We start from the raw sequence: 123,341 nt of genomic DNA on the forward strand, positions 1-123,341 counted from the left end.
GTACAGCCAACATACCCATCTACTAGAATCTGTAATACTCCCTGGTTATTACCTCTAATCTGTAATGGGATGCCAAATCTACAGGAAGGCTGCAGATACACCTACCCAAATCTGCCAGCAAACTTATTAAAGAAAAAAACCTTTTCACTGTTCGAAAATGTATTGGCTCTCGTAAGTGATACAATCCAGGATTTCTCCCCCTGTCATTTGTCCTTCCTTGCTATTCTTCCATCTTCTGGGTTTGATGTTTCTTTTCCTTTGCCACTGCTCTCCTGATGTTCTGCCTTTCCTTTAAGTCTCTACTTTGTCTTTTTATCTCCTGCTGAACAGCCTTTCTCTTCTCCAGCCCCAGTCTTGTGGTTTTCCATCCTCAGTCCCAGATAAGCATTAAGTCCCCCTGACCAGTGGTCTGGTACAAGAGCACCTTCCCAAGAGGTGGCGGAGGCAACTGGCATTAAGCAATGGCTATGGGCAGTGAGCGAGGAGCAGGACTGCAAGAAGCCACAACGCAGAACTCCCCACGAGCAAGCCCTCATTAGCAAGCCAGAGATTTATGCTCCTGTTGTTTCCCCACCCACTTTCTGGCTGCTTTTTTTGCATGCCTAAATACAGATTTAGCACCCAAGTTTTAAAACTTTGCTCACAATCCTTTAGATCCTATTAGGGAAAATGTCCTTGAGTGAAATGGGCCATTGCTACAGGCCATCAAGCTGGTACTACGTACAAGCGTGCCTGTTGGAAAAGGATGCCAGGTTATTTTCACTCCATTGATCTGATGGAAGTCTTATGCTTGCAACCGGTATCTTTTTCTCTCTTTTCCTGCAGAGCCTTGCATAATCATCTAAGTAATGTCATAGGCTGGGAAAAAAAAAAACAAACAAAAAGCCACAAAAAATGCCTTTCCCTTTCTGTTTTATACAAAATAATGAATGCATCGCAGTCCTTTGCACTCCTTTGATGCAGCAAACTGACTTAGTGCATTTGTAAGTGCTTTTTCATGATTTGCACTGGATTGCTTTGCAGTACATGAGAACAAGTCCATAATATAAACAAAGATCTTTTCAAAAAGTTATAGCTCAGATGAAATGGGAAGAGCATCAGGAGAAAAAGAAATGGTTTAGTGAATTTCTGTGTAAGAAAAGATCTGGGAAAAGATCCCAGCTGCCTATTCCCACAATGCAAACACTGATATTGTTCAGCCTTGTGTTATTATGTACATATAATTAGATCATTTTGTCAGATATTAATGACTAACATAGTACATTTCTTGTCTCGATCTGACAGCCCTAGGCATTACAACATTGCAGATAATAAATCATAACAAAGATAATCCAGGAAATAATAGTGCAGGATAATTGTAAGTTATATTTTTAGTTTCTGGCCAATTGTTGTCACTGTCACTGACAAGGCATTATATCACAGAATGGTTGAGGTTGGAAGGGACCTCCGGAGGTCATTTGGTCCAACCCCATTCTCAAGAAGGACCACTGTGAGCCAGTCACTCGGGACCATGTGCAAAACACCACAAGTGACAAAATGAAAATATTTATCTCAGGACATGTTGAATAACTCTCAAGGGTCTTTTGACTGGATTGACCAAATCTTCCTTGAAGTTGTGAAGAAGCCTGGACACCTTGCTCAACTGTAGACACAGATGTCTGCATCTGCAAGCTGAATCCCACAAAAAAGGGCAGGAATCTGTCTAATCCTGTTCAAGCAAGTTAGGAGTCTTGTCAAGGAAAGCCATTCAAGGTTATCTAGTGAATACTGTACACCTTCCAAAGCTACTATATATTCCCTATTTAAAGCTGTATGGAATTAGTCAACCAGCTATCCCTGTTAACCTAGAAAAGGTGGTGATAAATGCCTAGATAATATGACTACCTTTTAGATGGCTAAAGTGTATCATTGCAAAGCATGTCACTTTTCCTGCTACTTCCTATTATACACAGGAGACCTTCCCATATGCGTGATTCCTTAAAGGGTTGACATTTTAAATTAAAAAAAAGTCCTTTGAAAAAGTTCCAATCCAGTTGCATTATTCTGCAATTTATTCTGGTTTTATTTGCACATGGGAATTTAATTACAGATGCTTACTTTTTCTTTAAAAAGCCATCTAAAACCAAGTGAAGCGAGTTTTCAAAGAAAGAGGTAAACCTATAGTTCTGAAAGAGGGGGAAATAAATTATCCATTGTTTCACACATACACAAAAGAACCTCTAAAGAAGAACAAAACATCTTTTATTACAATTTCCACTGTTGTATCTTTGGACTATGGCCTTTTTAATCTCATGCATGGGCATTAATTGGACTGCTTTAATCCCCGTTTTTTAATGAGCGCAGACACTAACAATGCCTCCTTGAAGCTCATTATCAGCCTTGATTCAAGTACTCCTGTTTTTCTGATTCAGTGACATATTATCATGGTTAATTTAACTTCCCAAAGATGCACACAGCTTTCTGAAGCACTACAGTGTTTTCAGAGTAGAATCTGTTCTCAGTGTTTCTGCTCTATATTCTAAAAACAAAAATGAATTCTTCATAAGTGAAAGAAGTGGGGCCTGATCACAAATACATTAAGGCTGATGAAGTATTTTTTACTGTATTCAGGAAACTTTGAATCATATTCTTACTGCACGAAATAACATGTAGTTTTCTATTTACATCAGTTTCTGCTGTGCAGCTTAGGATGAAGCAGGTTATGACTGGATTTCAATATATCCTTTAATAAGTGTGGTGAAATTCACCATTTCTTGAATAGAAAATGCAAGTTAATTTCTGCACATTCACATTTCTGCAAAAAGAAACAAGAAAATGTTGGCTTTTCCCGAGCAAATGTTGTTAACTTAGTCCAACTTTCATTTCAACTGTGTTTATTAGTCAGAATTCCACTATATTTCCATTTCCAAATAGTTGTTAACAGCTGAACTATCCATCTTAATTGCACACTTTGATTCCAAAACAACAGCTTAAAATTAGTAAAAATGTAGACTCACCCTAAAGAAACCTATTTGCACACCATGTATTCCAATACAGCCCAATGGTGTTCTCCAGCCAGCCAGTTCTGCTTCTTTCCTGGTTTTTATTGATTATCCTGGCATTCTTTGCAGTGTGACACATGATGTTACAGATGGTACTTTTGCTTATGATTCATATATTGACCATATAGCCAGCCAACACAACATCATAATAGCCAGCAAATGCATCCATCCTCTGATTTTATACTCATCTGTATACTGGCTTTTCAAGGAAGTATAATCCATACATTTAGCTATAATACCATTCTGTGTTTTCATTTTCTGCTGAGTTTAATTGTTCTTGATGCCCAGGGTTTATAATCTCTTCAGGATGAACAGCTCATTTGTAAGGACATATTCACTATTCAGATTTATCTTCCAGGAGTGGGACATGTTAAATAATTTGACTACCTATGCAGTTTAATGTCAATGACCAACAAGATAAGAATCATTCTTCAATCAAACAAGCATTTCACAAAACTTAAAAATCTGTCACTGGATACTTTATTTAACAGTTGATGTTCTGGAGACGTCATTTCACTATCATTCTTTAGCTGTCAGATGAGAAATTTACAGGATAGCTACGTCATTTTTGTACTCATTTTGAGGAAATCCATGTCATTTCTCCAGATCTGTAATGGCAAAGTATGACGTGAGAGGAGAGTGATTTTAAGCAGAAGTTGCAGTGAAGCAGAGAGTATGTAGATTTAGACCTAATTTAAAGTAAGATTAAAAAAGATGGTTTACCTGACATTTCAATCTCTCTGAAAGATCATAAAGATGACCTTAAAAGCTAAATCACATTACAATTGTAACACCTGGAAGCCCGTATTCCATGACTAAGTTTGGTTTATCTTACTCCTTCAGTTCAGACAGGGGAAGACTACACTTTCAGTTTCAAGACTGTTGAAATGTATGCAAAGATGTCGTGTACAGTAGGAAAGCAAGAACTCACAGACATGTGATTTTACCTGTGGAGAAAGAGTCATCTTTCACTGAACTTCATAATTATGTCAGAATTCAGAAACACACTTTGAAAAAAATAATAATCTGGAGTTCCTACAGTAACAGCTACTTCAGATTCCCTCATTAACCTGTACCTGACTAACATAACATAAAATCCAGAATAGGAAAGAGGTACAGTTAAATCATAGAGGAAAGGTGATTTTTCCAACAGAATAGAATCATGTCTTGTGGCTTAAACTAGATATACAACACTCTACCAAGCTTGCTTTCAGACTCTCATATGCACTATTGACTCTTGTCTTGCAACCGCTGAGTGTAGTGCTATACTTTCTTTCATTGTAGACACATGTTCATTTTAACTAGTAGCATTTTGCTTGGAAAAGAAATTAAACATGGTGGGACTTGATAAGGAAATTAATGTATCTGTATTGTTTGCATTCCACTGAGGAATGTGCAAAATTGGCAGCTAAAAGAAATGTCCTTTTTTGAACATTGACTGATCACATTTGGGGTAGACATTATTATTGTGGCTAAGAAATATGGACATTTCAACTGTATTTGAACATTTTTCCACCATACAATCACATTTAAAAGTACCTTGAAAAATCTTGTGCATCAATATATTATTCTCTATGATGTCTGATTTATATGCACACAATATGCATTTACAAGATACTGTGTGTTTATCTACGCATGTATGTATAGTCCTCTGTCTTTTTAGGAAATAAGGGAAAGACCAAATCTACCTATCCTGTCTCTGTCTTCCTCCCTCTCTGCTGTTATTCTTCTGTTTCAAATTATGTAAAGTCTTGCTTTTCCTGGTTTTGTTGAAAAATAGCTTGCTTAGATAACTTGGTAAAAAGGACACAGACTGCCTATCTATCCTGAATCCTTCAGAGGTCCAAAAGCATAAAGCTACACTAAAGAGAGACTAAGTATTCACTGCATCATCGTAACTACCACTTTGCAGTCTCCTGACTCACGTCTTCCTAATTCTCTAGCTATATATCTCAGACTAGATTCCAAGTTAAAAAGTGAGCAGAAGAGTAATACCGTGAGAAGGACTCTGGGGTGTTGGCAGATGAGAAGCCCAACATGACGTGACAGTGTGCATCTGCAGCTCAGAAAGCCAACCAAATCCTGGGCTGCATCAAGAGAAGTGTGGGCAGCAGGTCAAGCAAGCTGCTTCTCCCTCCCTATTTCACTCTCATGAGACCCCACCTGGAGTACTGTGTTCAGCACTGGGGCCCCCAACAGAAGAAGGACAGGGACCTGTTGGAGCAAGGCCAGAGGAGGGCCACAAAGATGACCAGAGGGTTGGAGCACCTCTCCTGTGAAGACAGGCTGAGAGAGCTGGGGTTGTTCAGCCTGGAGAAGAGAAGGTTCCAGGCAGACCTTATAGAGGCCTACAAGAAAGCTGGAGAGGGACTTTTTACGAGGGCATGTGGTGATAAGACAAGGGGAAATGGCCTTAAACTGAAAGAGGGTAAATTTAGATTAGTTATTAGGAAGAAATTCTTCACTATGAGGGTGGTGAGGTAGTAGAACAGGTTGCCCAGAGCAGCTGTGGCTGCCCCATCTCTAGAAGTGTTCAAGGCCAGGCTGGACGGGGCTTTGAGCAACCTGGTCTAGTGGAAGGTGTCCCTGCTCATGGCTGGGGGGTTGGAACTAGACCATCTTTAAGGTCCCTTCCAACTCAAACCATTCTGTGATTCTATGACTCTACGTTTGCGTCTTCCTTGCAGATCGATACAAGTACAAAAATGAACATAAGATTGACTTTTTCATTTACAATTCATATTACAGTTCACTTCCAATAGATGAACAGAGATACCAGGTCGCAAGGCACAAAGTATCATCCCTTTATTTTTGTGCAAAGTATGAGAAAAGAAATTCAAAGAGCAAGGACATGGGGATTCAAGCCTATGCTATCACTGCTGACATTTTTGTACAGTGTGGATTATTCATTTTTAAGCAAATGGAAAATGCCAGAGGACATTCTTGGGTGTGTATCACAGTTTTACAGTAAGTCATGTTTGGGCCAGAGAGCTGCTTAGGCATTTCCTGTTTAGTTTTATTGTTTCGGTTATGTGCAGCTCATGTCATGCCTTAAATTGAGAGAAAAGACTGCAAGGAAGCATGGGAATAAAAAAAGAAAAGAATTGGTATTGAAAATATATTCTTTCCATGGAACCCATAAATCTTCTTTTCTATTATATATAACCATTTTAGCACGTTATACGTGTGTTTGGGCACCACGAACATCAACTGGTCCAATGCCCCAGTGCTGCAGCAACTCCTGATATTTTTCCAAATGCTTTCACATCCCTTTTTTGGAGCCTGCATCCTTTCCCCTCCCCCCCGCCCCCCCTTTTATCTGCCTGTTCAAGGCTGGGTACAGCCTGCTCAGTCACAAGCGGGTGTGCTGGGCTCAGCTTGTCCTCGCTTCGTGCTCACACACAGGCAGTGGGGACCACCAGGGCTGGGGATCCCCTTCCCTCATGGCTCTTCTCCCTCGCTGCCACATTGCCTTTAACGCAGGGACCTCAAACTGGTTTTCAAATATTAATTCTTAACTTCCTGCTGGAAAGAAAAACATTTCCTATTGGGACACTGAAACTTTTCAGTGATTTACTAGCAAATCGGTGACAGAGGGAAAATTAAGATACAGGTTGTGGTTCCCAGTATTGTTTTATTTAAAAGACCGTCCCATCACTTTAAATCACTGCAGATTATTGATGGCGCTTTGAATACCAGGGAAAGATAAAGTGTATGGTGTAAATCTGTCTGTGCAGTAGAGGGAGATTAAATATATATGTCCCACAAAAAATTTTTCAGTTGTTGAAGGATTGAGTGAAAGAAGTATTTTTTGAGTGGATGAAACTATTTAAAATCTAGAGTGTTATGCCATTTTACATATCTAATACATGAATTTAGATTGCATGCAATATATGAAGCTGATCTTATTTTTATGAAAAAGCTTGATGTATTGTTATTTTCAATTCCATTCCATCTGCTTCTATTGCATTATAAATGGAGACAAACATATTTTTTAAAAAAATATTCTCAATATTTTAAGTTGTAAAGTTTATGTGAAAAATACAACCTTTTCTATGCAATTTTAATATTTATTTCTTTCCCATATGCAAAGAATAAAGGGGGGAAAATAAATCCTTTTTTTTTTTTTCCCTTCTCGAGGAGCCATATTGATTGTCAGAGCTGTTAAAGCCTTAATTCCCTGAATAATTAAGATGAATGTTCTCAGCAGTGTTCAGTACGCTGTTTGTCTGGCTCTTGATGGGTGAAAAGTGCCTACCAACAGTATCTGGAAAGAAGTTCTTACTGTTTTATAGATTTTCCTTTTAATTTATTACTAAATACTTTTAACTGAAGATCATGGACATAAATGGGCACTAACAGAATATATCCTACCTTTTGGCATGTAATTTTAATAGCTTATAATAATGTACAAATGGGTAATACTGTACAATAAATAATACATGCGTTTACATTGTTGCAAAGCATTTAAAATATGCTTCTTTCACACCATCTGCTTAATTCACACATTCATTTCCTGAAGGGTTTGTTGTTATTAGAGGCACTTATAAAAGAGAAAATTCAGTTCAATTGATAACACAGAAAATTCAAACAATCAGGCCTTGGCTTATTCCTCAGAAAATGCTATAAGCTAAATTAATTTTAGCGCTCTTAAAGATAAGTTCTGCTTTCAGATGGAGTCATTCAAGAAAATTCAATTGAAATTAATGGAGGGGGTGTAAAACTAGAAATATTCCAATTGAATTCATGGAGTTATTAAGCATTTATAATATTGTCAGAGGAAAAATCTGTCCTTTAGCCAGCTAAAAAACTTAGTATGCTTGCAAATGCTTAAACAGTTGTGTATTTCCACTGTAAATCTCTTCTTGCAGTACATAATTCCTATTCTTTTGATAACACAAAAGGTAATATTACACTTTGCCAAAGAGAGGCTCTAGATAATTTGGAAAATATGTATAAAGTATTTGAGGTGAAATTAACTTCAGACTTTATTTGCATGCCAATACGCAGCTTGTCTGGCACCTGCATTGTCTCAAATAAATGAATTAAACATATCTCTAGCTCTACAAATACCCGGCACAATATATTAACACAAATCATTAATAAACAGAACCCATTGTCAAACAACTAACTGCATCCTCTTTTGGGCTCCTTTTGAGATTAAGATATACAGTAGGTGATGGACTGCCTTTATTGTGAGTCATCTTGAAACAATTACCCTGAATGTTTTGCTTCTAATGAAAGAAGTATTTTTTTATTTTTCATATGAGATTAAATACAGGACCAATGTATGATTAGCTCCTTTCTAGGTGTGTAGTGTTGCACGCATAGCCCAGTGCATTTAAGTATTAAACCGATTACCCAAATTCTGAGACACCTTTAAAGTCAAAACATTACTCTTGTTTTTCAAATGTGCATTTTATTCACAGACAGCATTTCAAGATCAGTTTTCTAATTTAAAATTGCTGTTTCACATTGGAGTGTAAAGCACCAACTAGTTATTTGACAGGAAAAAAAAAAAGAAATAAAATATAGTCCAGAATTGACATGCTACAGAAAAAAAACCCACAGAAAGCCTTCCTAACTGGTAGACCATAAACAGAAGTGAAAACTTTGTCTTTACTAGCTATTAATTGAGTAAATAACATGGCACTTACCTCTAGAAAATCAGTGAACAGCAGAAAACTTTGGCGGAACAATTTACAACAGCTGATGTGTTTGTCCCGGGAATGTGCTCTTCCTAATGAGTGGGCTTTTAACTAATGAGAAACTGAGGGCATCTGAAGATAAGGGCAGAATTTTACCCAAACACTCATCGTGTCATTGCAAAGTAAGTAAATAAATTAATTTAAAAGTTACCTGTATTACTTATAAGCAACCTGGCTTTTGCTATAATGATTTTGTATTGCCTACTTTTATGGCCTGATAAAGGAATGACTGGGCTGGTGTTTGAGAAGAATTGAGTTGTGTTTTAAGAACTGCACGCTCTGGACTCGGGAGTGACAGGCATTAACAGCAGGACAACTTGGTCACTAAGCCACAGGGAGAAGCAGGGATGCTTTCAAAACCGAGCAAACAAAATAGTTCAGGAAGAGCTGTTTTAAAGAACTGGCTGGATGACTGGACCCAGAGTCATGGTGAGTGGGGTTAAATCCAGTTGGCGGCCAGTCACAAGTGGTGTTCCCCAGGGCTTAGTGTTGGGGCCAGTCCTGTTTGAACTTTTTATCAATGATCTGGACAAGGGGATCAAATGCACCCTCAGTAAAGTTGAAGATGACACCAAGCTGGGGAGGAATGTTTATCTGCTTTAGGGCAGGAAGGTTCTGCAGATGGATCTGGACAGGCTGGACTGATGGGCCAAGACCAAGTGCATGAGGTTCAACAAGGCTCAGTGCCAGGTCCTGCACATGGGTCACAACAACCCCACGCAGCGCTACAGGCTTGGGGCAGAGTGGCTGGAAAGCTGCCTGGAGGAAAAGGACCTGGGGGTGCTGGTTGACAACTGTTTGAATATTGAGCCAGCAGTGTGCCCAGGTGGCCAAGAAGGCCAACAGCATCCAGGCTTGTATCGGAAATAGTGTGGCCAGCAGGACCAGGGAAGAGATTGTCCCCTGTACTCAGCACCAATGAGGCCGCACCTCAAACACTGTGTTCAGTTCTGGACCCCTCACTACAAGACATTGAGGTGCTGGAGCATGTCCAGAGACGGGCAATGAAGCTGGTGAAGGGTCTGGAGCACAAGTCTTATGGGGAACAGCTGAGGGAACTGGGGTTGTTTAGCCTGGAGTGGAGGAGGCTCAGGGGAGACCTTATGATTCTCTACAACTACCTGAAAGAAGGTTGTATTGAGGTGGGTGTCAGTCTCTTCTCCCATGGAACAAGTAATAGGACAAGAGGAAATGGCCTCAAGTTCTGCCAAGGGAGGTTTAAACTTCATCAAAAGTGGTGTCTGGCATTGGAACAGGCTGCCCAGGTCAGTGGTTGAGTCACCATCTCTGGAGGTATTTAAATGACATACAGATGTGGTACTTAGGACACAGTTTAGTGATGGGCTTGGCAATGTTAGATTGACAGTTGGACTTGATGATCTTAAGGGTCTTTTCCAAAATAAGTGATTCTATGATTTGGTCATAAGCCTTCCTAAACTTAATACAAACTGCTCCATCTTTACTATTCCCTGAACATGACACCTGCAAGCCAACGCCAGGGACTGCCAGTTCCTGATCCCAGCAGCTGAGAGAGGTGTGACCAAAACAGGGCAGGAGGGACCAGCAATATCACAGCACCCTTCCATGCTCCTCAAAGAGGCTTTTAAAATGATTCAGCATGACAACAGCTTAAAAAGCTATATCTTACCTCAGCAACCAGTCAGAACCCAATCAGATGTAGAGGTACGGATAGGAATCCCTACATACAGAAGTATGATGGTCAAGGGCATTTGGTTATCATAACAGTGCAGACAAGGAGGTCGGAAATGTCCACATCCCCATGTGGGAGTTCTGAAGTGTAAAAGAAGGAAACCCTGGGTTTCCTCATCTTGTCAAGCATGACTGTTGCCATTTGAGCATTAGATTTGAAATAAATACAGGAAACAAGTACAGAGGATTATTGAAACAACTACAGACATTTTGTTGTTGTTGTTGCCACATTTGTCTCTGAATCTGCACAGGTATTTGAATTTAATAGGAAACAAGGAGCTCCCTGAGCCCTGGAAATAATAAAGGCAAGTTTCCTATGGTCATGTGTCTTATCCTTGACTGAGCTCCGACTAAGATTTCCCAAGGCTGAGGCATGCACAGAAGATCTCTCCTTTGCTGGTTCTCTGCCTTGCAGCATGACTCCCTTTTTTTCTTGCTTTTGACTCAGAAGATTGTTTCCATCAATGAGTAGAGATGAGATGGTCTCCCAAGACCTGAGCTCCTCTTGAATGTCTGTCTGATGCTTGCTGTCAGGAAAGGACATGTAATTACACAGACAGACAGACTTGTTCCCACATCTATATGCTCTGTGAGGCTTTAGCATGCCTTCTACTACGGGAAAGGCTGAAGTAACTTCTCATTACCAACTGCTGCCCAGTAGGTATGGTAGGTGGTGCACTGAATGGCTTTCCCAGCCATGCCATGGGTCAGGCAGTGCACCCCTGCCACGCTGCCGTGGTGCCCCTCGCCGCCCGCCCGCAGCCTGCCCGCCCCGTGCTGCCCCGTGCTCGAGGTTCCCATTCCGGAGCACAGCAAGTGGGCTCACCCGGCCAGCACGGCTTTTGCTAAGCACCTGCCAGGACTTCGCACCAGCTTATTCAAAACAAAGCACAATTTAGTCACCTGAAATAGAACACAGGACAAAGGGTAGAATTAAACAGACAGCTTTTCATACTTGGCCTTGTATCCATCTTCCTTTTTAAGCATTGCAAATGTCTCTTCAGCCCAATTATCTCAGCCTGGAGGCTCAGCAGTGGAAACCGACCTGATGCATACGTGAAATGTCTCTTTCTCAATGTGTTTCTAGCTGCATCTATCCCTTGGATGGTGGCTACAAACCCAGGTGCTGCCCACCTCCCCCGTACTACACCTGTACCCTACTTGTAAAGGTTAGCATCCCCTGGGAGCCTCGGCTCTGCACGGCTCAGCCTTGCCAGCTCTGCAGTGGTACCCCACCTTTACTTGTAATGCTCCAACCCACCAAAGGTTTTGGGTTTTCACCTTTCTTTCCACCTGCACTTTCATTGGCACTAAGATCTCAGGGTGCTTCATCGCTGTTATTTTTAATTGACATTGAAGTTACATTTGGTATTTGAGAAATGGAAATCATGAGGGAGGTGCAACAATTGCCATGAGGCAGCAGCTAGCGATTCCTGCCATCTGACAAAGGGATGCCTGTGCATGGATATATATAATTCTGACAGAGAGGAGGAGAATGACACCAGGAGCTGCAGCCTAGCTCCTGACAACCTCTCCCTTTGCCATACAAAGCTTCTGATAAATCCAAAAGCCCACAGCAGTCGTGATGTGCCTCCCTGAACTCAGGTGGTGGACATCTACATCGGGAGCCTTTCCAAGTTTTGCTCCTTCTCGGCAGCCAAATCTCATCCCCAGCCACACAGAAAATGTTCTGTGAGACAAAAGGAATGTCAGGCTGCAGTAGAAGAGAGGGAACTGTAGGGTCTGTTGGGGGAATAATTAAAAAACAGACTTACACTTTGGTTTTATTTGAATTAAAAATGAAACCAAGATCTGTAATGGAAGGAATTTGCAGAAGAAAGCTGTACTTTATGTAGAGTGGCATTTCTTTAGAGCTGTAGAGAAGGCTCAGCTGTTCCCAGCCTCTTATTACCCATCTAAAAATAATAATAATTTTATTTCGAAGTTTCATTGCTGGTAAATATAATCCAGCTTCCTATGCATCAAGAGAAATGCCCCAGGAAATCAGTCACAATAAGAGTGTAGGTTGCCACTTGATTAAAATGTAGTCTGTTCTCAAATGCAGAACTGGTTTGGGTTTGGTTTTTTTTTCAGATAACTGACAAAATAATTAGAATGCATGTTTCCTAATTTACTACCTAGTAGTAATTAACATTAGTGTCTAAAGACTAAGAAAAATATGAATTCCTGATACATATTGAAATGCAGGTTCTATGCCATGTCACAAATGCATTCTGAACAATAAACGTTTCTAAAAATCTCACATCTTATTAAACTGGATTAATATAGCAATTTGATGAAGAATATAGATTTAATAACAAAATTATTTTAAAATTTTTAGAAAAAAAATTAAAACCAATGCTGCCTGCAGAATAACTCCTTATGCTCCATAGCTAGGAAAAAAGGCTGAGAAGGAGTGTGGGAATAATCCCGTGTTAGACTGAGTTTTAATACTGATTTTTAAAATAAATGTTAAGTTGATTAGACCCATGGGCTATAAGCTTCATTTCAAGCCCATACATGTACCTGGAACTGAATTCCACTCCTAAGGGTCTATTGTATTTAAATTTAATGTGAAGTAAGAAGGTTCATGCCCTTGTGGTCAGATTTACAAGTCACATGATTGCCTAAAAATGCAAACAGGCACTTACTGACGTTAAATGAAGTTGAACTGATTGAGCCTCCTAGGACTAAGGGATCATATCTCTAAAATTATTCAAATATTTAATTCCTCTTCATTGGTGATTCCAGGGCAGTCAGTCATCTAGCTATCTTTGGGTGTGAGACTGGTAGCACTGAACCAAGTTTGATGCTTTAGAAAATATTATTAGATGGTTATCTGTGCTTTAAGCCTTTATGTAATTTTTTTAATCTGTCCCTTCAAGGGTTAGGGGGTTAAAGGATTAAGTCCCTCTCTTGCATTTCTGAACACATTTAATCATAAATACTAGTCATTTGATTTTTATGGCTAGATAAACTAAAACACCTAAAATACCTAGCTAACTGTGAGACAGAGTAAGCTGCCTCTCCCAGCTTTCTGCTTTGACAGGGACACGTTTGGGATGCTGGTACTGACTGTTAGCTATCTTTCCCTCAGTGCTTATTAGTGACACCTTTTTGGGGAACAGCACCCCGTTGTGGCAACCTTTCAGTGAAGTCTGGCTAACATTAAGGATGCTCAGGGCACCTCTGCCACAGAAGAGCTTGGCCCCCATGGCCAGCACTCAGCCTCCAGCCCAGTGTCACATCCACCTCACTCAAGCCGCAGGACCAAATCCAACCTGCCCCTCTTATTTTGCTGGGAGGCATCAGCCTGCCTGCTGCTGAATTGCCAACGCAACCCGCAGATGCCAAACCATATATATATATGTGTGTGTGTGTGTGTGTGTATATATATGTATATGTATATATATATAAAATAACTCTTTCCAGTAGGAGTGTGTCTGAATAACACATGTACAACTTGCGTGTGAGTGTCATTTTGGCCACACAGGAAAGGACAGTGGGTGTGCACAGCTTTAGGGTGAAATAAAGGCCAGTGAATACCAAGGCAATTACAAATCAGCCAACACCAATGTGACCTTTGGGCTAGCAATTTGGTCTTATCAGGATGAAGATCAAGGATTTAACGGTGGTGCAAGGTAACTTTGCAATAAGGTTAGAGGTTCTGGCCAAGGAACATCTAAAGTTCCCTCTTAGCCTAACACAAAATGTAAGAAATTAAAGATAAACCCCTTTCACTTTCCGTATGTTTTATGAAGAACCTACAAATCCATTTCAGACAGATCCTCTTACAGCAATGCCTCTGCACTTCTGCAAATAGCTAATTCTGTGGGTAAACACAAAAAGTGTGCACTTTAGTGCACGTACTCTGGATGTATCCAGTGGTTTGGTCGATCTCAGTTTTTAGGTATTCTTGCAAATTGCTCCTGAGAACACACTCAGCATAGCAGGCCTTCACACTTCATTGAGATCTTACTCTGGCAATGTTTATAATGCAAAATGCCATACAAAGATAGAAAATGTGTTTACAGCTCAAACCCTACCAATATTTATAAGCTTATCACATTCAAGACATAATTTTGAAGAGATAAATGCTTTATTAAAAACTCTCATAAAATCAGATCTCTGGCTCCCCACCCTTGGTACATCTATCAAACAGAGAGAAGTTGGGCTGACTTGCTGGACACGTTTCCCTGAAGATAAGAGTCACCAGGTCTGAGACGCTGCTGTCTGAAGAGACTTTACTCAAAGACTTTTTCTTTTTTTTTTTTTGTGATATTGCTATTATGTTGGCACTTCTTTAGAAAAAACAATGTGTATTTGCTTTTTTCCGAACATACATGAATTTTCATTGTCACATCAAAGGGAGTTGGTAACCTCATCACACAGGAAGAGAATAAGTAACAGACTTTGTTCCTGGTTGAACAGAGGAATGAAGTTATATTTAAAGTGCAAGGAGGAAGAAATGGAATTTATTGTTCAGCTTCATGCAGAGAGGTGGCTGACTCATAAGCCTGTACAACTGACGGTACTTTCAAGCAACAGCAGGAGATAAATGAATAAGGAGAAAAAAATGTCAGTTTATGTTGCCTAAAGAGGAACCTAAAGAACAGCCATGACTTCCCACATACTTCTGCAAGGCAACTTTCTTCTGTTTCTATTGTATAGCCAGAAAGCAGAGGCTGGGGCCTATGGCTAAATCACATCTCCACTATTTTCTTAGATTCTCTAAAATGGTATGAAAACAAGCAGGGTCATCGAAAACTCATGAGATCAGGTTATTCCTTCATATTGAAGAAGACTTTTCACTTCCACAGTAAGTACTTTTGCATGCTAATAAAAATAATGGGACAGCACTTCAGAAATTTTTTTTTCTCGAAAATAAGTCTTCGCTTATCTATATGTGTGTGTATATATATATGTATAACATAGAGGAATCATAATCAGATATTCACTGCTCACAAAATGTACTTCACGCTTGAGACTCTTTTTCAAAAGTCTGTGCTGTAAACTAGAACTTTAATAAGTGGGGAGGGTAACAGTAAGCTAGCAATAAAAAAAAAGTTTTTTCTGAAATTATTTAGCCCTTTTCTTTGTTGTACTCTCAGGCTCATGATACGTTGTCAAAAAGTTGTTTGTCAGCTAGAAGAAACATGACAAATATAGATATTTGCAGAAGTGTTCGCTTTGGTCATGTCCCTTGGCCTTTTAAAAACTCTTTGTGTGGGAGAAGTGAAAGAGGAAAGACCCTAAAAAGTGCTAAAGATGAAGCAGGGATGGGGGAACCATGAACTAACACCCCAGCTCCACCGGCATCGTACACCTTCATTATCCCGTGCTAAAACAGAGAGCAAGCAGGCAATGTTTATAGCACCCCGGGGCAGCTGCATCTGCAGGGGTGGTGGTGCTCAGCAGCCCTGGCACCAAAAAGCCAGCAGCAATCAGCTGTGGGGACAAAGCCATTTCATGCCTCTGACACAAACCCTTTTTAACAGCCATCCTTCTCAGTATGAACTTCCTTTCCAGCTTCTTTTCCTTCTTTGATTACTTTTTCTCCATCCTTTCTGCTTTCTGTCTGAATGAGAACCCATCTTAGCTAGGCAGTTTGCCTCAACCCTGCTACATTTAGCTTAGCACAGCAAGCTAAAAACCAGTCCCAAACAATCAGATCGAGTTTTAAAATAAATAAAAATAAAAATATGTTTTCCATGAATTGTAGAGAGGAAAATAAGAGCAAAAAGGCAAATGTTTTTCCTGGCCTGAAGAATACAGTTTGGATCATGTGCTCCAAAAGCTACCCAGATACAGAAGCTATATTTTCCTGCCTTTGCTATTCCTTCCTCCTTCTCCTTTCTACCAGAGGCTTTGTTTTGCTTTACAAGGAAGTACGATTCAATTTTAACTGAAACACAAAGCCACTCTCTGAAATCAACATTTTTTTTTCACGGAAGGGGCATTAATTATGACTTTAACGACTACCAAATGAGAGGGTTTTTTCATCTAAAAATATGATATAGTATAAAAAAGATGATGTTATAAACTGGAACTATTTAGAAATATGATGTACTGAGGTTTCTGATAAGATTTAACCCAAATGATACCCACTTCTTTGACAATCTTCACCTTAATTTTGAAGCTTTTTCTGTTTTCTTTCTCCTTTCTCTCTAGTCATCTTCCTTTTTTTTGGCATTCTAATAAAAATGAAATGTAACTTTGCTTCTTATATAACTAGTAAAAACTAAGAGTCCTGCAACATCACCTCAAATCCAGATTTTTTTGTGCAAATCAAGGAAGTAGTACATTTTCCAGAAGAGTTTGTGTCGCATCTTTAAACTGATTTTTGTTTTTCAAGCACAGGCTGCATATCCATATGGGGAACTCCCATGAGGAACCAGATGACTGAGGCATGGGTGGAACACCCTGCGTGACTTCGGCTGGGCCACATCCTTAGACTTGCAGCTTGCCTAAACAAATCGGGTACGGAGCCATCGCACCACCCTGAGTCATGCAAAGTCCCATGCTTGCGCAATTTGAAGTAAAGGATGTCCGCTGACACCCACTGGGATGGTAACGTGCCTCAGGTGGTGAATAACCTGTTCCCTCCAGAATTTGGGGTTACCATCCAGATGACACTTTGTCACCTGGGCCAGGCAGAGAGCGGGGAATTACCTTGAGGCAATGACTTGCTTCATGGATGAGAAGAGGATTCATGCTTTGTCACCCAGCTGCTTGTATTAAGGTTTCGACATTTCAGAAGAGTTCATTGGGTAATAAAAACACTTCAAACCATTTCAGTCATTAACACTGCTGTTCCTAACGACCTGAATGGAAGCAGTTTTGGATTATACTCTCAAATAAAATTCACAAGACTGCCTCAGAGATGTAGGAGCCTATGGGTTTTGACTTTCAGTAGGAATCAGGCACACAGTTAATTTGAATAAAAGGTTGATTTTTCCACCTTAGATACGGATTAGGATTTCCATAATAACACACAAAATCACGCCTCTGCTTTTAGTAAATTAAAACATTCTCATCACAGGTTGGATCGGTGAGATGCACATGGTCAAGTTTGCCCAATGTTTTTGCATCATTAGACACTATTTTCGGGATACTTGAACCCCAGATAAAAGCAGGGAGACCCTCCAGGCTGTTTTACTCCCCTACACTTTTTTGGGTGCCCCACAGAGGAATCAGCTACTAAATGAGCGTGAGGGGAAGCAGAGAGGGGAAGCAACCAGGGAAGCAGGTAGGAGATGTGGCTATATGGATGGGAGAAGGTTGGGGCAAGGGCCAGGGCATCCAGAGGGACTGGAAGGGGATGAGCAAAGGGGAGCCAAGGACAGGCACAGACAGCTGCCAAGGGGCTGCCTCTTTCACCATCTCCTACTGTTTCAGCGTCTGACTTCAGGATGATTTTACAAGTGAAGTGTTCTACAAAACCACAGATTTGTTTCTTACTTTTCAGGTTGTCACCCGTATTGTGGTGAAAATACTAATAAACAGCAGTTACCATCCCAAAAGGTCTTCTTCTGAAGTGACTATAAAAACAATACTGTGAATATTCTGCTTTTTTACTCTTTCCATGCATTTAGTTTAATAGCTAGAAGCGTTTCGTCTCCTTTTTCTAACTGCCAACTTTGCACGCCCAGCAGCAAGCTGAAGGAAAGCCGGTGGCTGGCAGCTTTCCACCTTGATGAATCATTCCCGGCAATGAAGGCTCTCAGGTGTGTTCTCAGCCACACATCGGCAACCCCACTCCTTTTAAATCGCAGTTATATCTGTACCGATCACCCACCTTCAGTACACTTCCTTAGGCATAACGCTTTGAAATTCGTTAAATATTTGTTGCTACAGAGCACAGAAAGAAACAGAAAACCAGTCAGAGTGAGCACTGTGACTGAAGGCCCAGCAGTGACAATGGGCACTAAAAGGCCATTTCTGTCACTCAGATTAGTAAATACGTCCCTGAATTCCTGCAGGATGTATCTTATTCTGGTGCAGAGGGTCAGCACAAGGAAAACATGCCATTTAAATCTCATTTAAAGACTGCTTTAAAGGCACTAGTAGGACTTCTGTGCTTCATCACCCTTTTCACAGGGATTCATTTGGCAATTGTCATTTTTACACCGTTTTCAAAGGGAAATTGTACTTTAGGTTGAGGAAGTGGCACCATCTTGTGGGTGAAAATGAAAGTGTTTTTTTTCTTTAGTAAATTTATTTTGTTTTAATTTTCCCTCATTTCCTTCCCCCCTTTTTGGTTATCATAATTTGCAGCCTTTTGAGTCTAAAAAATAATCATTGTTTCAGAAGACTTTAGAGCAGTGCTCTGTTATGCAACAAGTGCATAATATTTTGATAACTTACCATGCTACACAGATTTCTGAGACATTAGCTAATGTCTGTGAAACGATCTTTGCAAAACCCTTTCGAGGTCAGCCCCAGAAATTTTCTAATTTGTTTTATTTTTTTCAAAAAAGCAAGCTAAAATATGTTTATTAAGAAAATAAGGGCTACATTTGCAGTGGCAAATGGGGGAGGGTTTCAGTTTGCTTAAAAACTGAGACCTGTGCCTTCAATTTTGAGAATTACCAAGGTGCAGACTCATTTTTCTTAGTCTTTTTTTTTTTTTTTAATATTTCAATTTCTTCTAATTTTAAAGGACTAGTCAGACTTGTCAGCAACCTACTGTGGAAACAGAAAAGAGAAGACCAGGAATATTGTTGATGGTAGAGTATTACTGTCTTGTTTAATACGCAAACAGCTGTAGGGCTCAGAGCAAAACATGTAACGCTTGAGCTCATTTATTTAAAGGCATGCCCATAATTACAACCAGTCATCTCAGTGGGATTCACCTCTCTTTAGAGATCACCCATACAAATGTCTATTACCTGAACTGATCACCAAAGCTCCTTTTGAAGTCACGAGGGAGCGATAGTTGCTTTTAAGGTGCAGTTCTTCTCATCTTATACCAGATATCTGAAACAGGTCAGCTGACTGATATCCTTAAAGTGCTTATTTCTCTTCTTTGGCTGTAAAGGGAAAACGATGTGATTAGCATAGACATAGCTCCTTGGAGCAATCTGCATGCAGCCAAATGAATCCCACCCCTTGTGCCTCATATAAGTGACATTATCAAGATTTTTTGAGCCCCGTGGATCGTATTTAATTCAGCACTCCAAATGACTTCATACAGACTACCTTAAATATGGATTTCAAGAACAAGCTCTAAAGATCAAAACTGAATTAAGAGCCATTAGAATAGCTTAATATAGGGCTGCACACACCGTGTCAAGAGGTTGGCGTGATCCTTTATGGTGAAACTATGAGAGGAACTATATATTATAGCACCGGTTGCTTTACATTTGGTTATTTTCAGTTCTTTTTACCTTTGCTAAGTGTATGTACAAAGCGGCATTAACAAAAGTTAATGTGCAAAATAAAAATAACTGCTCTTTCTAATCACTGCAATACAAGTGAAACCTAAGATATTTCTGGTTAATTACAACTATTGTCCAAAATCAGTGCCAGAGTATGAGCTGGGCTGCAAAGCAAAACCTAGCATGAGAGTATCTTCCTTCCAAAATCCGATACTTGTGCAAAGAATATGGTCCTGTGTTGGCATTACCCGTTGTAAGCAAAGCTCAGAGACTGTTTCCCTGTTGCTGAACAGAAGGTTGAACTTCACAGCACCTGGGTACACCTCCTTCCTTTGACCCCATCGCAGAACTTCCAGAAGCATAGGGAAAGAACAGGAAGGATGGTCAGTTTTGCTGCCCAACAGTTCCCCTATACTTGCAAGATGCGGAGGTCACCTCTGGTGAGAGGAAGAGGTGGGACGGTCTTGTTCATCCTTCTGGTGTGACCAGAAGGTTCAGAGCCTTCTGCTGCCCAAAGCTCATGCAGGAAAACAGACAACCTCCAAGTGCTTCAGCCTTCACCCCCTCAGGACCAGGACTGCTTTCTGCCTTCCGCCTTTGTCACCACCAGCTCTACTTCTCTGTCAGGACGAAGGCACAAACCTGGATGAACACACTTGGCACCTACGTGTTTCTGGACACAGCTCAGAGTTTCCAGTTCTTGAAGGTTAAGCTGCTAGGGGATTATTTTCTGGGCTTTATGCCACACCTTACCCTCAGGGAGGTGAAGGTCTCCATTTTGGATCTGCTGACTCAGGAAATACCTACAGGGATTCCAAATGGGATACGTCCTCTCTGAGATCTCCTTGCCATGATCTGGTTTTCTCTTGAGAAGGGATATTCCAAAGCACTACATGGATACACATTGTAAAATAACAGCAGCATTTAATCATGAAGAAGCATGAGAATATAAAGAGATATATATACACACACACATATATATATAAACATTGTAAAGGCAGATCATAAGAAAATGCTTCCCTTTCCCTAAGAAATCTTACTTAGCAAGACCATAATCAGCTACCTCTGAATTTCTAGAGGTTAAGCAAGACAGATTAAAATTGCATATAGCAAGCCAGCCCAGTTATTCACTTGATGAGGAAAGACATCAGAACCCTGTGCAATAAAATGAGAATATATGTTAGAAAAATGACAAATTACAGAAACACAGTATAGACATAATTTAGGTGAGATACAATGTCTAGAAGTTAAATGTCCAATGTTTTACAGAAAGAAGACAATTCCTAGCCCAACACAAAGCCCTTGGCAAATTTAGGAGTTTGCTTAGGATCCCTGGCTCCACTTTTGTAGGAAGCATTTGCACAGACCAAAATTATTATGAAAATACTGCTTTAGGCAAGGCAAGAATCTGGTTGACCTTTTGGCCAGTTCTTGAACTGAATGTCTTTTGATGTTAGAAGCAGTATGGCTCATTTAAATGCCAGACACTCCACGCAACTTTTAATCTCCTGATGTGTTCCTTGGGTTGAAAATCTCACTGAGACTAGAAGCTGTTCCTGCAGCACCCCAGGCCCAGCAGTGAGTGTGATACAGATGGAACCTTTCCCCAAATCTTTCCTTCTGCCACTTGCAGCTCATCATCACAGAATAAAGGCAAGCACATCATTTCAGTGGAAAATTGTCTAAACTTTGCTTCATCAGTTTGAACAAAACTTCAAGAGAGATTGAGAGAACCCAGAGATTTATTTTTTATTATTGCAGGAAGCTTGGTCACCATCATTTGTTATACTGATAGCCGTGTTAATTGTTGTGTTTGCTGCACTTTCTTGATCTGGCTGTACTAGAATGGGCAACACTTTAATACAGTTTCTCTTTTTCAGCATTTGTGACAAGGCAAAATGAGGGAGCATTAAAAACACTGCAAATAAATTTACTGTTATAAAATGGAAGACTTCCAAGATTTATTCAGACTTATCATCATCAAGATTTAATAATCAAAAAAGATTTATTTAACATTCATATAATAACACAAGACAAAACCAAAGCAGGAGAATTTGGAATGTCTTCAGTCAATATTCATATATTTTAAAAGTCTTAATATCTATTATCAGGTCTCTATAACTTCACTGTCTGCCATTAAGCTCAAGAGGGGCAGAAGTCTTTTCAGTAATATATCAAAAAAGGCTTTGATAGAATCGTTTAGGATCTCAAGCCTTAAAACAGATGGTGGCTGCAAAGAGAATACACAAGGGTTGAGCACTGAGCTATGGCTGTTTGGGGTCCGGGACTGTTCCCACACCTTTCATTAATAAAAATCTCACCTACCTCACTGCAGATAAGACTGGATAACCAGTCAGGTTCACAGTGCATTTAAATTATCCTACACTTACTGAATTCAGCTTGCACCCACTACATTTGATTCATTGGAAATTTTTACCATAGGAGGAGGTTTACATTTACATGCCAGCTGCTTAGAAAACCCGCAAACACATAGGCATTTTGAGAGCAGGAGGTTTTTCACATGATTTTGGATGCCAATTATCTTGCATGACCAGCAGTGACTTCAAAACTCCATGTGAGGAAGCAGAGCTATTCAAAGCTTTCTTAGAAAAGCTCTACCTTGGAATTCCTGCCAATCCTCAGGTTCTGGGCTATAAAACCTCATACAGACAGTATAGCCACATTAAAAGTTCAGTTATAGCCTTAGCTGGTGCAAAAGTTCCAGCACAATATGCTTTTGACAGGCCAAAGACAAATGATGCTCTTCAAGATTGTTGAAGGCAAATGGTTCTTCTCTTTTCCTTTACACCAGTGGCCAGGACGCATCCCTGTTGGAACAGCACTGCAGGACAAGAAAGGTTGGTGATGGTATTTGTACTAATACATAGATATATATAATATATATACATACATATGTATACATGCACAAATGCTGCCATCTCTGTAATATGTGGCAATTTTAAGTGCTTGCTTTGCTGGGGGGAGAGGGGTTACCCCCAGTGCAAAAGTACTCCTAATCTTTAGAGAATATATAACGGCTGATTAACTTTATGGACTGCATTGGTTAATGGATGATTTTGCTGCCAAATATTTTAAATCTCAGATCGCTGGCTCAGAAGCCTGTGTTGAAACACAGCTCACTTGTGTCGATTGTTTACTGGGTTTTGTTTGTTTGCTTGTTATAACTTTTGGCATAACTTTTAGCTATTCAGTTTCATCAAGAGAAAAAAAAAGTACAGCAAAGCACAAACTTTGCACTTCAATTGTAACTGTGTTTTTCAGAGACAAGGAAAAGTTAGGCCAGCCAACCACTAACAGCAAACACTTGCTTTAAATTAATAAAGAATAAATAACATGTAGAAGTGGAGATGGTGAATAGAATCATTGCTACAAGAAAGTGTCAGTAACAGTACTCTCCAAGAGCCAGGGCATCGCTGTGCCTTTGGCACACCCCTCTTCTGATAAGCACAGTGCTGAGAACCTGCAGTCACCTTGAGATGCCCTTCTCCAGGAAGTTAATACTAGTTAATGCCATATCTTAAGTGATCTAGAAGCTTTGATAGCGGAAGGGTGAACACAAGAAATTACTTGCACAGCATCATGAGTATGACCAGCCATGAGAAAAAGGGATTATATTGGGAGTGGTGTTTTTTATGCTCACGTACCTGTGTAGGCTTTGAGAACTGCACTGAGAGTTGCTCACCACCAATGACTGTCAGTGTCCAAAGACTTCACCAGGAGCCCAGCCCAGAGACTAGGGGCAGCTTCACAGGGGCAAAATTGTGCGCTGGCACTTATGAGTACTGGGATCCAATCAGAACAGGAATCTCACACACTCTCAACCTGCTGGTGCTGTCTTCTCTGCTGTTCCAGAAAGCTGTCCAACATCTTCACATCTCCTTTTTTCACCATTTCCTTTTGCATCATTACACCATCACTTCTGATTCTCTCTAGTTTTCTCCTTGGTGCGTACGCTCAGCAGCCTGAGTGGGTTGGCTGGCCTTTACATTTCTCAAACAATCATTTTTAATAAGGGAAAAAATTATCTCCCCTATGCATATCTTATTTTTCCATTACAAGGGTGGTGTTTGCATTTTGTAATCATTTTTAGCACGTTTTTATCATTTAGCACATATAGGTTAGCCAGAAGTTATGAGGGTAAAACCTGTGGCCAAATTCTGCAGTTGCATGAGAGTAAACTCAGAATGAAGCCAAACTGATAGGTACAGAAGACAGAGCAAACGCTGATGAACCTGCAAAGTAAGTTCAGAGGAAATTATTTTTCTGAATTTTTTATATTTAAGATACATGCCAGAAAGTATTGTGATAATTATTTGCATCTTATTGACATACATGTTTGAAATGAAGCTTGCAGGAACAATATCCAGCTCTAATGGGATAGTGAAAGAAAACTCAACAATTTTTTATTTATGTGGCTGTTGCTTTATTCCCATAGGCAAACACCATTTAGATAGCTGCTGCTGGCTGATGGGTCCTGTACCATTAGATATCCCATCCTCCTGATGGGATGCTAGAGGCGTTCTAGCCTGGCAGTTCCCAGCCCTACTGCTTTTCATAGCTACAAAAATTCTCTACAAGCTGTTCTCCAAGATACTGCCCACGCACACAGTGAAAGAAAACTATCCTTCAGCATTTATAGAAGCGTATTGTTTGACAGGACTACATTTACATTTCTACAAAGGTTGTCAATCCAGTGCTTATGGCTCAGAATGGAAAATTTCTCCCAGAGAGACTTTATTTAACAACTGACTTCTAGATGCAGAGAGTGAGCAGCACACTGTAGGGAGAGGTTATAAACTTTGTTTTAAACCAACTAGCAATCAGTTCTAGCTTCAGCAGTTTTATTACTTTTTATTAAATGCAGTAGAGATTGTCTGTTATTGGAAAGTGCTAAACAGAATGAAAAAGCTTTTCGACAAGACCTGTTACACATATTTTATCATGTATCTTCTATTCAGAGCAATTTCACCACTGCAGACTAAACAGAGACTTATGTTAAGATTTGACAGATTTGTTTAGGAGTTTCTGTTCTCTAACAGACTCCAAATAATTTATTAGTTTTGCACAACTTAAGACAGAAGATTCTGAATTCCTTCCATAGCAGTGACTTTGTATTATTACTTTTTAGATGGTAAGATACCTAAAAGACAAATATGAACAGAAAAACCAAAGGTATTTTCTGAATTAGAGTCCTGTCCTTTGGTGTTAAAAGTAACACTTTATAGAATCACTTTAATAAATGTCTTGAGATCCAGCTTAAAAGCAGCTAAATTTTTTGCCCCTACTTAATCCTGCTGGAGACACATTACAGACTATCCTCACAATTAGGAATCTGTAAATTTATGTCTAATTGTATCCATTATTAACTACTTAACATTTTTCTTGAAGCAACGTTGCCCTTCCCTTTAAAAAAAGGTATTTTTCTCTGATGTGTTCCTCATGAAGTCCCTTATCACTTGATAAATAAGGATGCAGTCATTGTGGATTGTTCAGAAATTACATGTATCCATAGAAATTATAGCCATTCAACAGAAATTCTATCTGTTCAATGATTAAGTAAGTACACTACATTTAAACAGTTTTATCTTTTCTCAGGTCTTCTGTCATTTTGTTTTGCCATGATACCTCGTCTCCTCTTTCCTACTTTCCCAGACATGCTATTTTTCCTCTGAACCTGTTCCAATCTAAATTCATCTTCTAGAAAGTGGGCAGAGAGGATCATACACATTATTTCTGGTAAGGTGCATTACGGCCTTGTACAACCGCACAAATAGCTCCCTGGCGTGAGCAGGAGTCTCTCCCTCGACCCTCCCGGGACATGCATTCACCTTTCCCAGGCCACATGGCCAGGGCAGCTCCCAGCCAGTCTCAGGCCTCCCCCTCGGTCATTCCCAACCAGCACACTTCAGTACAGTGCCTTTTGCTACTGAATTTCATCTCATTCCTATGGCTCATCCTCAAAGCTACTGCACTCAGGCCTAATATTCTGATCCTCCTCGTATTCAAAGACAGTAAAAAATGGATAAAGACAGCTCATATTGTAAAATCAAGCAGGCTGCAGGTTATGGATTGCATCATATTTGGAATAAACCACACATGGTTATAAAGACTTTGGCAAACATTCTGTATATTCAAGAACAGTATTAAAAATTGAGTGGGTTATTTCATCAAAAACTTTTTTTCAGTGTAAATATGAATTGATTTTTGTCTTCTCCTTTGAAAGTTTAGAGTTCATGCATTTATTCCAGTCCATCGGCTTTATACGATTCCTTAGGCAACCAGCTAACACCAGATTATTTCAGTGTCTCCACATGACACAGGCCTTTCAGCCTTGACCTTGCACATAGAGATGGCCAGAGAAAGAAGAGGTATAGGTACAGTGCAGTAGTTCAACAACCTGTTTTGGAGACTGGGACTATGATTCAGTTATACTTGGTTAGAGATTTTGGCTTACAGAGCCCCATAAAACTTTCAAGACTGCCCGTATTCCCACAGAGTTACACTACAGTTATAAACATGAGCAACCTAGAAAAGAAAGTGAATTTATTTCTTATGATACACTCTGGCAATCTAGATGACATTCACAAGCAGGAGAGCACAATAACTAAAGGCTGTCTTTTCTGCCACTAAGAACATTTCTCATGTTTTCTGGTTCTGAATTGTTCACTGCAGCTAGTAGAAATCAAAACACCTATCCAAAATAATTGTCATAACGTATCATTATGGGAATAATCCTATATTGCCTATATATACTGAAATATCATACCTCAAGCCTACTGCAATGTGTAGGTAGCATAAAAATAGTATAAAAATAATACCAAGCCTCATTCCATCTCATTTGAACAAATTACTTTCTATCACAGTTAAAAATGGCTTAGCTTTTTATGAAGTTTAGTGAAAAATTAACACACATAGACCCCCACCCCCTCAAGCAAACACTCTGCAGGCTATGCTTATGGAAAATCATTCTCACGGTAATCAGCTGTACATGCTGACAAACTTGTTCTTTTCTGGTTGCCTAGCTGTCTACCAACCTCCTCTGGCTCCCTGCCATGACCTCTGTGAAAGGGCTGCTATAACAGTAGCAAGTATTTTCCCAGAAAGCCTTATTAACTGTTCTGTAGGTTTCTAGATTTTAAACAGCAACTCGTTGTACTGTAATTATTGTAAGAATGTTTTAAACGAAGATGTTTGGTTTCATCTCTTAAGCAGAGATGACAAAATTCAAGGCCAAGAAACCTAACTGGACAAAGCAGGTCAGCATTGCATGTTATGCCATTGTAGCAAACCCTGTAAAACCAAGTCAAGAGTTCAAATAAATCGGTTCTGGCCTTCTTAAAATCCACAGAAATATCCTATCAGCTGAAAAGTGGTAGATCTGAAGATTATATATATATATATATATATATATATATATAAAAACATGTGATGGTAGGCTTCCATGACATCTACAAAAAAAAGTTATACATCTTCTAAAATTTATCTGTGATAGAGAAGTATAGAAAGAAAATTGATTAAAGGAACTTAATTTCTCTACTTCAAGTTACAGCACACAGAATCAGTATTTATTCAAAGATGGTTTGTTTTATGAGGCAGGCTGCCGTGGATGTTCTCCAAGTTTAATGTCGCCTCCCTCCGGATCAGCTGCTGGGTTCTCGTATGTGTTTACAAGGTATCTGGGCACCAAATCGGTATGGGGCTTTAGGCACTGCTGTGCTACGCATACAACAATACTTTTGTTAGAAAAAGAAACAAGAAAAAAATTAGATTAGTTCTCATAGGACAACTTCTTCTCTTTCAAGTTTAGTTGATGAACATGAGCAAAGCAGATAGCCACAGAAAGCACTGATGTCATTTGTATGTGCTATCTTACATACCATGGGAACAGTCCTTAATTGCAAGTAATAATAGGGTAGCCAGGAAAGTGCCAATTAAAATAACTTGGCTGTTTGTGCTAAATTCTAGATATTCCTGAGGTCTTAAGAAAATTTGGTTATCTTTACTTACCAGAATGCAATCAAAACCAAAGATTTACTTTTAGACTTACTTACCTCTGAGATAAAACAACTGGTCAGAGTGCAGATTTTCTTGTTGATGCATAAGCAACAGTCAATGGAATGCACACAGAGTTTTGAAAAACAAAAAAAGAGATGGTTTTCAACACCTTTTCAAGCCAGTCTGCAGCATGTTCAATTTAATTTTGTTTATGGTTGTTAAAGCTCCTACAGCATACATTTGTTAAGCTTCTAGATTTGATAAGCATATTCTCTTTTTCCTGTGAAAACAATATAGTTCACCATACCAGTGGCTATAGTTGATGTGGAGCTGATACAAGTAAACTCCCTGAACACAAAAATCAGGCTGATCAAGACATGCATGTTCTCAGTCTTGCTTTATGAGGTGGAGCCATATGCCTTCAAGAACACTGATGCATAAAGACTGCTCTTTCCCCACCCACCCACCTACCCCTAGGTATTTGCATCAGCTAGCAAAACCACGCAGAAGCAAGACAAAGAAGTACTAAGGCACCAGAGACGGTCTGATGCAACTGAGAAGCCCCAGGTCTGGACCCATCTGCCAGATGAAGGATGACCTTTGATGGGATCTCACTCTGGCCTCCTGGAAGGCAGCAGCAGTAGAACAGGACTGGTGGGACACGGCCAGCCCTGACACACCACAGGGTTGCAGCAGTAAGGATCTGGTAGTGTGAGCGCCAGCACAACCCCAACAAGAACCAAGGTGTGGTTTATGCCTGTTCCCTAGGATTGTAAAATGCCAGATACAGAAGTAAAAGGAAAAAACCCAAACCAACAATGCCCAAAAAACCCCAAACCCAACCCAAACAAACAAAAAAACCCTGTACATGAATGTTACCAAGTTTTCCATCAGGATCCAAACTGCAATTGTTGCCGAGTTGCACTATGTATTTGCAAGCTGTTCATTGAGTTATTGGGAGTAAACTATTGACCTCAAGCCAGCTCTTAGCGGGCAAGTATGCACATCATACTTAGTGCTTACAGTAAAAAGGGTGGATTTTGAAAGCATCTGCCTGTGCTCCCCTCCGCTCAGTAAGGACAAGGCTTCCTGGTCAGAACCATGCTGATCAGGGTGCAAGGTCAGTCACGCTCCAAACAAGAACTGACGTTTCAAAGCCAGAGCAAGAATTCTGTTGTTAAGGAAATGTGCTCTAACAACGGATTTGTGGATTGCAGTAAGGAAAGAACATGTTTTTCTTTTTTCTTTTTTTAACTGGTGAAGGTCTTGAGCTTTACGGTGGCTGATTAACTGCTGAAGGGAGATTTCATTGCATTGAATTTAAAAACTGTCAGGAAACAAAGTAAGGAATAAATATTCCTTTTAATACCCATGGAAAAATCAAAAAAACCTTATTTACTCCACTCATAGTTATTGCTGGGTGTAAAACTCAGAAGTCGCACCTCTGCTGAGGTATAAACCAAGACAATAAAAAGAGTGTTTCATCAAATGCTGCGCTATACAATTTTGAAGACAAGCTTTGATGCATGGCTAGATGCTAGCTGGGCTGGGGAAAGAAAAATGTTTTCCTCTTATTTGCAGAGCAGCTACAGTACAGTTCCACAGTTACTGCAGGTAATGATGAACAAGTAAGTATTAAGAGGAGAGAGAGGATGCGCCAAGTTCCAGTATGTTGTTTGGTCCATCTACTCCACAGTCCTGAAAAGGAGAGTGATACAGGCCAATGCTTCAGGCCACAAAGGAATTGTAGAGGAGCTCTTGACAAGAGCAAGATCTCTCCATAACTGATTTTAAAGTTAAAATAAAATTGCTTGTATCTTACCCTCACATATTGAAAGTATGATTCATCCAAAGAAAAATCAGTGTTACCCTTTGCTGAGCAAAATGGAAGGGCACAAATTACTTTCCTTCAAGTAAACAGTCTGAGGTCAAAAATGAGGCCTAGAAAAGACATGGCAAAACAGCAAGACATGCTTAACAGCCACTACAAGGAGAGAAGAAGTTCTAGCTGGCACCCAAGGAGCATTTGTGCAAGAAATGAAAGAACTTATTGTCCCCACGGCATTGGTTCTCAGGCTCTAGCCTGCCCACCCTCGTGGCAAGGATGCTCTGCCGCATGGCCAGCCACAAAAGGAGAGGATTCTTCCTACTGACACTCCACTTCCACATCCATACAGAATCAGCAGAGGCTTTCCTGACTAATTAAAATAAAACATAATCGTCAATGTTTGCAACTTCTGTTGCTAATTCATGTCCTTCTGTAATTGAAAGAATATAAATTCAATATAGAAAAAAAACCAACCCACCACAGCCTTCAGATCCTCTTTTTTTCCAGACTGTTACCTGCCTGAAACAGATAATGCAAAATCTCTGTGAGAAAGGAAATGCAGTGACTGAACCTGAAATGAGCTGCAACTTAACAGATGATTCAGTTACCTCCAGACCGGGCTGGGATTCCTAAATGTTTAAAGGTTCAGTACACAGAGAGTAAAAGTGAGTGAACCTTTTACCAGTAAAATAACAAATACATTATTTGCATCAATTCAGTAACGATGCAAACCCAGTCCTCTTCAATGAGGTCTCTGTTCAGAAAAACAACGAGGTTTACTTAAAAAAAAAAAAGAACTTGTGCCTTCACAGCTCAAACCCCATGCCCAACCACAAAGACAGTTCCTCTTTCTGGTTACCACAAGTGGTTTTGCAGTAAGTGGACTGGTGTTTTCTACAGGCCCAACCAAAAACGGTGGGCAACGAGCCTTTCCCCCTTTTTGTTCATTCTTGGCCTTCCCCGTTGACATACCCCTCCCATGCGGCGACAGTAATCATGCACTTTCACTCCTTATCTCCCCCAGCCATGCTTATGTGGTCGCTGCAGCGAGGTTTGCACTTGTCCCAGGCTGCTCCACTTGTCACTAAGAATAACATGAGATGGAAGAGAGAGAGTACGGAATTTTTTTCTATGGAGAGCTGTGTTCCCCTTAAAGCCTGCCTGTTCTTTGGTGGAATCAACTGTCTCTTCACCTTACGGAAAATAAGAAAACCAAACTGTGACCTAAATTCAGCATTGGGACAAAAATCAAGATTTAAGAAATGTTGTGACAGTAGAAAAAAAAAAAAAATCCTTGCAGAACTAACTTCTTGCATTTAGATATTTCAGACTTTGATAAAACCTTTAAAATATAATTTGTAGCACTAGAAAAAATCACTTTTAAGTTTAAAGTTTTCTTCATCTTTTTACTCCATTTTTAATTACTGAATGCTATTTCTGAAATTGTAAGATTATTTAAATTCTGAAACTCAAAAGTATGAAAGTACAAAAAACTACGTCACAGGTCCACATTTAAAGACAAAATTCAGGCATACATTTTTCCTGTCAAAGATAAGTCTGACAAGGATAATAAAACCTGTTTATTAAATAAGTATTTATAATATAAACCTTTAAAATCATTACACTTGCTTATATTGATACACATTATGTCACTTCCAATGTATTTCATTACTTTGGCGCTATGAGCTGATATCCTGAAATGGAAAAATACCAACGAGGAGGAGCTTCCCCTAAAGCTTACAGACACCAGCAGTGGGCTAAGACAGCTTGAACGCCAAGGACTACAGTCAGAAATCCAGAGGAAAGCCTCAGATAAACAATGACAGCAATTTCACGAAAAGGTCAGAAAGAACACTTCAATTTCTTCAAAGTGTAGACAGGTAATTCTAGCTGGTAGCTTTCCTTAAGAGAACTTTGCTTGAAATTGAATGTTTTATGCAGGAATGCAGGTCTTTGCTGATATTACTGCAAACATAAATGTCAAAGGCAAAAACCCTATTTTTCAGTGTGTTCCTCAGACTTATCACAATGCTGATATCTCCATTTCCCCTCAGGACTCGCTGCTTTGGCGTCATACAAAAACAAAACCAGCTTTTGCATAATTAATGAAACACAGGCTCTGAAAAAAGTTGCTTTTTATTCCCTTTCCTGCCTACCCCTATTAAAGAAAGCAAAAAAATTCCTAATAGACCCTGAAGGTTAAAGGGCCCTTATGAATAGCTACCAGCCAGCTCATGTGAGAACAGTAAGAAGCAAAACTTACCACCTGTAGCACCCAGAACTCTCTTTGAATGGCAACATCTACACAGCGAATTACAAACCATGAAAGTTAACAGCAACGAGAAAAAAAAATATCAAGGAATGTAAGTGTTCAGCAAGGTGAGGAGAGTACCAGCATGTACTGTATTCTTAGCTATTTACATTGTGACCACCAACAGGGGTATGTAAATTTCCTTGAAATGCCTTTGGCTATAAAATAATTGCTTTATGAAATAAATTAAAAAACAAAATACCAAGGGTGTTGTAAAATCCTTCCATGTGTTTTATCTTTTTACATGCATTTTCAATGAGCAACATACTACCAATACTCTTTAGCTAAAGTATTTCCCCTTCCACTAAAATATATACATACTTACACAAGAAAGGAATGAAAATCAAAGAATCTAGGATTGCTGAAAAGTACTCTGGAAGCATTGGTTCATACCTTTACAGCAAAGGCCCAAGACACTTCTGTGAGATCTGCAGATTGAGGAGTCCTATATATGCATGTATTTTAAATTCAGTTTATGCTGTAAACTCGGGATTCTCAACCATATTGTCCCTTCCTAACACTTTTGGACAACTACAGGCTCTTAAGTACAGTGAAAACGGCCTATAAGCAGAGCAGAAGGGCTTGCCATCTGTTCCTGCCTGATCTTTTGGAAGACACGAAGCCAGTACAGCTTCGTACAAAGACTTGTGTTCACAGGTTTTCCTCCTGTGCTTCTTCAGTTCTTTCCTACAATACAAAGTAAATCACCATGGGGGGACTGCTTTAGCATCTTCCAGATGGACAATGAATTTATCAGAAGATGCGATGCTAACACATTCTTCACCTCAAAACGCCGAGAAAACTAGCAAGGTGCTCACTTGACATCTGATTTTCACCTTTGCACGCAGGAAGCATGAACATTTATTTTGTGCAACGGAAAGCCAGGCTGGGCATAAGGCTGCTGCGCTCTGCATCTTCAGGCTTCGGAAGGTCTTCAACTCCACCCCCGCTAGCGGCTGTCACGCGGGGCGAAGCAGGGGGAAGCGAGATCTGGCCGACAACGGCTGTTGACGGTACCCACTTCTCCTCAGGGGCTGGCCGCGGGGAGCCCGAAGCGCCCCCCGCTATCTGCAGGTGTCACCCCGCCCGGGGCAGCCCGCGGCGTGCAGCGCCATGGCGGACAGCCCCGCGCCCGCCCCCCGCACCGCGCCGGGCGTGACGCAGCCGGGCGGCGACCCCCCGCAGCGTCCCGCCTGCCCTTACAAAAGGCGAACACGCGTTTGCGTTACAAATCACGCCAGGTTTCACTGGAAGCCAAAGGGCTTCCGACACGCCGCGGCTGCCCCGGCCCCGCGGGAGGCCCGGCCCGGCCGCCCTGCGCGCTCGCTCGATGACGGGCTTCGGCTCAGGCCGCGGGGCGTTTAACGGGTGTCGCGACCTCCCGCGCGGCCGGTGACCCCCCGCACTGCCCCGGCCCCCCCTCGCCGCGGCCCTACCACCCCTCTGCCCCGCGGCACCACTGGCCGCATCCTCCTCACGCCCGGCCCCAGCGGCTCCCACGGCCTCCGGGGCAGCGCCGCGCCAGTCCCCGCCGTGCGGCCGCGTGCCGCCGGGCCCCATCCGGGGAAGGCGGGGGCGGCGGCGACCGCGCTTTCCTCTTCTTCCTCCTCCTCCTGCCCTGCTCCTCGCTTCCGCCCAGCAACGGCCAGGTCGGCCTGGCAGGTATTGCGGGGGAGGCGCCGGCGCTCACCAACGGACCGCCCAGGCGCGGCGGGGCCGGAGCGGAAGGCGGCGCCCCCCCCCCCCCCCCGCACGGCGCATGGTCGCGGCGGCCGCGCGCTCGCCGGCCTCCCCTCTGGTTGCCGCGCGCTGTGGTCTCGCCCGCCCCCGCTGCCATGTTGGATCGTGCGGCCGCCGAAGCCGGGCCGGAGTTGGAAGTTTAGCGCCTCTCGGAGGGGCGGGCGCGATCGGCCGCCGGCGCGGAGCGGCACCGGCGCGGCTGCTCCCGTCCCCGGGCCGCCGGCAGCTGGCCGAGGTCCCGCCGTCCCTCACCGCTTCCCTCCTTCCCCGGCCCCGAGAGGGAGGCTCCGCGATGCGGCTGCTGTGAGGCCGCGGCGGCAGCGGAGGAGGAGGGGGCCGCGGGCGCCAACGGTCGCAGGGCAGCGAGGGCAGCGCCGGGCCGGCCCCGGCCATGAGCGGCAACCCGCAGCAGCAGCCCCCGCAGCCGCGGCGGGTCACCAATGTGGGCTCCCTGCTGCTCACCCCGCAGGAGAACGAGAGCCTCTTCAGCTTCCTCGGCAAGAAATGCGTGGTGAGTCCCGGCCCGCGGCGGCGGGGAGGGCAGGGGGCGGCTCGCGGCGCTCCCGGGCCGGAGACCCCCGGGCCCGTCCCCACCCCGGGCGCGGAGGGCCGGGGCAGGCGGGGGGCGTGTGAGGACAGGCCGGCCGGGGCGCCGGGAAGTTGAGGGCTGCGGAAGTTTCAGCCGGCCCGGCCCGCTCCGCTGCCCCGTCCCGACGCCCGGGAGGGGGGCGGCGTCCGCAGGCCTCGCTCCCTGCCCGCCTCGGCCGCAGCGCTCGGGGCGGTGGGAGCGGAGCGGAGGTGCCGGGGCAATGAATGGCGGCGGCCGCGGCCCGCAGCGGTGGTGGCGGGGTCCCTGGGCCGGCGCGGCCCGACCCGGCGGGGCTGCCAGCCCCGAGCGCTGGGCCCGGCCTCGCCCCTCCGCCGCGCCGGCTGCGGCTGGAGCCGCGCTGGCCGTGCCGGCTCCGAGACCGCCTCGGGCTCCGGTGCGGGCTCCGTCCTTCCGCGCTCCCCTGTCCGTCGGCACCGAGCTCCCGGGGGGCGGCTGGTGGGGCTCAGCCCTGCCGTGCAACTGGGGGGCTCTGCAGGGGGAACTGCCCAGCAAGGGAGCAGCCGCGGAGCTCGGTGGCAAAAGTTCTGGTTGCTCGACGAGGCTGGGATAAGGCTCAGGTGCACCTGCGGCACAACAAAGCGATATTGACGGAAGTTGTAGGAAGGCTTCTATCAGTGTTAGGCCTGCCTTGGATTTAGTCTGTACTTTTTCTTGCCTAAACAACAGCTTAATGTACTCAAATGCAACCTAAATATTGCATCTTTTCCTGTTTATATGTGCCTGTGTGTATAAATGTATATAAAAGGGAAACGTAGTGGTTAAACCAAAAAGCCTCATAGTACATATGTTACCAAGTATAACAGCAAGTTCTTAATTTTCAGAATACCTTCTGTTATGTTAATATAAAACTGTACTAAAACTGTGCTTGTCTGTATTAAGAACTACTTGAAGGCTTCAAAAGTTAACCACTTCCTTTAGAAAAGAAACAGCTTTTAGAAAAATAGGATTTTTTTGATGAAAATAAGAGACGAAAAGTGCATATTTTCTTTTTTTAAAATTACTGTTTGGAAGCCATTGAAAATCATGTTACCAGGCTGTCTTCTGATGTTTTGCATCCAGTGCCTAGCATACTAGTGTTAGGCACTGTCCATCTTGCTGTAACACTGTGAAGAGTATTTAATGAACTTTAATTTGTGGTTTAAAGCAGGATATCCATGCAGTCATAATAGTTCCACATACCTCTTTGGACTTTGAAATGGTATTGTTGATCAAACTGACTGTTGCAAGGAAAGCGTAAGGCGCAGTAACTTAACAGGAAGTAGGTGATACTTACATTGAGGTAGGTTAAGAAAGATGCTGTCGGAGTAACCAAGTTGAATGATTCAGAAGGTGTGACCATAAAGGATGTTTTCTGAAAAGTAATAGATGTGTGTAAAATGGCTTCAATTAATTGAACTATTTTCAGGCACACATTTCACATGTTTAGCTCCTTTGGAAAAAAAAAAACCCAAACCCAAAACACTTCTCTAAATTTAAAAAATAGTGTATGAATTTGTGTAAGTTGATTTCCAGTTTGTTTTTCTACAATGTGGGTTTTCTTGTCAAGTGAACACACTTTTTGGTTTTGTTACGCTCAGCTGTAACACTCACCTACTCAAGTTCTCAACTTTTCTGCATAAATAGCATGTTTAAAGCAGACTTTGGAGGTAAATGTCTATGTAGTGTCTGGGTGTCATGCGATTTGTGGCAGTCTGACAGCTTCATAGATGTAACTTGCTTTGTATTTTTCTTGAAACTACGCAGCCTTGTGGTTTACACTGAATCTTGGATGACTTTCCAATTGTAGCCTATTCTCTTCCCCTTTTCCCTCAGCCCTATATGCTCTCTAGCTTAAGCACAGTCTCATCTTACTGTAGTTGAGGGTCTCTCCTCAATTGTGAGGACTTGAGCATTGAAGCTCTGGAGATATTTTTTGGCTTACTGTGCCATGAGCCAAAAATGGTGACAATTCAGAAAGTAATGATTGAACATCTCTGTCCCTTGGTGGGGCAATGTCTATCAGAAGTGGAGTGGGTATCTGGAGATGGAAACCACTTCGGCTGTCTAACTTGAATCCACGATGCCTGTCAGAGCCCAGCAGTACTCTTGATACTGCTGACCTTCTAGCCTGACTCAGTGTTGGCATGCTATGCTGATAAATGCCTTTTTGCTGTAATGTACGTGATATTTGATCTCTTAACATCCGTGTCTGAATTATTCATTAGTGAAACTTCAGACTGTAAATGCTACTTTTTAAGAAAGGAAAATCTTGTGAGTTTCATAGGATGCTAGAAGTTTGCTTTCCCATCAGCTGAATTGTCTGTGCTACTTGGCTGCTGCAGGTGGTGTTTCTGTCAGTGTGGGGCATGGATCTGCTACTGGATGTGATTTGCATCTGCCATGTCGACATAATTTAAGGTTATATTTTACTTGACCTTGTGTTTAGATCACTAGTGAAATGAATACCAGAGGAGCAGTTAAGACATTAAACTATGATCCTAGATACTCTTTTGTAGTAATAAATCATAGTGCTCTTATGGAGGGCATAATGCTGGTATCAGTCCTGAGGGGCTTGGTTAAGCAAGCACGTGGTGCTCTGGACCTGATTTATTTCGACAGTCTTTCCTTTGACTCTGTTTTTGACTGATAACAAGGCAGCTACTTTGAAATAACATTGAGGTTTCAACTGCTCAATTTTCATTCTGCTGAAAAGCAAATGAATTAATAAAGTAGCTTAATTTTGATTGATACTCATAACCTATGAACTCTGATACTGACATAATTTCAGTGGCATCTTAAGTAACGATGACTGGTAAACACAAAAATGACCTGGGCGTGGGGGAAGTGGTGAAGAGCCATTGCTGTGCACGTGTTGCTGAGACTGATACCATTTTCTGGACTATGCTGATACTTTGGGAATCTCACTGACTAGTAGGCAAATGTACATACAGAAGTTTACTGCCTTTGGGGGTTTTATTTCTTCCTTTTATTTTTTCCCCTAACTTGCTGAGCTGTAAAATACTTATCTGAATCTACAAGCAGTTAAAATACCTTTGGCTGTGACAGATCAGGCTTTCAAAACCAAGCTAATGGCTAACAGTTAAGGCTGCAACTATAGTTAATTTGGTTGAAATATAAATCCAAATGTAGAACCACTTGCAGTAGGCATCCAGCATAAGGTAGCATAAGGTGTAAAATTTACTGTCTGTAGAAATTTTTCAATAACTAGTTTTTATCATAATGTAGAAATAAAAGCTTATGTAAACTTATGATGAAATGAGCTATGAGATTATTTTTGTGCGTATTAATGAAATATATTTCTGGTTATGCCAAACTTGGATGGTTTTGCTTAAGTCTGCTTCATTATAAACCAGTCACTTTAATTATGTCCAAAGTTATAAAAATGAGTTTTGTAAGTGAAAGCAAATGCCAGGTGTCTCATTAATAATTTTTAACAAAGAAGATACTTTAATAATTTGCATTGTTAATATTGGTCAGTAATGGTACTGATGGAAAAACTAGCTTATTCTGTAGAAATAATTTTGTGTGAGGGGCCTTAGGAAAGAAAACATGAGAAGTATGTGCTTGATAACATTAGAAGCAGGCAGTGGAGTATGGATATTTTACACTGCTTAGAAGTAGGACTCAACACTTGGATAAGGTGTAACAAGTATGGCTAGGAACAGGTTGTTATTGTTAAGATCTTGCCGTGGTTGATATGGTAAACAGGAACTAGTAAAGAATGCAGAAAGAGAAGTGACATAGTAATAAAACAAGAAAACTGTTTTGGCTGCTTTTAAAGTGCATGTGACCAGTGTAAGATTGTATGTCAGAGCCAAAAGACAAACTACAGCAATAGTTGAGATGAAACAAAATAAAAATCTGAATGGCAGTTATCGCTCCTAACTTATAAAAAATTAAGGTTTTATCAAGAAAGGACTTCATGCCGTTTTTGTAAACACAAGTAATAAGACTTGAAGATGGACTACAGGTCTGAGTAATGGGCAACTTCATGTGGCTGAGAAGTGTTGGGACTCTTCAGTTTGAATTTATGCTGCAGGCTCTATATCCCAAAAAGGTTGAGATTGTAGTTTGGAAAGGAGTTCCCACTTGAACAGATACAAAGAATTGAATCATCAGTTCAGTGGTCATCTCATCTTTGCATGTGTTTTTAAATGAGATGCAGGAGGAGAAGAGAAAGTGTATAAAGGATAGGGTCTTGTGGAATATTGAGTTATGCCTGTATTTCTTTTGAGGTCTGTCCTGTTCTATGTGAAAAGACATGCAACATCTTCAAATGTCTCACTAGTTTCCACAGGAGTCACTTCCCTAAACAACTTGTCAGTAATAATCTTCTCTTCTTGAGACAGTTACATTGGTTTTTGACAGTTCCTCTGAACCAAGCCTGTGCCTAAAATGCTGTTTTTCACAGAAACGGATCCGATCAGATTCTTCAGAGCCAGTGGCTTAGCCATCATACTCGGTTAGGGGTCCTCAAACTTTTTAACCAGGGGGCCGGCGCGTGGATGAAGCGGCAGGCAGCCATCTGTGGCTGCTTGGTTTCCCCCCCAACCACCGGCGGGGGGGTCTGTAAATACCGGGGGCCGGATTGAGGACCCTGGGGGGCCGTATCTGGCCCGCGGGCTGTAGTTTGAGGACCCCTGCTCAAAGTGCCTCCGTGTATTTACAGTAGGGTTACTTATCATGAAGTGTTTCTCATGCTTGTTTTCCTCACAGCTTGCTACTAAGCTAAGGTGGTGAGCTGTGCTGTAAACATTCTGTACCCGTGGCTGAGAAATGTTTTGAGATCACATGTGAATGCTCTGTGAGGCATTGCATCTTGTAGCTGTATGTATTTGAGACAAGGCTCAATTCACCAAGTTGTGGGGTTTGGTTCAAGAGTGAGAGACAGAATTTTAGATGTTAAAATACCATTACTGTCAGTAGACATCACTGGTTGTTACCTAAATCTCCTATTCAACTTACTTTAAAAGCTCCCAATTATCAGCTGAGTTTCTGTCTTTGCTTCAGTGACTGTAGTGGTTACATCTCTCCTGACCATGCTTGTAGCTCGTACGTTATACAGGTCAATTTGTGTCTTGACATGCAAGGTGAGTTCTACTACAAATTTCAGTTACTGTGTATCTCCCTCATGAAGTGTTATGTTATTGCTAAACAGAAGGTGTTCTAGTAATACAGGCCTGGAAAAAGTACCTCTAATCTATTAACGCTTCAGTGCTCTTATATTCTCTTCTGAGCTACTTCATAGATTTTTCTTCTTTGCTTTGGAGGTGGTCAAGTGCTGAAAGTCTCTTAGCATCTCCATGGTTAATCGGCTGGTCAAGTATACCACACATGCTCCTGATAACATGCTGTGGAATCTTACAGCATACAGATGCAACAGAATGAAAAAAATTTGTACTCCCAAGCTGTTGTGTTGTAACTTACCAGCTCTTCACAGCTAAGAACCAAGAGGAGAAATTTAGAAGAGTGCAAAGTTTTAATGTGGGATTCAGATGAACAGTCATGTTTTGACTACGAGATTTCCACCAGGATGTCCAGATACCACTTGTTAGGAGAATATTTAAGGAAGGGGTAGTTTCTTGTTAGAAGATAAAGAGTGAGTTTACTGTTTCATGCAAATATGCAAATGGAAAGACTCTACTTTATTCTTCTTTTAATGAATTGATGTGATTTCTGTGCAATATCTGATTATAAATACTGATTTGAATATGTTATCACTAGAATGTTTCCTCTGTGCATATTTCTTCTGGTGCTCTCAAGGGTTTAGTATAAGCCAGATTTGTAGCAAGTAGAATGTATAAGATCATGCTTATTCCATGAACTTTCAGGGTAAAAAAGTGATAATGGAGAATGTTCTAACTTCAGATCTTGCATCTCTTTCTTTTTTTTTTTTTTTTTTTTTTTTTTTTCCGGAGTAGTGCTAGTAGTTCTGCCTGAAAAAAAATCCCTGTCTTTTCTGTAGAGCTTCTTACGATCCTTATTACTCTAATGTTAGTGTCTCTGTAGTGCTGAAATTAGGAACCTGTTTACTGCTATCAGTGGTAAGTAGTGGCTGCAGGTGCCAGCAATGGCAGCAGTTGCCACTGGCAGCTCCTAGCTCAGTGCTGGAATAGGTAGAGTGAAGCATTCAAGTGGTTTGTACATGATGAGTGAGTGTCATGTAGGAACTTTGCAGTATTTTATTGACCAACATGACAGAAAGCTTAGGCTTGATTCTTTCATTGACCTTTTATAGGCAGAGCTGTCTGCAGTGGAGATGGGGTTTGGTGAGTTTTTAAGTGCTTAGTTTGTCAGAGAAAGTTTGCAGTTCACGTACAGCAGTGTGGTAAGATTTATGGTGTCCTCTCTTCCAGTGAGTGTGTTTCATAGGCTCGTCTCTTGAGGAATCTTTGTAGTACAGAAATAAAACTTAGCATAGTGCAGGAGACTTATGGTTTTATGACCTAATGCCTAGATAATAAAATATAGGAAGTAACAAAAATGTGTCATGGGCACTAGACAGAGTTGCTTATTGGTAAGTTAGGGTACATTTTCCTCAGAGAAGGTTGGCATTATGTGTTACTTGGGTGCAGAGGGATTTTTTTTTTATTATTATTAGCCAGTTTGTTTTCCTTGTAACAATAAATCATGCAAAGTGGATTTAGTGTTTTAAACAGCCCATTCTACCAGGACATGACTTGGATGCTGTGCAAGATAGTTTTGTTTCTCAGGGTATTTGCTTGGGTACGCTGGCACACTTAACTTCTGTGGCTTCTAGACATGTTGTTTATGCCTGGATAATCATTAAAGTAGGCACAGTAGGTGTGCAGTTACCTTCAGGGACAGTTGCAGTTAAATTTGAAGAGCCTAAAGTTTGCTGTGATCTTCATGACAGGAGCAGTGTACTAGAAGGGCCAAATGGAAGAAGATGAGATGTAATCCAAACAAATCATAGGGATGCTTTCTTAGAAAGCTGCTCGCTTGCTTAATTCTTAAAGATCAGTAGTGTATTTTCTGCTACCCATGAGTTAAAGCTAGCCAGTTTTCCTGACACCTCTTCGTGTTTATGCAGTGAATGACACATTAGGCATTTCAAATTAGAATGCCTGTGTTAAGAATATATGATTCTGGAAGAAGTTCATTAAATGAATTACTCAGTTCCTGTAGACTTAATGTTCTGTGGAGAAGATCATGTTGCAGAGCTCCACGACATATTGGCAGATTGCAGTTCACCTTAGGTGCTTGCTTTCATACTTGCATCTCACTTGGTGAGATTGTTTTCCCTGTACTGTTTGTTTGGCTATCCTTAAAATCATCGCTAAGGCAGCTTTTTTTTCTTTTTAAGTTTTCTGAGAAACAGTGTTAATGCATTTTCCAGTTCTCCAGTGTGTCTAGCTTAAAGCTGAAAGATCACATTAATGCTTGCTAATCAAGGTGTTTCCATTTCTGTAAGATGGTTTCACACACCATTTTCCCCTTCAGAACTTTGTGTAAAGCTGAATTCCCCTGCATTCATCTCATTTCCCTTCGAAGCGAATGTGTCATTTTGCCTTTATCTTCCCTTGTTAATTAGCCACTACACAGCATCACAGTGGTGTAGTTATATGGGAACATATTCTGTGCTCACTGAGTATATTTTGTTTGCAGGCGTACTGTGCCTGCAATTTGAGAAACACCAACCTAATGAAAGAAAACGTGGCTCTCTCCTCTTTGAAAAGCTAAGAAAATACTAGTTATTTGAACTCCTAATTATGGAAAGATAATTCTTGCCTCTAAGATTGCAAAGGCTTTAAAAAAAATGTATTTACTTCAAAGTGTTATCGATGATGGTTCTCCCAAAAGTTAGCAAGCATTTGTTGAGATTGTTTACAAGGAAGGTTGTGTTAAAATATGGATTCCTAAATAACATTCTCTGAGTATTAAATAACAAGGCCTAGTACTTGTCTTGCTGTCTAGGCTGAAGAACAAGAAGAATATTTGAATACAGGAATTTGGCACTAAATTGTAAATACTTTCTCCCCTCTCAAGATGACAGCAAAGAGATTTGTTTGTCTGTGACTTGCGGATAAGGAAAGAAATTAGTATTAATTTGTTGTATTAGTATCTTTCTGTGTTAGGGATAAAGAAAAGAGATCTTTTACAACCTTCTTAGTACATTTTTGTTACAGAAGCAGTAATTTATTGACTTAAAAAGAATTTTAGTTTCTGTGTTGAAAATAAAGCTTTAATATTTTTATACAGCAGATTATGGTGAAGTTGGTAATGATATTTTAGGAATTGATTTAACCACTCTTTCTTTTATAAGCCACATCCTGCTGATTTGCTTTAAAGTCCTGCACAGTGACCTCTGTCCTCAGAATTTTGTGTCTCAGCTTTCTTCAGGGACTCGTTGCACTCTTACTATTGCACACACACTTTTTTTTTAAACAAGTTTTCTGTCCCAGCAAAAGGGTTTCTTCCCCTTATTTCCTCTTCCAGCCTTGTACCTCTGGTGCTTCCAGGATCTTAATTTCTCCCTTCAGCCCCTGCATTCATGATCTGCACGAACATCTCCATGTAGAAGTGTCTCTCTTCCTCACTGTTCTTCCCTCCACTTCCTTCTTCTCAGTTCCAGAAGTGCTTTGTTCTTGCTGATGAGCTTTGTGTCTCAGCAGACATGATAGTCCTACCCATACTCAGTACTGGGGTAGACATGGCTGATATTCTTCTAACTCAGCAAAGCACTGCATGAGGAAAGAGATAAGGAGAGGAGACAGTCTCTGTGCCAGCCAGATGTTTGCTACTGCTTACACAGAGTGCACTTCAGCCTGAGATAAGGCCATTAGAGATTTCTCTTCCCATTTCATCTTCACTGACTCAAAATTACCATTAATGTTGCTATAGAAAAAGAGAACTTCAGGTAGATGAGAGGGGGAAGCAAAACCCAGAGTATGATATTCCTCAGGCTTCTTGCACTGCTCCACCCTCCACTGCTGCTCCTCCAGGGAGGACCAGACTCTCCAGTTTGTAAGCTGCTATATTAAGAAGCTGTGTACTGGAAGATACGGCTTCAGCAACTCTACAGGCTCAAATTTGAAACCACAGAATTGCTTAGTCCAGCTTTGAGTGAACTGTAAGTTATTTCCTGCTCCTTTAACCATGTGATGGCTCTCTCTCGGTACAGCTAAGATGTGGTCATTCTTTGTAAGTAGACGTTTTCTTCCTTTACTCTCCCTTAGTCAGCCAAAGCAAATAGAAACATCACTTGGCTTACGATACTAAATATACACAAAGTCATCCAAATAAGCTCGTCTCTGTAAAACTGCTTGATTTTTGTGGTTAACTCAAATGAGGAAGAAAATTATGAACATCCTGTAGTGGTATGTGTTCTGTGCAATACCACAGGCAAAAGCTTCCCCTTGCATTTGCAAAGAAGGAAGCAGTAGTTTCTAATACATAAAATGCAGGGCTTTATTTGCCTTTAGTCTGTAGTTAAGAGTATCTCAGGTATGAAATTCTTTTTATAACTAGGTACAAAGAATTATTAGCATTTGTATTTTCAGTAACCTGGCAATGAACAATTTAAAAAAAAAAAAACAACCAGGTTTGGGACTTAATTTTGTGCAATTTTATATCAACCGTTACTTTCTAGCCATACAGTAGGTGTTGTCATTTTGACCTTTCATAAATAGTGTTGGTCTCTCTAAGTGTTATACTGCACTGTTAGCACTGTTCCCAGTTTGTGTAGCTGGAACTTTAAATTTCAAACTACGCAAGGTTTTAAAGTGTCATTGCAACAGAAAATGCTGGTTGCACTAGATCTCTAGAACTCAGTAAAGATTCAACCACTTATCTAATTAAAAAAAATAAATCAGTTTTGTCTTTGAAAATTTGTCCATATCATATTCGGATGCAAATATTTATATACTTGAGAGACTGTTACTATATCTGTATTTCTGCACAGGGCATGCCCTTCCTTGCCTTGGTCTACAAGATGCCACACACCTAGTGCATTATGCTTTTATTTGATAGGACAAATGGAGGTAAATTTGATGCTAAATGTTTCTCTAAGAGATGTAGATCTTTCTTACTCTGCAGTTTTCACTTTACCGTTGTCTGTCACTTAGGAGGTCTGTCTTTCAGTGCTTCAGTTCTTCAATGAAACTTTTCCTTAACAGTCTCTTTGAACATCTCTGGCCTTTGTTGCCTGTAAACAACAAATCCTGTCTGTTCCTCTGCCCTCTGTTCATATTCATAGAAGTTTGGGTTTGGGTTGGAGGTCTGTCTAGGTCCAACCCCCCTGCCATGAGCAGGGACACCTTCCGCTAGACCAGGTTGCTCAAAGCCCCATCCGGCCTGGCCTTGAACACTGCCAGGGATGGGGCAGCCACAGCTTCTCTGGGCAACGTGTTCCAGTGCCTCACCACCCTTGTAGTGAAGATTTTCTTCGTAATATCTGATCTAAATCTACTCTCCTTCAGTTTAAAGCCATTCCCCTTGTCCTGTCACCACATGCCCTTGCCAAAAGTCCCTCTCCAGCTTTCTTGTAGGCCCCCTTTAGGTACTGGAAGGCTGCTGTAAGGTCTACCTGCTGCCTTCCCTTCAGGCTGAACAATCTCAACTCTCTCAGCCTGTCTTCATAGGAGAGGTGCTCCAGCCCTCTGGTCATCTTCACGGCCCTCCTGTGGGCTCACTCCAACAGGTCCCTGTCCTTCTTCTGTTGGGGGCCCCACAGCTGAACGCAGTACTCCAGGTGGGGTCTCACAAGAGCTGAGTAGAGGGAGAGAATCGCCTTCTTTGACCTGCTGGCCATGCTCCTTTTGATGCAGCCCAGGATAAGGTTGGTTTTCTGGGCTGCAAAAGCACATGCTGGCTTACGTTTAGCTTTTTGTTCACCAGCACCCCACATCCTTCTTGTCAGGGCTGTTCTCAATCCATTTTCTGCCCAGCCTCTATTGATACTGGGGGCTGCCCTGATCCAGGTGCAGGACCTTTCACTTGGCCTTGAACTTCAGAAGGTTTGCATGGGCCTGTCTCTCAAGCCTTTCAAGGCCCTTCTGGATGGCATCCCTTCCCTCCAGCGTGACAATCACACCACTCAACTTGGTGTCCTCAGCAAACTTGCTGAGGGTATGTATACTCAATCCCAGTGTCCATGTCACTGACAAAGATGTTGAACAGCACTGGTCCTGGTATGGACCCCTGAGGAACACCCCTTGTCACCGGTCTCCACTGGGACGGACACTGAGCTGTTGACCACAACTCTCTGAGTGCAACCATCCAGCCAGTTCCTTACCCACCAAGTGGTCCATCTGTCTAATCAATGTCTCTTTACTTTGGAAACAAGGACTCTGTGCGGGATGGTGTCAGATGCTTTGCACTAGTCCAGGTAGATGACATCAGTCACTTCCCTGATCAGTCAGTGCTGTAACCCTGTCATAGAAGGCCACCAAATTTGTCAGGAATGACTTGCTCTTAGTTGAAGCCATGTTGGCTGCCACCAGTCACCACCTTATTTCCCATGTGCCGTAGCGTAGTTCCCAGGAGGATCTGCTCCATGATCTTGCCAGGCACCGAGGTGAGACTGACTGGACTGTAGTTCCCTGGGTCTTCCTTATTTCCCTTTTTAGAAATGGTGATTACGTTTCCCCTTTTCTTGTCAGTGGAAACTTCACTGAACTGCCACAACTTGTCAGATGTGCTGGACGGTAGCTTAGCCATCTGCCTGTTCCCTTAGAACTTATGGGTGCATCTTATCAGGTCCCATGGACTTGTGCACCTTCAGGTTCCTTGGATAGTCTTGAACCTGATCTTCTCCTCCAGTGGGTGGCTCTTCATTCTCTAGGTGCTGCCTTTGCCTTCTGTGAATTGGGCAGTATGGCTGGAGCACTTGCCAGTGAAGACTGATGCAGAAAAGTCATTTGAGTCCCTCAGCTTTCTCCATATCCCAGGTAACCAGGTCTCCCATTTCCTTCCGGAGAGGGCCCACATTTTCCCTAGTCTTCCTTTTATTACCCACAGACCTGTAGAAGCTTTACTTGTTGCTGTTGATGTCCCTAACCATATTTAATTCTTTCAGGGCTTTAGCTTTCATAACTTGATCACCGGCTGCTCAGACAATTCCTCTATATTCCTCCCAGGCCACCGGTCCTTGATTCCACCTGCTGTAGGCTTCCTTTTTGCGTTTGAGTTTGTCCAGGAGCTCCTTGTCCACCCATGCAGGCCTCCTGGCGTTTTTGCCTGCCTTCCTCTTTGTTGGGATGCATCACTCCTGAGCTTGGAGGAGGTGATCCTTGAATATCAACCAGCTTTCTTGGGTGCCTCTTCTCCTCAGGGCTTTATCTCATGGTACTCCACCAAGCAGGTCCCTGAAGAGGCCAAAGTCTGCACTCCTGAAGCCCATGGTAGTGATCTTGCTGTGCACCCTCCTTGCTGCCCTAAGGATCTTGGAACTCCATCATTTTGTGGTCACTGCAGCCAAGGCTACTCTTAAGCTTCACATTCCCCACCAGCCCCTCCATATTGGTGAGGACAAGGTCCAGCATGGCACCTCTCCTTGTTAGCTTCTCTGTCACTTGGAAGTTATCTTCAGCACATTCCAGGAACCTCCTGGATTGCCCATGGCCTGCTGTGTTGTCCCTCCAACCGATATCAAGGTGTCTGCAGTCCCCAATGAGGTGGTCTTGTGAATGTGAGGCTGCTCCTATCTGTCTATAAAGGGAATAATCTGCTCAGTCTTCCAGGTCAGACAGCCTGTAGCAGACCCCCACTGTAATGTCACCTGTCCCTGCCCTGCCTTTAATCCTGACCCATAAGCTCTTGGTCAGCTCCTCATCTGTCCCCAGGAAGAGTTCCATGCACTCCAGCTGGCTGCTGACATACAGGGCAACGCTCCTTTTTCACTGCCTGTTCTTCCTAAAGGGCTTGTGTCCTTCCATTCCAGCACCCCAGTCATTGGAGCTATCCCACAATGTCTCTGTGATTCCAGTCAAATCGTAGCCTGCCAGGCGTGTGCGCATCTCTAACTCCTGTTTATTTCCCCATACTGTGTGCATTTGCACATATTGTTTAGATGTGTGTTGCTTATTGAACAAGTGTTCCTGCTGCTGCTTCAGGCTTCACACTGTGTAACCAAGGGGTCCATCCCTCACACCGACCATACCTGTTTGGACCATACCTTTCTGAACCTGTTAGTTCTGGTTATCAGGGACAATATGTGAAATGCCCACCCAGGGTACATTGTAGCTCAGTGGCAGAAGGATGCATCTTGTCCTTCCTTTCACCCCTGGTCTGTCAGCCAGCTGTGCTAACGTATTGATGCTAACAGACTGAAGTAGGACAGTAGAATGAACTCAGGCATTTTTCTGTGACTGCCCATGGTGTTTAGTTTGTTGCATACATACTGGTACAGATACAGGTAGTGCTAGCTTAGTGCTCACTCAAGTCAATGAGCATCGTTTTGGGAACAGAATGGTGTAAACACAGTTCCTAACAGATGGTATGGGTAGGGCCATCCTTACCCTGTTTGTGTTGTGTTGGAACGAGAGTTCCTTGGTGCAGATGTGCATTCTGCTGTAACGCTTCCCATCAGATCCAGAAGGTACCCCTGGTCCTAGTTACTAATATTTGCACAACTAATGAAAGCCACCAGGAGACAAAGGCAACTGTAATGCTGGGGATGGGGAGATGGGAGTGAGTTACCTGTTCAAGCATTGTCAGTAGCATGTGCATCACAGAGTTAACAGTCAGCTCTGCTGCTGTTCTCATAACTGTCCTCTTTAACTTCTAGACAGAGCCAAAACTGGTTTTCCTGCCAGCAACAAAATTCAATCTTGTTTCTCTGCTCCTACAAATTGTTTTTGGAAACCTGAGAAAATGCAGGTGACTAGAAGTTTCCAGCAGAAGAAAGTGTACCTGTGCACATAACCTACTGCAGTGGACAAATTATCAAGTGCATCTGATACTGATATTGTGAACACAGGATCAGGAACCTTATGAGTTTATTCTCTGATTTCAGGAGAAAAAAAAAATGCTATTTTGCCTTATGGTAAGGAGATCTGGCTAACTAGTAGCTGTGCTTCTGTAGACTGCATTAGGTACAGCAGGAGTGACCTTAAGGGCAGCTGCATTTTACTTACTGTACTTCTTGATTATAGAGCACTGACCTACCAAGCAAATGAAGTCCTGTCTAGAGCTTTCTTTTCTGACTAATATGTAAATAGTAAAGGTTCTGTGCATCTTCAGAGACTTCAGGGATGTGCTGAGGTATCTTGGAATTTTCCTTGCAGCTGCATTTTGGAGCATTTTAGCAGTTTTCTGTCAGTTCAGACACAACAATTTGTTTCCCACTTGAGCTCCAGAGACAGTTCTAGGACATGAAGTAGCATAATTAATAGTAGTTTAATCATCACATATTCTATCTGTTCTGGTGTCTCACCTTAATCATTGTTTCTGTCTGGGAGTAAAGGTATGAGCTCAGGAGCTTTTTCAGTTCGGTCTTCTACATCTACTAGATCTACTTAATAGTGTTTAGATGCCTGGGTTCTGTAGACACTTAACTGGAGTTATTTTTTTTTTTTTCCTCTAGTGGCCTGTGACGATCTCTTACCCCTCAAACCATATGTTTTATTTTTCCAATGAGTGCTTTTATAAGTCAGCACTGGCAGGATCTGGGCCCCTGGTGAGGACTTGATGCTGTACAAGCAGTTCTCCCACAACAGAGAGCTTTTGCTTCAGAGCAGAAAGGAGGTGTAACAATCTATCATGGATTTAGAAGCTGAGTGCTTTTAGTCTTAATTTCAGGGTGGTGACTTGCATGTCAATTCTGGCTGCGATAATTGCTCCAGCAATGGAATGACTCACTGTCAATATCCGTATCACTGGAAATAACTCCTCCAAGGTCACTGTGTACAGACAATATTGCTGTGATGCTAGTCTGAATTAGCAAAGGGTATTACATAATTGGCTTATTCCAAATAAACAAACCAGATGTAAATAAGGATGTCTCCCATGCATAGTTGAGGCTGTTCTTTCACTTCACCTGCTTTGGGCGCTTCAAGTGCAGCGTGGTGCCTTGCTTTCTCAGTAACCTGGTCCTCAAGTGAGGTGACTGACATGTCACTGCCTCTGGGATTTCTCAGAGGGCTGTAGTGTTTGTCGCAGAACTGAATCTTTTACATGGGGATTGGCAGATTTAGAGATCTTTGTTCCATACCAGCTGATACAAAACTCTCAAGTTTTTTTTTGTATTTTATTGCATACCACATAATGGATGGCAGGAGCCTTCTTCTGAAAGTGCACTTTTGAGGAACAGATGTTCTACAGGACACTTTCGTCGGTGAAGTTGGCTAGCCTTTCAATTTATTTGGGAAGTCTGCTTCACTTCTGTAAATAGTCCATGTGTCCAGGAATGGATTCTGGACCACCGAAAAATCAAGATTCCACCCCCCACCCCCCCACCCCCCGCATTCCTGAAGGTCTGGCTGTGTTACTGCCACACCCTTATTGGCATCTTCCTGTAGGAAGATCATCAGTGTTTGTACCAGTGTTGAAGTTCCTGGCAAGCGATTTAATTCCCAGATCTTTTGAGGGCCCAGTTATACAGACTTTATTCTCATGTTCATAAAATCTACCATACTGAACCTCTAATACATTGCTATTATGTAGGTCCCACTCCTGTGATTATTTCTTCTAGGAGACTGGAAGAGATACCCTATTTCTGTACTCATATAAAGTCTTTTGAGTAGGATGTAGGTTTTTTTGGACTCTATCTTAACTGGGTAACGGGCTTGTTTTCTCTAAACTCTATCCTCCTGGGACTGATACTGTCCTTCATAAACTCAACATCAAGAGCTTTCTGTTACTACGCTCACAGATTGAGGCTGTTCAGGTGCTTAGAGCAATTTGTGTAGTTAGTTGATCACAAAGGAAGGAAATATCCATGCAAAATCTGGAAACACAGTGTCTGCTTTGACAAGGGTACCTTCTTTCAGTCGTTGGGCTTTAAGTTACATCAGTGCACTCCTGCAGGAATATCTCATTTTGAAAGGTGTTACACACCTGAAAAAATTAATCCGTATGTCATTAATAACCTTTTTTTCTGTTTAATGGTTACAACTGGTATTAATGAACATTTTTATTCTGTTAATATGGTGTAACAATATACCTGTTATCTTTATACTGTCATAAAAGCACTCTGATTTATTATTGCATAAGTGGATGTTTTCAGAAAAGTGAGAAACACTTGACCTGATGGTGAGGCTGTTGCCAGTATTCCCAAGCAGCAAGAACCGGTGACGTTCAGCTTGTTAGCCTCACCTCTCCAGAACAGACTCAGAGATTTGCAGAAAAGTAGTTCAGAAACTAAAGCATGTCGTGCTTCAAATCTGATGCTTGATTAGGCTAATGATACTGGATGATTGGACTGCCAGTGCAATACAGATTGATTGTTTCTGGTATTTCATTTTCACTGGGATCAAAAGCAAACCTATCGTAAGATCTCTTTCATTAAAGTTACTATTTTGGCTCAACTTGCTGTATTTCATTAATTCAGACAATACTCAACAAAAAGAGTAAAAGTCAGTTTCATACTTAATGTTTCTTCTAAATGTTGTTTGAAACAAATTTTTCTGCCCAAAAGGTTTTTAAAATATTTTAAACTACTGTGTTCATACTAAAATTATATTTGTGTGACTTTGTGGATTGTAAACTATTGTCTTGATCTGATATTGATTTTCTTTATTTTTGGCTTTTTCTCACGTGAGATCCAGTGCTGTTTCAGTACTATTGTAAGTAGAGTGACATCTTGTTTTATATGACCTGTATGTAAATTCAGGCTGGTACTTTTAACTTTTCATGTAGCATATGTGTTATTGGTGCTGAGCAGTGTTCACAAGTTATGAACGGAACACAGCAGTACTGTAGAGCTAATTTTTTTTTTTTTTTTTTTTTTTTTTGTCGGGAAGCTTTTGTTCTGACCCATCCAAATGTATGACTGACTATTCAAGAATAAAAGATTGAGAACAGTATCACTGCCTCTGTTCCTCAGTTCTGCTGATGGTTGCCCCTTGGAACTGCTATATTTGTATGACCAGCTCTACACTGAAGGAAGAAATAAGTATTGTGTGATTTAACTGGAAACTGGTGACTGGACATGGACACTGAAGTATTGAGTGCAGTGGAAAAATATATCCTGCTGCCTGCTTTCTACAACATTTTAGTTGTACAAATAAACACTTTAACTGTAAATGAGTAGGTTATTTGCAGTGTTTGATGTTCTGGTTGTGCCCAGCAGAGCAGGCAGTCTTGTGATAAGTAGCATTCTGGCACCTTGAGAAGTTAGAGGAAGGATTTTGACTTTAGGGCAGGAGCTTTCCAATTCAGCCCTTTGCATTTATTTGCCAGTAGTGGGTAGTAAGTTCAGAAAGGAAATTGTCAACCGAGTTTTATATCAGAGTTTTAAAATTGTTCTTCATCTGAACTTTGTTTTTTGAAGTCCTAGCTTGTATCCATTTCTTTTTTCCCCTTGAAAACTTGAGTATTTCAAACTCATCAATTCCTTTTCTTAAGCTTTTTTTTGTTTTTGTTAGTAAACTACACTCAAATATTACCTTGTACTGTTAATTTAGATAATCCGTGGGGAGAGTGTAACAGAAACACAAACTGTACAGGGGAGATTTTCTTACGTAGTAGAAGTCAAGGGTTTGTAATACCTGGCCTGAGAACTTAAACACCAATCTTGAGCTGCAGAGCTCCTGCTATAGGATATCACTGAGGGCAAGCTCTTAATGCAGTTTCTGAGATGCATAAGTAGTAGTGCCAGATGCTAAACCAGGGGTCCTCAAACTACGGCCCGCGGGCTGGATACGGCCCCCCAGGGTCCCCAGTCCAGCCCCCGGTATTTACAGACCCCCCCGCCGGGGGTTGGGGGGGGAACCAAGCAGCCGCAGATGGCTGCCTGCCGCTTCATCTGTGCGCCGGCCCCCTGGTTAAAAAGTTTGAGGACCCTTGGCCTAAACTAAAACATCCATGGCATTTTTTATTATGTAGCCTCAATCCTTAATAAAATAACTTAGATGGAGTGATGATTGCCCTTATTGAAGGGCTGTATCAGGACTAGGATAGAATGCCTAGTTTTCAAAACTACTTTTGTCAGGTGATTATCTGATTCCTCTGGTATTGCCAACATCAGAATTTGCTTAGGTTTGTGTTTTTTTTGGTGCATGATCTCATGATTTTCTCAATCCTTAGGTACTAAGACTTTAGGGGGTTTTGTTGCTCAGGGGTCGGGGTTATTATGGAAGAGACCACTGAGAAATGACAGGTAGGTGGGAAATTACTTATGTGTCATAAAAATAATTTTCCTTTTGCCCTTGTTCTGGTTCATATACCTTGTGCTGTGTATTCTTCCATCTTAAGAATCAAGTGTTAAATACGCTGTGGAAAAAGTGATGTTGACTTACAAAAGCATTAGTAAGTTTGTTACGGAAAATTTACAGCTGTGGTTTGCCTAACAGAAATAGGAGACTTACGTTGCAAATCTCAGGCGTAAGCTCAAACCACTGTCCTGCAGCACTGCTTCCATAATGCTGAAGTTTGTTTACACACAGGTGAATTTCAGTGGCTTTTGGCCTCCATTGTGCATTGGTAAATGCAGTGCTCTGGACCTACAAACAAGGAGCCCATGCAGGTAGTGGCAATTGTAACTGTTGTGAATGTCACTTTCCTCAAGGGGCATCCCTCATAGCAGAAAATATCTCCATTTCCTTATCTAAAACAGTCAACAGTGACCAGGCCTATTGGGTATTAATTAATGTTTTTGCACTGGGAAGAAAACTAACACTAGTGATGTAGTAATTAAGCTGTCTTAACCTTTGCTATTAGCAGAGAAGATAATGTAGACATACACACAGACACCCCACCCCCAAAATAACAGATTTCTGTCTGTGGCAGTACAATCCTTTTTTTCACTTTTTTTTCTTCATCAGTAATTCTCAAGGCACTCTACAGAGGTAGATATCTGTATCTCCATGCTATAGATGAGGAAACTGAGGCATGGGGAAGAAATACATGCAAACATGCAACAGACTGTTGCTAGAACTAAATGACAAATAGCAGTCTTGCAAGTATTCAGCTGATGCTTTCATTGTTAGGTACACTGAAAGAGCTTTTTGCATTGTATCCCTGGCATGAGCTTTGAATGTGGCCAGGGATCATATAACCACTACATCTTCATGCTATTTTTCCTCATAGTATGGCTGCTTTTTAAGACTTATAACTGGGAGTAACTTTGTTCATAGTAGACTTAGTTGTTAGTATAAAAAAATAATTCTTATATACAGTTATGAGTTTCCTTATATGGCTTGAATTATCATAACTGTTCTGTTGAAACATGAACTGCTGCAGGAGGAATTAAAATGTTTTGAGTTGTGGCACAGTGAAAGTGTGAGGGGGGTCACATCTCTAAGTACCTTTATGTAAGTGGATTGAGTCTGCTTTACAGGACAGGACACAAGTTGTGTGCATGATTGTGAGACCAGTTGCTGGCTACTGTTCAAAGAGGTTTTACTTTTAATAGCCTTTTCTCAAATTTGTTAATGTTTTGAAGAGGGTTCTTTGTTTTATGTTGGCATGAAGTTACTGTTTTCTTATAAAAGAATTTTTTCTTTTAAAACAATTGAAGCTGTTTTATTTCAGTGTTTTCTAAGTATCTGAATTCAAAATTCCTTATTTTCTGTCCTCAAGTGTGATCTTATGAAGATCATAAAGTTCACCTAAGGCTAACCTCTGCAAAGCAAATATTTTTATCTATGTATGTATTGATTTTTTATTTAATATGGACCTGAGAGTGCCAGTAGATGCTAAATGGCATTTTCAAGGGCTCATTAATGAGTGTTCCAGAGCTGGGATAATTCGGGAATTCCTGAGGCTTATGCTTAATGTCCTTTCTTTAATCAATCTAACTGTTGTTTTGAAGATTTTTATTGGTGAATGTGGCGATACATATATCATGAAGCAGGTCTAGAAAGAACTATGATGGATCTAACTCTTGGAAGAAAAAAAAAAAAAAGGGAAACAAAACCCCCAAAACATGGATAAGGGTCTGAATTCTAAAATATTTTCTCAAACCACTGTCATATGTTCAGAGTGGGTCAGAGGGTCAGCTTATAAGAGCTGCATTAAATATGGAACTAGTATGTGGCATCTGGAAAAACATTATTGCATAGAAAATGGAGTGGTTGGTGAAGGCTGAAGGAAGAGGACTTCAGTGCATGATGGCAGTGGGTTGCCAGAAGAAGACAAGACAATGCTGAATCGAAGGAGCTGGTTTCCCTTACAGCTGAATAGGCAGTGGAACTGGACAACAGATTCAACCTCAAATTTTATCCCATGGGTTGCTGTAAAACTAATGATTCTTGCCTTGAATCTGTATGGCTTGAAACACCAATCTGTAATTCCTATGTCTAACCATGAAACATAGTTTTAAGAATCAGTTAATCTACATATCTGTACAGTACTTTATTTGTGTAAGGATCATCCTAGTCTTGGGGAGTCTTGATTCAATTTTGAGCCATTTTAAATTAAAGTTAGGCTTTAACATTTCATCTAAAAATTCCCTGAGCTTTGAAAAGGAAGTCTTTATCCTCAGTGTCTTGGGAGGCTGGTGGGAGTGAAATGGCAAGACAGACTGTCCTTCTGTAGTGGGAATTTTTGCTCCATGGCAGCAGGACAATGACAAATCTGTGGATGGCCTGTGCAAGTAACTGTGTAACTTTAACAACAGAACAAATAACTGCGTTTTGTCATGTGTCTGCTGCTTTCTGGACAGCCAAGATTTCAGCAGCGTTAAGCGGTGAGATGCAGCCGAGCGAGCTACTCATGATGCTGCGTAGGTAAACAGGAAGTGGCAGTGCTCAGCTTGCTCATCGATGGAAACCGCAGGTTGTGTATGTCATTTGGTAAATGATCTGCTTAACTGAGATAGCTTGGAATATTACAATCTGGAGCATCCTTGTGGCTATGGTTATGTCATATCTCTGGAAGACTGAAGTCTTGCATGTGTTGGCTGGACTGAGGTTGTAAGAGTTAAAAATACCTTATTTCTGTGTCTGATAAAAAAACATGTCTCTTTTAATTAATCGTGTGCTGTTGGATTTGGCTTTATATGCTATGCTGTTTACCCACATCCTGTTGGTCTTCTGTGATCTATAGTTGAGCAATGAGTGTTTGAAAAGAAGTTGGCCAGCTCTAGCTGAACTGGAGGGCTCTGGGAGGTACTGGAAATGTAAATGAACTTGTATCTGAAGACACCTAGAAAAATATGAGAGACGACTGCAGATTTAAGTCTGGACAAGCACTTTTATAGTTAGATTTCTTAAACGGCTATCCCTTTTTTTTGTTACAATGTCACTTGGTGATCACTGGTATATTCTCCACATAAGTAAATGGTCTTCAGTGAAGGTATTGCCACTGATTTGTGTACAGATCAGAACAAGGCTGGGAATCTGTTCTTGGGTATGAACTTTTTTAATTGGTTCTGGTCTCTTGATCCCTTAAATGTTTTGGGCTATATGTTATGTGGAACTGTCTTTTAACATAGATTAAGATCTTTGTTTCAGAAATTACTGGCTTTTTAGCTGCTTCAGAAAAACTTCCTCTCTTCCTTCTTGCCTTCAAATAATAAAAAGACAGTATCTCTTATGCAGTGGCTTTATTTTTCACATAGCCTGTCTTTGAGTATAGGTAGAAAACCCCAGTAACTTCTTAGCATCTATGCATAGTGCTTTTTAAAATCAGTAGGTCATCATGAGAAATAAAAAAACTAAAAGCAAGCTTTAAGCTTAAAATTGAACACTGTTAGCGATTGTAGCAAATAATTTCACAAGCAGTAGAACTAGTAAGGCGTCAGTGTCTTCAGTTGAGTAATTTTTCAGTTGGTACCAAGTAAAGCTTTTCTCATGTGATTGGGTATTTACAGAAGGCTCTTATCAGTTCTGTCAAATCTTGCTTTAGTTTTCCTGTCTGTGGAGCAATCGGTCTGTCTTCTCAAAATAATGTCCTGTAAATGGCATTAAAATTAGAAGATTGTTTCCAGCTGCTTAACTTTTTGAAATCTGTCAGAAAACTTTTGAAGTTCTGTATTTCTTATTTCTGTGTTTAAAATTTCTAGTTTAAAATCCTGTCTGTAGCATCCGAATGTAATTTTTTTGCAATACACAATTGTCTTTAAAGATAAGATTATTAGTAATTTGTTAAATATATCTTTAACAGCTGTAATAGCTTTAAATATTGAAGTAATCACAGTTTACCCAAACTGCAAATAAAGAAGTGTCCAGATCCCCAGTGGATAAACACTGTCACATGTTGGACTCATTTGTGAAGATTCTGGAGGCAAGCTGGTACAAAGACATAAATTATAAGCCAGTCTGAGAGTTGCAAAATCTAACTTAGTAAAATCTAATTTCATAGTCAAAATATTGTGGAGTTCTTGAAAAGTATTTCTGTCTCCAGAAAAGTGTATGTGTACTGTCAAGACAGTATCATCACACACTTTTTTCTTGTAGAAGATGAAGTAACCATAAATAGCGTGACCCACTGTTCTTAAAGGGAAAAAGGTTAAAAAGGTAGTTGGATGCATCTATTGTACTTCTGTCGTCTGGAGCCATAATCCTTGTGGTCCTTCAGATGAAGGTGTCGGCAGGAAGTGAAAGCAGTCTGCCTTTAATGGCACTAGTCTTTTCTCCCTCCTTGTACTGTTTCTTCCTACCTCTGTCCCTTCCCATTCAAACCTGCAAACGTAAGTACGTACAAACTGACACTTGTGAATACTTAGAGACCATGAAAATCTGATGAAAGTGTGGATTTGTGTTCATATTTTTTTCCGTTATGCCTGAATTGCATCTAAACCATCACACCCAGCATTGCTTAGGGCTGAATTATACTGTCCAGGGCTAATAAATATTGTAGGATTCTGAACCTGATTAAACTCAAGTTTTCTAACTTTCTGTGAAAGTGCTAGGAAATATTTTTTGTCTACTGTAGCAAATGCCTGAGCCACTTATAATGTGGAAATTGTTAGGGAAGCATACTTGCATGTTGTTTGTGTGGCCTAATTAGAGATAATCTGAATAGTGGCAGGCTTACTCAGTTCATTTAAAAGCACCGTTGGAGGAGGCTGCAGTGCATGCCTTCTGTAGGATTGCGTGGTGAGAACATTTACCCTGGAAGTGGGTTATCAGCCCTTCCTAGTAGGAAGGGAACACACTGTTCCCACATGGCAGGAGACATTGTCAATGCCAAGAAAATAGCTACATTTTCTCTAGAAACAGGACCGCTGTGCAGAAGGGAAATGAAACCACCAGAAAGAGCAGGCACTGACCAGTTTAGGCTACCAAAGGCCTTCCTTTGAGAAGGGGAGGAGGTTCCAGTGCCTGGTTCCTGCAGCAGGTTTTGTTTATGTTTCTGTATTAAGGGTGATGAGATAAAATGCATAACTGTGTCGAGCACTACAGAAATGTTTTTGGAAGTGCCATATATTTATGATACTGAAGATAAAGTAATTGCAGAACAATAGGAAGGTCTTATCACTAACTCAAATTTGTTTGCTTTGAATAACAATTTATTGAAATATTGACACTTAAATGTGTAATTTCTTAAACAAGCTTTTTTGAGATACACAGATTTCAAGCAATATTTCTGCGTGATTGGTCAGTGTGACATTTTGGTGGTTTGGGGTTTTTTTGTGCAGAATACTTGTAATCTAGAGAAAGAAATGTCATCCGCTGAGTTATAATTGCCTAATTTTCTATGGATTAGTCTTGATTTCTTACAGAGTGAGCTATCCTGCATTCTCACTTGTGCTTCTTGTCTTTCTCATTCATGAGTCTTAGTGAGTTTCCGTACCTTCTTCCATGACTCAGAGAATGCTAGTCTGTTACTTGGTACTGAAGCATCTTGTGGTCAAGATTAAGAGTTACACCTCACCAAGCATTTTCCACAGTGAAGTGGTACTTGATGTTAGCATGTGTCAGTTCCTGAACCCTGCTGTCTGAGAGAGACTATTACTTACCACTGGTTTAATGTCAATGAATAGTAACAGCCCTTTATTCTTGAATAGTCACCCTGGAAGCAAACTGTGCGCTGTCTTCCTGGTCTTGTATCAAAGAAGAAATGAGTGACCTAGGAGGACCCAGCATCACCTGATCAGGCTTCAGTATCCTGATTTAGCCATTATAAGGATTTCCACCATAGTAGGTCTTAAAAAATGCCTGCCAAGGTACCTTCTCAACAGCTGTAGTATTGATCAGGACAACTTTTCCAGATATCTACTGTAAGGCAAAGAAAACAGAAACACTGATATCTGTTCTTACAGGGTTTGGATTGCACACAACTATTCACCATACCTTTTTTCCACAGAAATCTTAAAGTAGCTAATTGTGTTCAGTATGACTTTCAGGCTGAAAGTCTTCGGACTGACTTTGTGAAGAAGCTACAGGCATTGTATCAGCATGTTTTGATTTATTTTTTTTTCCCCCAAGAGGTTACTCTGCTTGGAAACAACTGCTACTACTTGTATCCTTACATTACAGGGCAGGGTCCCCCCCCCCCAGTTTTATTTGTAAGGTACTTCCGTGGGCTGGGAAGGGTAACTAAGAAAAGCAGACCTGTTGTGTGATTAAATTATGTACGTATGCAGGGTTTTGCACCTTTATTGGAAAAACTGTGACTCTTGGGAAAGACTGACAACCACTGCTAGTGTGTCTTCAGTAGTGCTGTCAGCATGTGACACATACCAATACTGAACCATTAGAAGAACTCATTAAACTTAGTTGCTTTTTTACAAGCATTAAAATAGAAATGATTAAGCACTGCAACAGGTTCCCCAGAGGTGATTTGCAGCCTTTAAACTTAACTGGACAGGACTTTGAGCAACTTGAACTCTAGGCTTTTAATTACCTTTGCTGTGAGCAGGAGGTTAGACTGGAAGACTTACAGAGGTCGCGCCCAGCCAAAGTCATTTTACGAGTCTTTGATCTTTGCACCACTAGCAGCTGTCAGCTGTACGTGAACACCGCAAAAAACCGTCCCAATGGGTCTTAAAATGCTTTCTGTTCAGGCGTATACTGAAATGGCTGAACATCATCTTACAGCCTTAATCTTGCTGCTGCTCTTTGTTGTGACTTTTGGCCCACTATTTTTTAATGTCTCTGTTGGCTTGGTTTACTATTTTTGAAAAAATGAGTTACGGGAAATCATTAACTTGACAGGCTACTGCAGCGAGTGTTCACACCAGAAGCTGATCAAAGTATACAGCTATGCACTGCCCAGTTAGAAGCTATCAGTGGCTGCTGTGCTCACGTTCTGCAAATGTGCGATCACTCATTGTGGCTGTCTTCTGTACACAGAAGGGGTTTTCGTGAGCCTTTTGCTCATACCACGTATCTTGCAGTATGTATGTCCAAGGATGAGACCAGCACTGCCAGTGAGGCAGCCAGTGTACAGGTGACACCAGACTTACTGCTACATAGCTTACCAGTTTGAGGGGTGTGACAAGTCCCTGGAATGAATGGCATGTCCTCCAGCCAGAGGCTGACTGTGGAAAAAATGAAGGGGACGGAGGAGGGTTGATTCTTGTCTCCATGGCCCATCAGTTTTTGGTAGGCTACCTTATTCCTTTCCCTGATGTACTTTTTCCAAATACATAGCTATGTAAAAAGGACAAGATCTTCACCAAAATTATTAAGCAAAGCAGTAGTGCCAGCTTCAAAATCCTCCTCCTGAAAATCCAGTAATAACTTTAGGTATTAAGTAAAAAATCAACTTACTATACCTCAAAAAAATAAACCACCACCCCACCTTGTATTTTTTCCTTTATTGTCCTTTTAATTAAAAAAATGATAGTGGTGTAACAGTGGAATTTGTAATTATATTTTCTAACTTGTGAAAGCCGCATCACAATCTGTCAACACTAGGAATTTGCACAATGCTAATGAATAAGTTAAAATGTAGTTGAATAAGCTTGGTGTGCCTCAAAACAACACCTACTTTATAGATCAGTGAAATTGCTCTCTAACTTGTAGATTAAGCTCTACTCGTAGATTATCCAAGTGTACATTAAGTCTGTTATGGTTATGCAGAATGAGGACACACTTCTTGTGCAGTATTCTTCTCTCTACTCATGGGGGTGGTACTGGTTCAAGGGTTTTTTTTTTTTATGTGCAGTCATCGAGTTATGACAGTTACTGGTTTACCCAGATAATCCAGTTGGTACTTCTGCTGCTAGATATGATAGGAAGCAATGCATAGGGAGCCCTTTCTTGACACAGATCACTGTCTTCTATACCTTGAATTTAAGTTGAATAATTTCTTTCAAGACCCCATTTCTGTGGGTAGTCTTGTTGGGGGAGGTTAGTGGAGCTGGACTTGTTCTGGAGAGTTGAGAAGGCTTGAACAAAATCTGGCCAGTTGTGCCCAAAATTAAATCTTTGCCTGTTGCAGCATAAGGGGAGAAATGGTATCTCTTTATACTCAGAACTTAATGTCAGCTAATTGTTTTCTTGCTCTCGTGTGGCTAATTCAAGGGTCCTTTTACTTATTTGACAAGTCCTGTTATGATTAAATTATTCATACTACTCTGTAGGTTACAGGGAGAGAAATTTTACTCTACACTCGAGTAGAGCGTTTGAGGAGGCAACTGCAAAGCTTTCTTTTTATCATTCAGTCGCGCTTTTAACTCTTTTCTGTAGATTACCAGGAAGATTAGTAGTTAGTCTGACAAGTTCTGAAGGGGTGTTTGCAAAGAGAACAGAATTGTATCTTGACTTGTGAAAGATGTATCGCAGTTCTTGGGCAAAGGTTATAAAGCTTTCCCAAGGAATAGCTGCCCGTTTCCCTATATTACTTTCACTCTGTTTTAACAAAATAGAAAGGGGTTTTTGGTAATAAATGAATAAAAATTAAAGAAATAGTAATAAAAAATCCCATGAAACATAGGTTGTTATTTTGGTTATTTTAAACCACTTGTGAAAAGTGTGGCATGGGTAATATTGATACTTAATAGGTAATCTTATAATGCAAAAAGACATGCTTGTGTCCTAGATGCAAAATAGTCAACTGTTTTGGCAAGTAGTCAGTGTTGATGAAGGCAAAGTAATGCTTGTAGAGCAGGGGGGGAAAACCTAGTACGGAGCCCGTGACTCAGACTAGGTGTGACCCCTCCAGAAGGGTCTTGGAACGGTAACACGATCTATGAAAGCATCTGCTTAATGTTCCATAGTGAAAAAGGGAGTAAAAGCCTTTAACTTGGAGGGAAAGAAATAGAGAACAAAACAGAGAAGAATATTTTTGTGACCCCGTGTTTCAAAGGCTAACAAACTGGATTCATACAGCCTAAGCCTCATCCCCAATCAAAGAAAGGTGTAGTAGGGCTAGGTAAGATGCGTGTGAGGGTGACAAGACTAAAGTGTCGAACAAAATGTTTTTTCTTGGTACAAGAATGACTGAAAACTAATACCACTTTCTGAACAGTAGAGAACTTACAGGGCAAAGAAGTGTGACAAATGCTTCTCCGTGCTGCACGTGCTTTTATAGGTAACTATGAAACTGTTAACATAGTCCCCTAGTGTAGGAACAAGGAGGGACAGTCAGCTGAAACTAGCAGGTGGCAAACTTTTAGTAGCTAACTATTCACACAGTCCATAGGTGAACTGTGAAATACAGTCCTGCCCAGTGTTGTGATGGCCAGAAGTTCACAGAGGTCTGAAGAATGATTAGATAAATTCACAAAGGAAAAATCTGATGTGCTGTAAAACAGGTATGCTGGCTCAGTGGAGCTTTGAGCTCCGACCTGCCAGTTGCTGGGGTATACTCCCTTAGCGTAACGGTGTACTCTTGTATTCTTACCCAGGCGTCTGCTGCTGTTGGAGAGTAGGTCTGGAGCCAGATAGCCTCTGGTCTGTCCCATTACAGAGCCTTTAAACTTGATGTCCTTGTGACTTGGCTGCTAAATAAATATTCTTCAGAGGCTTAAATTTTCATTCCCTCGTAGGACTGTAAGGTAGGACACATATAAACTAGAAAATATGCTGAGGAACATTCCCAGTGACTGAAGCAATCTGGTGTGGAATAATCTCTATCTCTTCCTAAAATCTCTCAATTTGAAAACGGGATGATTTCAAGTTGCCAACTGGGAATGAGCCTAGCTCATGTGAATTTTCAAACCATGCCCAAGAATTTTAAGAGTTTGCTACTTGGCATACGCTGAAGTCATGCCAGAGACCATTTGAACAATTAAGCAATCCAGACAGTTGTGTTCCAGTATCCAGGAGTGTTTCCAGGCACTGTGTAATTTACAGTTCTAGCCCGAGTATTGCATTTCTATCCGGTTTGAAGTACTGAACAGAAAGAAATGTAGTTGCATGGTAGGACTTCTCTGTGTGACTGCCATAGTTACTGGTCTGCCTTTTACAGGCAAAGTCTCTTTGCTGATTTGCGAGCAAGAACAAAAAGTTCATTTGGGTTCTTAAGCTAAATATTGCGCAGAAATTAAAATCTAAGGCATAGAAGTGATTTGGTGTCATTTGAACTTTACTGTGTTACAACCTGGCAGATCATCAAAGTTGCTGCCTGGAACAAGGAACAAAATTAAGAGGTGCTTTGATAAAAGATCAAATCTAGAATTTGTGGGTTTTACCTTAAAAGTAATAGCTACCTTTTTTCTTTTTAGACGATGTCTTCAGCAGTTGTTCAGATATATGCAGCAGATCGCAATGCCATGTGGTCAAAGAAATGCTGTGGTGTAGCTTGCCTTGTAAAGGACAATCCACAGAGGTCGTATTTTATCAGAATATTTGACATTAAGGTAAGTATCTCTTTTTGGTTTACAGACTCCTTAAGCTTGGTTGTATTCATTCTCTGTTTTGAATTGAATGAGTGTAGGTTGTCATAGCTACAAACTCACAGAAATTCTCAAGTAAATGGTTGCCCGTTTAAGTGGTGCAGTTACAGTGCTTATAGGCAAGTGCAACTTTCTCAGGTATTCTAAATTAAATTATTTCATAGATGTCAGCTTTATGGATGAAATAATTTATCAGCTACAGTTTTCTTACAGCACACAGAAGCTGTCCTCTGCAGATCTGATTAGTCAAACTAATGAAAGTTAGTATAGTGTCACTGATACAGATAGCTATCAAAATTCTATCAAGGTACTGCTTTGGATGGTGTTAACAAAATAGGCGCTGTCTTCTGTAGGAGTGGAAACAATCTTTTTGATTAGTGTGTTGGTGCATGTGAAAACTGCAGGAAAAACAAGTTTTGTTCTCCAAAATATATACATTCATACTGAAGATCTTTGTCTTATATTTAACTCAAGATAGTGGAAGCTAAAAGATTAAACGTCTAAACTGTGGTTTTATATCAGAAATGATATTGAGAAGCATAGGTCCTACTGGGTTTGCTGAGACTCTGGAAAGCTTCCCATTATCTCTGCAGCCAGTAACAGCTCATTATCTGTCAGCATTCAGTGCTTCAGGTCTCTCAGATTTGTTCAGAATTGCCAGCTGGTGCTTGTATTGGACTTTGTGATTTGGTCACTTGACTATTACACTTAGTGAGAAACCTGTTCCTTGGGTGCTGAACTATAATATCTTTGAAATATGTAAAGAAAAAATGGTGAGATTTTTGTTCTCCTTACGTTAACTGTTTTCAGGTCAAGCCTGAGATAATAACAGAAGACTGGAGGTCTCCTTGATTCCTATTACTGTTAATCACTGTATTCCCATCACTGGTCGCCATTACCTCTCCCAGGATCACTGTTGTGATACATTGTATCCATTGTAGATACATTGTAGAATTTGAAGGATGTTTTTTGAAAACATTCAGGAAATTGAACAGAGCATAGGCGACCTGGCAGAATAGTCTTCCACAGCTCTTTCCAAGTTTCCAGTATATTTTGATTTTGATTGAGCTCATTTGTTGAGTGAATAGCAAGGTAGATGCTTAACACCATGCAGCTTCCAACTCTAGATAGGTTCTATTGTGAAAGAAATTAAATTCTGCAATTTGTCTGAGTTCTTAAAAATTGTTTTTTTTCTTTTTTCTTTTCAGGATGGAAAATTATTGTGGGAGCAGGAGCTGTACAATAACTTTGTATATAATAGTCCTAGAGGATATTTTCATACCTTTGCTGGAGATGTGAGTCTCAACATCTTTGAAATACCTGTTTTAAAATGCCTTTTATTTGAACAGTACCTTCTTCAAATATAACCGAGGGGTTTATTTCATTCTGTAAATTATTTATTAAAGTACAATATTACCTGTGTTCCTTGAAGCTTTTAAAGCTTATTTATAAAAGGATTTTTTTTTGTATCTCAACTAGAAAACTTAATCCATAGGACATTTAAAATGCAGTTCTTTTATTTTCAACTCCCTTTAATGAAATTACATTTCAACTTGCAGATTATGTTTATGAAGTACCATATATACTTAAAGCACAAATTTTCCTCTCCCCCCTTTGATTTCAAGCTACAAGATTTTGCTCAAATTTGTTAGCCATGATGTCTAGAAACTTCATTAGTAGACAGACATTCCTAAGATAGAATGTTTCACTGAGACTTGGTTCCAAATTTGCAGTGATGATTTTTCCTGATGATACCTTCAGAAGGTGTAAGAAGACATTTAAGAAAGCCTTTGAAACATTTTCTTAGTCATGGGTGGGGGAATATTAATGTTTTTCAGACATGTCAAGTTGGTCTTAATTTTGCTAATGAAGAAGAAGCTAAACTATTCCGCAAAACAGTAACAGATTTACTTGGACGACGGCAGAGAAAATCTGGTAAATATCAAATTAATCTTAAATTCAGGCTTACTTATATTGTTTTGGGGGGAGGCAGGAAGCTACTTTTATGTTTGAAAGCTACTGGAGGCACTAGTGCTATGTTTATATTTAGAAGTAATTGTGTTATTAAAGCGTGCTGCTTTTCTCTATTGTGCAAAAATAATATTTTTCTGAGAACTTGATGCTCCTTGCTGTAAGCTTCGTTGTAAGATGAGACTCCAAGGTTCTGGTGTTTGAAAATGTAGATCAGGAGGAAGCAGAAATGGTAAGCTGTCAGTGGGAAAACTAGAAATCTTTCGGTAAGCTGTTTTCACATTTGACTAAACTTTCTTTTCACTCTGGGCTGTTTATAACTGATTTGTTTAAATTTAGCCCAAGTGAGTTGTAACAAAGATTTTACCATCTGGTATGTTCAGTAGTTCATGTGAATTAATTTTTGGCGTTGATCCAGCATTTAGTAGAGAAATTATTTTATTCAAAACCAACAGAAGACATAATGTCTATACTATCCTTCGTAGCACAGGACAGTCTGAAGCACAGCATACTTTTGCCGGCTGCAAGATGCCTTGGGAATCATGGTCAGCATTTTAAAGGGAGCTGCAAACCTACACATCTTGTCTTGGTCCTTTTCCAGGGAGCCCATAAACAACTTGCCTGTCTGACAGCCATATGTCCATGAAGGATAAGGTGATATAAAACATAGGCTGGGAACACATGGATGTGCTCAGGCTTGCTGTAAGCTAAGAGTGTGGACTTGTGTTCAGGCTATAGGATGTGGTTTTGCAGTCCAGTCTGGAACTGAATTGCACTAGCAGTGTAGTGTAGACTAATGTAAAGGGAGGAAGCCCTCATTTCAGAGTGCCATCTTTGCAAGTGTTCTTGGGAGCCTACGTGATCTACATGCATTCACTTGGATTTCATTGAGGTATGGTGGTTCAGTTGCAGAGTGCTTGTTCCAGAAACTTAAATAGCTTCTCTAACATTCCCCCTGCTCAGAATTAGAGTAAGTTCATAGGGTTTCATGAGAAGTAGGGTAGTTAAGAAGTGGCATTAACAATGTTTCTCACACTTGTGTAAAAGTAATCTAGCATCAGCTTTCCATAAGACTGCTGGAAGTTTCACTGAAGTTCCTGAAATTCCACTCTTACTATGTGTCTAACACACAGTGCTACGGTGCACAGATATGACCTGGGAGGAAGTGCGTTTGCATTATTTGCCGTAGCAAATTTTGTTTAGTAGTTCAGTCAAACCTCCTGTTCACAGGACAGAGGTTTGCCTCTGCCCTTCCACACAATTTTTTTTTTTTTTACAGGACCACATAAGTTTTTCTTGTTTATTCTTTGAGCTAATATCTCAGTTTGTGTGCAAACTCATGTTGTAGGATGAGCTTACTCCATACATTGTCTTTTAACAAACAGTTCTCCCTCCCCAAACACTTACAACTTGAGGACAACTTTACAATAAAAATTTTTCCAAGTTTTTTTTCTTGTTAAGAGCTGCAAAACTAGAGTTGAAAACTATCATGAGATTCCTTAGTCAAGCCACCAGATGGAGTTCTCTGTATTTGTCATTGACACGACTGTAATTAATTGTGCTTCTAAAATAACAGGCTTTGCATTTGCCCATGTCAAAGCTGATTTGCTGTCAGTATTTATTTATTTATTTATAAATGCTTATATCAAACATACAGTAATTTATACACAGGTTTATATATAACAAATGATATATATACACTACAAAAAAAAGTTTCATATAAATTGTGTGTGTATTTTAATGCACCTTAACTTTCCAAACACAGAGGTAATAGTTGGGTAATTTTGATGCTTTTCTATTTTAATGGGATTTTTACTCCCATTTCATAGCAATGACACCTGACATGCTTTCAACTGAGTACTCCATGTGATCACTTAGCAGCCTGTTCTACTACTCAGAGCTTGCTAAGAGACTTTTCCAGGAGTCTTATGGAAAGCTTATGTTGTTGGAAGGTAGCAAGAACAGCAGTTCTGGCTCATGAAACTATGTCTTGGTGCTGAGACTAGTACACAAAATATTGTCTAACAGCTGCAAGAGGAGCCAAGAGTATTCTGTTCTTCCTCACTTGGTATGAAATGCACTCCAGTATACAGACAACTCCTGAGCAAGTGCATCTGGAGTTCCAGAGAGATGAAAGTTGGCTCCAAACAGAGAATGTAGAAGAGCTTGCAAATGTTCAAACATCTAATAGAGAATTGAATGAGGGAGAAAGGCAGAGAAAGAATTATTGATATGTTTTCTTAATCTTATTAATATCAGGCTGGTATTCATCTAGCTACATTCTGCTGCTTTGTGTGTGTATAAGTCAGTTAGATTCTTAACCTTAGGCTAGGAAGAAATTATTATAATTAGTTGATATCTCTGGTAGATTTACTTAAATAATTTCTCCATTTACTGCTTAAACTGATCCCAAATAGTTTGCCTGGTAAGCAGGGTCAACACAGTGTTTCTTTTCTCAGTGCTCATCAGTGTAGTGCATTCTCACTTTGGGTATTCTTGCACATAGGTACCGTTAGTTGAGCCGTAAAAGCACAGCAGAGACTCGTAGAACAGACACTTGTTCTTAACTGCCTTTCTGAAGTAGAAGGCAGCTTGTCCAATTTTTATGGACTCTTTGTAGCTCATGGGTGAGAGCTCTGTTAGCACTCTCTGACGCTGCCTTTTTTTTTTTTTCATACAGTTCAAGCTGGATACTTAATATGGAGAGCTTGCACTTTTTTTTTTTTTTTTTTTGATTTGTGTCTTTGGTCACAGCTTTTAGATTTGCTGCCTGGGAGACAAGTGCATCTCTGCAGTGCTCAGATTGCATTGGATTCAAGCCTCAGCAGAGAGCATTCTTGTTTCCAGGAATACTTACACAATCAAGCTGTGGCTTTGGGACTTAGGCAGCTGGTGAAGTTGATCTGTCTTAGATCATTAGGCATCTCCATCTTCAAAAAAGGAGAAATCCACCGCCCTCCAGTCAGGTCATCTGCACTTCAGAACAGGACTTCATATTTTCTAGTCAGCAGTGGAAACCACAGAAAAACAGATCTGGTTATCTTTGGACCACAAATTAATCTTATATACCCAGCAAAAATTACAGGAAGTGTTTGCTTTGCTTTCCACTATCTTTTCTCTTGAACTCTTTCTTCTGAATAAAACTGTAATGGATTCCCATGATTTGGCACAAGGCTACTTAACACTTCCTATGAGTACCTCCTGCTTTTGCCGGCTTCCCATCCTGTGCCAAATGACTTGCAATCGGTTCTGCATTCTCCTTTGCTGTCTCCAAGTTGTTGAATAAAACTCTAATAATGTTCCAGAAGTTGAGTTTGGATTTGTTTTTTGGTTTTGTTTGGTTGTTTTTTTGGCAGCACAACATCAGTGGTTTCTTAAACTGAATATTCTTAGGAAGAGAAAGCAGTATTTGGCCAAAAAGTCTTTTTTTTTTTTTTTTCTTCCCCCCCCCCCCCCCGACCTGATACCTTTTGCTGAGGCACCCTTGCAGAGGTTCTCTACCTCTGTGCCTAAACCTACCCTGCCGTGAGCAAAGAGGCAACTGTCTGTCTTTAGAAGAAGCACTTGATTCTCTAGGGGTTTTGGTCACCTTCCTCTGAAGGTTTGATGACCTTGACAGGTTCTTTATTCCTGCCTGAAGATCAGCTGACTGATACGGGGCCGACTTGCCTTGCACACTTAGGAATGTTGACCTTTTAAAATATTGCTAGGACAAAGTCAACACTAGTCGTGGAGGCACCTTCTTCCTTCCCCTTATGTTTTTGTATCTGGAAAAATATAGTAAGATAGTGTTTTTTTCTGGGACTTGCTGAAAAGTGAAATCTCTTTTTACAAGTTTTTATTACAAAGCTCTTAGGAGTCACTGTTAGGGTTTCAGATACTCCAGACTTGAAAGGGAGGGATGGACAGCCTTATAGAGCTGTGCCGTGATGTTTGGTGTGATGACAAACTGCTTGCCCATATGGGTACTGCTAAATCCAAAATTCCTAAGAGTGTGTGTGTAGGTAGGCAAATAGTGTAACTGTACTGGGGGTTTTGAAGGATGGTTGCAGGATAGGTAAATGTTATTTGTGGTGGTTAAGAATTAATAGTGAGGGAGGTCTCCTTTAAAGGAGAATTTACTATTCTAGGCTGAGAATACTGAGGTGTGAAATGTTTACAGCTATTTAAATCATCAAGCCACATTCTTCATCATCTGTGAAACAGTTTGGTGTTCTGAATAGTATCAGATTAGTACTAAGGAGATTCCAGTTCTGTTCGATATTGTTCAGTTACCTGTTGGATAAGGTAGGTCAAGTGTCTGTCCCCTCTGTGTCCTATTTTCTTTGCATAAACCAAAAAATAATTCTAATACGTTTTAGGTTCTGTGAGAGAACAATACTGTATAAGAAGTGCTAATTATATTTCAAGTAAAAATGAAGGAGCAGTCTCATTCAGTGGAAATCGGCATAATGCTTCAAAAATACTGCTTTGGTACATTGTACCAAAACAGCTGCTTTTTGAATATTTGATCTTACATTGGGGTCAAAATGGCTGAAACCAACTCAGTAGCTATTTCCTTATGCTCCTACTAGGTTTGCTCACTTGATACCAGTGCTAAGACTGGGGGTTTATCGTTCTGTAATACTTTTCTCAAATGCACGACAAATAGGCTTTAAGGATATTAATAGATTCTTGAGTTCAAGGTTATTGAAAGCTTTACTAGAAACTAAAATTTAGAATTAATTTTTCCTGTGATACCTATGAATAAATAGAGCTTTTTCTTTTTCAACAGAAAAAAGACGAGACCCGCCAAATGGTAAGTTTTTTGCATGAATCACTGCATTTTATTTTTACCTACTGCTGTCATTTACTGTTTATGTATAACTGTGTTTTGGACTTGTTCAAGATAGTCACGTGGTGGCAAAAGCAGTAAACTTACTCTGGAGCTTAGTGTATTTGTTTTATGTCTGTTCTTTGGTATTTGCTTAGTTGTAGCTTGAAAGATTTGTGGCTTAGCTGGCATTTGTAAAGAATGTTTTTGGAGGAGAATGTTTTGTTGCAAATAGGACAGAAACCCTTCAGCTTAAACTGAGAAGAAAACTTTGTACCTTGCGTTTATTTGTTGCTTGGTCTTCAGATTATGTGTGTATGGATGGGATCACTATACAGAACCGTGCTGAAAATAAAAGTTAGCCCATTTGTATAAAGGCAGGCATAATGATGACAGATTTCATAAAACACTCAAAATGTTAATTTCAGTGTATCTGGCTGTGTAACATAGCCTTTTGTTCATATGTCATGTTTGTCAATATCAAACTTTTTTTTGCATGAAGGATTATTTGAATCTGCCTCTCAGGAATACTGGCATGAAGAGACAGGTTTCGAAGGAGAGTTTATTAAATTGATGGAAGGAGTCACAAATATGTATCAGTTCAATAAAAATTGGTTTTTTACCTTCTATTCTAAGATCAAATGGAAAATGCACATCAGTGAATATCAAGTTTGGAATCCTTGTCGTTCTGAATTCACAGTGATAGTAAAAAGTGATTTTTCCTGGATACTTGTGTGGGTGATCCAGATCAAAGTTCATATCGATGTATCTGTTAGTTTGCTGCTTGAGCAAGGGAATAGTCAACTGATTGTCTGAGGTCCCCTTATGGCCTGAGGGTGGTAGTTTTAAATACTAACCAAGACATCCAAGCCTCTTGGTAAGCCACCAAAATAGGTAACCCTTAAGTAATCCTGAATTATGAGAGCTACTGGTATCTTTTATATCCAAATGAAGTCTCCCATACGTGGAATACTTCTCAAAAACTTACTCTTGTCTTTTTCATAAACATTAAGTTTTGAGGAAGTTCAGGCACTCATCAGTTTAAACCAGACATCTTTAGTATTGATTCGTTCAACTGGGACTGGGTTGTTTAGTTTTAAAACAGTCATAGTAATGCCATCCCTGATCACCTTACCGGCTTTTCTGAGCTTTCAGAAGGTTCTGACTGTTCTGCCTCCTGCGTGATATTTGCTTCTGCTCACTTAAACAGCACATCCTTGATAGCAATGTCTGCAGAGCTGGTGGGAATTAAAACGGTAGTGGTGACTGGGTAGTGCCACCTACCACAAAAAATTTAGCCTTTGTCTTTACTGTTAGTGTTAACAACAGTTACACAAATAATTTGTCTAGTTTGCCATCTGTGATTGGAATAAGATTTAAGAAAAGTAAGCCTGTAAAAACTTTTGTGCTTAAAATAGTCTCCGTAATTCATCCTGTAAGACCTCAGGCAACACTTTTTTGAGGAATACTCACCTACTAAACTTGCAGTCACTGGTCCTATGCCTTTATCCTGAATAGTCTGTGGAAGACATAGGTTTATTCCCAATATTTCAGGTTCATAATCATTAGTCAAAGCTCTGAGCATCTCTGCTCTTCAGTAAACTGTTTCCCTGAGACATCCACATACTCTTTCACAAGGTGTCCGTTTTCCTTTTTTGGTTCTGTCAAATTCTCTAATGCCTGGCTGCTCTGCTGGCAAAGAGTTAAGTGTGGTCGTGGCCTCTGTAGTCACAGGTGAGACATGGTTGATACAGGTTATAGCCTCAGGTGGTTATACTTTATACAGTCTCTGCGTTTCAGTATTTGGAATTCAGACTAGAGCACATAAATACTATCAGCATGTAACTGGGAAAAAAATACAAACTGTTGTAGGATCAGCTAGTTCTTGTTTTACTCTCTATATGCAGTGAAATTGTATTTGGGGTAAAAAGAAAAAGGCACACCTGCTTTTTTGTACCGGGTATCAATGTATAATTACCTTTATAACTGAAAAACAAGAACAATCACATTTCTGGACTCGCATGATCCATGCTTGAAATACTGCAGGGAATTTTATTTTAGTGGGGCTTGTTTGTCTGGATTTTCTGCATACATTGACACTGCATGGAAAAAGCACTCTGTCTTTTCATGTGACGTTTTCAATGGTACGGATTTAAGATTATTTTTTTTTTTTTGTAGAATTGCAGGATTAAAATCAAATTGGCATTAACAGTTATGTAAAATGTATTAGTCTGTAATTTCCTGGGATTTATGTTCTACTCATTTGTAATAGCTAGGTCTCTTTATGCAATAAAAAAGAGTTATCGTGGTTGAACTGACTGCTTAGCAAAGTTCTGGGTGAAACAAGGATTTGTCAGAGAATTAGGCTGTGAGGGAATCTTTAAGAACCATGTGGCAGAATTTTGTTTCAGCTGTTAACTGTAACATTGCATTAATTGTGGGGCTGTCTGTTGCCTGGGACAGATGCCTAGAGAGGTTCTAAATGAAATACAGATAATTTTGTAGAATTAACATTTCAAAATGTTCTGTACTACGTTTTCTGGAGCCCCTTCTGAAGATGTCACAGATATTGATAACAGTGGATGCTTAAGGCCACTGTACTGTCAGGTACTTCCTAAGGATGAGCTCTATATGCCTCTCTCATCTTCATTTATTGAGCTGTCTACACCTGATGGGGAAGGTGCTTGTTTTATGATGGGAAAAATTTTACTGGATATAAATATGGCAGTTCTAGAAGAATACAATTCTATCCATGGTTCTTTCATCCCTCGTGGACTTCAAAGGTCTAAACCTGATGGTAAGAAAAATTTTCATCTTTAAGAGTTTACTGTGATCTCTTACATGAATATTATTATTACCAAAGAATCAGGTTATCGTTTCTTAACTTGAGCTAGCTGAATAAAATGTCAATTTGCAAATGGCTGCTGCTTTACATGGTTAAACCCATGTATGGTTAGTTCAAGATTTTACATGCAAAAAGGTGCCGTTTCAAAGACTTAAAAATTGTGAGAAGGCTATCACAAACTTCCTAGCATTGCAAAGGTGTGTGTTTCTTTGTGAATGTCAGGACAGCTCTTGAAACTACAAATATCAATATAATAGGTGAAAATAGAGACAACAGAGGAAATATATAGGTGATTAAAGTGAACATGAACTCCTACAGTTTATGTTTTATGTCTAATGAAATTAAGATTGATTTTCAATTCATACTGAAGATTTTACTTAACTCCACTGGTTAAGTTTTGGGTTGATAATATGTGGTGATTAATGATCAGCAATGAATTTATTGCCAAATCTAAGTGGAACTTTACCAATGCAAATTGTTTCACATAGTCATGTGTGGTCGACTTGTGCTTTGATATTCTCAAAGCACAGTTGTGTAGACAATAACACTTCTAGATCAAAGCATTTCTGCTTAGCAGAAAACACTTCAGAACTTCTTCCTGCAGTTTCAGTGCAGTTTCAGATCTTGTCTTTCAAGACTTCTACAGAAACGTAGGAGTTGTCATATATTTTAGATGAGTTTTGTCTAGTCCTCTGTCATGTTTCTGTTCTTGTTTCTTGTTCTGGCTAGTACTAGGTGCTTCGCGTGACACATTAAACTGTAAATGTCAGCTATGTTACCCATTGTGTTGTCTGCTGCTTCTTTCCGAGTTGGACTTTGGCAGAAACCTAAGGCTTGTTGGTCCTTTCAGAATGCTTAGAGAACTTTAAATTAGCCATAAAAAATGCAGTTATGGGAAAAAAGTGTCAAAATAAGGTTCAGATTTTTCAGTCTAATTAGAATTTTTTATCATCCACCCAGTTAAGATTGGATGTGTCTTATTTTAATTGATTTGCTAACCATTGGGTAGTAACTCACAGGCAAGTAGAGGATGTTTTCAAATTATTTCTGGCCAAACTGGTCTTAAATCGACTGTTTTATTTCATTCTTCCAAAACTGAAATTACTTACCGTTTTTGCAGGTTTCTTTGAAAATATGCATGTGTGTGTACATACATACAGAGATATAGATATATATGAAAAATGCATAAACTGCCTCTTAGTTTTTACATACTACTATCACTTGGTTATGTCAAGAGTTGTCTTCTGTCAAAGCTGAAAAACCTGAGTGGAAAACATGCCAAGTATGTTTATTTGCTAGTATTACACAAGTAACATAATAATTAAATGCTAAAATTGGCAGGAGTATTTTAAATAACTGTAGTAATAATTCAGAGTTGTATAATGAAGAATGAGGTTTGAGAATATAATACATAATTTGAGTGTTTAATATGTATTTCTGGTGCCATTTTTACAGTCACTACTCTTCAAGCTCTGTTTCTTATCTGAAACTACAATTATTTTGCAAACCTGTCAAAGAGTTAAGACGTAAGAAATCTTGAATGGTTCCGTAGGTACTGTGCTCTTTTTGAAGACAAGTGTATCCAGAGCGGCCTTTTGAAAATCTTGTGGTGTTCAGGTTCTGTGTGTGATGGCAGAAAGCATTCCCACGTGGGGGGCTTGTTAAGCAAAGGTTCCCTCTCCTTTGAGTTTACTGTGCTGCCAAGGTCACGGTGCGCTGGGTGTTACTGTTTGTCGCAGTCACTTCTTTGACCTTGTCTGGGATTGTACCTAAGCTGTATCTTTATGTGTCTTATTCCATGTGGTCTTTACACAGGAAAATCTTTAGTTTAAAATCACTTTCTTTGCCAAATTTGCAAAAAAAAAAAAAAAAAAATTAAAAAAATTCTAGTTTAGAAAAGTTTTCAGACATTTCTTTGCTCTAGCAAGGTGGGTTTTTTTCTTCAGCAAATACTTCAGTCTGACATATACAGAACCCAGCCAGATGCATGTGGCGTGTAGAGCTATGGTTACAGTACAAGTATTATACCGCTGGGGAAAAAAAAAATGGTTTGTAGGTTAAATATGACTTTGTTGAAACATAGTAGTAAAAATCCTGTACTTTACCTTCACAGGCCCAAATCTACCAATGGCAACTGTTGATATCAAAAACCCAGAAATTACAACTAACAGGTTTTATACTCCACAAGTTAACAATATTTCATATACCAAAGAAAAGAAGAAAGGAAAAACTAAAAAGAGAAGATTGACAAAGGCAGATATTGGAACACCATCTAATTTCCAGTAAGGACTTTTTTTGAGTTTGGGTTTTGGTGGGTGGGTGTGGTATTTTGCTGTCAATTACACTTGCAGATGTTCAAGACTTGAATGTGTGAATGTTGCTTGTAACCTGAACTGCAGTGAATGCAAGCTGGAATGCTGTGGGGTTTAAAATCACGGTGGTTTATGCACCGGTGAGGAGTTTACTGCAACTGTAAACAAAAAATAACTTCCTATCCTAAAACAGCTTAGAAAACCATTTAGCTGCACAGAGATAACCTTATTGAAGTAGTCAGCCCAGTGCAGACTCATATTCAGCTGCAGTGGTCAACTCATTGTTATTCTTACAGCTGTGCCTGCTTAGCTGTGCTTTGTCATGCAAAATACACGTGCGGGTCCAGACTTGGCATAAAAGCAGAAATGACATAACCATATTTTAATCTCTGGCTGCCTGTTCACAAACTTATTCCAGTATGTGGGTTAGTACCTGTATTTTGTCATGGAAGTACAGCATGCATGTATACACTTCTTTGGAATGGGTTGGGTTTTTTCTAAAATTGTTTCTTGAGTATCTTTAATCCTTTGGAATAGTTATAATGTATCATCGTAAGCTTCAGTTTCATGAAACTTTGTTTTGGTCACTTTACTGAATGAATTTGTTTTCCTGAACTATACTTTAATATTTTAATCTTCTGTGTTTTAAAATAAGCCTACGTTTTGTTAAAGCAACAGGAATTTATACAGCTTGAGTTAGTTACAGGAAAGATCAGTTTCCGTGAAGCAGTAGAAAACCAGTGTGAGGTTTACATACCAAGTGAATGTCTTGTTCTTTTGAACCATTATTTTACATCACATCCACTGACATGCTTTGCTGGAATAAAACTCCCTAAAAGTATTGGCATTACCAGTTAAAATAATGTTACTGCAGTGTTTTGAGAGAGTGCTCTGTAGAATGGGATAGTGGACAGAAAGGAGAGAAGGTGAAAATGGTTCCCTAACCAGACTGTGTTTAGACAATTCAGACATCAGCCATGTTCTTCCTGATCTGAGTATCAGTGAAGTGCTGCATCTGTTAGTGTCACTGAAACCAAAAAATCAGAAAAGAAGGAAGAGTAAAACAGAGAAAATTGTAGCTGGTCACTGTTGTAGCTCTACTGATACGGAGTAAAGTATATGTGGGTAAAATCGCAAATAATGTTTTGCATTAGTGTGTCTTGCTTCTGATCAGAATTTGTGGAAGGGGTTGTGCAATAGCATAGATGGAAAACAACTTCAAGACTTTGTTTATGATGTCTATCAGATTCTGACCTGGAAAAGATAAGAATAAGATGATAAAATATTTAATGAAATTAAAAAAAAAAAAAAGATGTTCTCGTATCATTAAATGTAACACAAAATTGTTAAGTGGTGAACCTTTACAAAAGAAGATTGGAAGCGTTTTGTTCGGCATAAGGTCTAGTTAAGTTTCCTGTAGAGTGCAGTTATGTGTCATCTTACTGTGTAAGATATGTTAATTACTGGTTTTGTATGAGCATATGGGAACTGGTGTTTGGTATTTTTAGGCATATATGCTAGTAGTATAACTTGTGTATAACTTGAGCTGTGATACTGGTGAAGACCAACACTGTCACTGGTTTTATACCTGATCAGTTGCAATCAGTAGGTAAAATTTTTAAATGCCTCTGTTAGGCAGATGTGGACTTCTAGTGTTCTGAGCAAAAATTTTGAATTCTGCTTCACAGTAATATAACTTACTGCTGTATACTTTCTTTTAAGTAACCTAAGAGTTAATTTTTTAAATGCCTCTGTTAGATGTGGACTTCTATTTTCTGAGAAAAAAAAAGTTCTACTTCACAGTAATATAATGTACTGCTGTATACATTCTTTTAAGTAACATAAGAGTTGCTTACTTGGTAAGTATGCATTTGCATTGGAAAGACCTCTGAAAATAGATGTGTTGCAGTCAATGTGTAGACATAGCTTATTTTACTCTGAGGGATGAAAAATAAATGAGAAATAAGGCTAACACTACTCCGTATAAACTTTAATATCAATGAATTGCACTAAGCTCTGAATGCTTAGTATACTCACGACCTCTTAAAAGAGCATCCTGAGTTGCACATATAAGCAGCAATAGGTGGGTGAGATTGTATTGGCTGTCAGACTGTCAATTTACATATGCCTGTTAATACACTAAATCAGATATGAGACTTTTAGGAAATGCATGTCTAATTTATATGAAGCAAGCTGTAGCTTAACATCCAGAATTCTGTAATCGATAAATCATCCCATATTTTGGTAGTGAAAGGTATTTAAATACTTAGGCAAAACAGGGGGCTTTCCTTTTTTGCCTTTTTGGTGGCATCACATTTTTACCACATCTTTTTTTTTTTTTACCACATTTTTAAATTTTAAACCACATCTTTTACTTTTCTTCTTGCTCCTCAAACTAAGTTGTTAATACCAAGACCAAAACTGATCATTGAGCTGCTGTATTCTCATTAAGAAAAGGTGTGCTGTTGATACTAACAGAATCGGGCAAGAATACAAGGCCTGTTGTGCTAGGCACTGTATAAGGGCAGCAAAACAGTCCTTGTAATTTCACAGGCTTTGCCTGAACAGTGTCGGGTACTAACAGCTCACCTGGTATTTTTAAAACTCTGAGTTGGACTTCCTGAAGACCGTGTTAAATCTCTAGAACTGGCCATTGGAAAAAAAGAAGCTGAAAACATGAAATGCTGGTGACATTATAGTTCTGCTTCTATAGCCAACAGTAGTTGCATGAAGTAGCTTGGAGGGGCATGAACTCTTCCACTTTTTTAGCTGATTACAGCATCGCATCAAATAATACTTTAGTAGCTACTAGAAGCCTAGGAAGATAGCAACTGAAAACAGACCTGACTTCTCTTTGAAGGAGCTGAATAGGAGAAGGGTGATGAGAGAACAAATAGTGATGGCAGGGATGAGGAGGAGGTTTTCCAGCTGCGTGACACTGAAGACCTTGGCAGTAGCTTGAAGTACAGTTACTATATAAAGGCTAAACTCCTCCCTTGATCGCTGTGCTGTTCTTCCATCACCATCCACGTGTGCCACAGGGTGGCATGGAGCCGTCATGTTGTGCCACGGTCCATAAACTAAGGGGGGAAATGACTTCTCCACGTGGCCTTTTTGACACAAGACAAAAAGTAGGAGTAAAGGAAGCTTAACTAGTCTGAAGTGGGGCACTGAGGAGTCAGAATTCCTTAGCGTCTTAATGAGACTGGAGGTAGGAGCTGGCAGTAATCTCCAGTTATCTTGATGTCCCGTTATTTTAGTTAAGAGGTCCTTTCTATACTGATTAAATGGACTTTTCTGCTTTTTTAGACACATTGGACATGTTGGTTGGGATCCAAACACAGGTTTCGATGTAAGTAATTTAATAAGTTATTCAAGACACTGAATGTTTAAAAGCTTTAGAGGTTTTTAAATGTAAGTTGTGAAGATTGGCATTAAATAAAAAGTTAACTGTATACCAAAAGTTATAAATTGTGATTTTATAATACGGTGCAAACAGAGATGTTGGAGTGGAATGGAATAGGAGGCATCTGGGACTGAGAGGGAAAGATGCAAAACTTAAGTTTTTGTGCAAGGTACTTACCTCTCCTAGAACAGTCCTTTTTGACTGAAAAGTCAACCTAGACACATGTACTTGGCTTTGCTATTCCTTTTAACTTATATGGTCTGTGGTTTTTTTCCAATACAAGTGGTATGTTTGATTTTATTTTTTTTAAATCTAGTAAAAAATGCTACTTAAAACGAATGTATCTGACTTGCAGGTGAACAACTTAGACCCAGAACTGAAAAACCTGTTTGATATGTGTGGAATTTCAGAGGCTCAACTAAAAGACAAAGAAACTTCAAAGGTCATATATGATTTCATTGAAAAAACAGGAGGTGTGGAAGCTGTTAAAAATGAACTGCGCAGACAAGGTGGGATTCCTTTTTATTTCCGCACAAAAATTAGCAGGGCCATTTTTACCTTAAGGATTAGAGTAGAAGGTGTTGATGATGAGCAGTTTTCTCTCATCTCTGGTCTTCATGTCACTGCAGTTGCACTGGATTTCATAATGTTTCTGTACACCATACGCTATGTAAAAACGTTCATGCATGACTCATGAGAATACTTATTCCCTAAAGAATAAGGATCTTGTCTGTGTCAGTTAACTAACTTCCAGTAACAGTCTGACTGCAAAGCTATGCAGTATGTTTGATATAGATTTTTTCAGAGACTGTATGTCGCATATTTACTTATGATCTCAGTCTTATAAATAAATAAAAATCCTAGAAGCCGTATTGCTGTTGTCAGTTGTAGTAGTAGGACGTGACTGATGTATTTATGGTCCCCGTGCACCCCGGCAGCCCTGTGTAATGAGCCTTGCAACAGCTAGGGTCCTGCAAATTTTATATGAATTTTTAAGGGGTTGGTTTGTTTTTTTTTCTAATTTAAAGTAAAAAGTGCTGGTTTTGAGCAGGCTGCTGCTGCAAGGAAGTTCTTAAATAAACCATTTTCTGTCTAACCTTTAAATGTGATCTCAGATGATGTGTTATCTAGCTGAACATAGCAAGTCGGTCTGAAAATTACACTGCCAATGTCCAGCTTTCAAAAATCTGTGTAAAACACTTCTCAAGAGGGGTAGCGTATAAATGGCATTGACATTATTGCAGGTTGAAGCTAGTGAATAAACTGTTCAATAAACTGAAGAGATACAGATTCAGGGAACAATGACTTGTCACATTTATTCCTTAGGTCCCCCACGGTGGAATGGTATGTATTTGAGCTGCCATCTAAGCATATGCTTCAAAGTATTCGTGTTGCTGTGTGATTTCTTTCCTAGATGAGAAATGCCATCTTTAGTTCACATCTTTGACAGCAATACTACAAGTTATAGTCAAACTTCTTAGTTAAATTCCAATCAAAAATTCAGTTGTGATTTTTTTTTTCTCAGTAAGAAATCTGTCAGTTTCTTTATAATCTTAACTCTGTTTAAATGTTTCCAGAGTTGTTGATTCCAGACTGCTGACCATAAAACTAGATTGAGAAGATTTAAAACACTTTAAAAACGCCTATTTTTCTATTAGAAATGTGATAACTTCATGTTATGGCCACTTGCATGTATGCAATTGAAAGAAAAGCTGCCTCATTTAACATGCATGATAATAATCTACCTCTGTGCTTTTTGATAGAGGTAGATAAAATACTCCAGTACTTCAGTGGGTTTATCCACAATTCTGTTATCTGATGTGTAGGCTTGACTGCTGTTTGAAGTGTTCTTTCTCAACCAAAACATGTTTTTCTGTGTTTATTGCAAGAATTTCTGTGCTGACATATTCACCCTGCTAGGACGCTGACTAGAGAGTTGCAGACATATTATTCTGCTCAGATAGAAGTTACTTTCCTGCTTTTTCTGCCCTTTTCCTTATTTTGGTGCTGTTGGTTGGGGTTTTTTTATTGCCAGTACCATTAATAGAAGATTTTACAAACGTTTTTTGTTAATGGCAATGTTCATATTAATGTTCATACTAATGTGCATTTATAAAAAACCTAAATTATTTTCTTGCTTTGCTTGTACCGTCTGTTTGGAGGGGGAAGGGAGAAAGGATGAGGTAGCGGTGGTCCCTCCATGCTCTTCCTTGCTCACTTCAGTTTAGTGCAGACAAGCCTTATAAAAACTCCCAAACTCTATTTCCACAGATTGGATATGACATACCTCTCTAGATATTACGAAAATAAACCACTTCCCCTGCAGAGCTGTGTTCAAAATCTACAGACACTACAGACTCTGGAGCATGACCATGTTGGGTATCTTTTCAGTAATACAGAAAAACTAACTGTAGTGCTCTCAGAGTAAGTTATATTTGAAAATATTAGCCTCCGATGGCCGAGAAGGAAACTACAGTTCTGTCGGCCAAAAAGTGGTAGGATTTTTTTAAAAATCAAGAATGTTGGCAGTATGTCTCTTGGAAAATATATAAAGTTTGAGAGGAGATTCTCCCCATACTGTTATTTTGGAGGTATGGAAAAAAACAGAGCAGTTCGTGGAACTTAAGAACATAACATGTAATTTTAGGAGGGGTATGTTTCTCTAAGATAAGCAGGGAAGGAGGCACCAAGGCACTCGTGTCTCCTACTTCCTCCAAATCCCTTTTTTTTTTTTTTTTTTTTTTAGGGATGTCCCTCCCTATACCAGTGCAGGTAGCCTGCTTTCTCAGCATGTAAGAGGAAGGAGATAATAGAAGAGCTAAAGAAATACCTTCTTGAGTGTAATACCCTTTTTGTTATCAAAGCACATGAAATAAAATGTGAATTTTCTTAGTTGTATGACAGCACCTGGATTATTAAGTACCTGTGTGCAACAACCACTCGCCCTAAAGTACCATAAGCCATTAGATGCTTCATGGAAGAGGAAATTAAATGGTGCTATTTAAAATGCCATTAGCAGAGCAAGTACATTTCAAGGCTACTTAATATAGAAGTGATCCTGTGCACTGAGGTAGCCCTGCCGTTGTTTCCTTTCTACAGTTGCTGCCATAAAGATGTTGTTGGGACTGATTTTCAGTGAAAGGGACTGAGTCAATTTACACTGTGTCGTAATGCATTAGTAGTTTTTTCTTCATTGCTAGATGTTACTTCAAAAAATAGTCTCTGTAATTCCTTAATAAAATAATGGATAGATTATAAAGTGGAAATGTTATATTTCACTCTAAGTGTATTTAATAAAACTTCTTTCTCTTGCTTTGTGTCCTAGAATTTTAGAGGATTCTTTTAATATTTTTTTCTTCTGCATTTTGTCGTGAGAAATTGAAACACTGGCTTAAGATACACTTGGATTATGAAGAAAATTACTGCCATAGGACCAAACCAAGATCAATGACCAAGCTTGTTTTGCAACTTCAATTAGTCTTTTTTATGCATTGCAGTTGCTTCCCACAGTGTTGATTATTTTACAAAATACACAACAGACATAGGGGCTATATTCAGCTTGGTTTGCAATTCATATAAGCATAATCCAGAATTGGTGAAATTTGCACTGGCACAGAGATCCTTGCAAAAGGGAAAGCAAAACATTTTTCTTTCTCTGCTAATGTCTGCAAGAGTTACGGGTATTGAGTAGCCTATAATTGTAGATTGTTTTGTTTCATTTCAGCTCCACCGCCACCACCACCGTGCAGAGGAGGACCCCCTCCACCTCCACCACCCCCTCCCCATAGCTCAGGCCCTCCTCCTCCCCCTGCTAGGGGCCGAGGGGCACCACCTCCACCTCCTTCTAGAGCTCCCACAGCAGCACCTCCACCCCCACCCCCATCTAGACCTGGTGCATCAGTGCCCCCACCTCCTCCAAACAGGATGTATCCTCCTCCACCACCAGTGCATTCATCATCTGCACCTTCCGGCCCTCCTCCTCCGCCACCACCACCGGCAAGTGGGTCGTCTGTTCCTCCACCCCCTCCTCCTCCTCCACCCCCTCCTGGTCCTCCTCCACCACCAGGCCTTCCTTCAGAGGTTGATCACCAGCTTCCAGTTCCTGTAGGAAACAAAGCAGCACTCTTGGATCAAATCAGAGAAGGAGCTCAGTTAAAGAAGGTCGAACAGAACAGTCGACCGGTATCCTGCTCAGGAAGAGATGCACTGTTAGACCAGATACGACAGGGTATACAGCTGAAATCCGTGAGTAAAAAGCTCTTTCTCATCTAGGGCCTCTAGGGACTTGCAAATGGCTGCATCATGGCAGCGTGAACAGTAAATTGTGGCTCTATTTTGGGCTGGTTCATAACTTCTGGAGATTTTGAAGTGATGTGTTAAACAGTAGTACTGAGAAAAAGCTTAGAACATATACTTGCTGTAGATGAGTATTGGTGCATAAAGTCATCCTTGTTTCAAACGAATTTCTCACTTACCAGTAGAACTTAAAGAATAAATCCTACTGTGGCAATACCACAGTATCATGGCTCTAAAAAACTTTTGCAAGAACTATGAAAAATTGCTGGTCTCTTGAATACTTCAGTAAAATCATCTAAACAGCTGCAGGGGATGAGTTCAGCAGTAATGGTAGTGGAAGGCAAACACTTGTCACAGTTTGCTGAAACCAGGACAATACTAAATTTCTTCTGGCCCCCCATCTTAAAATGGGCCTGTGCTCTGCAAATGTTGAGGCTTGTAAGAAGGTTGCTGTGGCTGTGTCTGAAAAAGTGCAGCCTGTGAGTGGTGCCTCTGCTGTTCCTGCTGCAGTTCAGACTATTATATTTTTCTTGATGTCACTGAATATCTTAAATTTTGCCTGAATTTTGCCTGTAGGTACCTTTTTTCTTTTTCTTTCTTTTTTTTTTTTTTTTCTTCTTGCTCTCCTGCACTTGAGGCAGTGTAAAAAGCGTAAGGGCATGTTAATATTTATTTGCCATTACAGGTATGCAGTATCAAAGTCTACTACTTTCAGAAGGGATTATCAGCCCAAAGCAGAGCTGGTTAACAAATGCAAACAAGAAAAAGTATTTTGTGGTATATAACAAGGATAAAATAAATAATGATTATTCAGCCACACAAGTCATGCCTGTACAACCGTATTAAGAAGCTTTCAATCTAGCTGAGCACCCACTTCATGTCATAGCTGAAATATTTAATCATGAGTATGAAGTAACTACAGTTGTGTTATATGGCAAAAGAGAAAAGCTGGACTTTTTTCATAAATAAAAACTTAGCTTGAGTTAAAGAAACAAACTACAGATTCACAGTTCCTTCTGGCTGAAAATAAACTTGTTAATCTTATAAGGAAGCTTGTGTTGAAATGCACAGGTTCCATTTTGCTAATTGCATCTTTCACATGTATCCTTATTCCAAGGTATCTGATGGTCAAGAGAGTGCACCACCTACACCTGCGCCCACCTCAGGAATTGTGGGTGCATTAATGGAAGTTATGCAGAAAAGGAGCAAAGCCATTCATTCTTCAGGTGAGTCTGAAATTTTTCTGACCTCATGATGTCAGGTTTTCATAAAACGTATGTTTTTTCCAAACAGGAAAAAAGCATGGGTTACAGCTTATAGTCCAATATAGAATGTTCTAGATAGACTTCTAGTGATGGGTTGAATGGTTACAATAGTTACTTCGTGCTACTTTGAATTACTGGTGTAGTTTGCAGTAATACAGAATTAAAAATTATGAATCAAGGTTAATAGCCTTAGAAAGTTTTGTGGCTTTTTGGTGCTTTGTTTTTTTGGTTTTGTTTTTAAAGTGACTTCTCAGACTATCTAGTGGATAAAAATGAAATAAGTTGTCAAAATATTGTGGAAGGAAGGTTTTTAATGCTTTCTGTTTCTAGAAGCCAAAGATTCAGCCTCTTAAAACTGGCTTCCAGTGTGCTTTGGATGCCACCTGCTGGATGATAATCAGATAACTAGTGTTACTTGACTAGTCCCATACTAGTACTGAATCAACTTTTTGCACTTCAGTGCTTGGAAGAAATAAGACTGCAAGAAGATTTGCATTTCTCAAATACCAGCATTGTAATAACTGCAGTTCAGTAACTGCAGTGCAGCTCTTTGGTTACACCCCTTCTGTTAAGGCTTTGTTTCAGAGCTTGCCTTGACACCAACGCTGCACTTGCAGTCTGCAGACCATTTGACTAAGTGCAATATAGTTTGTTGATTTGCTGCCTGGTGTAGTAATCTCCGGTTTTGGTACTTTACATAAACTAAATAGCAGAAGGGTGCTAAATACAACATTTTCCTAGGGAAGAAAATGTGCTTTCCTAACAAATAAGTAGTTTAATTTTAACAGGCTACAGTTTTTAAATTATGATACATGCAAAAAGTGGAATGAGTAAACTTAACGACAAACATTGATGTTGAAGTTGACATGCATTACGCAGCTTAGAATATTCCAGTAACCACAATAATCTTCAGCTCACAGATTTTTTTTTTTATCTGCTTGTACAGTAAACAGAAATCCCAGTATGCAGTAAAGCTGGGGAAGCAGTTCTTAAGTTTCAGAAACTAGTCTGTCCTTGAAGTTTTAAACCCAATCTGGAACAAGCTGGCCCCTCTCACATTCTTTAAGAAGGAGTAATAAGTAGTAAATGTTAAATGGGAACTTCTGTTTCTTTTTTCCTCATAGCAGAAGACAAGATACATTTTTTCCTACCAGAGGAAAGGAGTGAGAAAGGAAACAAATTAGATTTAGCTTTCAGCCGGTATCTGTCCACATCTGCCATGTCTAGCTATCTTAAAATAGAGCATTACCAAATGTGTTGTAGTGACCTCCTTGCACTGATTGTTCTGTTTTCAGAAAGTTGTGGGAGTGATCAATAACACTTTCTTCATGTTAATTTGGTGCATGCAAGTGACTTGCTTTTTTTGTCTTACAGATGAAGATGAGGATGAAGATGATGAAGAAGACTTTGAGGATGATGACGAATGGGATGATTGATCATATATTATTATATATATATTTTTTAAGGTGAATGATATACTAAACACTACTTTCTGTCTATGGATTCTGTAAAATTATCATGTAAATGTTCTACCAATTTGCTGTATATTTTTGTTGCCTTTTGCTTTTTTATTAATCTGTGCAATACCTCATTTAATCTGTAAAGGTTTGTCATAATCCTCTGCAAAGCTACTCCCTGTTAATGTGTGCAAGTTTACACCTGGATGATCATGTACATGTGAATACTTTCCATTCCATCAATAAGGGAGTTTAAATGTAATATGTGAGACTGACAAAAACCTTAATGTAATTTAGTTATAATGCAAGAAGGAAAACACTATTTTCATACCCTACTTTTTCTGTATCTAAATTTTCTTATTAAAACCTAGTATAGCACTATGTTCTTTAAGTGATGCAGCTCTTAGTTTATTTAGCCCCTTCATTTCAAATGCAATGCTACATGAATGTTGAGGCTGGTTTATACTCTTGCATGGTTTCAAATACATCACAACATTGCAGTTCAAGTCTTAGCAGTATGCTTTACGTAAAACAAAATCACTGCAGAAATGCACAGCTAGTTGTGAAGATTACCTTGCTCTAACTGTAGCAATACTGACTGCTATTGAACAGCAGTAGTAATTACACCTTTCAATTAGGGAGCTCTCTATGTGAAGTTCAACAGGGTGGCTTTACACTGTAACAGTGATAAAGACATCTTTGATGCAGACGAGTTCAGTCTTTTCTTTTTTTCTTTTTTCTTTTTTTTTTTTTTTCCCCAGCTCTTACTTTCAGAAGGAAGAAGTGTGAATTACTTGGGGGCTGTACTGGAGGCTGGCAATTGCTACAGTTTGATTTATTTTGAAAATCAATTTCATGCGGTTTTCAGGCTGAAGGGCTGCGTTTAATGCTTGCTTCAATAATGTTTAATTACTTTTTAACATTTGTAGGACATTGGTGTACTAATAAAGTAAACATAAGTGGTATTACTTTGCAGTCTTTGCGTTATGGTACACAACAAATGCTGAAACACCAATCCTACATCCATAAAGTTGGAAAGACGTTAACTCAGAATACACACTTTGAATAAGTACTGAACTTTATGGCAATATTCTGTCTTCATATGTTGGCTTTAAGGTCAAGGGTTGTGATGAAGATCAGGAGCCCAGTTCACAAGAATAGTATTTGAGTAAGTGGACAGAAAACGGGATTCTCATTTCACAGCTTGCACGTTTATGTAAGTTGTACTTTGTAGTGCAGTAAATATAGGCATATCTGCCTATTACAAAATACTAATCTATGCTACGTGGGTATTTAATATCTGCAGCATTAATTACTGTACTTACTGTAATTTTCAGGTAGTAAATCTTTTTAAAAACCACATTATCTGACATGGAATGTTTAGTTAAGTCAGTCATATTTGGAGCGTAGTTAATGCCTAGTGTCCTGGGTCTTTTGACTGTAGTCAAGGTATCAAACTAAATTTAAGTTATCAGAATTGTATTGACTGAAACCCAGTGTTGACCTGATCTTGACAGGCTGGACCTGCATGATACGGCTTGGATTTCTAACCCAGTTATAAACTAGTCTTTAGCGAATTAATTTAGTCATATGAGAAGAAAGGAAAGTTGCTGAGAAGTAGTGGGAGACGTAAGGTAGTTAAATTATTCAGAGGATGCTAACTTCCTTCCAAGAGTAATTTAAGCACATAACTTGAGGGGAAAAAAACTTCCAAGTGGTCTCACTCTCTTGCGGTAACTTTTGCGTTGCCCCCTGCTGCTATAAACGCTTCCTGCTAGCTTTGCTGCTGTAATGGCTTGAGCATCGGATCAAGTGCAAGTGCAGCCGGGGGTAGCTACGGGCAGTGGAGTTAGGAACTCGTGTATAAGGAAAATATTTGTATGGCTTTCATATAACTTCTGGCACTGCTCCCATATTGCATATAGGGCATTTTAAAATTAAGCAGATGAGGCCTAGAGGTTTTCCTACCATGCTACTTACTAGATATGTTTAGCTGTTATGTTCCCAGAATTGGAATTTCTGTAATATAGTTAATAATTAAGTATCGCAGTTCATTAATCAAACTTCTGTTCCAGGTTGTAGGATCTCTGAAGTTACATTATTGAATAAAACTTTGATTTGTAGATACTGGCCAAAGAAAGCTTTTGGTTTTTCTATTTCTTTTTCTTCACACAAAAAGTACACTCGTGGTGTCCAGGTTAATATTTACTTTCAAGTAGTGTTTGTACATGATAAATTTCAGGCATAAAGACTGCAATGGCAGTTAAGTTACTCATAACTGCATGCTTCAGCATTCTGCCACTTGCACTGTGAGCAGAAGACAGCATTTCATGATACTGGTGCATTGTTGCTAAACATTGTAATGAAGGCCTCTCTTATATATTCCGGTTAAATGACTGTCCAGATAGCCTTAGCAATTAACGAACTAGCATGAGGCTTTTGTATCTCGACACTCTATGTGCATAGACAATATCAGCTAGCCACTTGTACGTATGAAATCCGTAAGAACTTCTCAATCATTCAGTTTTCCATTTATTGAACTGAAATTTTTAGTATGTGAATTTTTGAAATGTACAGTGAATAGGATGTTGCACTGGTGGCAATTCATCATGGAGCATAATAAAATTAATTTGACCCAACTACCGTAAAACTGTGTGGTTTTTAAGTGCTAATTGTGGCACAGCTTTTAAAATGGATCTGCATATTGATTACGCACTTTAAAAGTAACTTTGGTCACCTAGCCAAGTTCACAAAGCAGTAAATAGCCGCTGTCAGATCGCAGTAGTTTTCGTGTCTCTGGAAAGTTGGATTGTGCTAGTGAATAAACACAATGAGTAAGAATGTGACACCCTGTCCTCTTGGCAGGTTTCATGGCTGCTCAGCAGCTTCTCTGGAACAGCTACTGCTGCAGGCAAGTGCAATAATCCAGCAACGTTTCAAGGTCAAACAAACATGGCTTCATTAATAAACACTCAGGGAGCAGTACTAACTAGTTAACGCCTGTCAATGAATGCTCTTAACTTACGAGGTTTTCACAAACCTAAATCTTTGTCTCGCGAGTTGTATTATTTGAGCTCAGGACACTTTCAGACGTTTGCTTTCCTTCTGCAAAGCATCTGAAGAGTCCAGCATTGCAGATTTTTATCTGGCGTACACTTTCTTTTGAAGTTTAGTACTTCTCTGATTTTTAGACCTTAAGTACAAAGCAAAGTTGGAATCATTACTTACAGGATGTGCTGAGGTATATTTCCTCTCCACTTAGTAAACCGAAGTGTAAAACATGCCTTTGAAAGGAGGCTAGTCTTTCAAATTGGGTTGTTTGTCGGGGTTTTTTTGACAGTGGCTACTTTCCCAAGTAAGATGTATGTAAAGAGAAAAGAGGAGGAGAGATCCTTTTGTTTTTAAGACACTTACAACTCCCCTGCAACAGCCTTTATCTAATCATTAGAGGAATTCCTGGTCTAATTAAAGTTCCTGAAGCTTAAGTACAGTGATAAGCAGCTTTATTTATAGAAAAGTGAAAATGGTTTAGGGAAACTTAGAAGATATTAAGCCTCTGTCTCCAAAAGGTGCGGTGTTACCCTCTAGCACTGCAGTAAGGACTCCTGTTGCTATGTATTTGTTTATTGCCTAGAGTTTTCTTGTGAGTAAGAAGACGGGAAGGGTGGGATAATATTAACTAGAACGGGAGCAGTGAAGGTCTAATGCCCGTGTTTAAACTTGCTTGTCAGTGACAGCAGCCTGGCCCTTTTCTCTAAGGTAGTCTTTGAACGTTTGAGAATATTTATGCAGTTGTGGAGGAGACTTCTTTTTTATTCACCAAACTGCTGTGGCACATCTGCTATTTTGTGCCTGAAAAAAATAAATCATTAGTTGTTTGAACTCAGATCTAAAAGGAATGCAGATACATGTTGACAAGTAGAATCATTGCATCAATGTCCAAATATAAATGAGTTGTTTTCTGACATTTTATTTCATGCTGAATTTTACAGTTTTTGCAGGAGTAACCTGCTAGAATGAGCTAGAATAGTAATTTATTAGCTATCCAAATTTTTCTCTAATGTAGTTTTGTGTAATACCTGCAGGACTTACTGATCTATAAACAGCTTAATACACACTTGAAACTGTGAAGCTTGATATTTTACATTTAACGTGGTTTTCATCTATTAGTACTGGCAAACATACTTAAAGGCCTTTTTGCTAGTGCTTTAAAGAGTTTTTGAGTCTCTTTGGTAGGAAGTTTTTGAGCCACACACTTCATGCACGTGATTTTTCCCCTGCCTGAAGCTTTGTTGTCTTCTCTGAGTTTTGTTACTTGAACTGTATGAATTTTAAACTTGTTACTTGAGGATTAGATAAGGGGGTGTAAGAGAAGCTTTAAAAAACAGAACAAGTTCAGAAACCCTCATCACCAGCATTATATTTTTGTATGTGCCAGCCGAGGGACACAATACGATCTAGAGTTTAAAGCTTAAGAAATATGATACACAAAATATTTGCTTAAATGACGTTGGCAAGCATGCAGAATCAGGAGTTGGCCCTTCTGGATGTTGATGCCAAAAAACTAGGCAACTGCCAGAGCACTTGAGCTGGGTTTAGAGCCCTTTGTTGGTAGATGGGGCTTTCTCAGATAATCAGGATACAAGGAACACAGACTGACAAACTGTGAGAAGCTTGCATCCTTGGGTTGGTTTTTTTTTTGTTTTTTGGGGTTTTTTTTTACTAGATGCTGCTATTCTGGTTAGAATAGTCTTTTGGACCAAAACAGTGCTTATTTCATCATCAAGAGAAGTGATCCCCAGCATGTAGTCCTTTGCCAGTGTTATGCCTGTTCAACTGTCAGCAAGGAATCTCTTTGTTTTTTTAATTCAAAATGAAATATAAAAAGCAGTCTAGACCCAGTTAACATAAAAACATGCTTTCTGTGGTTAGTCTCCTGCAGGTAATGTGTGCAAGCATGAAGGCAAGTGGCTAAAGCAGAAATCTCCTAACTAGTAGTAGTATTTTTCAAGGGCCTACATCAAGAATGAAAAGTTTTCACCTGTAGTAGCTTTTAGTACGTAATCCTGCCCTTAGAGAGTATGTTACTGAAATGCACTTGCTGTCCCCAAGACAGGTAAGAAGAGTAGTAGTCCTGGAGACTCTAGTGGCCCCTCTGCTCTCGGTTGTGTTACGCAGTGCTCGCGCCTGCATTTGATACTCTTGGCCACGCTAATAGTGGGTTATCCGGTACAAAACCAAATAAGTTGTTTGTATGAAAGCAGGTGCCAAGAGCACATGACAGGGAACGTCCATGGTATCGCTGTTGGGTTTGTTTTTTAAATGGGGATAATACTGATGAGTTCTCAGCATCCCATCCGGCTCCTGCTAGGTTCTGTGCTGCCCTTTCCATATGTGAGTCGATGTAATCCCTGGATGAAAGCACAGCAGGGTGGTACCTGGGCCTTTTTGTTTCTTCACCATGTCTTTTACCAAACAGAAATAATACGTCTTTAGAAGTATTTCTAGATGAATTTTCCAAAACTTCTGTCTGAATGGCACTGTGGTCTGGAAAGGGAAATGCTGATTTTCTTGGCAGGAGGTCTCCCGGCACACTCTGTAGTCTTAGAATGCCAAGTATTTGGATATGGCACATTACATTGCTAATCTGCTCCTCAGCCAGGCAGCCCATCGCATCTTCTTGTGGAGAAAATAGTTTTTAGAAACCTACTGTGTATTATGAGTTACCTAATTCTAATGCAAGTTATCGGATAAAGCAGAATTCTTACCAGGCTAGGAAAAAAGGAAAGCTACCAACAGAATTTAAAACCTCAGCGAGCAAGATGCCTGGAAAGAAGGCACAGCCCTACTGGGGCTTTTTAGTGGCCAAAATGGAGATAAAGAGTGTTCAGAGACCTTAAAAAGAAAAAAATTCATCTGATTACAAGTCTGCAGAAGGACCAATAGAGTCCAGTAAAGCAAGATAAAGAAAAGAAAAACTGTGAAATCCTGTAGTGTTTAATGGATCCCTTTTGTGCTATAACATCCTCCATGTTTGCTTTACAGGAGCTGGGAAACTCCTGCTAAACTGATGTCCTACTCGGATAACTGAAGTGCCTCTTTCTCGCAGATACATTATCACATCTCAGCCCTTAATACTCTCAGCCATTCTGGTCTTCACTACCAATGTCTTATTCCTGGACAGCTCTCCAAGCCTCATAATAAAAATACAGTTAACACAATTGCTTAACAGATACCTTCAGCAGCCTACAGCATGCAGCTGTTGTGTAACACATGAACCATTTCAAAGTGAACAGAAGTTGTCCTGGTGTGGATTCCTCTGGGGAGAAAATGGGCTTACCTACGTACTTAACTGAGGACTACTCAGAGATATTAAATGACCAACAGAGAAAGCTTTGAGCTGGTTGCTCTAATGAGCGGTGAGAGATGGGTGGCTGGTCAAGGGATAGCTGTAATCCAAGATGCGGTCTTCAAGGAGTCGACCCAACATAGATCACATAGAAAACAAAAAAAGCTGGAATCTTTCTTTGCTGCTGGGCGCGTTTCCTGGTTCATCATGTATGCTGGCTCTCTAGGTTATGTACCTCAGAAAATCACGCAGACCTTGGCCAGCAGCTGGTCAGGATGATCATCATCGTTCTGCTATTTCATGTGAGGAATCTGCCTCCTCAATCAAGCTGCCCATCCAGCCTAGAGATGATACCTGCATTTGGAATGAGTTTAATGCAGCATTCCTCGCACCTCACACCACGGATGCTAGCTAAGTTACCTTCAGCTAGATTGTAATGCAGAGGATTTAGTGAGACCCCTGCATTCTGCCAACCAGAAATGGATTGTTGCACTGTTACCTGTAGACATAAGGCATCTCTGTTGCCTGGAGGGCTGTAGCTGCCATCCCCTGGTTGAAATCAAATGCTGTGGTAGCTGAAGTTGCTGGTTGCATTCATTGTGGTTTTGCTGCCAGAACAGCCTTTCTGTTGGTCCTGAAATCCTCCGGAAGAGTGATACAGTGTGAGATCATTACAGATCTTTGTGGTTCCTGACTTCCCAATAAAACGAGACTATATGCTTCCTTATGTCCTTCCCTATTTTTAGCACAAAGCTTCTTACCTTCGACTCATTCTTCAGATGTTCTCTCTCTGCCTAGGTAGAACCAGTGCCTTCTGGAAGACAGTAGAAAGTCCAAGTATCTGAACATTTGCTATCTTACCCATTCTTTGCCATAAAACTCGTTCAGGTTGTTAGCAGGAGGGCAGAGCCCTGGATGAAGCTGCTGCTGTGGGTGACAAGCACCTCGTCTAACTGGAAGCAGATTATCTCCTTGTGTTCTTTTGGAGGAGACTCCGAAGAGTGGTGGCCATCAACAAGACTGTCTGCAGGGAGTAGTTCAGCAGCACATTCAGAAAGCTACGGTGGACTTCACTGGGGTCTTGTCCCCATGCAGCAGGCCCTGTGGCTCAGCGTTCAAGAGATTTAGCTGTGTTCAGTCTCAGAAACAGGAGATGCGTTAGTGGGAAATCAGGATGGGATGCGTCGCAAAGCAGGCTCCTGCATCTGTCCAACTCAGTATCTCCACTGGCTGTAATGAGAGTGTAGGCATCCATTGAGTAGGTGGGCATGTGTACTTCAGACACTTGGATGTAGGTGCCTTACTGAAACCAAATCTCACCAGTGTGCCCTGCGCCTTGGTTGCCCATCTGTGCAATGGTGGTAACTGTATCAAAAGCGATGCGTGTAAATACATAGAGGCCATGGCACTGCGGTCCAGGCATGTGACACTTAAAAGTATTTTAAAATGCCATTTTACTTGTTAAAATTTAGTTATCTCAGTTCTTAGAACAAAAACATTAGGGAAGACTTCTTTATTCCTGTTAGGTGGTTTTCAGAATTGGCAGCCCTTTTTAAGCTCTCAAAAAGCAAAACAGAACCCACCTGAGTGGTGTCTGTACAGCAGAGTTCATCCGAGCAGTTTGCTATCTGTATGTGCAAATATCGGGTCATACTCTAGTGTGGCCTTAAAAAAAAAATTAACTCCTGTGTGAGCAGGACGCTGGGAGCTCACCCACAGCATGCGGTTCACATGGATTTAGTTTTAATAAACTATGTGAAAGACATGAGTTTTGGGACATGGAGTTACAGAGCAGTTGCTAGTCCCCTGGTTGACCAGCCAGGTTTGCAGCACACCCCCTCACAGCAGCTCCCACCGGGAGCACTTCACTGTGACTGATGCTGTCAAGAGGCTTAACTGATCCCGAACAGGGAGTCCTGACAGGCGAGCCGCCGGGCCCGGCTGCGCCATTACTGCAGGCAGCGTCTGTACCAGCGGCAGCAGCGATGTATGGCCCTGCTGTACGGCCCTGTCCTGTGGCCCTGCCCTATGGCCCTGCCCTATGGCCCTGTCCTATGGCCCTGTCCTGTGGCCCTGCCCTATGGCCCTGCCGTATGGCCCTGTCCTGTGGCCCTGCCCTATGGCCCTGTCCTGTGGCCCTGCCCTATGGCCCTGCCATATGGCCCTGTCCTGTGGCCCTGTCCTGTGGCCCTGCCCTATGGCCCTGCCGTATGGCCCTGTCCTGTGGCCCTGCCCTATGGCCCTGCCGTATGGCCCTGTCCTGTGGCCCTGTCCTGTGGCCCTGCCCTATGGCCCTGCCGTATGGCCCTGCCGTATGGCCCTGTCCTATGGCCCTGTCCTGTGGCCCTGCCCTATGGCCCTGCCGTATGGCCCTGCCGTATGGCCCTGCCGTATGGCCCTGTCCTATGGCCCTGTCCTGTGGCCCTGCCCTATGGCCCTGCCCTGTGGCCCTGTCCTGTGGCCCTGCCCTATGGCCCTGCCGTATGGCCCTGTCCTGTGGCCCTGTCCTGTGGCCCTGCCCTATGGCCCTGCCGTATGGCCCTGCCGTATGGCCCTGTCCTATGGCCCTGTCCTGTGGCCCTGCCGTATGGCCCTGCCGTATGGCCCTGCCGTATGGCCCTGTCCTATGGCCCTGTCCTGTGGCCCTGTCCTGTGGCCCTGCCCTATGGCCCTGCCGTATGGCCCTGTCCTGTGGCCCTGCCCTATGGCCCTGCCCTATGGCCCTGTCCTATGGCCCTGTCCTGTGGCCCTGCCCTACGGCCCTGCCCTGTGGCCCTGTCCTGTGGCCCTGCCCTATGGCCCTGCCCTATGGCCCTGTCCTGTGGCCCTGCCCTATGGCCCTGCCCTATGGCCCTGTCCTATGGCCCTGTCCTGTGGCCCTGCCCTACGGCCCTGCCCTGTGGCCCTGCCGTATGGCCCTGTCCTATGGCCCTGCCCTGTGGCTGCTCCGCTCTGCCTGTTCAGTGTGTTGGAGTTCTTTGCCAATTGGCCACAAGTGGTCACACATTTCTCCCTGAAGATGCAAAAAGCATCAGCTTTATGGGTGTAAATCATTATGAAATGACCAGAATTGGTGCCTCCCCCAAATCCCTGCAGGTCTGCAAGGCCGGAGGGCACAGTGGTGCTGCTGTCTGCTGTCACGCTTTCAGAAAGCTCAGGGGCCTCGGAAGATTTTAAGTACAGGAGGCATTCTGTTTATGGCTTGGATTTACTGCAGCTCTGTGTGTGCTGGCTCCCGCCGGTTTCGTCTTACTGCTTCGTCTGTCTCTATCATCTGGGTTTGAAAGGGGCCATCCTGTTTTCATCAGGGCGCACGTTAAAGCTCTGACTTTATTTGAGGAAAGACAGCCAGTAGCTTTGAAGTGTGTGATAATATTTTTGCTGCGGGATGACGGTCACACTCTATATCCCCCAGCCTCTCAGGTCGTCACGGGACATTAGGAGAAACTGTGACTGGACACAGGTGAAATCAGATTGATTTACTTTCCTCTATTAAATTCCTTTTTTACTATGTGCACTTGATAAATACTACAGCCACAGGGTAAAAATGTGTCAGCTATTTCAGCTGAACAGTGTGATCCATGCTTACTTAAAACTGTTGGACTGGCTATATATTTTAAAAGCCCAACTCAGATTTTATTAATCTTTCTGCATAATTTTCAGTGAACAGCTGCACTGTCAACTTAGAGACAGAGAGGTCTTCCAAGAAACACAAGGGCAAACGCAGCTTTTTAAATCCGACCTCCTGTTTTATTACTATAAAGACAGTTGGGTTCTAATTTAGCAGCATCTGGTTTGCAATATTAATGAAGGAAAAAAGAAACAAAAACTTTGTGTTGCTAATTTGACTGAAACTGGCAAAATGTTTCTGCCCGGTGCAGCCTCTTAAGGTCTTGCTAAATGGAAGCTCATAGACGTACTAACCCCAAAGTTTTTCACTCAGTTTAAATACTGGTTATTCCCTGCACGCATGTGCCAGCATTTTGTTCGGGACCTCTAAGCATTTCGCTAACACTAACCAGGTCAGAGTGCAAGAATTTCTGTGAAAAGTTCAGGCAATAAAATCTAACTGCCCAAGTTGCAAGTGGGGAAGGCTCGTTTCACCGAGGCTTTAGCAGAATTTTGTGAAAAAGATACGTGCTCTACCCCATTGCTCCTTATTTCCAGCAGCATTACATTTTATCCAGTCATGAAATCTTTCCACCAAGCTGTATTTAGAACTACTAAACTGGGGCGCAGTCAAACTGTTGGGATGTTCTGGAAATAGGCAGCATGGGAGCTCTGCAACAGCAAACGCAGCGGTACGGTGGTACTTAACTAGCAACAGCCTCTGTCTCAGAGAATGGTATGTGTTTAATTGGTGTGATACCTCAGCCACAGGTTTGGCAAGGAATAGAGCTATTAGTTCGTAGAGAGTGAGTCCCTATAGGTTAGATTTTATAATGTTCATTGAGCAGCTCTCATGTACCACAGCTACTTGCTGGGGTCACAGGGTATGAGGTTGTCTCTGCATTTCATCACTGTTTCCTCTTAAATGTACGCTATCTCAGAGAAGCATGTACCTGATGTACAAACTATAAGGTTGCACTGGAGATGGGAGCATCTGGAACAATCTGCACAGTACGTATGATCAGAGTCCCCAGACTTCTTTCTCTGGGGCATGTAAGGGTTTGGCAGAATTCACAGAGCAGAAGCAAAGACTGGAATTAGAAGCCCAAGAAGGGAATTGTCAGGCTACCTGAGGCAGTGCCCTGTTGCACAGAAAGGCATCAGCCTGTACGAGAATGTATAAATTGATCCACAAGTTCGTATTACAGTTTTGGCAGTTCTTGCAAGCTGGCACAACATTTGGCCTTTGTAACAGGGGTAATTGCTTGGCTGATCGGAGGCCAGAGCTGCATAAAGGGCATACCCCTATGGTACTGGAGAGGCACTTAAAATAAAAATCAGGCTGATTTTGCATGCTGCATTATATTTATCAAATTCTTCTGACAGAGAATTTTTAATACCAGAACAAACTTACTTTCTCCTCCAAGTTGCAATTACGTATTTCATATGTGGTGCAGGTGACTATGTAGCTGCTTTCCAGTAAACTCTGTAGAACAGATTTTTAAAGTAGAGAGAAGCAGCAGATCTATATTTGAAATGCTTTCTGGATTTTTTGCTTTGAAGAAATTAATGTTGAAGATCATTTGTTTAGATACATAGTGGAAGTTTCAGGTTTATCTTCCTTTGTCTACCAGAGAAACCTCTCGTTCATGTTTTATCACTTTTCCAACCCCCAGGACAGAACCCTCTACCTGAAACACATTCAGGGATTTAAAAGCTTATGTGATGTCTGCTAGGGAGTACATTCTTCACTGGTAGTGAGACATAAGATGAAAAGATGTCATATTCTTTGTTCTGGTTCAGAGCCAGCGGGATGGAAAAAGCAGCTTGATGGCGCTTTCATTCAGACCGTGTTCATGGTTTAGGCTTGGCTTTTCCTTACCTCATGTACTTAGTTCTCCCATGACCCAAACAATGCCAGATGAGGATTAAAGGAGAAAAAAAAGGTTGCAGAGTGTCTTTTGACATGACAAGGTGAGGCCCAGCACAGAGACGTGTGAGGAAAGGATTGACACTGGTGAGAGCACTCTGAACCCAAGCTGCTAACACCTGGATCATACTGAACATGTCTCCAAGAGAGTTATTAAACAAATATCCCAAAGCAAACATGGAAAAAAGCAAGCCTCTTCTATGCAAAACACTGAAATGAAGGGTAGGGGCAGCAGGAGAAAATAGAAGTGATGGGCAAGCCTCCTCCATAATCTGGAAGTGGTAATTGGAGGAATGGGAAAAAGACATGGAAAGAAAAACCTGATGATCGTTAAACCTTTGTTGGTGCCACGCAACATGGAGGCCAAGCTGGTGAGAAAGCCCTTCAAGTGAGAAGCCTGTTCACTGGCAGCATGGTGCCCACCTCTGTCTCACAGCAAGGTGATCCTTCACATACAGCTTGGTAGAAAAGCAAATAAAGGGCTGTATCATCCTTAGTTCCTCATATATTTTTTATGCAGCCTTCCCCCCTGTACTGCAGTGGCAGTCCTACTCACAAGCAGCCGTGTAGACACCGTGCAGGAAATTCTGCCACCAGTTAGCTCAGTGTTCACATTTTGAGGCATTATAGACTATCTGGTGTAAGAGGCAGGAGATTAGAGTAAAGCTACAGCTGCAACAGCATTTCCAGACTAATCCCTAATTTCACTTAAAAGCTGACCGTTATAAATTATACAACTCCTGATCTGCCTTCAGGTCACTCTCAGCTGGCTGCAACTAAATCAGATGTGCTGCTTTTAAAGGATGATGTTCTGTGTCAGAAATAACATACCCTAGTCCATTGTTTGCTTTTAAATGCCAGCAATGGCCCTGGAGACCTCCCATGACCTCAGGGCAGCAGGCAGCATCTCTTGCTGGCAGAAAGACTGGAATGCGGTGGACACATTTGAATCTTCTTTCTGCTTTACACAGAGATCATTGCAACTCTCCCAACCCCAGCAAGAGGGCTGAATGGCCCTGCAGAGGTTTTCCACCCCATGGCTGGTTGAAGAACTGAACAGTTTCACCAGTTGCCCCAGGAAAAAATGAACCCTCCAGACTTCTTCATGAAAAGCAAACGAGAGAAAGACACCCTGAGACTGCCTGAGAGACGCATTAACCTTGAATTTCAAATTAGGAAATACCCTATAAACAAAGCTGCAGTCAAATTTAAATTCTCTCAAGACCACCGCTTCATTTGGAGAGGATGGTAAATATTTATGAGCTTGGAAAGAGGCCGATTTGGAAAGCGGGTGTTTAAACATTCATTGAAATATGACAGAGTGAATTCAGGTCTTTGTTTTCAGCGGTCTTGGGCATGTGAGTCCCACCACAACAGCAGCGCCTGAGGCCCAGAGGCTCAGGCTGGTTCTCTTACTCTGGTCAGAAATTCCACCCAGGAACTGACAAACTGGCCCAACCCTGATAAGAGAACCACCTCTGCACCTATCACCCCATTACCACTTTATCCCAGGGGCACTACTAGTGCCAACACAACCATGAGAAAGTATCAGAAAACTGACAGGCAAAGCAAGTGATGGGGGAGCAATCTGGGATCATGCAGCTCCCCAATGTGATAATGACCCCATATTCCCAACTACTCACCACCAGGTCTCTTCTGGTGGGGAACCTAGCTGAGGAGCTGCAGGGCGGCACACTTCAGGGGGAATAGTCGATTGCTTCAGAATTAATCATGCCTGTGGTGGGATCACAGCTGGCTAACGTGTGCAATCAGCTGTGGGCCCTGCTGGCTTTGGAATGGATGACCATCAGAGGACCCAGTACCCTTAGCATTGAACAGGTCTGGTCACTCTGCATTTAATTAAGTAGTAGAATGAGGGCATTCTGTAGTATCAACATGCTGAACAGTCACTCGCAGGTGAGGCTACCTGTTGCCATTCTGAGGTAGCCAAACAACAACTACCCAGTGTGAATGGTCTTCCACATCCACTGTGGTTGATACAAAGAGTAATGGGCTTACTTGCCACCTGAGAAGATGACAAAACACTAAGGAAGACTTTCCAATGGATGGTTGTTCAGGGACACCAGGAGCTCCAGCTATTATGTATTTTTAAGGACCTGTTTAATTATCTTTGATCTTGTCTTGGAGCAAAGGCCACTTTGGAAGCACTTTCACAACTAATTTTTATGCTCTGCAGCGATAGGAAGCTGACACAACTTGCTCAATGCCCTTGAGGCACACCATGTCTCATAGCACAGAGCTGGCGGAGTGGGATTAGAGCTCAGGATTGTCTGACACCCAGCTGTAAGCTCAGTTCTCCACATGACCTGTGGGATTCGTCTCAGTGGGAATTTGAGAGCGGGAGCCAGTGGCACGCTGGGGTGATGCGGGCTGCTCAGCTGTGCTGGGCTATCAACATCCACAGTTCTGTTGTCACAAAGAGCTTAGGGGATGGATCCAGAACAATTTAAACCAAGCTAAATCCGCACTGCCCGGCACTGTCCTCCCTCCATTCCTGGCCAGAGGTTCCCACCACCTCCCCTGCACTAGCAACACGGTGCTGAAACTGCAGTGAGAGGTCTGGGGAACCAAACTGTTTGGTTGGTTTTCTTTTTGGTTGGTTTCTGTTTGGTTGGTTTTCTTTTTGCTTTCTTTTTTTGGGGAGGGCACTGGTTTACCTCCTTGAACTGACTGCTTGCAAGTTTGGTGAGAGAGGGGGCAGCAACACACAAAGACATGAAGGGGGCAACAGCGACTGCAGCAGAGCTGCAAAACTGTCCTGGAGCTGGTCTAACTGGTATTGCACCTAAAATCCAACTATTAGGATGTTTGGAGTGAGGTGATCTCACATAGACTATTTTTGGTCACAATAAACTATAGCAGAGACTGAGAAGTTTAGCTCATGAGTGTCTAGACAAAAGATAAGCCTGGCGTGGGATGTCAGAAGTCCTGTAACGGGGGTTAGTGATGCACCCACACCTGCATGCTAAACAGGGATGAAAGGCAGGAATATTCACCCTGTCTGAGTGCTGCCTGTGCAGTCACACACCTCCTGGGCTGGCGCTGGTGTCCCTCACCGGCTCTCTATATGGGTAAAGTTTGCCTGTACCTGCTTCCTCGACACAATCCAGACTGACCTGTGGCAGTCAGGGCAGAGTTAGAATCATAGAATCATTATCAATGTATGTTACTAAAAAAAAAACCAAAAAAAACCCCCAAAAAACTGTGGCTCCACATGTTTCTCAGAACAAGCCCTGGAAAGAAAAGCGCAGGACATATTTAGCCCTTTACGGGTGGATTGACCTAGTGCCCTTGGCAGAAATGCCATAATGGAGTGCAGAAGGGATGAATTTCTTACCTATGGAATTGAAACTTCAGGTACCTCCCATGAAAGACAAATAGTCTGATGGATACAGGTTACACTTGGTTAGTCTGGTGAAATTGTCTCCTAGGCCACTGCTGTGAAACAGCCACAATTTATCCTCCTCAGGGTGCACAAGCATTTCTAACTGTCCTTTTGGTTCCTTATGTGCTTGTTTCTTAGGTGACTAAATGACAGAAATGGCATGTCTTCTTTCAACAGCATTCTTGCATGGCTGAGTCAGTCTTGGGATTTCTGCCCTTGTGGCTTGCTCCATCCGCATTTACAAAATTTCTTGCACTGGGTCATGGGCTGTGCTTCTCTTACCGCTTAGAAATACACTGACATTCATCATATTCACTTATATTCAGCCAGTCACAACATTCCTGTTAGCAAAAATAAAAATAAAAAAATTAAAAACAATGCACCTAATAGCTCTTGGTGTCTGAGAGTCTTGGAGCACGCTTGAGTCTATGTGAGCATAGCCTTGCAGTATTCTGAGGCAGATCAATACTGATATCTCCAAGGCAAAGTAGAGTCACAAGAAATTAAGCAATATAGCCCAGAGAACACAAATAGCAGAAGCACAGCCCAGGACATAACCCTCAGTCTTGCCTCTGGGATACACGTTCTGGCTCTTACCAGAAATTCACTGAGAATTTTTAGCATGACAACATTTTAAGGAAATAGAAGCATCTTTCCCTTTGCTAGAGTTCCATAGAAATTTTTTTTTTTTTTTTTTTTTTGCCATTAAAAAGGTTTTATAATATTCATATTCATTTGATGCTGCAAACAGTCAAATATTACAGTTAGAAATAAATACACCTGACAGGTAGGCTGTTGCCCTGCTTTCAGCAAGGGCAGAATTTTTCCATATCTCCATTTTTCTTTTGGGCTGATCCATCCTTTTCACACAGAACAGTTACATCTGGGTCCGATAGTGCACCGGTTACCCCACAGCTGGTTGGTGACAGTTGCCCTATTTTTCCGCTGTCTTCACAGGAAGAAAGCAAGGCCCTCAACTGCTGCACAGTAGCTGCAGTTCACTCTTCCACCTTCCAGTTTCGGCGCAAGGCTGCATCCACCCGGCAGACCCAAAGCTGCAACAGACCTCCAGCCCGTGCTCCCCTCGCAGAACAGCCCTGGCAAGCCAGGAAACACCACAGACCTGGGGGCAAAAGGGCTGATCCATGCTGGGAGCATGTAGCTCCAGTAGCCCACTTACTTTGTCCAGATTCATGCCCCCACGCTGCCTGCCCGAGCTGCGATGGCATGCCTTGCCCGTAAGCCTCCTCCCGCGTGGCTCCAGGTCTTGTCGGCTTGGGGTGAGGCTGAGGACTGGGAAGCCCAAGTCCCAGCTGAGAGGTGGGATGTTGAGATGTCTCCCCTCAGATGATGAAAGTCTCTTCTGAGCAGCAGGTCTGAAACATGAGTCCTCTGTACTTGCAAGAGCAAAAGAAATCTCATATAAAATAAAATGACCAAAATACTGCAGAAACCACAGTCCAGTTCAGAAACTTCATTTAGAAGTGCCGAACTTGAAACATCATCAGTGGGCTGACATTTCACGTGTCTGAAAAGGAAAATATCTCATGCTACATATATAAAAGCGGCCACTCCAAATCACCAGGTGCTTCTAAAGAGCATCTTCTCAGTGATACAGGCATACAATTTAATTTCTGAGCAAGGCTTTCTCTCCTGGTTGCAGGGTTTCTCCTTGTGTGTGAGGCACAATTATCACTATCCCATTCAAGAACTTAAAATTAAAAATGAAGTAATTGAACTGGCAAGTCAAAGTAAACTTGTGTTGTAACTTTTGCGGAATGAATCTAAAAATGAATTCTATCTTAAGTGCAGGGTTTTGCAAATGGAGACCAAGACAGTGTACGTACGGTGCTGGGCTTAATGTGTGAAACCAAATTCCACTCCCTCTTCTAAGTGTTTGGTTCCTGTTGGTATCAAGCACAGGGAGTGTTAAGCCAGCATCTAGCATAAGGCTTTGGCTTCCATGTGATAGTTTTTTTCTAAAGTTACATCTGATTTGAATAGATTTGAAAAAAAAAAAAAGTAGGAAATTTTTACAACTTTCGATATTGTTCCAACTTGCAGATCCTGTGGTGTTTTCACATCTAAGAGCATTAGTATAATAATGGCAGGAGCTTCTGTGTTAGCAGTTTCAGGCTTCTGCTGCTGAAAGCACCACACCATACAATCCTTTTCATAAGCTTCTTACACTTTTAAGAGACAGTTGGTGAATTTGCCCATTCCTTTTTAATGGGAATGCTGTTCCAAGAACTTTCTTGTTCTGAGTTAGGAAATACCTTCTAATTTTTCATCCAAGTGCAATCATGCACGGTGTCTGTCCTTTCTTTTTTTTTTTTTTCCTACTCTTAACAGTGCCCTGTAGCTCTTTCCCCTTTGCAGTATTTATAGACATGAGCTGAAATCCTTTTGAGCTTTTGTTTGGCTAGACTGATCCCACCACCTGTTCTCATCTCTCTCATAGGCCAGCCTCTCCAGTTCCCCAGTTATCCTAGCCATTTTCTTCCCCTCTTCCGATTCAAAATTTTTCCTGGCTGTTACTTACTGGAATGGTACACACTCTTCCAAATGCTGTTTCACTTGAGCCTGCACTCAGAAACAATTCCTGGAGCTACCTCTCCCCTTACACCCAGGCATTGCAGGTACCCCCTTCGTGGCTACCTCATGGTAGTTACGTGTCACTCTCTAAACAACCCACAGAGAAGTCTTCTCTATTTTCGTTGCGGACCTGCTCTGCCTTAATCATTACTTCCATAGTTTTGATGAACTTCCGAGGGAACTGTTTGAGTAATGGCATGGAAGTCTTGAATACTCACAGCTTTTCTTCTGCGCTGGGAGGGCTGCACCGGTGCTGTGCTAGTGTGTGGGCAGGGGAGAGGCCTTGGCCATACTCGCCTCCACCTTACTGCCTCCCATGCCCCGGGACATTCATTTCTGCCCCACACCACGCCGAGACTGCGCTGCACCGGCTCCTCTGGTTACCAGCTGCGTGCAGCACAGGCTTGGGCTCCAGAAATGGATGTGGCTTCGCCTGGAAGGAGCCTCACTGGCCACCTGCCCTGTTTGGTGGGAAGCAAGCATCTCTGGCAGGGCTGCCAGACCAGCACCTCTGCCCCCCGCTAACACCCCAGCGGCAGAGCAGCGTGGGTCACTGTCCAGAACTAGTCTAACAGGTGACTTGGCAGGAGGCAGGAAACTTCCAGAAGACATGGAAATAAAATCTCTCAGCCTTTTATGAGGTCGTTTTCTTTCAATAAGCTCAGACATCTCCCTAGGTGACGAGGCACAAACTAAAAAGCCAGATCCTGGAATTACAGGTAACAGTCAGGCTCTGATATTTCTGGTGCTCCCGTAAGCCAGCTCTCTCGTACCACGTTATATGGCATGGATGTTCACATGGGTACACGTTATGGAAGGGCCAAAGCACGAAGGCGCTGCCCCCCTGTTGGATGACCCAGAGCGCAGGGCTTTGCAAGGTGGCACAGCCTCCGGCCACCACACCAGGCTGCAGCCCTTGCCCGGTGCAGCTGGGTGGCAAGTCACCACTGCAGTGGCACCACAGCAGCATGGGGCAGGGTAGCTGTGGGGTGGTGGGAGGACCCCATGTCAGTCTCAACCACAGTGTGTTGTGCTCTGTGCAGTACCCAGCTCTCCCCTCCCGCTCCCCAGCCTGAATTTGGGGGAACACTCATGGGAGAGACTTGGCTCAGTGTAAATAGGGGACCCAGGTTTTGCTTTTTTTCTTCCTCGGGAAGCTACAGTATTTCTGCTCTTCACTGGGCTGGTTATTTCTGCAACTCATGAGGAGATAAATAATGTTCTAAGGATACTTTCTTTGTTCCTAAAGACAATATAACCCATTGTCTTCTCCCGTCCTTTTACCTCCTCAGTGACAGCAAGCACTTGGTTACCCTTCGCAGCTCTTTTATTGCTGACCAATTCATTTTGACAGATTTTGCTGTGTTTGTTTCTCTGACTGTCTTTGAGAGAACACAGATGGCCACCTGCTGCAGGGAGACCTACAAGTCCAAACAAGGAGTGTACCTGCATCCCAGGGCTCTCTTGTCCAGACACTGTGTCCAGCTCTGATGGGAGTATAGCGCTGGATGTGCAGGAGATGACCCGGGGCCACCTCACAGGGCAAACAAGGCCTTCAAAGAAAATGATTTACCTCTCTGTGGCTCAAGGGAAGGGTTCAGAAACTGAACTGCACTTACAGGCAGGGCTGGGGCCCCAAGGGGAAGCGCCCAGCTGCGAGGTGTTTGTTCCCCAGGCAGGAACACGACTTGGCACCTCCTGGCTCCTGCTAAACCATCTTCCAGTCTGGGAAGGCGGCACAGTACCTCCCAGAAGAGTTTTGGACCCTTGTCACATGGTGCTCGCCTGCTAATTTGAAAGGAAAACAGATTGCTCCTTGGAAGCATCCGTGAGGGAGCTCAGCACCATCAGCAGCAGGGCTGACACCCACCTGAGGAAGGAAGGGGGCTGACTTTCCCTTCAGCAGGACATCACAACCTTAACAAGGTGTTACGGGGGGCTCTGCCTCGCGGCTCTGCAAATAGGAGACGTGCCTTGAAATGCCTCCAAGTGAAACTGCTGTGAAATTTATGTAGGCAGAAGGCAATTACCCAGATTAGACTTTGGCTAAGGCACAGGACTGACACTTCGTAAGGAAGTGCACCGCAGGAGCTTAAATAACCACATGTGGCTGCTCCTTCCGTGAGTTTACATCTTCGCTGAAATACTAATGTCCATCGTCAGAGCAGGCCTCACACCAGAACGGACTGACGAGCCACTTGTCAGCAACCGCAGTCAGCAGCTCTGGCCAAGCCTTCGCAAGGGCCATGCCCATCGCCCTTCTCTTCTGCAAAAGAGCAACTACAACAGGTCTTACCAACCTGAAAATTGAATTTTACTTTCCTTTTTTCTTCTATCTAGCTTTTTCCTTCTTCCACATCCTTTTCTTCTCTTCTATCATCTGCCACTTTTCAGTATTCATTTTCTTCTCTGTCACCTTTTCCTATATCAGTTTTCACATCCCATAGAGGCAGTTTCCTCACCTCTCGTTCTCCCTCTTTCCTTAAATGTTTCGGTTTGGTTTTTTAAATATTGTCTTGTCTTCCTCCAAATCCTCTCCATTGTGCTTTCTCTGAGTTCCCTCCCTATCTTTTATTCCCCCTTGCAGCTGTTTAGCTGCTTCTGGTATTTGATTAAACATTTTGCTGTTTCGCATCCTTCACAAAGCTGCTGCACACAAGGTCTGGGGTCATAGGTCTACTCCTGACTATGGTCTGCATTCCACCATTGCTTCCATCCTCAGAAGATCCCAAGCTCCAACTTCCATTTGGTCATGGGAGATCAACCATAGGTTGATTTTTAGGCTATGGGAGCCCACGCAGTTATAAAGGCAGCTAAAGACTAGTGGTACGTACCATATTTCCTGTGATACTGGGTCTAGAAATACTCAAGAGTTGTTGTGATCCTGAGGCAAGAGGAAGAATGTTAGAAAGTGTTTCAATTAGTTGTACATTGCTTTTGGTATGTTCTAGTCAATAAATACAAAAGCAAAAAGATATCTTCACCGTTTTCTTGCTGTAATAGTAACATTCATGACAACTCACTAATGGATCCCCTCTCCATTATGCTTGATTTCCCTCCAGTAATTTGTTCCTGTTTCTGGGGAAATCTGTCTCATTAATATTTCTAGATTGACGCTTACCTGTATTTTTTCAGTACCACTGCAATGCTGGGTACTCTTAAGTAATAACTTCGGTGTAGTTTTATGTCAAAGAAATACTAATTCCTATATTTATTGTTGAAATGAGCAAACTAGTTAATAGTTAGTAGTGCTTCTAAACATGTATATCCTCTTGCCTTTCAACATTTTGGCCACTGCTCAGTTTTCTTCATGTTATCGCTACCTTCACACTAGCTGAAGCACCCAGAACCATAACGATGACAGAGGGAGATGTCTAGTACTACATGAAGAAGGGCTATTCATGCCATCGCCTGTGATGTGATACGTCCAGCCGTGCATCTCCAAATGATACTGGCTCGGCTTCCACCATACCATATTGACAGTTCACACTCTGCTTGTTGTTCACCTGATATCATATGAGTTTTTCCACCCGAATGCTAGATTGCTTTTCAAGTTTCTCTGACTGAATGTCTGCACTGGAGTTAGTTCTGCCCAGATACAGCCATGTGCACTTGTACTGAATGGATAATTGCATAATTCTGCTGCAACCTTAAAATATCTACATTAATTTTTAACCTTTAAGTCAATATGAACTGCAGCTCTATTCGTCACCCACTTCCCCTTCTGTTAGATCAAGATTTAGGACCTGGTACACCACACCAATGACCTGACAGCCCACAGCTTTACTCTAGTTGTATACAGCTTTACAAACCATTTTTTTCCCATGTCAGTATGAAACATATTCATTAACATATAGGCCCTGGTGCTATCCTCCAAGCAGGCTTGATGGGTACAGCTGAGAAAGATCTCAGGAGGCTTCCCTAATGCTCATGAACTTAATGCAAACATCTGGTAGGTGTTCACTCACAGAAACACAGGACTATGTGTCTGCTTGAAAGCTTCAAACCACATTTATTGTAAATTCATGGAAAAAAGAAGAAACCACAGGTTGGTAAACTATTGCATCTCAGTGTGAAGAAGTTGTCCAGTGATGTGCAATCAGATATTGAAAAGAATATCTAAATAAACAGCAATTTCTCAATAGAAATCTCATTAAATAAAAAAGAAAAATTATTTCCATATTTACAGATTACAAGGCAAATGTATCCCTAAAGCATTGTTTCATATGTAGTGGGTTTATTTCTTTGAAATAAAATAGAAATGGTTTGAATCTAAGAGTGTACTTTGGAAGCAGCTTGCTGGACACTCTGTGTTGCCACCAGTGAATGGACGAGTAGTGTCCCCTCGACCACTGCAGTGCTCTGCCTCTTCTGTCATCCAGGCTTTCACCGAAGGGCTTCTGGTACCTCCACCTATGAAATGGGGGTGGGGAGGGTGTCCATTACATTTGCTGTACAGTCTAAATGACAAAATTCCTACCAGAGACACACTCCCAAGAGCCCTGTGCTATGCACCACCTCCTGTAACAAGCTTGAACCTGGGAAAGTACCCCACTTTCTGTAAAACTCAGCCAAACATAAATCTGTGCTAAGAAAAGCCTAATCAGAGAAAAGCCTCCTCCCAAGTGCTTTCTTATGCTCACATTTCTAAGAATATTTTATTTTATATATATGTACTAAAATTAATTGAGCTTGTGCTATACCTGAGCCACAATCAGTTACTGAAATAGGATCTCTTACTTACCCGCCTTAATTGCTTTATGCTGCTTGCCCGAATTGCTTCCATAAGGTTGTCATGGAGAGATCTTTGTGGGGTGGAAGGACGGGTGGAGGGTCGTGAACCTTCCTCTGATTTTCTGTCTGAAACTGATTTTAAAGAATCTTTAATTTCTTTCAATATGCTGTTCTCATGTTTTTTGCTTTTTTTGCCTTTTTTCTTTTTCTGTCCATTCTGTAAGGCTTTTTTTGAGCTTTCTTGCTCTTTGATGACTTCAGCTATATTCCTGGTTGGTGCCTTCTTCTCTGGAATAACCGGGGGAGGGGGAGGAGGAGGAGGTGGGGGTGGAGGGGGAGGTGGGGGTACAGGAGGCTGACTTTTCACTGGTGGCACTTTCTTAGGGAGTTTTGGAGAGGACCATGGTGAGCTCTTGGGTGACACATAAGGGGAGGATCGAGGCGTCCCCTTCTGCAAAACTTTTGTCTTTGGATTGATGGCTCCGTCACAACCAGACTCTTGCTGCCGCTGCTCCTGCATACGCTTTTGTCTTTGTTTATCCATATTTCTTGTCAGGATACTTGTCATGGTCATTCTTGGGCCAGCAAGGTCAAAGTGGTATCCAAGCTTGACCAGAGTCGTGTTCTCTTTCAACAGTTTAACTATGTCCATTTCCACCTGGCTGCCCATGATGTGCCTTTGATTGTGGAATCGCAGTTCTGTTAGAACCTTGTTATTCTGCAAAGCTCTCATGATGGCCAGCACTCCTTTGCCTGTGATAAAATTTGACTCGATATTCAGACTAGTTATATGCTGATTTACCTTTAACATACCAGCAATAGCTATTGCAACGTTGTCATCAGCATGCGTGTTAGCCAAGCTGAATGACTTAACCACTGTGTTGTCCCTTAGGGCTTGAGAAAATTGTATAAGCATCTGTGAAGTGATGTTTTCAATGTTGTTCAGATTGACCTCTGTGGTGTCAGGGTCGTTGTTCCTAACTTTTTCCAAAGCATCCTCAATAACTGTTGGATTTCCACAAGGGTGGATGGCACTGCTTTTTAAGCTCAGATTGTCGGTGTCTTTTTCATCATGACCATTGAGTAAGTCTTCATTGTCCTTTGCGCTGTTACACTTTTTGCGTCTGATGTGGTCAGAACTCCTGCCATCCTCAGGTCTTTCACCAGCTGCAGCATTTTGCTCTTCCTCATCCTCACTCTCATCTTCATCCTCCTCTTCATCTTCTTCTTCTTCTTCTTCATCATCCTCTTCAGTATATGCCTCCTCAGACACTTCACTATTGCTTTCTGTGAAATACTCTTCTTGAATGTCTTCCGGATTGTCGTCTTCTTGCTCAGAATCCTGAACAGGAATGTAGGTGTCGATGTTAAACACGATTGCAGTAATGGAGCTACTGCCTTTTTGCACAAAAACAATTATCTTGAAACTATGTAAGTTAATGTTGAAAGCTAAAACTAAATCCCCAGAAACAGTTAGGAGAACAGAAAATGCTTCAGCACCTAACACCTTTTTAACATTACTTATTTCACACTCTTTAGAAGAAAAATACTGAGTATAAATTGGAACAGTTTTACTGACATCAGTGAATTCTGCCAAGAGAAAATTTGATACAAGACATTGCAACATGGACATACTTCATGGTTTCTATGTGTTAGCATGTCCACAAGGGGATATTATTTGGATCCTTGCCAGAAGAAAAACAAGACTGCAGTTTCAGAATGGACACGTTCTATGAGCAACAAGTATCTTAATTTCATAAGGATGAGATGTCTTTGTCAATGCTCAGGCATTGCATATGTTAGCACATCTAAAATGGCTAAAGACTACCACGATTTAGAATGCAAATAGTGTCTGCACATGTAAACATGCATACGGACATGCAAAATAATGCAGAATTACAGGAGTCATCTTGAAAAGACTCTGGATGCACTACATGGGCTATACACACTTAGAAGCTATTTGTGAAGAAAATATTCAGGTACATTCCCACAGGTAACAATTAATCACATGACAATAATCCCTGAATTTCTCCATGTTTGCCAAGAGCGAAGACTGTGCTCACTGACAGCTGTCATAGGGCAGCTGCCATACTGTAACTTGTTATAATTAATTGCCTACAGAGTAAACTGATTGTTTTTCTAAACCCCGAAGTTATTTTAGTGTGTCTGGTGGGCACCAAGAAAGCAAATTTAGAACCACTTCTGAAAGCTTTGCCTGGCGCCCTTAGCAGTCACGGTGGCAGAGGCAATTCTCTGCGCAGGAGTGGCAAAAGGTCTGCACCCCAGGAAAGCCCACTTCCACCTGGAGGACTCCAGAAGCACGGCAGTGTTGTATGGGCCCCGACTGAACCTATATGCTATGACCAACCTTAAACCTCTTGCCCAAAAATATGTCCTGTTTTGTCTACTGGACAAGCCATAGGGTATGCCTTTTTATTTACATTTGCAAATGTTTATAAAATTTTGGATGAATTATAATTGGTCTGTATGCACGACTTTAGCAACATTCATATTTTAGTCTTGTCCTGTTTTCAGCTGGGACAGAGTTAATTTTCTTCTTAGTAGCTGGTGCGGGGCTGTGGTTTGGATTTGGTGTGAGAACCATGTTGATAGCACACTGATGGTTTTAGCGTGTGTTTTAGGTAATGTTTATACTAAGTCAAGGACTTTCCAGTTTCTTGGGCCCTGCCAGCAGGAGGGCTGGAGGGTCACGGGAAACTGGGAGGGACACAGCCAGGACGGGTGACCCAAACTGGCCAAAGAGGTATTCCATACCGTATGACAGCATGCTGGGTATATAAACTGGGGGAAGAAGAAGGAAGGGGGGGACATCTGGCACTATGGCGTTTGTCTTCCCAGGTAACTGTTACATGTGATGGAGCCCGGCTGTCCTGGGGATGGCCGAACACCTGCCTGCCCGTGGGAAGTGGGGATGAATTCCTTGCTTTGCTTTGCTTTGCTTGTGTGCGCAGCTTTTGCTTTACATATTACATCGTTCTTATCTCAACCCCTGAGTTTCACATTCCTTTCTGATTGTCCTCCTCATCCCTCTGGGTGAGAGGGAGTAAGCAAGCAGCTGTGTAGTGCTTGGTTGCCGGCCGGCCGGGGTTAAAGCACGACAAGTCTCTGTAAAATACTAGAGGGTATTTTACAAAGTAAGTACAGTCTGCAGAGACACAGTGATTCTGTTTTGTGCTTCTGGAAAACGAAAGTGCTGTTAACATGACAGCCCATTTTTAGAAAACTTGTGCAGTTTTAGGTTTGCTTAATTATCCGGCTCTAAAAATGCAGGGAAATGTTAAAATAATAGTAATGACAGATTGCATGGTATTGTTTCCCAATCCTAAACAGATTTCTGCGTTGTGACACATGCACAACAGACAGTAATGGTAATGTTTGCAGAAGCGTGACTCTAATGAAACAGGACCTCGAGCTGTTCCAGCCTGTCATTCCTGAGCTTGCAGCACCTGCAGGTCTTGCAGGGTCTGGCCCTATTGACCTGCACGTGGAGGTCTTGCAGGGTCTGGCCCCATTGCTTCTCCTGTGGATCAGGTGCAGGAAGGCCCTCACACTGAGAGATGCTGTGCTACATACAGAAACAGCGCTGTGTTTAAGCCAGGTTTATTATAGGACTAAGATTTATATCCGTAGTTTCTATACATATATTCAGACTTATAAAAGCTGAAAACACCAGGCATCCAGGAACCCATCTTCATGGCTACGCTTTTATCTGCCCAGGAATACATATTACAGCCTTCCACACAGCTCTAGATGAGCAGAAGTTGGTGCATCTAAATGGACTGCTAATAAGCTTGATGACGCTAGATCAATAAAAAAAACCACTTGACATTTTTCTGAGCGGCATTTCTGGGGTCAAAGAGGGAATTTAGTTTCCTGTCACATTACATCATATGGTGTCACAACAATCTGCCCAGTAAGTTTGAAATCGAGTACTCTTCTCTTTGCAGATCCATAGAGGCATCGTTCAGCACAGGACTGCTGCAGGCAGCCTGCAAGGCTTCATCTTACTTCGTAGTACTAACTCGGTGAAAAGTTAGGATAAAATAGTCAATGCAGAGAGGTAAATATCTCTGAAGGGCAAGTCGCTCACCCTAAAAGGCTATCTGCAGGATGTTTGCCTTCTGGAGGGGCTGATCTCTCACCTCTAACTATAGAAGGAGCACAAATAACCATCTTAGATAAGGTGTCTAACTTTCAGAGCATTGAGGGGAAGAAGAAAACTGCTCTTAAGAAACTCAGAATGAGCTTTCTTGCTGCCTTCAGTGGAGTCAGACTTTGTGCCTTCTACACCAGCATGTAAACATTTTCATATTTACTCACACATTTAGCAAATTTCTTCTCAGATCAAAAAGTATAGAGGCTTTTGCTAGCACCGGCTAGTTTAGCCAGTACCCATCGTTAATGCTGTATAGACATGGAAAGAGCAAAAAAAGAATCCTGCCACTATGTAAGACACTGAAGTAGACCTGTTCAGAAGGTTTTTTGCAACTGTCCAGGTTTCGAGTTCCAGGCTCAGCTGGAAATAAACATTAATCTTGCCATTGCCTCCCTATGATTTGAAGAACAGGGACTGAAGTCAATGTCTGCAAGCTGATACTAATGGTCTGATGACAGCTAGTGGTCTCCGCACTTGCCTGCAAAGACAGTACACTACCATTCAGGAGCAGGAGAGAACACTTATGTGTAAAGAAATCCTGGATATTATTATTGTAGGCTAATTTAATCCAGGTGATTTATCTCTAGGATAATATTTTATCTAATGTACAAACTGCAATTATTTCCTTGCAAATGAACTGAGGTCCTGAATCAAGGCTGTTAGAAGTTCTCTGCCCAGTTTTGCTGTCTTTACCTTTGTTCTATTATTTTCTACTTAAACATGGGAAAAGGTGACCTCATAAACAGAGTCAGAGCTTGGCCCGAAGCAGTGCTTAAACATAAAAAAGCTACTCACTTCCCCAAATCCCCACTTCGCTTTGAAACTACATGGAGCCAATGTGAAAACAGAAGTTGCTTTTTGATAGACCTCAGTGTCACAGATTCTTCTAGCAGGGGCCCGGGCGATGCCGACAGGGACATTAGGTTAGACTGAGAGTGCTCATCGCCTGCTAGGACTGAGCCCTTCACTCCTACCCAGCTATACTGTTCATTTGCAGTTTGGGGACTGGCTTTTATTATTAATATTTTTATTCTGGGGGGCGACTTGCCTAACAAGCAGTATTGGTTGGTTTTTTGGGGAATACTGATAAAATGGTTTAGCAGATGACTCTACCCCAGGCCATTTTTTAAATAACTTCCAGTTATCCTCTGACAACAGTTGCCAGAAGACTCCTGAGCTGAGCCAAGGATCCGCAGCAGGAACAAAGCAACATTAGCTGCTGACCGCAGTGCAGCTTCCTTCCAGCGAGCATGAAGCCTGGCGGCCACTTACTTGACTTCTGACATAAGATGTATTCAAAACTGTCTTCCTGACATGCTTCTCAGCAGTCAATACCGATTTTTTGTAGGAAAGGAAAAAGCAATTTTTTTAGCTTTTAAACAAAATCAAATGTTACCCAAAAGTCCACATCGCTACCTGGCAATAATTTCTAACATGCCCTTTAAATTCTTCCTATTTTAATCACGAATGATAAGTTTTTAGAGAACTTTCTTCTGTTCTCAACAGAGCATTTAGGGAACCTTCAGATGAGCAAAAACTCTCTGAGCTAATAGGCAGCGCTTTAGCAGGCACAAATGTGTGGCTAGCAATGCTCTTAAAAATAGTACAAGAGACTGAAAGAAAATGGAACAGTGAGACCATGGCAGGGAAGAACAAACCCAAATATTTCCAGGAAACAGCAAGTGTCTCAGTGTCTTACCTTGTCACACGCACCCAGTCTCTCTTTTTCTAAGAGTTTCCTGGTCTCCCTCTCCCAATAGGCCATCAGTGCTTCTCTGCTGAAAGTCCCTGTCGGTGTTTTCTCCGTCAGGCTCTTCTGCCGTTGTCCCACTGGAAGGTTACGGTCGGGCTCTATGTCCTCCAGCTCCCGCTCCAGCTCCTTCAGCTCCTCTTCAGTGAGAGAAGCGAGGAGCTCATCTTCATCAATGTCCTCATATTTACTGAGCTCTCTTCTGTAGCCAAAGGTAGACATGGTCCTGCTTGGTCAGGCTGGTACAAAGCTGAAGTGACCAGGCATTCAAGAAGGCTGAAGCAAGCAAGCTGTGTCTCGTTTGGTCAGCAACTGTTTCCCTGCGTAGCAGAGGCACCCTTTTAAGAGTAATCATCGGGGGCTTACGACAATGCACGAAGGGATGAAAGCATGCTCCGTTTTAAGCATCAGACGTCAGCTAGACATCTGAACAGCAAGAATGTCCCAACACTAGTGTTTGCAGGTCCCTTAAAGAGGGGGATTATTGACACACTGGCCGTGGCCATATTTAGAGCAGGCGGCTAGCAGGAGAATACCAGCCTCGCAGAGGGGAGGGCAGCAGCAAGTAAAACCCCGGGCACATTTACACCAACTGTGTGTCCAAACTGCAGTGGAGAAAGAACAATGAAAATCCATTTAATCCTGAGCTGCCACAGGGGCTGGAAATAAAACACCCTTGCTGCTGCTCAGCAGACTTCCTCTCATTTTCACGGTTTTCTAGTGGAACCACGCTGTTATTTTTCCAAGGTGTTTGCAGCCTGAGGGAAAGAGGTCGGCATGCCAGCACCTGTGGGGAGCAGCACGCCCGCAATGTCATGCCTTGCCTATAACAAATCACATAACTGGATTATTGATTAATTCCCCTGTTTTTTTGAGGATGATCAGAGGGAGAATCATCTTGACATGTCCATTTGGAGTTCCTGTGATTTTTTTTTATTTTTTTTTCACGTGGAGAATTGTGCTTTGCTGAAGGAGTGAGCAGGGACCTCAGAGGTTTAGGGGCAGCCGGCCCTGGGTGGGCAGACCCCAACTCTGTCTCCATCACTTGACAGCCCCTAGCAAATGAAGGCCCCTAGTGGCTATTTTAATTGATGCTTATCGCTTGCTGTAGCTGACTGGTGTGCAGCTGGAGAGTGCCCTTCAATTCTTGATTTTAAGTGTATATCTACATTATCATGTCCACTAATAAATGATCTATTATTCCGATATTCTTATTATTTTTATAGACATGTCTCTTCCAATGTAAGAAAATACGGAATGAAAGCTTGACCTTCACATTGTCTTTTTCTTTTCTCTATTAGCAGTGAATGATGGTAAACTAGCTATGTTTTCTGAAACATGCAGGCCAGCAATATCTGCAGGCTTGGGGGGGGCGGTGGTGGTGCGGGGAGGCGGAGAGAGAGAGAAGGTTGGTTTTGGTACAGGGAAGTAGGAGCACATCTATAATACTATAAATCAACCTTATTAAATGATAACACACAGGTTTATTTTTAGATAGTCAAGACAGTATGTAATGGAAATAGAAATGAAAATAATTTGAAGTACTATTCTTGTCCAACATCATCTCTTTTAGGTTAGTATGGATTGGACACAAGAACTGATCTATGATTTTTAGCCAAATAGCTCATTTAGTTTTATTATTAAGCATATTGCTTTACTGGCAACGGAGAGAGGAGATCGAGCATGATTTTCATAAACAGACTTGATAAAGAAATTACACTTTTCCTTTGATCATTTTTCTATATGAATTTCATGCAGTTTAGCTTGCTCAAGAAATGGAATGAAAGTTTACAATTCTAGTCTTCCCTAATACACAAAATACATTAATAAAGCAGACTAAAGAATAATGTGCATCTTAAAATAAAATAAATATTTTCAGGTCATTTACATTGACCAAATAATTGCATAAAATAAAGAGGAAGAAGATGCAAAACAGTTTGGCTTATGGACCTAAGAGTGTTACTTTCATGGTATAAGATACTGTGATGGGTTACCTGTAACTAGACAAGTCAGTGGGTCAGTAGAAGTTCTGTTCACTCTTTGAGCTGCACTTGCAGAAACGATGCTTAGGCCAAATTACATACAATGTGAAACAGCAGGAAAAAATAATAAATACCTTTTTTCTTTTAACTTTGCATTGTGAATGCTGACATTGGCATTAATTAAATGAATAGATCAGAAATCCAAGCAATTTTATTTCTTCATTATGTCTAGGACAATGGTTTACTTCGTTATCATTCGAGTTACCAGAGAAGCAGCACAATGAAATTATCTTTCTTGGGTGCACTGTTGCAGACAATGTTTTGTTGCAAACATTTTTAGATGGACTTGGTCAGAAAATTTGCACTGAACAGATTTTCTGTTGGAAAACACTGATGGAAACTGAAATGCTTTTAGAAATGTGCTACATATTATTAGTACAACGTTGACATGTACAACATAGATATGTACAATATTAAAAGCAAAACCATGCTATTAAAAATTAAATCTATTCAAGTATACTATTTCCCAGAAAATTCTGAGCTTTCTGCTTTTCTTTTTCTCCTCAGACACAACAAAATGTCTCTGAATCTTCCTGGGCTGAGTCCATAATAAAAAGTACAAACATACAGATTCCTGAATTGTCTATTTAAAGTTTTCTATGTATAATCCAAATTTTTCAAACTCAAAGGAACTTCAAAAAGCAACATGCGTTACTCACTTCTAAAATAATATTCCAAAGGAAGATTCAGTCCAGTCGTTGGCAGCAACATGATTACCTTCAATGCTATTCCTTGCTGAGGCATGATACAGCACTGGGTCAGTGGTGATGTTTTTCTATATATAAAATGTCAGTGATGTCCATTCTAGCCATGGGATGAGAGAATTTAAAGATGTTACTAAAGATGGACAAGGTATTTTACTCTAAATGTTTCCCCTGAAGCAGGGGGGAAATTGGCACAGTTAGGTGAGGTTATGGGAAACTGGGGTCCTTTCCTGATCCTGTACATGTCAATCACGGTGATTTAGAACCCATTTTTATAGGGAGATGGCTGGGGTGAAGACCCATGAATACTCTCTAGAACAATTTAAATGAAATTTAGTAAGGTTGTAGCACATGGCAAATTACACACACAAAAAGGATGTCAAAACTGTAAAGCTAAGTACTCACAGGTCAGAAAGTGTGCGTATTTTTCCTTGCCTGTTCATAAGCAGTGAAACACAGTCCTTAATTCCATAATTCTGTAATCATATACTTTGATCTTAGACCCACGAGTCCCCAGGACCTTGCTCAGTGTACAGGAGAGATCATGCACATTCGGTAAATGGCCTTTCAGCATTTTGTTTTGCCCCTGTTCTTCAGCATATCAAGACTCCCAGCGGCTTTATTTGTCCAGCAGCCCTTTCAGGAGACACGAAGGTATTACCGCCTTTGTGAGGAGAAAGAATAGAGGCACAGAGACCTTATGATTGTAAGCATCCACTAATTTGGAGATTAGGATTCCTTTTAAGGGGGTATTTTGCATTATGCAGCACTTCAGCTGGTCAGGGCTCCGTTCTCGTGGGCACCAGCCACTGCTGAAGCTGCTCACCATTCCAACAGTTCAGATCACAGGTTCCAACTTCCAAGAGGAACTCGGCTGTAAAGACAGGAGTGATTGTGTTTTCTTGCTGTTAGCATTCCTGTCTGAAACCTTTTGTTCTTGTTCCACAGTCCCATTTCTCAGGCACTACACATGTTTGGATTTCTGCAAAAAACAAGTAAAACAATAGCAGTTTGAGCATCCTGTTGTACGTCCCAGGCTACATGCCCCATCACACCATTATAAACAGTTCAGGAAGACACCTTGAGCCAGTGAAGTGGCACAGGCAACTTGCTTCTACCCAGAAGGCAGAAGAGCAGAGCGTGAACCATACGTAGTACACTTGAGGGAAGGTTTACACTGGCTGCATTGACTGCTGTTTAGGATGAATCCTCTGAAGTGCTTTGCCACCTCCTAAGAGAAAGCCCAAACTGACCTCCCTAACGCCCTGGTGAAACCTGGTATGCAGGGAATAAACCATGTCATATATAGGTCATGAAAACTCATCACTCAGTCAACAGAATTATTAAAAGGTTTTTTCCCTTCAGGGCCTGGGCCAAGAGGAAAGAAAATGAGAACTGGGAGCACCGGTTTTATAGGAGCAGGGTTCGCTGCCATTGCGGACACTTGGCACCCAGGCCCCCAGCTTCAAGTGGGACGGAGTCCACTCGGTGGCTGCCAGATTGCAGACAAGATTTTCAATCTTGCCTAGCCCAGGTATTCTATTTTCTCAGTTTTAAAAGAGGAAACCCTTCTAAGTGCATATATGTTCTTTTTTGCTTTCCAAGCAATTAACTATTTCAAGTAGCAGCCTGGGAAACATTGCTCTGCTGCTCAGGTTTCCACACTTTGGGCAGGTTGGCCCTGTTGCTGAAGGGACATGAGCAACACTTGACAGGCAGTACTCACCCCCAGGCACAGCAATGCCCACAGGTTAAATTTTACTTCCACTCTGGTGAGTGCAGGGAAAGCTACAGGCAAGGAAGGAGAGGGCTGCACAACCTTGTCTTCAGGCAAGGAAGGAGAGGGCTGCACAACCTTGTCTTCAGGCACGGGACATGGCTGGCCCCAGGACTGTGGCTATTTCAGTCCCAGCTCCTGAGGACAGCCTGTCAGGCAGATGCATTGGCTCGTACTGAGCTGCAGTCCCACGCTGCAGGAACAGGTCCAATTGCCATAGAGCACATTAAAAACAATGCACCACAGCACGTCTGGGCTTCCCCCATCTCTCCCACTGCCCTTCTGCCTGCCGTGCTCGCTCCCGCCGCCCCCACCGCTTCTGCACCCCTCATTCCTCAGCCGGCTCCTTGCCTCCTGCTGTCCCCTCACACAGACCCGGAGGCACCAGCCCCTGAGCTCTCCCGCCTTCCCCTTTCCTGCCTGCTGCTCTGCCTTGTCCACCCCTGACCCTGCAGGCCCCCCTCGCCTGCCCTTCCTGCACAGGCCCTCGACATCCTCACCACCTCCACGGCCTGCTCGCGGACCTGCCCGTCCTCCCCTCCTCGCACATCCCCTGTCCTGCCGCCCTGCTCCACGTCGCCTGCCTTCCTCCTCCCACCTCTCTCAGCCGAGAGATATCTCTATCTATGCATGTGTGCGCGCCTCGGCTTCTGTATGCCGCTTGTACAGGCCCGGGTTGAACGCAGAGTCCAAACCAGCCCGGAGAGACAAAGGGTCAGGAACCTGGCAGCTGGGCAGGACGGCGAGGCAGACTGATGGCACAAGCTGTGGCCCTTTCCCTTTCCCCCGGGACACCAGCGTAACTTGTGAAAATTGTGCACACCATACTGTTCCTGAAAAGGATGTGTCATCACCTACATTTAACAGTGGTATCAGCAGAGCAAACGGGATAAAGCATGCACTGAAGGCATTCAAAGGAACAATTTTCCAGCTGCTTTTCTCTGTGCCAGATGATTCTGTTGTCCAGTCCATCTCTCCTGGTGATGCTGTAAACAGGGAGTCACACGGGAGAAAAAGATCTTTCCCTTGTTCCATGCTGGGGAAACAAAAGTTGGAGTACGTTTAAAGATGACCTTGATCCAAAATCAGTCTCTGCTTGGGAATCGCACTCAGCATCCTGACTCAAAGATGGATTTTTCCCACCGACCCCCTGTAGCACACCCCAGGCTGCTGGGAGGGCAGATTCCAGGTCCAGATCGTAGCTTAACAACTCCGTCCCACCACAAACAGTGATCAGCTTTCACTCAAAAACATGTGCATGTGGGCTGCCTTACTGCTCAGATTAGTTTTGAAAACAGCATTCCCAACAGCTGCTGGGGACATAACCAGAGGCCTACACATAACACTACATACCAACAAGCCATGGGGCAAACACTCATCTAATGTGTTTTGGTGGCAGAGACGTTTGGGTTGCCTTACTTATCAAGACGACAGAAAAGTCATAGCGAGTGAAGAAGTGAATGGGCTGTGATAGTGCTGGTGACAAGACAAGCATAAGGATGCATCTTGGAAGGGGAGTCAAGAGACTGACCTGGCTGCCAGGAAGCACCAGGGGAAAAAAAATCAGCTGGGTGCAAATAACATTTCTGGAATACTGAATTCCTCAAGCTTTGATTAAAAGAATGAAAACTCACTGCTCACATTGCACAGGCACCTGGTGTCCTTTGTACACAGATCCTGAATGTCTCTGATTATATAAAGAGGCGTGCAGCTGGGTGCCAAAGGTGCAGTAGACTGGGGATTTATTGCCCCTTTTGCCTACACAGATCACACTGAAATGGGGAAGGCAAGGGGGACAAATAAATTTTACTGAATAAACAACATTCCCATTCCCAGTTTTCTTCCCTTCCTACACAACCAATACTTTTTAATCATCTTGTGTCAGTACAATGTCATGTTCTGTAATAACAGTGCGAGATGAATCTGCTTATCTTTGACAGCACAAACTATTCCTGCCAGGGTTTTGCTCAAAGCAAGCGCTTCTCTGCATCTCTGCAGACTGGCCATTTCCTTGCTGCCAGCTTCTGCCACACCAAAAAGATAAACTGCTTTGTACACAATGATGATCTTAATGCTCTTGCTTTCATGTAACTGCTCTTATCCCTCAGGAAGAATCTCCACATGCTTTACGAACATTGCCAACAGATTTGCAAACTATATATAGAAATCATTTCACTTGCTACTGATGTACAGACATAGGGTGACCACAGCAGCTGTTTGGAATTGCATCGCGGTATTGCTCAACAGGTTTGGACAGGAAGTAGAGGCCACTGTACTGCAAAGAAAGCAGCAGAGGAACTGCTGCCTGTACAAAAAATGTGGGGTTTGGAAGTGCGGTTTGAATGGGATGCTGTTCAGGCATCTGCAGTTAGCCTGTTCTTTCCCACAAAAGCACGATAAAAGACGTAACATCTGCCAATGTAAGCATTATATTATTTGTAGGGGTATTTGCAAATACACCATAATTTGCATGTCCAGGTCAAGTAGTTATTGAATGATAAGTGATTATAAAAACTCCATGGATTTGATCCTTTGTTAATGCCTTAGTCCCAGATGGTTCTCCAGTGTAGCTTAGCCAAACCTACAGTTTGTCATTCAGATTAAAAAATTGCTCTATTTCTTTATACACCAAGAGCAATACAGGTATTTACTTCTATATTTAGCATTTCCTTGGGTTTTGTAACTTTTAAGTGTGTGTTTATTAAGATTTTTTTAAAAAAGTGGATCCCAGCAATATAAACAAGTGATGTAATTCATAGGGAATTAAACACAAGTAGCAGTAGTAACTAAATTCTCTCCTTTATTGTCTTTATTTATGTCTATTCTTTAAACAGTCCATATTAATGTTGATGGGAGTTCTGGGAACCATATCTACCATGTGCAGAATAGGCAGACAAAAGGCAGTGGTTTTGCCCAATAAAATGTAGAGATTTCTACTGAAAATGTGAATTTTGAAAATTAAATTTAAATATCTTGCATGTCACCAGAGCTACACTGTCTATCAGTCTTATGACTACTAACCATTTACTAATATTTTACAGCTTTTCAGGAGAACCACAAAACACAGGTTCCTCAGGGAATATTTCTCCTGAACTAAGTACTTCTTTTGCTGGTGCGGGTGAGACTTAAGGGAGCATTTCAGAGAGAAAAATCTTCCCATTGCAATATATACCTTTAAAAAATTATACAGTAATTTGGTGCACTTACCCATGTACTTCTTTCTGATTTATCTAGCATTTGTCCTGGTAAAGAATCAAGATGGATTTCTTTGAGGACTGTTCCATGCATTTGGAGACAGTGTATTTTTGAATCAAGGTCATTATCTACAGGGTGCAGAAGAGGAGTATGAAGGAAAGACACCTTGGGGGGCAAGGTGTCATTTTTAACTACTGCAGCCTAAATAATTTCCAAGAGAAAGGTCTGGAAAAGAACAAGGCAGAATAGGGCCATTAAGGCTGAAAATCACTTTGGTTGGAATTACCTTTCTTGATACAATTTTCCTGAGCAGACGCCTATCCATCCAAAGGCTCATAGAAAAGAAAAGTAGGGGGAAGGCTTTTAAAGGGCTGATTTAGCAGGTAGACCAGACTGTGGCAAGAGCACACCAGGAGGCAAAGCTGGTTACACCTGGTTGATAGCCAGAACAAGGATCTGCACTGCCAGCTCCCAAGATTAGACGGTAGCCAGCGCACGGAAGCTGTAAGGATAGCCCACACAACATTATGGCCCTTACAGGGAGTAGCTGGTCATATACAGAACCCACGACTATAGTTCAGTTGAGCTATGGAAACACAGCTACAAAGTCCATCTCTCTCGTGCTGCAAAGATTGACATAACCAATGTTAAATGTCTGGCTCCTTGGCGAGCTCATCAGTCTGGTGCAGCTGCTTGTGTCAGATTTTATGAGAAACAGAGACCAATTGATACCTCTGCCCTCAAACATTGCCCCCAAACCAACAGGAGTCCCAACCCCAGAGCATGCCTGAATCAATGCCAGGGCATTTAATTACTTCTAGTCAACGTCGCCCATTGGGTGGGCACGCCATGGAATTGGGTTGTGGTGGAACACCCCATGAGTCACACCCAAATAGCAGAGAAAATTAAATCCCAGCATTGCAAGGGTTCAATCACAGTCAAAGCACGGAAAAAAAGGAGTAGTTTTTTCCTACCAATTTCTTCTTCCAGCTGGGGCTGCTGCCTTTGCCTCTTTTTACACAGTCACCAGTCCTGGACCAGTTATGTTTCCTGCTCCCACCACCACGTACTGAACTCCATAAAAGTAGCATTCAATGGTCTGGCTGCAAAACATAGGGGTCAAAAGACTTGTGTTCAATTCCTAGCTGTGCTGTAAGCATGACAAGGGATAAACAGCTCCCTTTCTGTGTCTATCTCAGCTTATATTCCATTTAAAACAAACTCTTGCCCCTCCTATCTCCATTCAGTTCACAACTGCCTGGAAAGTATTAAAGATGTTTTCTCATAACGTAGTACTTTAGCATCCAGGGAGGGAAAAAAAGTCTTCAATAAATAAAGAACTTCAATGTTGAAGGATAGAAAAGCTTTAAAACAGGATTAGGCCACCTTCAACTACAAAAAGAGCCAAGATGTATTGCTTAAAAGATAAACACAACAATATCATCTTTTTAGCTTGCCTAATGATACTCTCAGGACTAGTTTATGGTATTTTAACCACTTGGGACAATG

General features: G+C 41.4%; 3 protein-coding genes across 7 annotated transcripts in view; 1 reads left to right on the forward strand and 2 right to left on the reverse strand.

Annotated features, from left to right (window-relative positions):
• LOC119149377 (hyaluronidase-1-like) overlaps positions 1-8,813 on the reverse strand; it is a 22,021-nt gene extending 13,208 nt beyond the window's left edge. The window contains exon 1 of the mRNA XM_037390574.1: positions 8,699-8,813. The gene's annotated coding sequence lies outside the window, so the exon portion shown is untranslated. The remainder of the gene's footprint in view (positions 1-8,698) is intronic.
• Positions 8,814-33,783: 24,970 nt separating this feature from the next.
• WASL (WASP like actin nucleation promoting factor) lies at positions 33,784-91,906 on the forward strand. 5 transcript variants are annotated; one of them, XM_037388693.1, is made up of 12 exons: positions 33,784-34,245; positions 63,029-63,163; positions 64,408-64,494; positions 65,038-65,134; positions 69,945-69,968; positions 74,942-75,110; positions 78,450-78,492; positions 78,902-79,055; positions 82,271-82,791; positions 83,960-84,068; positions 85,482-85,573; positions 91,610-91,906. In XM_037388693.1, exons 1-11 carry the CDS (start codon positions 34,126-34,128, stop codon positions 85,541-85,543), a joined length of 1,521 nt encoding a protein of 506 aa, XP_037244590.1. In that variant the 5' UTR covers positions 33,784-34,125; the 3' UTR covers positions 85,544-85,573; positions 91,610-91,906. The 5 variants fall into 5 exon arrangements, with proteins under 5 accessions (XP_037244590.1, XP_037244591.1, XP_037244588.1 ...); XM_037388694.1 differs by lacking the exon at positions 91,610-91,906 and adding an exon at positions 86,326-88,203; XM_037388691.1 differs by lacking the exon at positions 91,610-91,906 and having other exon boundaries at positions 85,482-88,203.
• Positions 91,907-107,297: 15,391 nt separating this feature from the next.
• LMOD2 (leiomodin 2) lies at positions 107,298-114,923 on the reverse strand. Its single transcript, XM_037387397.1, has 3 exons — positions 114,064-114,923; positions 108,198-109,529; positions 107,298-107,866 (listed from the first exon to the last, which is right to left on the reverse strand). Exons 1-3 carry the CDS (start codon positions 114,334-114,336, stop codon positions 107,840-107,842), a joined length of 1,632 nt encoding a protein of 543 aa, XP_037243294.1. The 5' UTR covers positions 114,337-114,923; the 3' UTR covers positions 107,298-107,839.
• Between the last annotated feature and the right edge of the window lie 8,418 nt (positions 114,924-123,341).

This window comes from Falco rusticolus, chromosome 5, assembly GCF_015220075.1.
Source record: "Falco rusticolus isolate bFalRus1 chromosome 5, bFalRus1.pri, whole genome shotgun sequence".
NCBI lineage: Eukaryota > Metazoa > Chordata > Aves > Falconiformes > Falconidae > Falco > Falco rusticolus.

Bases quoted from the DNA above. Each gene is read 5' to 3' on its own strand.
- LMOD2 (XM_037387397.1), bottom strand. From the start codon at position 114,336: ATGTCTACCTTTGGCTACAGAAGAGAGCTCAGTAAATATGAGGACATT. The intron at 109,530-114,063 runs GTAAGACACTGA...ATTCCTGTTCAG, and splicing joins GACTGGGTGCGTGTGACAAG to GATTCTGAGCAAGAAGACGA. The intron at 107,867-108,197 runs GTAAGTAAGAGA...CCCATTTCATAG, and splicing joins GCATAAAGCAATTAAGGCGG to GTGGAGGTACCAGAAGCCCT.
- WASL (XM_037388693.1), top strand. From the start codon at position 34,126: ATGAGCGGCAACCCGCAGCAGCAGCCCCCGCAGCCGCGGCGGGTCACC. The intron at 79,056-82,270 runs GTGGGATTCCTT...GTTTCATTTCAG, and splicing joins AAATGAACTGCGCAGACAAG to CTCCACCGCCACCACCACCG. The intron at 82,792-83,959 runs GTGAGTAAAAAG...CCTTATTCCAAG, and splicing joins AGGGTATACAGCTGAAATCC to GTATCTGATGGTCAAGAGAG.